The sequence below is a fragment of the Peromyscus leucopus genome, chromosome 22, assembly GCF_004664715.2.
Source record: "Peromyscus leucopus breed LL Stock chromosome 22, UCI_PerLeu_2.1, whole genome shotgun sequence".
NCBI lineage: Eukaryota > Metazoa > Chordata > Mammalia > Rodentia > Cricetidae > Peromyscus > Peromyscus leucopus.
The window spans coordinates 1,529,169-1,665,790 of NC_051081.1; the positions used below are offsets into that span (position 1 = coordinate 1,529,169).

Here is a 136,622-nt window from a genome sequence, read left to right on the forward strand (position 1 = left end):
TACGGTTGTCCTTCTGCGGAGCTCCTGGCACGGGCCGGTGAAGGCCGGGGCCACGGCTCAGCACTGTGCAGGCCCGAGACGCCCGCCAGGCATCAATCCAGTCCACAGCCTTAGGAGGGCCGCGTGCCCAGAGTCCGGGCCTCCATCAGGGCCCTCAGCCTGCACGAGGCCACCTCCCCGCCCCAGAACAAACAGCATCCCTGGATAGCCCTTCCATTCTCTAGACAAGCCCGGCTCCGGAGTCTGCCAGAGTGGCCACAGCCTCTGCCTGTGGGTCCCTGAATCCTGTCACTGGATTGTCCATGTCTGACGTGGCCGTGGGGATGAAAAATAAATATTAATACATTCTATATACAATAATGATATTATTACCCTACGACACAGGCACAGTTTCACTCTGTCACAGTTCCAGAAAGCTCTGAAAGGTTCTAGAAAAATGTCCAGAGTATTCTAGAACATTTCAGAAACTGCTAGGAAATTCCACAATACACATTTTCCTCCTCTTCTTCAGACAGGGTTTCTCTGTGTAGCCCTAGCTGTCCTGGAACTCGCTCTGTGGACCAGGCTGGCCTCGAACTCACAGAGATCCCCCTGCCTCCCTCCCGAGGGCTGGGATTAGAGGTGTGCGCCCTGAAACCATCTTGTATTTTTGCTTCCTTTATATCTTGGCCCCAAGGGCTCCACTTCCTTGAAGCAGGGCATTCACTGACCTCAGGTCTTCTGTCTTTACCTCTCGGGGTCAGTCTCCTTCCAACGACCCCTCAAGTGATCTGGATTCTCCTGTCTGGGCATTTCCTCTCATGGAGCCCCACATTCAGTGGCCTGGTCTCTCACTGCGCCTGAGGCGTGCCTCTCCTCCAGGCTGGCCATCGAGCCCTGGCCACTGATCACCTGTTCTCCCCTCTAATGCTGGGGTCACAGGCGTGCGCATTCACACCTGGCCTTTACAGGCCTGCTGGGGATGTGAACTCGGGTCTTCACACTTGCAAGGCAAGCGCCCTTACCCGCACTGGGCCGTCTCCCCAGCCGCTGGGACCTGCCTTGCCGGTGCTCAGTCCGACAAGCATCTTTCCTTCGATGACTGACAGCACTCCGGGGAGCCTGGACTGGTCTGCAAGTCCACATGGCCACGGAGAAGCCAAGGTTCATCAGGACAAGCTGACCAGGGCACACTACCACTTCCATCGTAGGGACACAAGGCCAGCAGAGAGAGGCCTGGGGCTGGCTGGTTCCACACGAGTCACCACACGAGTCGGAACAGGGGACAGAGAGGGCGACTCGAGTCTGAGGCTGAGAACTGGGTGGACAGACTCAGATGCAGCCCCCGCAGCTTTCCAGAGACCCCAAAGCTCAGAGCCTCAAAAGAGCTGCAGATACACAAAGAAAATGCCCAGAGGCCCAGAAGAGCATCCAGCAATTTGTGGATCTGACAGTGGCTAATGGTCCCACTGGGCACGTCCCGGGGTGTTATCAGACCAAGAAAGGTAAAAATACTCATCCTTAAACACAAAACAATAAAAATCCTGTACAGATTGGGGGAGGGGTTGTCTTCCGAAACAGCCTGAAGGTAGCAACCTCCTAAAAAGGCCCAAATGGATGAGTGAACCACAAGCATACAATGGAATATTATCAGGCTGGAAAGACCCTCAGGCAGCTGGGGGGGGGGCACAGCGAGGGGCTGAGGGCACCCAGGGGCTGAGGTAGGAGGGGAAGGGAGTGGATCTCAGTTTAGGAAGGGGGTGAGTTCTGGAAAACGCTCATGACAGTGAATCAATGTGTGTTTCAAGTGTTGCCTGGGTCGGGTGTGGGTGGGAGTGAAGGCCTGGAGATCTGAGGCAGGGGGATCTCGTGGTTCAGGCCAGCCTGGGCTACACAATGAAACCATGTCAAGCAGCCCAGGCTGCTTCCAAAGCTGGTTTTGAATTTCTGATGCACCTGCCTCAGCCTCCCCATCCTGTCTCCACACCTGGTGTCTGTTGTGGGGATGGACCCCAGGGCTTCCTGTCCACGGGGTGTGTGATCTAGCCAGAGTCCCACGCCCTACCTCTAATCCCAGCGCTGCCTCTGGAGGTGACTCTGACCCCGCTGGTCTCGTCTGGTCTCATTGAAGGCCATGAGTTCGATCTGGGGGCCATCTCACGCCCAGGGACTCTCCACTGTGTCCTGTGGGGATCCAGCTGGAGGAGCTCTTGGCGTGAGTGGGCAGAGTCCAGGGACACCTGCAGGGCCAGGCCAGCCTCCTCACAAAACACCCCACCTCAGGATGCTAGGACCACATCCAACCCCTTCGGGTGACATGGAGGAGCCTGGAACACTCAGGAGGCTCTGGCCACATCTTTTACCCAGTCAAGCAGTACTCCGTCCCGGACTCCTGCCTGCCCCCTCCCCAGAACCCAGACCTGCTCTCTGCCCTGCAGCAATTATTTTGTTGGGTTAAAAAAATGTGGAGTTTTTTTGGTTTGTTTGTTTTTTTTTTTTTAAATTCAAATGAGGGTGGTGCATTCTTTCAATCCCAACACTTAGGAGGCAGAGGCTGGTGGATCTTTGAGTTCAAGGCCAGCCTGATCTACAGAGCGAATTCCAGGACAGCCGGGATACACAGACACCCTGTCTGGGCGGGGTAGTGGTTTTTGTTGTTGTTTGTTGTTTTGCACACGTGCATGTGGTGTGTGTACAGTGTGCTGTGCACACTTATGGAGGCCAGAGGAGGATGCTGGGTATTGCTGCCTTCGATCTCTCTTTCTGCCTTATTTCCTTGAGACAGAAGCCTCCCCCAGTCCTGCAGCCAGGGCACCTGTGTGGCAATGCCCGGCTTAGTACGAAGGCTCTTGAGATTCAAACTTGCCCTCATGCTGTTCGGCAAGGCCCTACACGCTGAGCGTGTCCCAGCTCCTGCTTTGGTCTTTCAGGCAGGGTCTCACTGTGTAGCTCAGACTAACCTGGAACTCATGATCCTCCTGCCTCAGCCTCACGAGAACTGGGATGACAGGCAGGTCAGTCCCACATACTCAGTGTGACCCTAAGGCCTGAGAGCACCATGTCTCCAAATGGTAGGCAGACAGCAGAGTTCTGCCTCCCACCTCTACCCACCGCCCCAGGCCTCACACAGGCACACACAGACACAGACACAGCACACACACAGATGCATACACACCACACACAATCACAGAATCACACACACACAGACAGACACACACCACACACACACAGATACACACATACCATACACAACCACATGCACAGACACAGACACACACATCACACACAATCACACACACAATTACAGACACAAACACAGACACACACACCACACACACAGATACACACACGATCACAGACAGACACACACACCCCACATACACACACACTCCTCAGATCACGTGGCTCTGAGACCTGGCACAGTGCTGAGGTTCAGCACAGGCCGACAATGGACAACAGGCCTTTGTTGGGCTGAGAAAGGAATGTTCTCAGAGCCGGAGCGGCAGGGCGGCCAGGAAGTGGGGCTCTGGGGGTGGGGTGTGGAGCTGGGGGCAGTGGGTTAGTCAGGGGCCTCCAGAGGGCCACCAAGGTCCCAGCGAGACCCTGGAGCCAGTCCGTGTGTTGGCTGCTGACCAAAGATCAGAGAAGCCGGGTCTCAGTGGCCCCCAGCGAGTGGACACATCTGAGCTCCGGGGGCTTTGGGATGAGCTCAGGACACGGAAATAGATAAATTCACACTCTCACCCTCAGAAAGAAAACAGCAAACAGTCCAAGTCTGGTTTGGTAAGTCACCTATGACCAGGACAGAGTCACTTCCACATCACAGTTCACAACAAAGGACAGAAACAGTCCAGGTGACTGCAAACGGGAACACGCCGTGGCCCGTCCACACGCCGTGGCCCGTCCACACGGCGTGGCCCATCCACATGGCGAGGCCCATCCACCCGCTGTGGCCCATCCATACACCATGGCCCGTCCACACAACGTGGCCCATCCACACACCATGGCCCGTCCACATGGCGTGGCCTGTCCACACAGTGGAATACCACATGGCGGTGAACAAGAGCTGGGCTCGGATGAATTCACCAAGGACATGGAGCTCAGTGAGGGTCGCACGGTCCAGTACAGGAGAAACCAAAGGCGAGGAGCGTGTCTGTGGGTGCCAGGGGCTGAGGAGGGGCAGGACGATGAAATGGAGGCGATGGAGACATCATACTGGGGTGAGGACGCAGTATCAGGCTGTCATGTGCGGATCATGGCCGCACAGAGACACAGCTCGGGAAAACCCTGAGTTATTATGCTTAAAATGGTGAATTTTAAAATATGCAAATCAGACCTGAGTTTAAAATAGGAGAAGCAATCAGATTATCCACTTTCCAGAGTGCTCGGGAAGACACCGGCACCATTTTAGAAGGCTCTCCGATGTCCCTCTCCCTGACCCCCACCAGAGGATGACGATGACAGACGGGTCTCCCAGGAGCCAGGGAGAAAGTGGCCAGTCCACAGGGCGGCGGAGGTGTCTGTCACTGTCACAAATGGCCGTCAGCCCCTACGGGAGGGTGACAGAACGCAAGTGCAGGAGAGCCAGGCCGCAGCCCAGGGAAGCCCCAGACGCCACGAGAACCCAGAATTGCCAGGGTCAGCCATCAACAGACTCGGGTGAGGGACAAACCTTCCACAGAAGAAAAGCGAGAAGCAGTGTCCTGCCAGACCCTTGTGACGGTAAAGTCACACCAGCCGGAGAGGAACCAAGACAAGGGCCTGCACGGGGTTCAGCTTGTCAACCCCGGTGGATGCTGAAGTGGCTACGGTAGCCATTCTTTCTAGAAAGTTCCAAGGTCGCCTCTGACTCCGACAGCGACAGTGTCTCACTGTGTAGCCCAGGCTGGCCTCAAACTCGGAGAGAGCCGCCTGTTTCTGGGATCATGTTTTGTTTGAGTTTCTGGGGACGGCACCCAGGGTCTGGTGCATGCTGGGCCATGCCCCCAACCCAGTGAGCATCATTTCAGTCATTCTTCTAGACAGAAAGAGAAAACCTGGGGCGACGCCTGGGTGTGTGTGGGGGGTGGGGGTGCAGCTTCTTCTGCTCTACTCTGTATGCCACAAAAAACGATTCTGCGCCGCGTACACACAAAGCTAGGTGTCAGTCACCTGGGCTGTGGCTGCACACCCCAGGACCCCACGCTTGACAAATGCACTCATCAGGGGACCCCAAGATCCTTCACAAAACAGAAGTGTGGGCAGACTTCGATGCCTGCTTCGCACGCAGGCTCAGTTACCCACAAATTTAAAGTCTCGTGGAACCGGCCACTCATTTAATGCCAGCACTCAGGAGGCAGAGGCAGGGGACTCTCTGTGAGTTCCAGGCCAGCCTGGGCTACATAGTGAGACCCTGTCTCAAGAAAGAAAAAAGGAGGGGCAGGGAGCGACACAGAGCCAAGTGTGGTGACCCACACCTGTCACCCTGACAGTCACGAGAGAGACAGAAGGGGCAGGAGGTCAAGGCCCCCCTCAGCTGCATACAGAATTGGAGGAAGCCTGGGCTACCGAAAACCTTGTCTCAAAAACAAAACAATACAAGCCACCCAGAAGAACCATGTAAAAATGGTAGTGGTGGCTGGGCACTGATCATATGCCTGAGTCCCAGCACTAGAGAGACTGAGCAGGAGGATTGACATGCTTTCCAGCCCAGCGCCTCACTGGGGGACCTAGGCAGGTGCTCTACCCCGGACGCTATCATAATCCATGCACTTTCAACCTGATTTAGATCACACGCAGTTCCCTGACCTTTGGGCTGTGGCCTCCGGGCCGTTCATTGTCTGTGGGACGTTCTGAGCTCTAAAGCGCTGTTTGGTCTTAGACCCACCCGCGGCGTGCCAAGACCTCCGTGATCCGGGGCAGCCACCCAGGCTAGGAGGGGACCTTACACCCAACTGCAAGCCGACTGTTGTTATTTGGAGACGGGGGTCTCACTGCAAAGCTTTGCCTGTCCTGGAACTCACTATGTAGCCCAGGCTGGCCTCAAACCTACCATGCTTCTGCCTCAGTGTCCTGAGGACTGGGAGACCGTGCCTGCCGCCACCAGGGTGGTGATTCCCATCTGCACCCCCAAAGTGCAATGGTGGGGTCAAGTTTCTGTGACAACCTGACCTCACACTCATCTTGTCCCTCACGGTGCACAGTAAGGGCTCAGCACATGAGTCCCTGGCTGGACACTGCAGGGAGCCTGCCCAGGGCTAGCTGCTGCACCGGGGCGGGCTAGCTGCTGCACCGGGGCGGGCTAGCTGCTGCACCTGGGCGGGCTAGCTGCTGCACCAGGGCGGGCTAGCTGCTGCACCAGGGCGGGCTAGCTGCTGCACCAGGGCGGGCTAGCTGCTGCACCAGGGCAGGCTAGCTGCTGCACCAGGGCGGGCTAGCTGCTGCACCTGGGCGGGCTAGCTGCTGCACCAGGGCGGGCTAGCTGCTGCACCTGGGCGGGCTAGCTGCTGCACCAGGGCGGGCTAGCTGCTGCACCAGGGCGGGTGTGTGTGTGTGTGTGTGTGTGTGTGTGTGTGTGTGTGTGAAGAGCAGCAGGAGCAGAGTCCCAAACCAGAGAGAGGGGAGGACCGGACCGGGCAGTGGACGCCAACGGGTGAACCTGGCAACAGTCTCAGGCTCTTAGACCCCACAGCCTGGTTCAGCGCCCCCGACGCCCCCAGACACCGACGCCCCCAGCGTCCCCCAGCAGCAGAGGCGCGCCGCCCACGCACCTTAACGTCAATGCCCCCACAACTCCCACAGGAAGTTTCTGAAAGTCAGCCACTGGAACTTTGTGCACCCCAAGATCTAAGCCCGGGCACCCTCTGCCCCGAGAGCAACGCACATCCTTGTCCCAAGGTGTGGGTCCCACGCGCAACGAGACAGCAAACAGGTAGCGGACAACTCCTTTTGAACCGCACCCCACCTCCCTGGCGCCCCCAAATCCTCCCCGGCCGCCCCCCACCCCTCCCGGCCGCCCCCACCCCCCCCGGCCGCCCCCACCCCTCCCTGAGGTACCCCACTCCCTCCTGACTGCACCCCGCTCCTCTGTCACTGCATCCCACGCCTTCTAGCTGGCAGCACCCCACTCCTCCCCGACTGCACCCCACTCTCCCACGACCGCGCTCCAGTCGCCCCTGACTGCCCCCCACGCCTGCTGGCTGCACTGGCCCTGTGCTCCTCGCCTGGGCACCCCGACTCTCCCCCGCGCGCCCAGCTCACCTGCCTCCCGCCGGAGTCTCAGCCGCCTTCTCAGCCAAACGCCGCGGGGCCTGGAGAGGGCTCTTCCACGGGGCGGGGCCTCGGGGAGAGGGGCGGGGCCTCTGCAACATCACCACCAATCAGGAGCCAGGACGGCGGAGGCTGGGGCCGGAGGCGGAGCCTGGGGGCGACAACCTGGTAGGCTCAGCGTCGGGGAGCGGGGCGGGGCTTCAGGCGAGAGTGGGCGGGGATGGCGACGGAGTGGCATCTTCACCAGCCATTCCGAGCTGGAGGGCGGGGTTACGCTCCCTAAGATTGGCAAGCGTGGTGCAGTGGGTGGGGCCTCTCCGGGGCGGGGCTGCGCGGCGTGGGGCCTGTGTTTTTGTTTTGGTTTTTTTGAGCTTATTTCACTGGTGTGCAGTCGCCGTGAAGTGCAATGGTTCCCTTGTGACGTTTTCACGCACGAGGATCACATGTCAGTGCTCACCCCCGCTGTCCTTTAGGAAAGCGTCCCTGCGTGTTCCGAACCAAAGGCGAGCGAACAGGACACGACGCCCCGCAAGGGCCCGTGAGAAACCCCGGCCGGGAGAGCCGGGGCGGGAAGCGCGATGAGGGTGTTGAGGAACGAGTTCGAATCCCGAGCGGGGACCCAGGTTAGGGTGGAACTATTAATAATTTTTCATTTGCTTGTTTGCCTATTTATCACTTCTGTATTCCCGTGTTCATCTCTGTTTTCCTACGTCTCTATATATTAGTTGGGTTTTGGGGGTGTTTGCAGCGCTGAGACTTGGTTGTGCCCTCAGCCGTCTCTTTTATTTTGGGAAAGGGTCACACGACACTGCCCAGGCTGGCCTTGAACCTCCTGTGTGCTGGGGGGACCCAGGCCCCAGCCCGTGGTCTGCATTCTCCACCAGGCCCCCTGGTGACGCTGGAGACGTCCGGGATGACCCTCGGCGGGTGACCTCAGGGCTCCTCCGGGTGGCGTTCTGTGGTCACCGGCTGCCGTGTGTCTGCTGAGCCCCCGGGTCCCCGTCGACCCAGCGACCGTGCGACGCACACACCTGCGCACGCGTCGTGCAGAGAGAGCCCGGGCCTCCCACCCGCTCCCCTCCCCGCCTGGCGTCCCCACCCGCCATCCCCAGACGCCGCCCTCCACGGGAGCCACTGTGGAAACGGAGTCACCCGTCCGTGGCGCACCAGGTGCTGTGGGAACAACACATCCTTCGAAGAGTTCGGATGCAGAGGTGCGCTTGGTGGCCTCACCCGAGGTCCCAGCGTGGGAGAATGAGGCAGGGGGATTGCCCCGAGTGTGACGTCAGGTTGGGCTACATAGTGCGTTTGAAGCCCCTGAAACAGGCTACACGAGATCCTGTTTCAAAAACTAATGCTGCAGAGATGGCTCAGCCGTTTTGAGCACGGGCTGCTCTTCCAGGTGGACCCGGGTTCAAGTCCCAGCACCCACACGGCAGCTCACACCTGTCTGCGACTCCAGTTCCAGGGGATCCGACGCCCTCACACAGACACGCCTGCACATAAAGTATAAATAAATAATAAATAAATGGATAGATAGATAAATAACAAAACGACTAAGAGGGGCCAGAGAAACGGCTCAAGCCGCACAGCTCACAGGACGGAAGGACAGAAGCGACGGTCATAGCTGTCCTCTGCCCTCCACACCCGTGCTGGAGCATGCGCGCATGTCGTGCACGTGCGCACGCACGCACACACACGCGCGCACACACACACACACTAAATTTTCTAAAATGTAATTTACAAAAATTACACATTTTTAGCTTGCGGTTCCAAGCCGACCCAGGAGGCGGGACTGCGCGCAGCGGCCACCGGAGGGCGCGCGCGAGCCGCCCCGCGGACACGCCCACTCCCTCCGCCCCGACGTCGCGCGCTGCCCCGGACGGTGCCGTTGTTGCCAGGGTTTGCTTTATTTTGCTTTTATTTTTTCCAAAATTATATGTCCTTTATGTGTGCGTGCGTGCGCGTGTGTGTGCATATGTGTGCGCGTGTGTGTGCGTGTGTTTGTGTGCGTGTGTTTATGTGCGTGCGCGTGTGCGTGCGTGTGTACCGGGGTGGAGAGGCCTGTGGAGGCCAGAAAAGAGCGCCTTGAGCCTGGGTGCTGGGAATGGAACCCCAGTCCTCAAGAAAAGCAGCCAATAGTCCGGCGGTGGTGGCACGCGCCTTTAACCCCAGCCCTCGGGAGGCTGAGGCAGGAGGATCTCTGTGAGTTCGAGGCCAGCCTGGGCTACAGAGTTAGTTCCAGGACAGCCAGGGCTGCACAGAGAAACCCCGTCTCGAAACAACAACAACAAACGTTATACCTCTCGAAAAGCCCAAACCAGAAACTTTCCCCAGGGCCCGATGACGGCTCAGGGCACGGAGGCCCTCGCGGCCAAGCTTGGGGACCTGAGTTCGAGTCCCAGGACCCTCAGGTGGGAAGGGGAACCCAGACGCCTGTGAGCCGCGCTCCGACCCCACACATGTGCGCACACGTGATAAATGAATAGAGAGAAGCAAATGTTTGCACACATCGTCGTGAATGCCAGGACGATGCACACCTGGCCTCCTCGTGCTCAGAAAACTGAGGCAGCAGGATCGCTGTGAGTTCCAGGCCAGTTTGAGCCCCAAACTATGCCGTGAGCTACAGTGTGTGAGACAGGGTCTCACGCGTGAACCACAGGCTGGACTGCGTGACGGGAGGGACTGACCTGTCCACCTCCAGCGTGTGCGCGCCTGCATGCGTGGTTGTGTGTGGGTGTGAGTGTGTGTGTGTGAGAGTGTGTGTCTCTGTGTGTGAGTGTGTGTGTGTGTGTTAACTGAGGGTGGCACCCAGGGCTTCATGAACGCCTGTCAGTGACAGAGGCACCGCCAACCTTGACATGTTACAGGGAAGAAAAAGATCCAGTTATTCCAGTAAGGAGCATGGCGTCTCTGGCCTCAGACCACCTGGACAGTGCTCCGCCCTGACCACGCCCCCAGCCCCTCACTGGGGGATTCTGGGCGGGGCTCCACCCTGACCACGCCCCCAGCCCCTCACTGGGGATTCTGGGCGGGGCTCCACCTGACCACGCCCAGCCCTCACTGGGATTCTGGGCGTGGCTCCACCTGGCCACGCCCCAGCCCCTCACTGGGGGATTCTGGGCGGGGCTCCACCTGACCACGCCCCCAGCCCTCACTGGGGATTCTGGGCGGGGCTCCACCCTGACCCCGCCTCAACCTCTTCTTTTCCTCTGTTTTAATTTTTGTTGTGTTGTCCAGGGTTTTGTTTATGCATATGTAGGCTTTGGGGAGTGTGTAAGCACACATGCGTGTGCACATGGCAGAGGCCAGTGGAGGGTTGTGAGTGTCCTCCCTTTTCACTTTCTGCCTGTTTCCTGAGACACATCTCTCCCTGAACCTGGGAGATAGAGCCTCGTGGTTTCTGAGGCTGCAAAGCAGAGTGATTCTCCCGTGGCTGGGGTCTTAGGAAACCTGACTTGGTCTGTGTGTGTGTGTGTGTGTGTGTGTGTGTGTGTTTATTTTGTTTTTTGGGTTTTTTTGTTTTTGTTTGTTTGGTTGGTTGGTTTTTATTATTTATTTATTTATTTTTATTTCTCAAGACAGGGTTTCTCTGTGTAGCTTTGCGCCTTTCCTGGAACTCACTCTGTAGCCCAGGCTGGCCTCGAACTCACAGAGATCCTCCTGCCTCTGCCTCCCGAGTGCTGGGATTAAAGGCGTGCGCCACCACCCAGCAAAATCTGACTTGTTACAGGGGTGCTGGAATTGACCTCGGATCCCCTGCAAGGGCAGCCACCTTCCCAGCCACTGGGCTTCCCCTCGGCCCCTGTCTGTCACTGTCGGGTTTCTGGCTTTGTGCCTCCCTGCGTGGCCTCCTGGGATGCGAGGCCGGAGTGACCACACTCATGAGCTGGCAGGACTGCACGGCTGAAGATGGAGGACTCTGGACGGCGGGCGCCTTGCCCGGGAGTGCTGTGTGGTGTGACTGGTCAGCAGCACCAGGCAGACAGTGGGCCTGTCACACGGTGGGTGACTGACCTCTCCCATCTGCCCTGTGAGTGGCAGAGGGGAGGCCGGGCAGCAGAGATGAGGAAGGCTGGGGAGAAGCTGAGCCCCCGGGACCCGATCCAGAGAGGCCGGCAAGGCCCAGTCCAGGCTCAGGCTCACTGGCTCAGGATGCTTGTCTATGACCTTGGGTGTGCCCCAGCCATTACATCCCACCGGTCTCCTCCACGTCCACCCCCCAGCCCCGGCCCTCCGCCTCGGTAGGAAGCTCCTGGTCCACAGAAGCCACGCGGCACAGGGGAGGCAGGATCCACATGTTTATTGCAGGAAGACAAGGTCTACAGAGAAGGGTACACAGACCCCACACAGGGCGGGGCTCCCACATGCGGGGGGCAGGGGTGGGTCACAGCAAGCGAGGCCTGGCGGGGTCCCCAGCACCAGAGATGCCTGGGCACGTCGGCCAGCAGCCAGGGTGGGCTCCCGCCTCCCCACCACCCAGCCTGGTTCTCCCAGGATGGGCAAGGCTGGCCGGGAGAGGCCGGGAGGGCCCAGAGATTGTGCTATCAGGGTGTGTCCCTGAGAAAGGGCTGTGACCCCCTGTCCAGCCAGGAGCCGCTCCCGGGGCTAGGGAGCAGGAGACGGCTGTGGGGGCCCTGGACTGGCTGGAGGTCGGGGCTCAGCTACGCTCGGACTCAGGCTACCGGCTGCGGCTCTCCCTGTGCGCAGGACAGAGGGGCCACACCGAGGTCCGGCCCCCCGACGCCTGGGGCAGCTCTCTTTGGGCCGCTGTCTCTCTCTGATCTCCGTCCCCCGCTGTCTCTCGCACACATGCGCGGAGCAGAGGAGGCAGCTGGCCCCGGCCCGGCCCGCTCGGCAGCCCCTGTGAGGTAATGACCCCGTGTGCCGGAGCCTCGGTGCTGGCATCATCACCCCAATCACCCCGGCACTAACTGACGGATACAGCCCGAGCCCCGAGCCAGCTCGCCGCCGCCACCCGGACAGGCCCCGGGGCTCCCCAGACAGGCCCAACAGACAGGTTTACAGATAACGGTCGCCCACTCCTGAGAACACAGATCCACACACACACCAAGGTGTCTGGTACCCTCCACAGCCACACACAAGCCACGCTACGCAGCCACCATACGCACTGTGCTCTGGTTCAGGGCACAGAATGGCGCAAAAACACCCCATCCCAAGACAAACACACACCCGTCCACACACACAAAGTCACATGGACACAAGAGTCTGCAGTCACCCTCGTGTGGGTGGGACACGGGCCAGGAGCCACTCATGTCTCCCGGACAGTCTCGCAGATACCGCAGAGGCTCCGTGACTCGGGGCACACACGGGGAAACAGTCTCTGGGGTGCATATAACCAGTGAAGGGGCTCAGGGTCTGCCAGAGCCCTGGGGCGGCAGGCACTGGCCCCGCCCCCACACAGGGCCTTCACGGATGGACTCTCAGCCGGACACCCCGTCTTCAGCACCCCAGCCCCCCACTTGGGGTCACCGTTGAGGCGCTGCTGTGCCAACGTCTGTCTCCGCAGAAGGCCGGTGTCCAGATGGGCAGTGTCCAGGCAGCCACCCCACACTCCAGGCTCGGGTCCCCACGTGCCTCCCCCGAGGACAGTCCTGGGCTTGTGCTGTGGGTGTCGGCCTTTCCAGGGGGGGCGCTCAGGGCTGGCAGGGCATCGCTGCAGGCTCCTGTTTATTGCCTGGTGGCCTGAGGCCCAGCCCGTGGGCCCATCCACCCTGGTGTGCGGACAGGAGAAGAGGACCCTGCACCCCGGGAAGGGCTCAGGTCAGAGGTCACGGGGAAGGGACAGGACCAGGAGAAAGAATAAGATGGGCGTGAAGGAGGTCACAGTGATAGAATGTGGGGGGGCGCGGGAGGATGTAGACCTGGCTGGGAACACCCCGGAGGGAAGGGACAGAGATGAAGAGGCAAGACAGCCTCCCTGGTCCTGGCCGGAACGGCAGTTCCTTAGCCAGGTCCCTGTTTTCAGATCCACAGGGATCGGCCTCCAGCGTGTGGTTGTGGGGTGCAGAGAGAGGGGGAGGTGTCAGCAAGGGATGAGAGCCGTGGAGGGGTGAGGGTGCTGGAGTGGAGCACCACCCGACTGTGGGCTCGCAGGGTGGGAAGAGAGGTGGAGGAAGGGCAGAGGAGGGAGGGCAGAGGAGGAGGGAGGAGCAGGAGGAGGGAGAGGAGGAGGAGGAGGAAGGAGGAGGGAGAAGGGAGAGGAGGAGGGAGAGGAGGAGGGAGAGGAGGACCAGAAGGAGGGAGGAGCAGGAGGAGAAAGGGAAGAGCAGGAGGAAGGAGAGGAGCAGGAGGAGGGAGAGGAGGAGGAGGGAGGAGGAGGGAGGGAGGAGCAGGAGGAGGGAGAGGAGGAGGAGGGAGGAGGAGGGAGGAAGCAGCAGGAGGAGGGAGGGAGGAGGAAGAGGAAGGGGAGAATGGGGAGGAGGGAGGGAGGAGCAAGAGGAGGAGGAGGGTGCATTAGGAGGGGAGAGGAGGGAGGGCGGAGGAGGAGAGGACCAGAAGGAGGGAGGAGCAGGAGGAGAAAGGGAAGAGCAGGAGGAGGATGGGAGGAGCAGGAGGAAGGAGGAAGGAGAGGAGGAGGAGGAGGAAGGAGGAGGAGCAAGAGGAGGAGGAGGAGGGTGCATTAGGAGGGGAGAGGAGGGAGGGGAGCAGGAGCCCCGCAGGCGCACGCCGCCGGCTGTGGCGGGCTCACATGAGCGCACACTTGCCCTTGATGCGGTCGGCCCGCTTCTGCTTGCTGGAGCGCTTGCCGTCCACGCTGAGGCTGACGCTGCGGCGCGTCTCGAGCGTCAGCAGCTCCTGGAACAGCTCCTTCACGTTGTAGTTCATCTTGGCCGAGGTCTCCATGAAGGCGCACTTCCACTCCTGCGCCACGGCCTGCGCCTCGCGGGTGTGCACCTCCCGCTGCGTCTCGTCGCACTTGTTCCCCACCAGCATGATGGGGATGTCCTCCACGCTGCCCTTGATCTGCACGATCAGCTTGTAGATGGGGCTCAGCTCGTCCAGCGACTGCTTGCTGGTCACCGAGAACACCAGGATGAAGGCGTGACCCTTGGAGATGGACAGCCGCTGCATGGCCGGGAACTGGTGGCTGCCGGTTGTGTCCGTGATCTGCAGGGTGCATACGCTCTTGTCACAGCTGATCACCTGCCGGTACGTGTCCTCGATGGTGGGGATGTAGGTGTCGCGAAACGTCCCCTTGACGAAGCGGAGCACCAGCGAGCTCTTGCCCACGCCGCCTGCGCCAAACACGACCACGCGGTAGTCATTGCTCTGTTCTGGCATCTTCTCCGAAGCCGGCTGGGCGCGCGGGGCCGGCTGCTAGAACCCCAGACCGACCGACCCTGTTGGAGAAGGGAGAGTGACATGTGTCAAGCCACCCGGGCCCAGGACAGCTCCCTGCCCCAGCGGTCAGGACGCAGGAGGCACTTTCCCTCCTCCGTCCCACCCAGGTGTCTCCGGGCGGGCGGCCCTCGCCGGCGCCCCGCTGACTCTGCGGCCCTCGCCGGCGCCCCGCTGACTCTGCGGCCCTCGCCGGCGCCCCGCTGACTCTGCAGCCCAGCTCTCCGGGCGGGCTCCCTGCCAACACCTCAGCCTGTTCTCCCTGAAGTAAGGCCCCGAGTTCCCAAGGGGACTCTGAGCTGGAGAAGGTGCTGATGAGGCCAGGTAACAAAGATGCACAGATCAGCATCAGCCCAGGCCCAGGGTCCCACCTCAGGCCTCGGTTCCACCCAGCGCCCCCCCCCACATACCAGTGCAAGCGCCTCATACCCTGAGCCTCGCCTTCTTCCTGCCCCATCCTTATGTGTGAGAACCCTGTCTCAAAAACCTCAAGGTGGGGTGCTGGAGAGATAGTTCAGAGGTCAGCGCACCAGCTGCTCTTGCAGAGAACCCAGCTTCAGTTCCCAGCACCCACACTGCGGCTCACGACCCTATGTGCCTCCGGTTCTGGGGACCCGATGCCCCCTTCTGGCCTCTGCGGGTACTGCACACACATGATGCACAGACACATAAACACAGAAGGAAAAAATACAGTGAAAAGAATCTCATGTGAAAACTGTGGTGATACATTGTGCACCCTATTTTAATTTTTTTTAAATCAGGTGTGATAGTACATGCCTGAAATACCAGAACTGGAGAGGCGGGAGCAGGCAGATCGTGAATTCTGGGTCACTCTGGGCTACAGAATGAGACTCTATCTAAAAAAATAACCTAACAAATCGAAGGTTATGGCAGCGCACACCTTTAGACCAAGTGCTGAGATTAAAGGTGTGTGCCACCATTGCCCAGCTTTAATCCCAGCACTTGGGAGGCAGAGCCGGGTGGATCTCTGTGAGTTCGAGGCCAGCCTGGTCTACAGAGTGAGATCCAGGACAGGCACCAAAACTACACACAGAAACCCTGTCTCAAAAGAACAAAAACAAACAACTAAGAAAGTACGAAAACCCACATCAGAACAGGAAAAACTACCACGATCATCAACAAAAAAACCAAAAGCACATTGGGAGACTGGCAGTAGATGTCACGAAGACTGGCTTCGGGCCTGGCCTGGGGACCCGCTACACAAAACGCTCCTCTGCCTCGTGGACATCCAGGAATCGGATGTGTAAATCCTGACACTGAGTTCCTGGAAGCAGGGACACAGGGATTCACAGCCCAGGCTGAGCGGAGAAAGCCCTGGGGCCAAGTGGGGCCTCCTGTTCCATAGGCCTGTGCCTTGGCTCCCTGCTCAGGCCACTGTGTGCTCGGTGACACAGGCCCCGGGGATTCCTCAGGTTTCTCTCCCGTCTGCTCAGAGAGGTTCATGGGTCTCACGGGGTCACAGAGCATGGAGACTCCTGAAGTACTGGAGGTGGGGGAAGGAGTACGTGGAGGGGAGAATGCCGAAGGTCTGTCCCCACGATGGCTGTCCCCCACCAAGAGTCCTGTTCCTCCCCCCTTCAGGCGGTTTTCCTCAGTGTGTGTGTACTTGTGGGGAAGGCTGGGGCAGGTCCAGAGTCAGACCCGGAGAGTGTGACAAAGTGACTGTGTCCTCGGGAGCCTGTCCAGGCACAGCCCACAGGGATGGGGCCCAGCCTCTGATGAGCACCCCAAAGTCATGATGAGTCAGGGTTCCGTAGCTGAGGACAGGTGTCCTCCGTGGGGTCTGAAGGCGCATTCAAGACTGTCAAAGGTGCTGGACATGTCGGGACAGAGTAAAAGGAAATACAGCCGGAGTCAACCCTGGGGACACACCCCGGAAACTTCTCAAGCTGGAGATGAACTTGAACGGTACCCGGATTCTACACAGGGTACTGATTGGCCTGGGGAGGCACTGGGGGCCATGGCCTGGGGAGGAGCTGGGGGGCCATGGCCTGGGGAGGAGCTGAGAGGCGATGGCCTGGGGAGGAGCTGGGGGGCCATGGCCTGGGGAGGAGCTGGGGGGCGAAGGCCTGGGGCTGCCCCCAGCCCAGCTAACTCCACATGACTCTTGATGGGAAACCTGAGTGATGGACGCCCTGTGACTCCATGCCCACCAGCCTGAGGGGGTGTCAGGTGGCGAATGGAGGTGGGGTCTGCACCTTCCTGGTGGTGGGCACCGAGGGTTCCAGTGCCTGGTGGGAAGTCCACCAGAGGGGTGCTGAGGTCTGGGCTCCCCGACAAGGAGGGTCTTGTGCAGCCCAGGTCTCGCTCCTTTGGGGATGGGGAGAGCTATGCTCAAGGTCATGCCATCTAGGAGGTGGCCTGTCTCAGAGGGACTTAAAGCTGCGCCCTGCTCAGCTGCTGGGCCCTAGGGGCTCTGAGGTGCTTGGCCACGCTGTCTGAGTCACCCCAGCCTGGGCCGGCCTGGTCAAAACTCCCTGTCCACAGGTCAGCACAGAACTGGGCCCTGGGACCCTGACGCCGCCTCAGGTACAGGAGGCCCGGGGAGGGTCTGGGGGCGGGGACCGAGGGAGGGGCCGACCAGGGGCTGCAGCCTGGCGACGGCAGTGATGGAGAACCCGCAGCTTAGGGACTCAGGGGAAGAGGGGGCTCCTTGGGAGTCGGGAGGGGGCTGAGCAGACAGAGGGAGCCCTGGGAAGGGCTTGGCCGCCAGGGCGCAGGGCTCTGTGGGTGGCGATGAGGGACCCAGGCCTCAGCGAGCAGTTTGCAGAGGGCGCGGATGAGGGGACAAGGCTCCGGGGGTCCGGGGTGATGCTCTGCGTGGCCAGGCAGGGGTGGGGCGGCCCGGAGCTGTCCATGGTGGCCGCTGGATGCCCGGGGACACACAGGGCCCGGCGCGGTGGCCCGAGAGGGTGGGGCCGGAACAAAGGGATCATGGTGGCCTGGGGACCCCTCCCCACCCTCGGTGGCCGCGGCCGCCCCGCCGCCTACCTGGGCCGCTGTGGTCCCCGCTGCTCGCTGCTGTCCGCGCCGCCGCAGTCCCGATGTCCCCGCCCCAGCCGCGCTCCGCCCCGCCCGCCCCGCCCGCGGGGACCCGGGCCCGGGCCGAGGCAGCCCAAGGTCACCGCCAAGCCCGCCCTGGGTGTCCACCGGCCGCGGGGGCCAAGCGGAGCGCGGGGCATCGGACATCCACACCCACCCGCACCACGTGGCCGCCTGCACCCCAGGGGGCGCGGGTGGGCGACAGAGCCCGCCATGTGCGGCCCTGCAGCCACGGTGGACGATGGTCGTGGTCACCCCAACTGCAAAGAGGGAGGGATGGGGACGGGGGGGGGTGCGTGGTCCAGGTCAGGTCAGCAGGGGCAGAGGAGGGTGATGGAGAGGGTGTGAGGTGAGGACACAGATCTGCATGAAAAAAGATGTCAGCCAGACTGGGGAGTTTAAAGGCAGACTGGGCTACAGAGTAGAGACCCGTGCGGGGGGAGGAAGAAAAGGAGAGAGAGACAGAGACAGAGAGAGAGACAGAGACAGAGAGACAGAGAGACAGAGACAGAAAGAGACAGAGACAGGGAGACAGAGAGAAAAAGAAAGAGACAGACAGAGAAAGACAGAGACAGACAGAGAGAGACAGACAGAGAGAGACAGACAGAGAGAGAGACAGACAGAGAGAGACAGAGAGAGAGAATAGAAAAGCAAAATCGCACGAAGAAAGCCGTTGTTGGGATTGTAGCTCACAGGGCAGAGTGCTCGCTTGCTCGCCCGCCCTGGGATCTGTTCCCAGCACCACAGAGGCCCGCGTGGTGGTGCCGTGGTGGTGCCGTGGTGGTGCCAGCCAGTCATCCCAGCTCTGGAGGCACAGGCAGGAGGGCCAGGAGCTCAAAGTCCGCCCCAGCCACATACTTCCCGGAAAGTGTGAGACCCTACCTCAGACAGAGAAGAGAAGAGACAAACCCATTCTTCTCTGTGCTTCAGGGTACAGCGCTTGCCCAGCACGCCCAGGGTCTGGCTCCACCGAGCTGCCAGCCTTGGGCCAGCGGAGGGCTCAGGCCGTAAAGGGGCTTGTGGCCGAGCCTGTTGGTCTGAGTTGGATCCCCGGGACCCACTCGGTGGATGGAGAGAGCCAACTCCCAAAACTGTTCTCTGACCTCCACACACAGACAGAGAAATCAATAAATAAAATGTAATTTAAAATTTGTCCTAAAGCCAAGCAGTGGTGGCCCGCGCCTTTAATCCCAGCACTCGGGAGGCAGAGCCAGGCAGATCTCTGTGAGTTCAAGGCCAGCCTGGGCTACAGAGCGAGATCCAGGACAGGCTCCAAAACTACACGGAGGAAAAAGAAGAAGAAATACTCAGGTCTGCTCTCTCTAGCCTGACATAGAAGGCAGTCGCTGGCCGGCTCTCTGGTGCACCCCAATAAAAACCAAGCTTGCTTTAAGAAAACAATTTTTTTTTTTTTTTTGTGACAGGGTCTTGTTATGTAGACCAGGCTGGTCGGGAGCTCACAGAGATCTGCCCGCCTCTGCCTCCTATCACTGGGATTAAAGTTGTGTGCCGCGGTGTCCCACTTAGCCCAGCTTAAGGCCGGCCTCTGCTGGGTCTCAGCCCCTGGACTCCCTCCTCCTTCCCTGTTCAATTCTAACGCGGCTCCTTCCTCCCGGTCACAGCCCAGTGCCGTGGTTTGGAGTTCAAGGATCTCCGTGGCCCAGTCCTCTTTTTCCTATTTGTGCCCCAACCATCCTGGGATGCCTGCAGCTCTCACCCCAAGAAGTCACCTCCTTCCTACTCTGGCCCTGGAGGGGGGTCCCTCAGAAAGCGTCTCAGTTCCCTTACCCTGGCTCCAGAGATGGAGACAGCCTGGTGGGAAGGGAGGAGTCTGTTCTGGATGACCCTGTCCCACAGAAGCACCCCCAGCTAGTACCGCCCTCAGCCCTCAGAGTGGCTGGGAACAAACCCACAGAGTGGCCTCCTTTCTCAGGTGCTGAGCACAGGGAAGAGGGAGCCTTGGGGCTGGCAGTCTGGGACAGTCACCTGGGTTCCCTGAGCGACTGGCCGGGGGCTCTAAGCCCAGCTCTGGCCAGTTCCCTGGCTGCTTCAGGCGCTGGCCCAGGCTGAGTCACACGGAGGAGTCTCCTGTCCACACACCCGCGCTATTTATAGACGCCGGGCCTGGCTCCGGGCATCAGGAGCCACTGGAGACGGCCTCGGTTCCTGCCTCCTTCCTGCGGCAGCGCCTCTGTGTGGCCGGGGGCGGGGGGGGGGGGGGACGGACGGACGGACGGACGGACTGCGCTCTGCCCCACCTTGCCGAGCTGTCCGGGGCAGATCCGTGGGCACCGGAACTCGGGAGCCCCGAGGCTGGCCAGCCCTCACTGCAGTCTGGAGCTCTAGCCTGCCATGCCCTACACACCCACCACGGCTTTGGAGATCTCCGCTCTGCCCCGGCTGCAAGAGGGTGCGGAAAAGGCCTGGGGAAACGGCTCAGCGCTTGAAGTGTTTGCAAACCCAGGACCTGACCATGGATCCTCAGCACCCATGCGAAAGCTAGCAGAGTGGCTCAGTCCTGCTACAGCAGCAGCACAGGGGAGGCTGAGACAGGAGGATTCCTGTAATGTGCAGATCGGGTGGTCTAGATAAATATGCTCCACCACACTGATACGGTCACAAAAATCAAGGTGAGAAAGGGGTGTTGCTCAATGGTTAGCGCACCGGCTGCTCTCACAGAGGACCTAGGTTCAGTTCCCAGCACCTACATGGCGGCTCACAACCATCTGTGACTCCAGTTCCAGGGGACTTGACGCCCCCTTCAGGCCTCTGCAGGCACTGCATACACACAAAGAAAACCCCAGAATATGTGAGCCGGCATCCTGGAGGCCAATATTTTGCTGTTCTTTGTGTGAGACACATCTCACCATGCAGCCCTGAGCAGCCTGGGCTCTATGGAGACCAGAGATGATGCCGTTTCCTGGTCTCCTTGGGAACGAGGGACACAATGATGCACGGGCATACATACATGCTGCCAAACAGCCATCCACCAGAAAAAAACGAACAGAGAATAGTTCCAGTCTTTCCTGTTTGTTTATTTGAGACAGCACTGACTTTGTAACTCTGGCTGGCCTGGGACTCAAGGACAGCCACAAGCCTCGGCCTCCGGAGTGCTGGGATTAGCCATGGCCATCATGCCCAGCTTAAAAACTATTTTGTTACGATGGGCAGTGGTGGCGCACGCCTTTAATCCCAGCACTCAGGAGGCAGAGGCAGGCGGATCTCTGAGTTTGAGGCCAGCCTGGGCTACAGAGTGAGTTCCAGGACAGCCTGGGACACAGAGAAACCCTGTCTAAACAAACAAGCAAAAAATAGAAACAAACAAAAAACCCCAGCCCCTATTTTATTACACGGGGACCAGGACACCCGCAGGAGTCAGGTGTGTCTCTGTTGGGGTCCACAGTCACACTCAAGTCTGTCACGCTTGGTGGCAAGCCCCTCCGCCACTGAGTCCCGCACCAGCCTTGTCCCCGACTTCTCTCTCTTCTGTGGGGACACTGCCTGATGATACTGACATGCTCATGTCATTTCTCTCAGCGGAGTCGGGGGGCGACTTACAGGTGTGACCCCTCCCCGGAGGAGTCCGTTTGTCATCGGAGACACATGTAATCGCCCCAAATCGGGAGCTCCTAGCTCAGAGCAGGTGGAGTCCAGGGATACCCGGGAGGCCAGGGTACCCCACAGAGAAAGCCCAGCCCCGTGGGGGAACTCAGGCCGAGGGGCTCCCTTGGGCCGGTGGATGCGAGGGCGAGGACGGTCCCGGGCCTCGGCAGCGGCGGCAGAGGCGGGCTGCCAGGAGCTGGCTGTGCCCAACCCTGCCTGCTGCACTAATAACTTGTGTTACAGGAACACAAACAAGCTCCGAGAGAGGCGGACATGCTGTTATTACAGATGAGCGGGAGCGGGGCCGCCGGCCCCACCCTCTCCTCCCATCCCGCTGGGTCCCGGCTGGGTGTCCCCACGGGAGGCGGTGTGTGGAGGTGGCCTGGGCCCTGCAGCCTCCCACTCCGTGCCCATTCATGACAGTGGCACATGCACTCAGCATGGCCCAGGGTCTCCTGGGGCTAGGGACTGGCACCTAAACTGGAATCCGTGAGAAACACACGGGGCACGTTCTGGCTTCTCCCTCGTGGTTACCGTGGCCAGCGGGTGGCCGTGGGTAGTGCCATCTCTGCTCTCATTCCTGAGGGGTCAGAGCAGCGGCCCAGCCCGCAGGGGTCCTGGAGATGCCCGGCCTGTGATGCCTGCAGAATGCCCATCCTGCTTCTTTGCGCCCCAATCTGAGAGGCCACTGTTTTCTTGCCACAGGAGGGAGAAGCCCCTGACAGCAGCCCCTGGGTGTGAGCTGCCCTGGTCCCAGCCCACTGCAGGGGAGCCTGAAGGCCTCCGGTGGCAGGGCCAGGCGAGGGCCTCGGCCCAATTCTCTGGCCACTCCACACCTGGCCAGGGCCCAGTTGAGCTCTGCGGGATGGTCGGGTGGTTTGGGAAGAGGGAGCCAGGCAGGTGAGGACTGGCGGCAGGGTCTCCTGGGTCCAGGGTCCCTAAGTCACTGTGCTGAGGCCCACCCCCAGGACGGTGCTACCTGGACCCGAGGACCTGGGGGAGGCAGTAGCTCCCGTAGTCGGAGGGCTGGTGAGGAGGGACCGGGCCCACGGTGCCAGGCACACAGGCTTGCTGGTGTCCCCAGGGGCAGAGCAGCTGATGCTGGGAGAGGGCGCCACTTCACACAGCCATGGGGGAGCTGCAGACGCTCTGCTGGGCTGGCCAGGCATGGACCAGGCTCTTCCTATCTTGCCCTAGTCTTTCGTTACCTGAGTCCATACCCGCGGGGGCGCAGCGGCCCCATGGGGCCCACCTGGGCTCGAGGGAAGCCATACAGCACTTAGCTGTCCCCTGGGTGGTGAGTGGGGGGTGGGGAGGAGTGGGGGGCCGGGTGGTACTGTGGGCACATCCCCACACCTGCAGGGTCAGTCACCAGGAAAGAACCCCTAGAAAAGCAGGTCGGCCCTCACTGGAGGTGCTGGGTCCCACGCGGCCCCATGTCTGGAAGTGTTATGTGAGCCCTGGCTCATTACAGCAGAGGTGGCCAGGCACTGGGGCTCCGGGGACGCTGCCCAAGGCCCGGGTGTCCCCAAGGCCCGGGCTCTTTGTACCTTCCAAGTAGGGGCCAGGTAGGGGGCCACCTTGGATGGGCCGTTCAGGTCACCTGGCCAGTGACGGGCACCAGATCTGACATCCGGCCACCACAGGGACTGTGTTGAGGTGACGCCTGGTAGGCAGAGCCAAGGTCAAGGACGGGGATGAGCCCTGCCAGCCTTATGTCCCCAGAGGGAGAGTCCTCGCTCAGGTTGTCCCAAGATGCTGGTGTTGTCATGGCAACAGGCACCATGGTTGCTAGGAGCTGATCTCCCGCCTGCATTCTAGGAGTCTCCCCTGTCAGGATGCGGCCCTCACCTTGTGTCCCCTGGAGACCCCAGTGGTGAGGATACAACTCAAAAAAATGACCACCAAGCCACTGCCCACGTCCCACTCACCCTCAGGAGGCCACACCTGGCCCTGGAGTTTCCCCCCAACACTCTGGTGACTGAGACAGAGCAAGGAGACAGGAGGGGTTCCCCAGGGCCAGGCAAGCGGACTCCGGGCTGGCCCACAACCGGCCTGTCCCCTGGGAAGGACAGCACCTTGCTCACCAAGTGCCACACGTCACGCTGGAGCAACTGGACAAACTCGGGGGACAATGTGGGCAGGGCCTTGGCTACACGGAGAACATGGAGGGAAGGGGGGGCTGCGGCGGCTCCCCCAAACCCACCCCCACGCTCCCACCCTGGTGTTTCAGCAGCGTCACAGGGCCAGGAGGGGTGACGGGTGACGAGGTGACATGGCCACACAGCTTTGATAAAGAACTTGAAGACTTTTTTTTTTTTTAAGCAGTATCAGTGGCGCCAGGCGCGGCCGGAGGGCGGGGGGCCCTGTGCGTGGACCGCGGCCCTGGAGCGTGGCCTGTGTCCTGCAGGGGCTCACGGCTCGGGTGGGCAGCGGGGTGAGGACGGCAGGCCTGCGGCCCTCACCACTTGAGGAAGACCATGCCGGCCAGGACGGCGTAGCCCAGCACCAGGAAGAGCACCTTGAGCAGCGGCTCGCTCCTCTCCTCCAGCTCCTTGGCCAGGATCTCCAGGAAGGTGACGAACAGGAAGGTGCCGCCGGCCAGGCCCTGCAGCAGCGCCGAGGCCACGCTGCTGGCCACGCTGCGGGCGCTCTCGATGCCCAGGCCCAGCCCGATGCCCACGGGGATCATGGCGCTCACGGTCACCGCCAGCTTGGCCGCGTCCTTCAGGGGCACCGCACTGCGGGCCATGCTGATGCCCAGGGCCACGGCCACCAGCGTCTCGTGGACGGCCACGCCCACGAACAGGCTGACCACGCGCTCGCCCTCCTCCTGCAGCCCCAGGGCCAGGCCCTCGAACACCGAGTGCGCCGACAGCGCGAAGACCAGGCTGAGCAGCCGCAGCGGGCCCGGGCGCCCCAGCTCCCGCAGCCGCAGCCCCGCGCCGTGGGTGTGCGCCGTGGGCTCGGGGTACAGAGCGCGGCCGCGGCCGCCCGCGCCCACGAACGGGCTCTCGTACTCCGAGTCGCTGCCCGCGTCCGAGCCCGCGTTGAAGGTCTCCAGGTCGATGAAGGGCGGCCGCTCCCGGCGGAAGGTCAGCACCAGCTGCTCCACGAACACCGTGAGGAAGAAGCCCACCATCATGAGCGTCTCGGCCAGCGGGTAGTCCGTGCTGATGTGGCCCAGGCTCAGCACCTGCTGCAGCTGCGGGGACAGGGCCGGGCTCAGGAGGCTGAGGCAGGAGGATCGCAACCTCGAGGGCGGCCTGGGCTACACGGAGACCCAGGCTCATGCGTGGCCACAGGGCCGGCCGGCGTGGGGGCGGATAACACAGGCACAGCCCAGGTCACACCAAGGTGAAAACCCAGCGGGTCTGAGCGCGGCTGAGAGGCTCAACTGTGCCTCGCCTGGTTCCATCCCCAGAACTGCCAAAACCTTTTTTTTTTTTTAGAAAAGAAAAAAGTGGGGGGGGGCGGTGAGATGGCCCCACATCCTGAGTTCAAATCCGTGGGATCCCCACGGTGGGAGGAGGAATTGGACTCCAAGCCTCTGACATCCACATGCACTGGCACACACACTAAATACTTATGGAACAAAAACGTCATGCAAGGCTGGCCTCTGGCCTCACCTGGGTGCTGCCGCCTAGGGGACGGGGTGTCCCCAAGGATGGATCCCCCATGACAGGCAGCATCTCTGAAGTGAGCCTGTTTCAGAGGATGCCTAGAGCCCAGGCTACCCCGTGAGCGTCAGGACAGGGACTAGCAAGGCCACCGCACAAGTTCAGGCCTGGGGGATGGGAAGCTGGGCGGGGGCTGGGCGTGGCCATGGGAGGACACCGAGCACCACAGATGAAGGAAAGCACACGGGACGGGACGGGACGGGACGGGACGCAGGCCCCGCCAGCATCGGGCTGAGCTGGAGCTGCAGAACGAGCCCCGTCTCCACGGACACACGCGTCGCTGACGACGACAGTGGCCACCGAGCTTGCGGCTCAGAAGGGGAAGCTGGCCCGGGCCTCACCAAAGGCCCCAGTAGGAGTCCCAGATCCCGCCTGGAGGAGGACGCCCCAGCCCCAGGTCTTCCTGAGCTCACTGCAGCCTTGACAGAGGCTTCCCGGGCTCCAGGACCGAGGTCCCGTGGCTAACGGTCACGGCGGCTGCAGGGAGGCCAGGCCCACCCCGGCCCTTCTGTCGTGACGTCCTCCCCACTAACTGTGGTCACCGACGCAGCTGGCCCCTGAAGACGGTTCTAGTCTCCCCTCATGCTCATGGCCCAGACGGCCAGGGGCTGTTCTGATGTCTGTCTGCCGGGTTCCTGAAGCAGAGGACCCCACAAAGCTCTGCCCAGGCGCTTGCCTGGCCCACAGGAAACAGGAGGAGATGCAGCAGGAAGTGACGGATACAGGCAAGAGGAACGACTGAACACGGCCTGTGTGCTCTGGAGGGGGTGACCAGTGTGCCTGACATCCACCGCCCCCAGGCTCGCCTGTCTCCCCTGGAATCTGGTGAATCCGGCACAGAGAGGGGAAGAAGCTGACCTAAGGTCACACAGCAGTTACTTTTTCCTTCCCGTTGCCCTCTCACAACCACCGAAATCCACCACAGCTGGAGAGACACTCAGCGGGAAAAGTGCTTCACCACACGAGCGTGAAGACCCTAGGACCCACCTAGAAAACGGGGTGTGGCAGCACATGCCTGTAAGCCCAGGCTGGGGCAGGGAGCGGAGGCAGGGGGATGCCTGGGGTTCACTGGCCAGACTCCTCGGCCACATCAGGGAGCTGGAAGGTCAGAGACCCTGTCCCAAAACACCGGGGTGGAGAGCCACTGAGGACGGCACCCGACATCGTCCGCAGGCCGCCAGGCGCACACGCGTGTGCCCCCTCCGCCCCTGCGCCCCCTGCGCCCGCCCGCCCGGCCTCACCTTGTCTCTCACTGCGGGCAGCAGCGCGTTGAAACACGTGGCCAGGAAGACGCCGCCCCCGAAGGTGTTGCAGAGCGAGAGGACCTTCTTGGAGCGGTGCGCCTTCTCGAAGTCGGCCTCGATGATCTTCACCGGCAGCAGCGAGCCCAGCAGCATGAAGAAGAACACGCCCACCATGCAGAGGACCTTGGCCACCAGGAGCTTCGTCATGGTGGCCGCCTGGCTCCCACCGCTCACCGCAGGGCCAAACCACACATGGAGTCGCACGCCAGAGCTTCAGGGGCTACCGGCCCCAGCCGCAGGGCCGGGGGCTCATGGCTCTGCCCGGCAGCTGTGAGGACGGGGCGGCCACGTTAGCCACGTTAGCCACGTGGTCACTAGCCAGTCAGCCACGCTGGACTCACAGACGTGGACACATGCGTTTGTGTAACTGCTGGGAGGAACTGTAACTGACATGCTTGTGTTACAGGTGTGAAGATCCGAGACAGGAGGCTGCCTGGGACCTACTGGCAGCCAGCTTTGACACACCAGTGCACTCCAGGTTCATGAGACCCTGTCTCCAAAACCAGGGTGCAAAGCGGCTGAGGACAATACACACGTGCACACACACACACACACACACACGCACACACACACGCACACAAGCATACATGCACACACAAGCAAGCGCACACGCACGCACATGCACACACTCATGCAAGGAACATGGAACTGAACACTGTTTACCATCTGGCTCCCTGTTGCCAAGTGCTCGGTAACCACCTGAGCTGAGTGGCTTCCACGTCATGCACAGGTACAGAAAGCTCCCATTGTGCCAGGACACTCTCTGGGGTGGTGCGGCCCTGGCAGGGACTCTCAACCCGTTACCCCAAGGTTAGGCCTTACGTAACTGCGTCTACCTCGGCTCACCTCACACCAGCTTGCTTGAGTCGTGAATGCCAGGCCTGTGCCAGCCCCAGGGCCTTTGCACGGACTGTTCCCCTGCTTCAGGACCCCCAAACACGTGCCTTTATATTCTGGACGTTGGAACGGCCTCCTCTAGACTCTCAACCCACGCTCCAATGGTCCCTGGTACCCACCTTGAGGCCTGGTGCAGAGCGGGTGCGAGGTGACAGCAGGCTGAGTGGATGCGGTGGCCAAAGTGTAGAGATGTTCTGACGGGACTCTGTCGATTTCTCCCTGCCTCATGAAAGATCAGCACTGTTAGGAGGGACACTGCTTCCTCCTCACTGCTGACCACCCAACCCCCCAGCTCCGCCTGTCAGGGCCTTCCCAGGTCCCCCCTCTGCAGTCAGGGCCTTCCCAGGTCCCCCCTCTGCAGTCAGGGCCTTCCCAGGTCCCCCCTCTGCAGTCAGGGCCTTCCCAGGTCCCCCCTCTGCAGTCAGGGCCTTCCCAGGCCCCCCCTCTGTCAGGGCCTTCCCAGGACCCCCCGCCCCCGCAGTCAGGGCCTTCCCAGGTCCCCCCTGCAGTCAGGGCCCTCCCAGGTCACCCCCCCTGCAGTCAGGGCCTTCCCAGGTCCCTTCTGCACTCAGGGCCTCCTCAGGTCCCCCCCTGCAGTCAGGGCCTTCCCAGGTCCCCCCTGCAGTCAGGGCCTTCCCAGGTCCCCTCTGCAGTCAGGGCCTTCCCAGGTCCCCCCTGCAGTCAGGGCCCTCCCAGGTCACCCCCCCTGCAGTCAGGGCCTTCCCAGGTCCCTTCTGCACGTCAGGCCCCCCCCCCTGCCATCCTCAGGTCCCCCCCTGCAGAGTAGGGGGCCGTCCCAGGGTCCCCTGGCAGTCAGGGCCTTCCCAGGTCCGCCTGCCTCACGTCAGGGCCGTCCCAGGTCCCCTCTGCAGTGACTAGGGCCTCCAGGTCCGCCTCTGCAAGTGTCCCCCAGTGGCCCGCTCTGCAGTCAGCCCCTTCCCAGGTCCCCTCTGCAGTCAGTAGGTCCCCTAGCTGAGTCAGGGCTTCCCAAGCAACTATATAGTCCAGGGATCCCCCCTTGCAGTCAGGGCCTTCCCAGGTCCCCCCCTGCAGTCAGGGCCTTCCCAGGTCTGCTCCCCCCTACCCTGCAGTCAGGGCCTTCCCAGGTCCCTTCTGCACTCAGGGCCTCCCAGTCCCCCCCTTCTGTCCCCCTGGCCCAGCCCCATTCCCCCTGGTACAGTAGCACCAGAAGCAACTATATACTGGAGTTGTCCCAGCACTTTGCAGGTGGAGATGGGATCACCAGGACATGCTGTTCAGCCACACTGGCCCAGTCAGCAGCTCTGCATTCAAGTGGGAGACCTTGCCTCAGTATGTAAGTGGAGGCTGGGGAGGTGGCTCAATGGTTAGAGCACAGGCTGCTCCTGCACAGGACTGGGGTTCGAATCCCAGCACCCACACGGCAGCCCACAACCGTCTGTGACTCCAGCTCTGGGGACCCAATGCCACCTTCTGGCCTCAGTAAGTACCAGGCACATATGTGATGCATAGACATGAACACAAGCAAAACACACATATATGTAATTCTTTAATTAAAAAGTAAAAATGTTTATATGAGTGAAGAACGATCAAGGAAGACACTGACATTAATGTCTGGACTCCACACATGTGCACTCACAAAACAATCAATTAAAAATGTGCTGGGTCTGGCGGTGTGTACATGACACCTCAGTGCACAGGCAGGAGGATGGCCACACGTTTGAGGCCTGGACAACTCAGCGTGACCCTACCTCAAAATAAAACAATGGAACAAAAACAAAACATAACATTCAGCTGAAAGTGAGATAAAATAATGAAACAAAGCTCAAAGGGCAAAGCACCAAGCCTGAGGGCCAGCAAGACCGAGACCCACGAGGACGCGAGAACGGCTCCGCCCACCACTGACCTCCGACCTCACACACGCCACCCTCCCCAACAAACACTGGCCCCAGCATTCGGGAGGCAGAGCAAGGCTGATCTCCGAGTTGCAGGGCAGCCTGGCCTACACAGCGAAGCAACGTCTCCACAAGAAAAAAATTAAGTGAAAAAAAAAAATAAAATAGGAGCTGGAGAGAGGCTCAGCGATCAAGAGCAGCTGCGTTCCAGCCCCGGGGCGTCAGACGCCTCTTCTGGCCGCTGTGAGCACTGCACACGCGTGCGGCACACACCGACAGGCAGGCACCGCACACGCCGACAGGCACTGCACACACTGACAGGCACCGCACACACCGACAGGCACTGCACACACCGACAGGCACCGCACACACCGACAGGCACTGCACACACTGACAGGCACTGCACACACCGACAGGCACCGCACACACCGACAGGCACCGCACACGCCGAGCACACACCGACAGGCACCGCACACACCGACAGGCACCGCACACGTGTACTGCACACACCGACAAACAAACACCTCCCTTAAAGCCTTCGCGGCCACACACACCAGGCACAGCGCATGCCACAGGCGCCCACTAAACGCCTGCCGGGTGTGCGGAGGCCCCGGAGGTCGGGTCGGGCGGCCCTGCCGGGTGTGCGGAGGACCCGTCGGGTCGGGCGGCCCTGCCGGGTGTGCGGAGGCCCCGGAGGCCGGGTCAGGCGGCCCTGCCGGGTGTGCGGAGGCCCCGGAGGTCGGGTCGGGCGGCCCTGCCGGGTGTGCGGAGGCCCCGGAGGTCGGGTCGGACGCGCCCCTCCGCGGAGCACTGTGAGCGCCGACGGTGCCCGCGCAGCCGCACTCCGGAGCGAGGCCCCCGCGGACCGGCAGCCCGGTCGGCCAGGCCCCCCGGCGACGCCCAGCCGCGCCCCGGCCCCTCCCGTACCTCTGCCAGGCCCGAAAGCCTCCGGCCGGCGCCGCCTGCCGCCAACCGCCGCGCGGCTCGGACCCCGCCGCAGCGGACCAGCCGAGACCCCGGGGGCTGCGAGCCGCTGCCCACGCCCCGCCCACGCCAGCGTCTATTGGACACTGTCAGCGCCACTCGAAAAACCCCAAACCTTATTGGCTATAGTTGTTGCCAATCATTCTGCAACGCCTACCGGCTCCGGAAAGCAGTTTCCTCCCGCTAAACTTGGTGCAGCTATCAAATGCTTCCGACAGGAAACGCGGACTCCAGGCCATGGTTCCGGAAGGAAGCGTTACTTCGCGGCGCTGTCCAGGGGCGCATGGTGCTGAATGCCTGGGGGTGGAGGCTTGGGAAGAAGCGATTTCCTAGAGACAGGAACCTTCTTAAAGTCCCTCCTAAAGGCAGAAGAAGATACATGTGTCCACCAAATATCTGTTGACGGTTCATAAATTCGAGCTCAAGAGATCTACGGTGCCCTGTAACCACCACAGTTAATAAGCATAATCACTGTCCCCATACCTGCGCTCCAGGAACTGTCTCCTGAAGAGACATGGCATCTGGAGAGAACCTATAGACACCACCCAGGATGGACATCACCCGGTATATTTTATGTTTATATTCCTTCCTTCCTTTCTTTTCATTTTTCAAGACAGGGTTTCTCTGTGCAGCCCTGGCTGTCCTGGAACTCCGTAGACCAGGCTGGCCTGGAACTCACAGAGATCCGCCTGCCTCTGCCTCCTGGGTGGTTAAAGGCATTTGCCCCCACCACCTGGCTATTTGGCTTGATTTTATGTGTATGAGTACTTTGCCTGCATCTACATCTAGGCAGCACATGTATGTCTGGTGCCTAAATAGGTCAGAAGAGGGCATCAGATCTGCTGGGATAGAACACCAAACACGTGTCCTCTACAAGAGCAGCCAGTACTCTTAAGTCTGAGCCCTGTGTCCAGTCTTGGTTTCCCTTTTAGTGCTAAGTTGTACTCCATTGTTTGGATCAATTTGATCTGCTTCTCTGTTGCTGGAGAGTTGGGATGTTTCTAAACAAAAGCCATCACATTAGGAACAGTGAAACCTGGGAGCTTCCCTCTGTGGTTAACAGATGATACAGATGCGGGTCCGATGTATACTCGTCCTATGGCACAGTCACACTCCTGGCCATTTACTCAATAGAGAACAAGAGTCATCCACACAAAAACTTAAAGCAAATAAGGCTGACAGCATCGTTCATTGTCTGAGTTCATCAGCTTCTTGTCACTATCACAGATACTCTGGTCTGATCCCTTGAGGCAGGAGGATGAGGATTTCAAGGTCAGCCTGTTCCTTCCTACAGTCAAGATCAGGTAAGACCACATGATGCCCTACAGGGCAGGGAGAGGGATGCATTGAGATGGTTCCATGGGTCCCACAGGCAGAACAGCTGCTACAACACTGACCTCTCCCACGCACTGTATCACACACACACCTGCACGCCGCCTGTGCACACATCCAGAGTAACAATAATAATGCGTTTTTATAAGAGCTGCCATTGGCCAGGTAGAGTAGCACTCAGGCAGGGGAACACACAGGTGGATTTCTGTGAAATCAAAGCCAGCCTGGTTCACACAGAAAGTTCCAGGACATTCACGGCTACATACAGAGCTACAAAAAATAAATAAATAAATAAATAAATAAAAAATAAAAGTAGCTTGCATGGTGGTGAATTGTTGCAGTTCTACCACTTGAGATGTTGAGGCCTGAGGAATGTTGGTTGAGGCCAGCCTGGGCTACAAAATAAGATCATAGACTGGCAGTTAAGAACCATACACAACTCCAGTTCCAGGGGATCTGACACCCACTTCTGGCCTCTGTGGCACCAGTCAGGGAAGTGGTACACAGACTTACATGCAGACCTGTTGTTCAAATCTAGATAGATGGTCTTTTAATTAAAAACCAGAGCCAGGGGCTGGAGAGATGGCTCAGATGTTAAGAGCACCGACTGCTCTTCCAGAGGTCCTGAGTTCAATTCCCAGCAACCACATGGTGGCTCACAACCATCTGTAATGAGATCTGGCGCCCTCTTCTGTATACATAATAAATAAATAAATCTTTAAAAAAAACAAAAACAACCAGAGCCAATCCCAGTACTTTGGAGGCAGAGCCAGGTGGATCTCTGTGAGTTTGAGGCCAGCCTGGACTACCAAGTGAGATCCAGGAAAAGGTGCAAAGCTACACAAAGAAACTCTGTCTCAAAAAACAAACAAACAAGCAAACAAAAAACCAGAGCCAGATATCAGGGGAAAGCTGAGAGGCCAGAGCAGCAGAGCAGCATCCACCAGTCCTGACCTCTGCGACATCCTCAGCCTCAAGAGAGCGAGTTCCTGTTTCCTCACGCCTTGTGTACCTTTCTTTAATCCCTGGGGTTAAAGGCATGTGTGTGCTTCCCAGTACTGGGATTAAAGACGTGTGCCACCACTGCCTGGCTCTGTTTCCAGTGTGGCCTTGAACTCAGAGATCCAGACCGCTCTCTGCCTCCAGAGTGATAGGATTAAAGGTGTGCGCCACCACTGTCTGGCCTCTATGTCTAATCTAGTGGCTGGCTGGCTGATCCTTAGGAAAGATTATTAGGGTACACAATGTATCACCACACAGACCAAATGCACATACACATAAAGAATAAAATAACCATTTTAAAGATATAAGCTGGTTATGGGAGACAGATCAGTGGTTAGCAGCACTGTCTGCTCTTACAGAGGACTTGGATCCAATTCCAGCACCCACATGGTGGCTCACAACCATCTGTGACTCCAGTCATAGGGATCTGACGGCTCCTTTCAGACTGCATGACACCAGGCAGAAAAGTGGTGTTCAGATATACACGCACACAAAACCTTCAAACATGTGCTAGTACATGATATATTCAAATAATATATAATATAACATGACATATATACTACATACAAACATTTGACAGTATATAATAAAATATATATTATCTGATATAATAAATTTGAAAATAATTGGTCCTTATAAACTCATAGGGAGTGGCGCTCTTAGGTGTGGCTTTGTGAGAGTAGGCGTGGTCTTGCTGGAGGAAGTGTGTCACTGTGGAGGCGGGCTTTGAGGAATCATATATGCTCAAGCCACGCCCAGTGTCAGTTCACTTCCTGTTGCCTGAGGATCAAAATGTATTAACTCTCGGCTCCTTCTCCAGCACCATGTCTGCCTACACAGTTCCATGAAGGTAATGGGCTAAACCTCTGAAACTGTAAGACTCCCAATTAAATGTTTTTCCTTTATGTTGCCATAGCTGGGTGGTGGTGGCACATTCCTTTAATCCAAGCATTTGGGAGGCAGAGGCAAGTGGATCTCCAAATTCGAGGCCAGCCTCATCTACAAAGTAAGTTCCAGGGCTACTGTAGAACCCTGTCTCAAGCCCCTCCCCCCACACACACACAAAAAGAGTTGCCATGCTCATGATTACATGCATCAAATCAAGAAGAAGAAAAGCTAAGACAACATATCAAACAAACAAAAACTACAGAGTTCCCAAGCTCCAAACCCTAACATCCATTAATGAGTGCATAAAAATACCTATGGCGTGTCCATACAGTGGAAAACGAGGCAGCAGTCATAATGACTGGACTATGTGGAATATGAGCCCCTTCAATATAGTGTCAAAAGAACCCAAAACACACAAGAGAATGTGCCAGGACCGTAAGTTCTAGGAAAAGACAAGGTTAGTTGAAGGACGGCAGTTCATGATCTGGCTGGATCTGCAGGGCCTTAGAAGGTAATCATGAGCACTGGGAAAACTGTGGTGAAGGTTATAGGAATGTTTATCGTCATGATCCCCAAACTTACACAGCAAGATGAGGGAGGAGGCCTCTCCTAGCCACCAGCAAGCATGTAGACCGTTGGCCCTTTTTGTTTGAACAGGGCCTACCTCTGCAGTCTAGTCCAGCCTTAAACTTTTGATCCTCCTGCCTCAGCCTCCCTAGTGTTGGGACGCCAGGAGTGGACCTGGTTCTGTAGTTCGGACCTTGAATGGGACAGGAGAAGCAGAAGCCACCCCAGGAGCTCACAGCCCTGAGGATAGGTCCAGCTCCGTGGAGTTTGGGCTCTCGTGCAGTCCATCCGCTGCCCCAGCTCCCCCGGGAAGGGGTCCGTCTGCCGACTTTGTGGGCAAGAGAACCTGCAGGGGAGCAGGAGGCTCGTGTCAGGACACTGAGGCTTGTTTATAGGCTGCAGCCAGATGCTGCAAGTGCAGGGCTCCTCCTGCTGGCCATGCTCGGAAGGGCGCCGACCTCTCTAGGTTTATCTTAAATTTGGAAACAAATTCTGTCAGCTGGGTAGACACAGGGAGGCGCATACAACTTCCGGTCTTTCTTTTCCTTTGAGCCAGTCTCTCTGTGTAGCCCTGGCTATCCTGGAAATCACTCTGTAGATCAGACTGGCCTTGAGCTCAGAGATCCGCCTGCCTCTGCGTCTTCAGGCCTGGGATTCAATTTATGACTGTTTTGCTGGCATGAGTGTCTGTACGCCATATTCAGTGCCACAGGAGGCCGGAAGGGGCCCTCACATCCTCTGGAACTGAAGTTACAGTTGTGAGCAACCATGTGGGTGCTGGGAACACAACCTGGGTCCTCTGTAAGAGCAGCCAGTGCTCTTAACCACTTAGTCACTATTTCCTGCTGATATTAAAACCCCAAACCATTGCTGAGAAGTGGTGGCGCACACCTTTACTGCCAGCACTTGGGAGGCAGAGACTGGCGGATCTCTGCTTCCCAGGCCAGCCTGGGCTACAGAGAAACCGTCTCAAAAGAACCAAATCAAACCTAGCACTAGTTCATGCCACACTGAGGATGGGCCAAGTGCACTGAGCAGGGGTCCAAGTTGTTCTCTGTGCAGTGTCTGGGGCACTGAGGCCTCCCTGGACGACACCCAGTCCAAGCCGGAGACACTCAGTGCCAAAAAGTCACCCATGCAGACGTGGCCTAGATCCATGACAGCTTCTGTTCCCAAGGCAGCCAGACGCCAGGACAGGGCAGCCACCATGGGGAACCGCAGTGTCAGCTGAGAGGCTATCATGTCATCGCAAGCTGCAGGAGCTGCAGCAGCATCTGTCCAGCCCATCCTACGCACCCTTGCTACCCACCTATGGCCGGCTTAATTCCCCCCCCCGCGCCCGCCGCTGCCCTGCCCCCCCCCGCGCCCGCAACGCCAGCTGTAACGCGCTGAGAGCCTCTGCCCTCCTCCCCCCCCTTCCTTCCTCTTGTGATTGCAAAGCATTATTTCAGCTGGGCTTGGGGACACAGCCCCCGGGAGGTTGAAGGGCGCTGCTGAGCTTGAGGCTAGCCTGCACTGTACATTGAGAGCACTCTTGTTGGAAGAAACCACCCAATGGACAAAGTCCCACAGCATTTCTCTGTGCAGCCCTGGCTGTCCTGGATCTCTCTCTGTAGCCCAGGCTGGCCTCGAACTCACAGAGATCCTCCTGCCTCTGCCTCCGAGTGCTGGATTAAAGGTGTGCGCTGCCACCACCCAAGGACACACAGCTTGCTTTTGAGCACATTCTACTTTTTCTCCAAGATGGGATCCTTTCTATAGGTGGGTCAAAGTTCTCAGGAGTGGGCTAGCCATGACGGGCGGGCTGGTAAGGGCACAGGCCACCAAATTTGATGGATCTAGTTCCATCACCGAGACCCATATGATAGAACTAACGTCCCCATGGGTGTGGGGCTTGGACACACCCTCCAAACCTTTTTAATTTCTCTATTTAATAGTCCTGGATCTCACTCTGTAGACCAGGCTGGCCTCAAACTCAAAGATCCGCCTGCCTCTGCTTCCTGATTAAATCTGCTGGATTAAAGACGTGCGCCACCACTCAGCAAAACAAAATTTTTTGTAGGTAGGGTTTCTCTGTGTGGCCCTGGCTGTCCTGGAAGTGTGGAAATAAGGCTGGCCTGGACTCAGTGATTGCCTGCCTCTGCCTCCTGAGTGCTGGGATCAATGGTCCACACCACCATGCCCAGCTGGTGATGGTTGCCGACTCGGTGACGAGAATGTCTGGCGGTGTAGTGATAACAGGCACAGAGGTGGACGTCGGCGCCCTCAGCTCTGCGGTGGCTGTCATCACTGCAACCCAAAGACATGTCACCAACATAGGCGACCATATGATCAGCCCTGGGGTTACTCACCCCAAGCCTACAGAACAGGCGAAGGCCGTGCTCTGGGGCCACACAGAGACACACTGAGACCGACCCCAGAAAGTAGGGTCCCTTGACACCACCTGCCCCAGGGAGCCTGTGCCCCAGCATGGGCCCGCAGGCCTGCCCGGCCTCCCATACCCTCCCTGACATGATTGTTTGCGGTGGCCGGCGGAAGCTGACACAGGGAAGAGCAGGGCAGGCTCCCGACTCCATGGCTGGGCCTCATTTCCCACGGGTGTGGCCGCATCCCCACGACCCACCCGCAGTCTCTGCCCAGCTCTAACCCAGATGTCCATGTGTCCTATCTGAGGGGCCTCACCACGTCTGTGTACCAGACGGACAGACTGCCCCCCCAGGCTACAGTCCCGTTAGCTGTCACGACAGTGGGACCCAGGCTGACACGGGAGGCCGAGCATCATCCTTGTCTCTTTATTACCCAGGTGTTCTGTGCCCACGTGGGCACTACTGTGCCCTACAAGTGGACAGCGCTGGCCGCGGGGCGCATCTTCCTACTGGCTACCTACAACACACAGCTGGCACTACCTGCCACACAGCCTGACCATCATGACCCCGCTGGTCCAGCGGCCCTGCGACCTGGCCTCCCACTCCCAGGGCTGAGGGCGGATGTGGGCATATCCTGCGGTCTCCCTCACTGGACAGACTGCCCCGCAACAAAAATGGTTCTGGTGGCTATTTCAGGGCTGAGAACATGGCCTGGCCTGGGGGCCAACACCCCAAAACTGCCTGCGAAACCCAGAGACATTGAATTCCCTTGAGATCGAGGACAGAGGGTCAGACGGGCCAGGATGTCTGCGTCTTCTGCCCAGGCTAAGGACGGAGCCGGACTGGACACAAAATTAGGACTGGCTGACAGATGTGGAGACGAGGGAAGCTGGGGGGGGGGGGGAGACATGGACAGTCCACAAGCGAGGCACAAGTCACAGGCCTCTCCTGTGGGCATAGGTCACTGGGATAAGGCAAGCAGGGGCACCTGCTGGGACCTGCAACCCACGTGTGGGCGCAGAAGGCTGGCACCCGGCTGGGGCTGGCAGTGGACGCTTCCTAGGGGGCCGAGAGTCAACTATTCAAGTCCCTTTAAACCGGGCAGGGTGGGGTTCCCCGTCCCCCACCACGCAGCCTCCCTAGGTGCTGGAGCAATGGGTGCTGGTGTGTAGCTCGCTGGCTGACTCTCTTCCAGGAAGGCGTGGGGTGGCAGGAATACAAAAACAGAAGTGGGGGATGAAGGGAAACGGGGGACAAGTCCGTCTTAACATGCAGGTCCAGTCTCTCTCTTGGGCAGCCCGACGTAGAAAACGCTAAAACACCAGGAGGCCGAGGCGCGACGGGATCACCACACAGAGGAGCTGCGGACACAAGTCAGGGCAGTGAGGCCACGGCCAGACCAGGGCTGGCAAGGGAGGGGGGGGCACCCAGGGGCACCATGGCTGCAGGAACTGCGGCTGAGGAATGTGGTAGCACATAGGGGCCGGTCAGGAGTTTGCAGACAGCTTTGGCAACTTGAGATCAAAAACCTAACCAGCATCAGGGCTGGGGGATGGCCCGGCCTGTGAAGTGCTGACTTCCCACACCGGAGGACCTGAGTTGAGGCTCCAGAAGTCATGTAAATAGTCAAGCGCCATGGAGCGAGCCAGCAAAGCCAGCTATGGGGGGTGGGGACTTCCCAGCTTGGAGAACTTAACACAATTCCAGGCCAGTGACAGCTCAAAGGCTGGGGTCTGAGGACCAGCACCCGAGGTTGGCAGTGATTGTACATGGCCCCGCCCAGAATCCCCAGTGAGGGGCTGGGGGCGTGGTCAGGGTGGAGCCCCGCCCAGAATCCCCAGTGAGGGGAAAGGGGGCGTGGTCAGGGTAGAGCCCCGCCTAGAATCCCCAGTGAGGGGAAAGGGGGCGTGGTCAGGGTAGAGCCCCGCCCAGAATCCCCAGTGAGGGTCTGGGGGCGTGGTCAGGGTGGAGCCCCGCCCAGATCCCCAGTGAGGGGCTGGGGGCGTGGTCAGGGTGGAGCCCCTGGACACACTAGGCCCTAGGTTCATCTACCTGCACTACCACAATAAAAAAGGACAAGAAGGTGAAAGCAGGGTGACCGACAAGCAGGAGCCCAGGCAACGCCGGCGGCTTTACCGTCACTCTTGCTGTTCCTCGTGGCTGGCACTGGGTGTCCGGCTGCGCACCACCTGGCTCCGGATCTGCTCCACGAACTCTGGGTTCTGCTGCTGCATCTGCTGTGCGAATTGCTGGCCCCTGCGGATGCCCAGGAGACCGACTGTGCTTCCCCCTCCTGCTGGGCCCCTCCCCCTCCTCATCCCGCCCCGGCCCACAGCTGGCAGCAGCAGCAGCGGCAGCTGCGTCACTCACGCCTGGATGAGGCTGGCCAAGTCACTCTGTGAGGAGCTGCTGCCCGGGGTGCCCAGGGGGTTGTGGCCGCCAGAGATCATGCCTGACATCCTGCAGGAGAAAGGACTGAGCACACAGCCTGGGGCACCGCCCTCGGCCTCCCAGGACCCACAGACCCCGGGGTCAGGTGTCTGCCCACACAGGAAGAGGAGACCTCGGCGCCCTATGGAGAATGAGCCAGCAGCACCAACGCACAGAGACAGGGCTGACACAGTCCTGTCGGGCTGGAGCGTAAAATCAGCCACTGAAATTCCTTAGCAAGACAGAGCTGACCCCGGGCTCCAACCCGGGAATGAGACTTGTGCCATCGCGTCCCCAGCAGCACAGCTGACGGCAGTCAGAACAAAGGGCTCATGGCAGACTGAAATATTACACAGCCCTGAACAGGAGGCTCTGACACACACCACAGCACAAAGGGACCCCAAGGACTCTATGTTCATTGAAAGGGCAGACCAGGATGGGAAATGTCCACAAGAAGCCAATGCAGAGTTGGGAGTAAGTCTGTGGGTGCTGAGATCTGGGGAGAGGTGGGATGAAGGCGCGTGGGGGTGGAAGGCTCTGTAGGCAGACGACAGCTACAGCTGCGAGACACCATGACGGCCACACCACCACCCAGTGTCTTTTTTGTGTGTGTTTTGTTTTTTGTTTTGTTTTTCAGACAGGGTTTCTCTGTGTAGCTTTGCGCCTTTCCTGGATCTCACTCTGTAGTCCAGGCTGGCCTCGAACTCAGAGAGATCCCCCTGCCACTGCCTCCTTAGTGCTGGGACCAAAGGCGGGCGCCACCACTGCCAGGCATGTGTGGCCCAAGCTGGCCTTGAACTCGTGATCCTCCCGTCTCCGCCTCCTTCAGCAAATCCTACTATCGTGCACCACCACCCCCGCCCCCTTCTGGATTAAGAATAAACTCTAGGGTAGGCAGCACACCTAATCCAGCACTCTGAGTTCAAGGTCAGTCTGGCCCACATCAAGCGTTACAGGCCAGCTGGAGCTACATGGTGGACCCTGCCTCAAACATAAATATTAAAGCAGACTTTGGATTTCTCCTACACAAAAAGCCAACCCAACAAGCAAACAAAGGAAGCAACTTTGGCTTTCTCTTATTTTAAAAAACAATTGTACCAGGGATGAAGAGATGTTCTTGGTTAGAGTGCTGGCCGCTCTCATAAAGTCCTGGGTTCTATTCCCAGCACCCACACGGCGGCTCACAACCATCTCTAACTCCAGTTCCAGGGGATCAGACGCCCTGTTCTCGCCTCACTGGGCCATGCACACAGGGTGCACAGAACACACGCAGCCCACACAGCCGTACACAGTAGAAGTAGGAGAGCGAGGGGAGAAGGGTCTCCGCTGCCCCGAGCAGGGCCGCGGGGCGTCACTTACAGCTGCTGCAGCTGGGGACTGTTCATTAAACTGGAAGCCTAGAGAAAAGAAGGCAGGCACATCAGAGCTGAGCCCGGCCACACTGACCTCCCGACGGACGGAGGGACGTACATAGGGACGGACGTGCCCCCTCCCAGCGGCTGTGCCCTGCCTCCCGCTGCCTCCCACTTGACACCAATCCCTTCCTTCGCAATGCCCAGGGCGCCGTCCCCATGCAGAGCCGAGCCCAGCCCCCGTCTTGTTGTGACAATGTCAGCACATAACTCAGGCCGGTCTGGAACTTGCCATCCTCCTGTCTCAGCATCCCAGTGCTTGGCTCTCAGGCCTGCACCACCATGCTCATCTGAGTGGAGCCTTTCAGGGTGAAAACCACTGCTCAACCCCAAACGGCCCTGCCTGCCCTCCGGAGGCCCCTGGACCGAGCAAACGAAGCCTGAGTCACAACGCGTGCCCACAGAGTCAGAGAGTGGACTTCACCCGAGCCCTGCTGGCTGAGGCCGCGGCTGAGACACGCAGGACAGCTAGGAAGCAGAAAGGTGGCCTCGCAGGGACCCCGCTGGCATACTACACCACCGCCCTGCTGTCCCCACAGTGGGGCACCTGGGCCCTTTCCCCGTGGGTCCTCACCAGGAGGCAGGCTTGGGGCGGGAACCCTGGCCTGGGTGGCAGAGGGGCTGAGGGCGGGTGCCTACCATGGTGATGAAGTGCGGATTATTCAGCAGGCCGGCGATGTCCAAGCTGCCCACGCCTCCCGTCTGAAGGAGAAGCATCGGTTAGTGGTGTCTGGAGCCAGGCTGGCCACTCTGGGGAAAGGACTGGCTGTGGCCCTCAGGGTCTCGGAGGCTCTACACCATTCAGGGAGGGTCCTGCCAGGAGCCCCCAACAAGCTGCCTGTCACTGTGACCCCTGGGCAGCCTCGCCCACCACCCTGTCTGGGGCCTTCACACCTGTCACCATCAGACAGACATGGGGGTCCCTGCTGCATGTCCCCAGCTCCTCTATGACCCAAACGGCCCAGTGTGGCCTGCTCTGCCCCGTGTGCCCCCAGAACAGGGTGCAGACGCCTCCCCATCACCCTCCTGTGGGATGGGCTCACGGGACTGGGCGCCTCCCGCAGCTTCAGCTCCGCAATCTTGAGGTTGGACTTGTAGGTGTCGTTCTCAGGGTCCAGTTCCAGGGCCTTCTTGTAGTAAGCCACGGCCTCTGCATGCTTGTTCAGGCTGGAGAGCGCAAGGCTTGGGACAAGAGTGTGCCAGGTGAGCCACGGTGGGGCCCAGCCACGGGACCCAGCGCCAACCCTGCCCTGTCTGCTGTCTGGACCGAGGCCGGACACGAGGGTGAAGTCGCATAAAGACAGAGACCAATATGGGGAGGGCTCCACAGAGGTCGTTCTCAGCCTGAGGAGGCCAGGCACGGCTGGGAGGTTATGCGTGTTCCTGGCACCAGTGGCCCTTCCTGGGTGACGAGTGCCATCCACTCTGTTACGAAGCCCTACCCACATCTGACTACTACTGAGGGGACCTGGAGAGCCTGAGGCTGGTCACCCAAAAGAACAAAGGGATGGGGCGGTCAGCGGTGGTGGCGCACGCCTTTAATCCAGGCACTCGAGGCAGAGGCAGGAGGATCTCAGTGAGTTCGAGGCCAGCCTGGGCTACAGAGTGAGTTCCAGGACAGCCAGGGCTACACAGGAAACCCTGTCTCGAAAAGCCAAAATAAAAATAAAAGTTTAAATTAAAAAGGGGTGGGCAGATGTGAAAAGCTGGGGGCAACGGCAGCTGCCTGTGATTCCAGTACCGGGGAAGGGGGCAGGACGGCCCGGGACCTGCTGGGCCTGTCAGCCGATTAGTGAGTTGCAGGTTCAGAGACAGACTCTGTCTCAAAAAATAAGGGGAGAGCGTTTGAAGAGGACAGCTGACACCTCCCCTAACCAACGTGTACACACACACACACGCACGCACACACACACACAGACACACACACACACACGCACACAGACACACACACACACACACGCACACACACACACACGCACACACACACACAGACACACACACACACGCACACACACACACACACACACACGCACACACACACAGACACACACACGCACACACACACGACACGCACACACACACACACGCACACACACACGCACGACACACACACGCACACCACACACACACACAGACACACACACGCACACACACACACACACACAGCACACAGACACCACACGCACACACACACACAGACACAGCACACACACACGACACCACAGACACACACACACACACACACACACACGACACAACACACACACACACACACCACACACACACACACACACACACAGACACACACACACACACACACACACACACAACACAGACACACAACGCACACACACAACAGACACACACAAAAAAAACACACACAGACACACACACACACACACACAAAGACACACACACACACACAACACACACACACAGCACACACACACACACACACACACACACACACACACAGACACACACACACAACACACACACACACACAACACACACGCACACACAAACACACAGACACACACACACACACACACACACACACACACACGACACACACACAACAGACACACACACACACACACAGACACACACACACACACACGCACACACACACACCACACACACACACACACACACGCACACACACACAGACACACACACACACGACACACACACACACACAGACACACACACACACACACACACAGACACACACACACACACACACACACACACACACACACACACACACACACACACAACACACACACACACACACACACAGCACACACACACACAACACACACACACACACACACACACACACACACGCACACAACACACACACACACACACACGCACGCACACAGACACACACACACACACACACGCACACACACACAGACACACACGCACGCACGCACGCACACACACACACACAGACACACACAGACACAGACACACACACACACACACACACACACACACACACACACACACACACACAGCGATCCGGAAGAAGGAAGATAAAAATGTCAAGTCAGCATGTCGACTGTGTCCCACATGGCTCTGTGGTCAATGCACTGGCTTTGACCTCCTAGAGCTGCACACGTCCCAGGTCAGCTAAGTCTCTACGGGCCACTCTGCTCAGCGCGCCCCGGCGCTGGCACAGGTGAACAGTCAGAGCATTCTTCCCTGAGGTGAGCGTCTAGGAGACTGTCTCTGAAGAGAAGAAATTCCTTCCAAAAACTGATGGAATCTTTCTCATCTCCCCTTCGTGTGCTTTCAAGGTCTGTCATACATGCAAACGAAATGCCACATTGAAAACTAAAAAAAAAAAATAAAAAATAAAAATTTCTGGGGGCTGGAGAGACAGCTCAGAGGTTAAGAGCACTGGCTGCTCTTCCAAAGGTCCTGAGTTCAATTCCCAGCAACCACATGGTGGCTCACAACCATCTGTGATGAGATCTGGTGCCCTCTTCTGGCCTGCAGAGATATGTGCAGGCAGATCACTGTATACATAATAAATAAATAAATCTTTAAAAAAAAAAAAATTTCTGGACTCTTAAAAAATAAATAAATAGAGCCGGGCAGTGGTGGCGCACGCCTTTAATCCCAGCACTCAGGAGGCAGAGGCAGGTGGATCTCTGTGAGTTCAAGGCCAGCCTGGGCTACAGAGCGAGTTCCAGGAAAGGCACAAAACTATACAGAGAAACCCTGTCTCGAAAAAAGCAAAAATAAAATAAAATAAAATAAAATAAATAAATAAACAAACGAGAAGAGGGGCAGGTACAGAGACCTCCGTCCTGCGGACCGCAGGGAGGTCCCCGCATCCCCACAGCCTGGGCACTAAGCACACAGCGACTGGGAAGGCTGACGGGGAGCCAGCTCCTGACCCCTGGGTGCATAGCGCAGCGCCAGTTGCTGGCCGCACTCACCCCATGCGGCCGTAGGCCTTGCTGTAGGCCGGGTCGATGCCGATGGCGCGTTCACAGTCCTGCACGGCCCCCACGTAGTTCCCCAGCTTGCTGTAGGCTGCGGCTCTGGGGAGAGGGACAGTTAGCAGGGTACAGGGCCTCTCGAGGAGCCGGTCTGTGGCAGGAAGGATGACGCTACACCCCTCCCCACCCCACCCGGACCACAGAGGCTCCAAGGCGTACCACCGACCTCGAGAGGTCCATGGGGCTATGTGAAACCCTGCCTCAGATATGAGAAGAAAAAACCAGGAGGAAAATCACAGCGTGGACAAGGGCATGTGAGTCTCCAGCTGTCTGGAGCAGGGCTGCATTTGTCACCCAGCTGTCCTCATGAGGACCACGCCACCTCGGATGGTCCACCCCGGGAGACAGTCAGCACGCACAGCCCACACGGCCATGCGCTCTTCCCTGCTCCCGTTACCAGCGTGGCCCGCTGGCCAGCCCAGTACCTGTTGCAGAAGTAGACGGCGTTGGCGGGGTTGAGCTCGATGGCCTTTCCATAGAGGTGCACGGCCGCCTCGAAGTTCTCCAGCTTCATCTGCTCGTTACCTGCAGGGGAGAGGAGCCCAGGCTAGCCCACGCTGCCATCCACCCCAGCAGGGAGACTCACTTCCAGGTAAGGGGTCATGCAGACATCCCAGGGTGGCCTCAGACTTATGATGTGGCCAACTCCTGCCCTTCTGGCCTCAACTCCCAGTGCTGCAAGGAGAGGTGGGACACCGTGCCTGGGAAACACCGTGCTGGGGAGGAAAGCCAGCTTCACGCATGCCGGGCCCGGGCCGGCCCACTGCAGTGTCTGGGTGACAAGGTCAGGGATGCAGCGTGCATGGCTCGTTTTCCAGCCGAGTACATCCCGCACAGAGCGGGCCAGGCAGGGCCAGCGCCTTCTAGAAGCCATGGATTGCATTACAGAGCTGTGGTCTGCCCGAGTCCGCGTCTTTGGGAGGTTTTCCTGAAAGCCATGGTTCACACAGCTATCAAGCTTTTTCTCTCCCTCCCTTTGGATTTTTGAGATAGTCTCGCTCTGTAGACCACGCTACCCTTGAACTCACAGAGGTTCACCTACGTCTGCCTCCAGAGTGCTGGGACTGGAGGTGTGCACCACCACACCGGACTCTTTTATTATTATTATTTTTTAAATATCCACAGAGACCAGAAGAGGGCACTGGATGCCCCAGAGCTGGGCACAGAACCAGCGGTGAGCCAGCTGCTCGTAAGTATCCTGAGAACCAACCTCAGACTCCTGCAAGAACAGTTCATGGGAACTGTTGACCTCCTCCAGCACCCACAGATGCACCCCCAAAAGCACCCCCTCTGCTCCCCCCAGCCACCTCACTGACCGCAGCCTTTGGCCCGAGCAGAGGTTCTATGGGACAGCTGCCTCCCTCACCTTCGGTTTTGAGACGCTCTGCCTCAGCGGAATCCTCCTCAGAGGGCGGCGTCCTGTCAGGGCCCCTCGGCTCCTGTGGCATCTCCTGCTAGAGATGAAACAATCCTGTCGTGTCCAGCCAAACCTGCCCTCGCAGGATGCCGCCCTGGTGAAGCAGCAAATGCCCACACACTGCCCTCACGGTGCAGGCACAGGAAGCCAAAGCTCACCTTGCTGGCGGCGGCCGCTTCAAATATCTCTGGCAGGGTCTGGGGAAGCGCAAGGTCAGTGTCCTCCACTGTCACCCCAAAGGCGGTCTCCAGACACTGGATGGCGACTGTGCAGGAGAGATCAGCAGGGCTCCATGCAGGGCAGGCCTCCCAGGCACCAGGCAGAGCCCACGGGAAGCTCTGGTACTTTCCTTTTTTCTCGAGATAGGGTCTCATGTAGCCCAGGCTGCCCTCAACTCTGCATAGCCAAGCACGTGTCAGAAGCCCTGATCCTCCTGCCTCCACCCCGAGTGCTGGGGAACAGGTGAGCACCACCACGCCCCACCTGAGCCCAGGACTTCACCCAAGCTGGGCTGTGCTGCGAGCTCGACCCACCGAGGAGGCCCAGTCCAGGGCTACGTCGGGCCTTCACCCCTGTACCTGAAAGCCTGGCCCAGCACCTGCACCCGACCTCCAGTCGGCCTCGTCACACTGGCCCATCCTGGCGGCAGGAGGCCTGAGTTGGGTGACCTCACGCCCTCTGTGGGGTCACAATGCTGAGGCTCGGCCTGACCTGAGACATCAGCACAAGGGCTGTCCCTGACACCTGTCCTTGGGACAGCTCAAATTGCCCTGCCGAGGAGAGTTCAGTGTCCCTATGCCCCGGGGCAGCTACCCTTCCCGGGGTGGTATACACACTGTGGATCTGCCACTCCCGGGGACAGTCATGCTGGCCCTCAAGGTCCGGCCTCAGCTTTGACTAGCACTTCATGCCGCCAGGGAGCTGGCTGACAGGAAGCCTCTGAAGCAGACCGGATGTAGCAGGCAGGGCTGCTCAGTCTCCGAGCAGTGGCACCTTGGGAAAGGAGACTGGCTGTGTGGTGCACTCTGGGTCAGAGCTTGGGCAGCCACCCATGCTGGGGTGGGCGCTGGTGACGCAGCTGTCACTGAGTCATCTCTGCCCCTGTAAGTGACCCCCAGACTCACTGGCTTACAAGCTGGGCTTTGGTGGTGTCTGCATTTGGTTTATCATCAGTCCCCCATCTGAGGCCAACAGACACTTGTCCCATCTCCCAGGAATGGTCATACAACGAGGAAGGCACAGGAGCCCACACAGGAGGTCACACGAGCACACGGGAGCCCACACGGAGCCACACGGGAGCCACACGGGAGGCCACACGGGAGCCCACACGGGAGGCCACACGGGAGGCCACACGGGAGGCCACACGGGAGGCCACACGGGAGCCCACACGGGAGGCCACACGGAGCCACACGGGAGCCACACGGGAGCCCACACGGAGCCCACACGGAGCCCACACGGAGCCCACACGGGAGGCCACACGGAGGCCACACGGGAGCCCACACGGGAGCCCACACGGGAGGCCACACGGGAGCCCACACGGGAGGCCACACGGGAGCCCACACGGGAGGCCACACGGGAGCCCACACGGGAGCCCACACGGGAGGCCACACGGGAGCCCACTAGCCACTGAGGCTGCCCCAGAACCACCGTCTTCTGCTAGACATGGGATTCCTGGAGCAGAGGGGAAGGATGGGCAGGGAGGCTGGACGCTGGCGTCTGGGAGGCTGAGGAGGACGGAACTGCACCCTGGCTGCCAGCGGGGAGACGACAGTGCACGGCCATGAGCTCCAGGGCACCAGCGGAGTGCTGGGCACCTGCTCCTCCCGTTAGGAGCCGAGGAAGGGGACAGACACCCAGGCAGGCATGCATGCTGGCTGCCGCCGGCTTCTCTGGTGGGCAGGCTGAGGGATCCTGGGCCCGGACAGGCTAGCAGGGCAGAAGCCACACCTACCCTCTAGGCTCTCCTGGGCATCAGGCGAAAGCCCGCCATGCCGCAGCTGGCCATGCAGGAACTGGATGATGGCAAAGGCCAGGCGCTTCCTGTTGTCCATCTCGAGGCTGGTGAGGTGAGGCTGCTGCTCAGATCTGTGAGGACAGTCAAAGTGAGGGTGTGGAACCAGGCATGGAAACCTGCCCGTGACTCTGGCATGACCAGAACTGGCCCAAGAGCACCAGCCAATCTTAGTGTCAAGGCCACTAGGCAGAGCCTTCTATCCGCCCCTGTGACAGCTGGGGACACCGCGGCATGGGTCACAGACCTACAGAAATGACTGTCTCACAGGACACGGGGCTAGGATGGAGAGCATGACCCGAGCGAATAGTGCTGCCTCCAGGCACTCTTTCCTCAATTTACCCCTTTGCAGCGTGCCCGCCAATCTGTGCGGCCTCTCCAGGGCCAAGTGAGCACAGCTGTTTTCGGGGAGCCCAGGGTTTTGAGGTGTCTAGCTCCTTGAACCCCCCACACCCAGAGCTCGGCAGGTGCTTCAGCTGACCAGCCCCGGTCCCCGACACCTGGTGTCACTGCATGGTGCCACCAGGTCACCTCTGGACTGCAGAGGACAGCTGGACGGGCATTCCTGACCACTCTGGGGCGACTCGGTCCCTCTGGGGCAGGGTACCGAGGTCACGTCCCCGAGGGAGCCATGAGCTCGGGCAACCTGACAGGAACCGCGAAGAGGAAGGTGTTTGGCCCCCGGCACCACAGCAGACACCATATGAAGAGGTCACAAGCAAAGGGACCAGGGTAGCGACAGCCCCGGGGGCGGGGAGGGCGGGAAGGAAGACAGCCGGGGCTCTGCCATGCCAGTTCTGACCTGTGCTCTCCAGGCCTGGGCAGAAGCTGGCCTAGAGTTTTGGCACTTGGCATGTGATCACCCAGGCCCTGAAGGTCATGTGACTCTCAAGGCCAATAAGCCAGATGCCCTGTTGACCCCAGCGTCTTAGTTGCCACCCCTGTAAGGTGGGGTTGACAGAAACCTCACAGTGAGCCACGGCGCCGTCACGGGCAGTCCTCGCCACAGCGGGCCACACTTGTCGCGGATGCCATGATTCCTCAGCACAGACTGACTGCACTGTGGGACCCCCAGAGACCAGCGCCGTCTCCTGAGTCTCAGTCCCCTGTCACGAAGGCGGGGCCGGCAGATCTTCATAGGTGGTGGAAAGAGGGGGTGCCCAGAGCCTGGCTGGAGGAGGCAGTGTGGGGCACACCCTCTGAGGCCTTGCGGGATGTCCCTTGTGGCTGGGAGCCCTGGGCTTGCCCCCACCTAGGCTGGGTGGCCCTTGCCTGTGCCCGAGCAGACCTGAGACACCACAGCTGGCCATGCCTGCCTTGGCCATGGCCTTTCTACACGGTCTGTCTGTCCTCTCCTCTGAGGAAGACCACGTGGGCAGGCCTGGCTACCCCGTCTCTCCCCCAGCGCCCAGCAGGCCCCTTCTGTTGTGACCCTCATCCTGGGCACCCACGACAGAGGGCTTGCTCTTAGCAGTGGGGGGGTGCTGGCCAAGCCCTCCAGACATGCCCGCTGGACCCAGACACCCCGGCCTGAGGACACCTGTGCCAGTGTACACGGTGACTGGCACTCTGCCATGCCTCCAGCCCCAGACCAGATGGTCAAACAGCACCTGGAAGAACATTCTAGAAGGCGGTGTCGGACCAAGACCTGAGAGGGGCAGGGTCAATCTCAAGCTAACACACACGAAGGCAGCACTGTGGGGGTCTCCAGGCTGGCACCCACGGCCACAGCCCCACAAGCGAATACACTGTCCCCATGACCTCTACACGGGGAACCCTGAACCCCCAAGCCCAAGCATGACTGTCTTTGGAGACGGGTCTTTATGGAGGTGATCAGGTTAAAGTGAGGTCAGGAGGGTCCTGACTCAGGGAGAGATTCAGGGCAGGAGCCACAAGCCTGTGGTACTGGCCACTGGGTGGCTGAGGCAAGAGAATGATCTTGATTCCAAGGTCAGTTTGAGTAGACTGAGGGCTGGGATTGAAAGTGACGCACGCCTTTATTCCCAGCACTGGGGAGGCAGAGGCAGGAGGATCTCTGTGAGTTCGAGGCCAGCCTGGGCTACAGAGTGAGATCCAGGACAAATCTTGTCTTGAAAAACCAAAAAATACAAAATATAAAGACAAATAATTGAATAAAAATAGGACCGGGAGCAATAAGAAGGCTTAGTAAGGGAGCTTGTAAGAGCGGCAAACTGGATCCCACCCCGTCCACATGGAGGAGAAGAAGCTGTCCTCCACCTCCACGTCTGCCATAACACCTTGGCACCCACAGCGCTGTAGAACCACAGCTGGGGACGGCAGTGTGCAGTGCTTACTGCTCTGCAAACGAGGACCCGAGTTCAAATCCCTGCCACCCATGTAAAAGCTAGGCACTCTGACGCACTGTAACGGCGCTGGGTGGGGACGGGGCCTCTGGAGTTCATGGCAGGTGGAGAGTCACCGAGGAGGACGTGGTGTGGGGTCTCTGCACGTGTGGTCACACACAACACCCCCCCAGGCGAACAGCCCGCCTCCAGAGCTGTGTGACCAGGGCGTGTGGCGAGTGGCGTGGCTGGGGACCAGGATCACCCCGCAGAGAACACTGGTCCTCCGTGGCACTTGGTGCGCCTGAACTAGAGAACGGCCGAGCAGGTACGTCACCACCAAGAGGAGACGTTAGTGCCTGCCGCAGTCCCTCGGTGACGGCCGCCTGCTCCTGCCATCCTCACCCAGCTGTGAGTCAGTGTAGGCCACGATCCCCCCCACCCCCCACCCCCACTGTCCAGCATCTGGCAGCCACTGACGCCCTCTGCAGCGGTGAGGCTGCACTTCTCCCACCCCAGGCACAAACGGCTTGGGAAGGCTCTGGCTGAGGGACAAGGATCTCAAAGGCCTATTCTCCAGAACAGTGCGGCTTTGAGAGCAGCTGCCCACCACCCAGGCTCAGCCTGGTCTGCAGAGCGCGGGATGGGGGGGGAACAGGACACAGTCCCAGGGTGCTCCTGGGGAGCAGCCCAACCCCTCCCTTTATTCTCCCCTTTCTTTCTGAGCACAGTGTGGCCGTGCAGCCTCAGAGGCACCATCCCTTGCCTCAACTACCCCTCCCTGCAGCGCTAACTTATCACCAGACCCAGCTCACTAGCTAACACAATGGGTGTGCATCGCACACCTGCTCACACCTTCACCTCAGAATCAAAACCCAAACCTAGGGCGGCTGCATGGGCAACAGCACCTGCTGAGTAAGTGGAAGTGGAAGGCCGATTTCAGATTCCCAGCACCCACCTAATGGCTGGTTCTCGTGTGTGTGTGTGTGTGTGTGTGTGTGTGTGTGTGTGTGCGTGCGTGTGCGTGTAACCCTGGTGCCAGGGCGTGAGTGGAGACAGAAAGATGGCTGGGTCTGGTGGCCACCAACCTAGCTCCAGGGTTGGGGTACCCTGTCTCAAGGGAAGAGGACTGAAAAAGCCCCGTGGCTGCCTCGTCTACAGAGCTGAGGCTGCATAGTGAGGCCCTGTCTCAGAATGAAGTAAACGAACCCAAACCCAGCAGAGCAGAGCTCACAGGCGTGCGTTCTCCTCCGCTATGGCCAGGTCCAGGACCAATACGACGAGGAAAGCAGAGAGCCCCCTCCCCCGCCCTGCCCAGCCTCCCCCATGCTAAACGCAGCCCCACACAGCAGCTCGCCAGACCACAGCCCAAGCAGACGTCACAGCAGACGTCACAGCACACGTCAAGGCCCTCGCCGGCTCCCTGGCAACCCCTGCAGGCACACTGGCTGTGGGAAAGGGGTGGGGGACTACTCCACACTCCTGAAACTCCAGGGGCACCCCCACACCCCAGATAAAAGCCTTCCGTCTCTATCTCCCAGTCCCACCCAGCTCCCAAACCCGAGGCAGCCTCAGGCCTCATCTCTGGCTATGGACCCCAGAGTGCCTCCTGGGCCCCAACTCCAGCGGCATCCACACCATGGTGGACGGGCGGCGTGTGGCAAGTGAGAGGGCCAGTCTCCAAGCCATGTGATCCGGTCTCGAGGAGCATGGCCCCCTTTCTGGGCCACTGGTTTCCTTATAGAAACGCACCAGAGCCAGGGCTGTGATCCCGGCATTTGGGAGATTAACGCAGGAGGCGGTGTGAGTTCACAGCCGGCCTCACCCTCAGAAGACCATGCAGGCGTTAGACGTTCACTGCTGAGGAGCACTCACTGCGGATACAGAGGGTCAGTTCCCAGCACCTAGATGAGCCGATCGCAACCGCCGGGACTCCAGCTCAGAGGAGCCCCTGCCCTCTTCTGCCTCCACGGGCACTGCACACACCTGCACACACCCAGACATATGTACATAATCAAAAACAACTTTTTTTTCCCCCAGAGCTGAGGACCAAACCCAGGGCCTAGCAAGTGCTCTACCACTGAGCTAAATAATCCCCAACCCCAAAATATTGGGAAGGCTTTTTTTTTTTTTTTTGGTTTTTCGAGGCTGTCCTGGAACTCACTCTGTAGCCCAGGCTGGCCTTGAACTCACAGAGATCCACCTGCCTCTGCCTCCCGAGTGCTGGGATTAAAGGCGTTCGCCGCCCGCCACCCGGCCAACAACTCTTTAAAAAATGAAAAATAAACAGAGTAGAGCATGGTGGCACACACCCATCATCCCAGCATTTGGGAGAGGGCAGGAGGATCAGGAGTTCAAGGTCATCCTCAGCTATACAGTCTGAGGGCAGCCTGGGCTATATGAACTGTTTCAAATATAAAAATGAGGACCAAGGAAGACAGAGCAGGGCTCTCACAGGGTGGCTGGTGTGTGGTGTGGGCCAGAGGTGACCAGCTCTCTGCCAGGAAGTGCTATGATACTGCTTGGCTTCAGTCCTTGGCACGATCAGAACTTTCTGGGCACCCAGCTAACTTAACGTGCAGCGCACACTCCAGGGATCACTGGGAACGCTCTGGACAGGCAGGGCGTGTCCTCCAACTCCAGGCAGGCCTGAGCCTCAAGCTTCAGCCCAGCATATGAGAGGCTGTACCAGGACAATTGCCAGAGTATAAAGCTAGCCTGGGGGCTGGAGAGATGGCTCAGCGGTTAGAGCACTGACTGTTCCTCCAGAGGTCCCGAGTTCAATTCCCAGCACCACACGATGGCTCACAACCATCTACAGTGGGATCTGATGCCCTCTTCTGGCATAAAGGTGTACATGCAGACAGAGCACTCATACATAAAATAAATTTATTAATTGAAAAAAGGAAAAAAGAAAAAAGAAAAGCTAGCCTAGGCTACAGACTATGTCTCTGCCTGTCTCCATCCCCAGCCCTACCAATAAGTTCACAAGCCAGGTCGGTGTGGCAGCTTCTGAGCTTGGCCACAGCCTGGGTCTCGTGGGCAGTGCTCACCCACACACAGGAAGCCGAGATGAGGGAGATCATGTCTCAAAAGAAAACAACAGGAAGGGATTGGAATAGCTCACTGGAGATGATGCCCAGCCACGAAGCAAAAGCCGGGACCACGGACAGCGGCTCCAGGATGCAGAGTCCATGGGCAATACTTTACCTCACAAACTGGGTGCACACACAATCTTGGGACCACATAATCTGCACAGAGGCCTCAATGATGAGGAGTGATGACTAGTGTTCGTTTTAACACTCGAGCTCACTGCGTAGCCCAGGGCAGCCTCAAATTTAAGGCAACCCCTCCAGTGTCTGCCTCCTCAGTGCTGGCATCATAGGCATGCTTCATTACTGGCGCACTCTTGCATTTGTGTGTGCGAGTGTGCTCACACACCATCAACCTAGGCGTCCTTCTTCCAGTACTACCTGTATTTAGAAACTAACTGCGTGGTGGTGGCGGTGGTGGCGGTGGCGGTGGCGGCGGCGGCGGCGGCGGCGGCGGCGGCGCACGCCTTTAACACCAGCACTCGGGAGGCAGAGGCAGGCGGATCTCTGTGAGTTTGAGGCCAGCCTGGGCTACAGAGTGAGTTCCAGGACAGCCAGGGCTACACAGAGAAACCCTGTCTCGAAAAACCAAAAAGAAAAGAAACAGTGTCTGGCCCTGGGACACGAGGCTGGAAGACAAGGCAAAGCAGGCTATCCAGAGAGTCTGGGCCCCGCCTATCTCTGGCCTCCTGCACTGAGATTACAAGGGCTACCACCACTTGTGGCTTCATACATGGGTAGGCAAGGAATCGAACTCAGATCCTTGCACCAAACACTTTACTCATGGAGCGTTTCCCCACTATAGGATCATCGTTCATTCTTGACACCATGCCTGACCGCCACTCAGTGTCAGAAGTCAGAAGACCTTCAGTCACAGCACACACAAGTGTCCCCAAACACGGCCCAGGGTTCGGGGACAAGAACACCCAGGCAAAGTTAAAATCACTCAAACAAACACCCAGAGACGGGAACAGACCAAAGCAGATGAGCCGGTGGGACCCGTGTCCTCCCCAGCCCCGCTACCACGGCGGACAGGCCTGCAGGAAACTCGGGGACACTCCCCTGCCCTCCAGGTGACGGACAGAGACAGTGACAACTTCGGTCGACTTGTTTGCATTTGTTGTTGTGGCTGCCAGTTCATTTTCTTGTTTGTTTTGAGTCAGGGTTTCTCTGTGCAGCCTTGGCTGTCCTGGATCTCGCTCTGTAGCCCAGGCTGGCCTCGAACTCAGAGATCCGCCTGCCTCAGCCTCCCACATCTGGGATGAGGGCCGGCAACCCCCGTTTACAGCTAACCTACTGTGGTAACATCCTTTCCAAAATCAATTATGATGCCGGGTGCGGTGGTCAACTGGCCTCACATCCGGGTCCCACGTAACTTCTTCGGTAGCCCAGGCTGGGCCTTGAAATTCTCTAGGTAGCCCAGGCTGGGCCTGAACTCCCAGTGAGTGACCCAACTGCCTCACCCCCCCAAAGGCAATGCCGGCTTGCAGGGTACGGACCACGGAGCTGGGCTGCTGTTTAGGGCCTTTGTTTCTGGCTGTTGGTGTTTTGTTTTGTTGTTTAATCAAAGTATACAGTCCCGGCTGGCATGGAACTCAAGTCGATCCTCCTGCCTCAGCCTCCACAGCGCTGGCATGGCGAGTGAGCCAGGCCACCTGCCTGACGGCGGCCCAGAGAGGGCAGGCGACCTGCCCTAGTGTGCACAGCAGGCAGACGGCGGGCCTCTGCCCTTCACCCACCTCCTCGCCTACCGCGGCGCCCGCCAAGCACCCACGCCGTTGGGACGGACAGTGGAGACGAGGTCCACTGCGCACCAGGGGTAAACTGAGGCTCTGAGCGGGGAACGGGCTGAGCAAGGTCACCGGGGCGGTGAGCGGCGAGGCTGGGACGGCGCCTAAGACCCGAGGGGACCCCGGGGGACCCCGCACGCAAACGCCGGCCTCTCCGGGGGGAGAGCGGCGGGGACGCCGCCTGACTCAGTTTCCCCGCTGTGCCGCCCGCTCACGTGACCGGCGGGGCGCAGGCGCGCGGGCCCCGAACCACCGTCGCCGCGGAGGCTCCCGGGCCGCGCCTCCCGGGCCACCGGCGCCCCCCGCCCCCGGGCCGCCGCGGGGACCCCGACTCACCTCTCCGCCGCCCGAAGCCCCGACCCGCCGACGGCTGCGCCTGCGCACCGCGGCGCGGACAGGCCCCGCCCTCGGGCCCAGCACGCCTGCGCAGAAGGAGCCCATGGCCTCCGCGGTCGCGTTCTGCGCCTGCGCCTGAGTGCCGCCGAGGCCGCGGCGCGGAAGTGACGTCACATGGAGGCGGGCACTACCGGGTCGTCGGAGAAACTGACCTCCGAGACGGCCGGAAGGCCGGAAGTCAGTCTGACCCGGGGCGGGGCGGATCACGTGGGCCTGGGTCACGTGGGTGGGGCGGGTCACGTGGTGACGCTCTCGCGGCCCCGCGTAGCAGCTGCTAGCGGATGCTGTGCCCTTTTTGTTTTGTTTACTTGGTTTTTTTTCCTTTTTCTCTTTTTCTCATCAGTGTCGACCGCGCCTCGCCCGCCCAGCCTGGCCTCGAACCCCGATCCACCTCGGGAATGCGGAGCGCAGGCACACCCCGCTCTCCGTGCAGGAGCAGCGAGTGCTCTCCCCGCTGCGCGATCCATCTCAGCCATTTCCTTCTGAATTTGATGCCTTTTTCCGGCTTCGTCTTCAGTTTTTAATTGCACGTGTGTCTGTGTGCCGGGGGCGTGCACGGGGTGCGAGGGGCGTGCACGGGGTGTGCGGGTGTGCACGGCGTGCGGGGGGCGTGCACGGGGTGCCGGGAGCGTGCCTGGGGTACCGGGGCGTGCACGGGGTGCGCGGGTGTGCACGGCGTGCGGGGGCGTGCACGGGGTGCGGGAGCGTGCTGGGTACCGGGGCGTGCACGGGGTGCCGGGAGCGTGCCTGGGGTACCGGGGCGTGCACGGGGTGCCGGGGCGTGCATAGGGGTGCCGGGGCGTGCACAGGGCTGCCGGGGCGGGGAGGGTGCGCGGGTGCGTGCACGGGGTGCGCGGGTGTGCACGGGGTGCCGGAGCGTGCATGGGGTGCGGGGGCTGCAGACACCACGGCGTTGGACCCCCCAGCCGGGCCCAGGAGCTGTCCAAGCCTCTGCAAGAAATGTATGGGCTTCTTTGTTTTGTTTTAGGTTTTCCAGACAGGGTCTCACTCTGTAGCCCAGGCTGGCTCAAACCTTGAGACCCGCCTGCCTCTGCCTCCCAAGTGCTGGGATCAAAGGCCCTCGATATCTCTCCTCCTTATATCACTGTGGAGCCCAGGCTGGCCTGAAAGCATCACAAGCCCCATGGGCAGTAGTGACCACGTCTTTAATCCCAGCACTCGAGAGGCAGAGGCAGGAGGATCTCCATGAGTTCAAGGCCAACCTGGTCTACAGAGTGAGTCGCAAGACAGCCAGGGCTGCACAGAGAAACCCTGACTTGAAAAGAAAACACATAAATAAATAAATTAATTAGTTAATAAATAAGAGTCTCCATGAATCATCTAGATCATGTCGGCTTGGGGGCCTATCTGTGGGCAGCTGTCTTGATTAAAACTAAGTGATCTGAGAAGACCAGCCCACCGTGTTGTGGGATATTACATTAACTAGGCAAAGATGTGTTACATCCGTTTATGCTGCATCTGTTTAATAATGTAAAGATACGATGCATTTGTTTAATTATGTAAAAATGTGTTGCTGTGTTACCTTGCCTGCCTAAGGCACCTGATTGACCAATAGCTAGCAGAGGGCTATTCGGGGCTAGCGGGCAGAGAGAATAAGTAAGAGGAGGGGGGATGCTGGGGCCGGCGGGCCAGCCAGACATGCAGAGTAGGACACAGAGCAGGAAAGAAAGGTAAAAAGGACCAAGGCAAAACGTGGATGAAGAGAAAGGTTAAAATACGTTATAAGAGCCTGTGGGACAAGCCTAAGCTAGGGCGAGCATTAGTGACTAATGATGAGTCTCTGTGTCATGATCTGGAGCTGGTGTTGCTGGAGGACTTCTCTCCAGGTGCCACCAAGTCCCGCAGTCCCACAACCCATGTATAAAATAATCACTCAGACACATTACTTACAAACTGTATGGCCGAGGCAGACTTCTTGCTAACTGTTCTTATAGCTTAAATTAACCCATTTCTATAAATCTATACCTTGCCACGTATTTGTTGGCTTACCGGCGTCTTCACATGCTGCTTGTCCTGGCGGTGGCTGCAGTGTCTCCCCCCTTCTTCCTGTTTCCCCAATTCTCCTCTCTCCTTGTCCCACCTATACTTACTGCCTGGTCACTGGCCATCAGTGTTTTATTTATATAGAGTGATATCCACAGCACTTCCCCTTTTCTTCTTTTTTTAAAAAGGAAGGTTTTAATTTTAACATGGTAAAATTACATATAACAAAACAATTATTGAGCAAGAATTACTGTTACAATATTAAAGATGTCCTCTCTATCTTATATTTTTGAGTTTAAGGTTTTATATCTAACGTATCTTTTACCATAACTGAGGAAATTACAACTATCTAGTTTTCAACCACATCAAAGACCTCAGAAGGATATAATATTACCTGAGAAATGGGAGAAGGATATATGTAACTTTTGGGAGTCTTGCAGGGTAGTCAGAGACAGCTGACAGCCTGGAAAGTCATCTAATGTTCCTTTGTAAAGTTGGGGCATCTGTCTTCAGCTCACAGGGCTAGACTCTCCATCATTTTTTTCAGTGTCCTGTAGAATGTCTGGCAGTTTTCTCTGCAAAGCAGGAACCTGAAGGACCATCTCACCAATCAAAGTTCAGTGGTCATCCTTCCATGGGTCTTGTATGTCCAGTCGATCAAGCAGTCCAGGCAAGAACACTTTCTTGCCCGAATGGCTATCTTTGCAAAGGTGAAGATAAACTCCATATGGTGTGTCTTTGATGTCCATCTTCCTCTCCGAAATAAATCCCGTGCTGTCAGGAGCAGATATGTCTCACTGTCCAGAATGTCTAAATTTTTAAAACATTTTAAATGCCATATTCTGTAGGTCTTTGAAGTGTTTGAAGACTACCTATCTATCTGAAATATATCTATGTATACCTAGAAGACTTAACTAACATGGCTATAAATATGATTATGATAGATGACTAATTATTAATCTAGTTCTTAATTACCCATTACAATTTTATTTTTTTTAATTATTTTATTTTGAGACAAGGTTTATTATTATTATTACTATTATTATTGGATTTTCTTTTTTTAATTTATTTTTTTTAGATTTATTTATTTATTATGTATGACTGCAGGCCAGAAGAGGGCACCAGATCTCATTACAGATGGTTGGAAGCCACCATGTGGTTGCTGGGAATTGAACTCAGGACCTCTGGAAGAGCAGTCGGTGCTCTTAACCTCTGATCCATCTCTCCAGCCCTATCCATTACAATTTTAAATGAGTTACATAAACATAATACCTCAAACAAGAATAGAAATATATATACAGTATAACAAAATTAACTTTAAGTTTGTATCAATAAACTAAAATTTATACCAATGTAAAACATTTTATTTTATTTTATTTTTTAATTTTTTTATTTTTTTTTGAGACAGGGTTTCTCTGTGTAGCTTTGAGCCTTTCCTGGAACTCACTTGGTAACCCAGGCTGGCCTCGAACTCACTGAGATCCGCCTGGCTCTGGCTCCCCAGTGCTGGGATTAAAGGCGTGTGCCACCACCGCCCGGCTAAACCTCTTTTTTTTTTTTTTTTTTTTTTTTAAGATTTATTTATTTATTTACTTATTTATTATGAACACAGAAGGTGCCAGATCTCACTTCAGATGGTTGTGATCCACCATGTAGGTGCTGGGAATTGAACTCAGGACCTCTGGACAGAGCAGTTGGTGCTCTTAACCTCTGAGCCATCTCTCCAGCCCCTAATATAAAACATTTTAAACAAGTTGTTGTTCTTTAAAAGTAGGTTCATTAATCATCCCTTTTTCTTATCAGCTCTATGTCCTATATATCTATATCATATCCCCTTTTCTTTTTTAGAAAGATCGCATTCATAATCAACCTGTTTTAAATAAAAATATTGGTTTTTCTCTATCCGACACCAGAGGGCTCTTTTGATTTGGGACACAAGAATCTCTTAACCATTTTTTTTTAAAGGAATATGTCTTGGTTTAGATGGGGAGTGAGCCAATTCCACGTCTAAAGCCAGCTTGGTACATTTCGGAATTTGGGCATAGCATCTATTACTACTTCCTGCTGGAGGGGGGCGCTGTATCTTATGGGGACGCAAAGAAAATTTTAGGCCTATGGGGTAGTCCTTGAGGCTGTATTGTGGGAGCCAATTGCCTTGAAACCGTTCTGGATGTTGGATCATCTGGGCCATGGCGTCATCGGAGAACTTTCAGGGGTCTTGGCTGGTCAAATCTGATGTATCTTTTTTTTTTAAAATTTTTTTATTTATTATGTATACAGTATTCTGCCTGCATGTGTCCCTGCAAGCCAGAAGAGGGCACCAGAACTCATTACAGGTGTTTGTGAGCCACCATGTGGTTGCTGGGAATTGAACTTGGGTCCTCTGGAAGAACAGCCAGTGCTCTTAACCGCTGAGCCATCTCTCCAGCCCAAATCTGATGTATCTTAATCTGGAACAAATCCATAGCCTCTGGCTTTTTGTGGAATCAAAAGCAGAACCTCTTTTCCAAAGTAACATATCCTTATATCCAAATTTTGAAGTCAAGGTACCTTTAAAATTTACATTTTGGCATAACTGAACAGCTTTTACAATCAAATGTTTTTCTTTAGTTACAAATATCAAAGACAACATAATCCAGATTTTTTTGTGTGATAGCCATCTTTACGTGGCTTATTGTGAGCCACCATGTGGTTGTTGGGAATTGAACTCAGGACCTTTGGAAGAACAAACAGTGCTCTTAACCTCTGAGCCATCTCTCCAGCCCCCTTCAGCTTTTCAACATGGCGGTGGTATGTTTTCTCCAGCTCTGGGAGTCATCAAGTCTCAGAAATAGTAAGTCTACGCTTTTATCAAAGCAGTGTGTAGCCCAGAAACCTTTTTTTATTATTATTATTATTATTAATACTAGTAAAGACTAAATCTACCACACAGCTTAATGTGCTGCTGGCAGACGCCTCATTTCCGCCATACTGCCGGTCAAACGCAAACGCCAGCAACCTGCCAGTGTTCAAACCCACATTTTGTGGTGTCTAGCTGTCCGTATGAGACAAGAAGCAGGAACCTGGTTTTGGCTCTGTTGAGAATTGGTTATTAAATATTCTCAGGTTTAAGGTGGAAAATCGAGCTGTTGGGCACCATTTGTTGCTGGAGGGCTTCTCTCCAGGTTCCCCAAGCCCCGCAGTCCAACAATCCACTTATAAAATAATCACTCAGACACTTATATTATAAACTGTGTGGCCGTGGCAGGCTTCTTGCTAACTGTTCTTATAGCTTAAATTAACCCATTCCTATAAATCTATACCTTGCCATGTGGCTGGTGGCTTACCAGCGTCTTCACATGTTGCTTGTCCTGGCCATAGGTGCAGTGTCTCCCCCTCCTTCCTGTTTCCCCAATTCTCCTCTCTCCTTGTCCTGCCTATACTTCCTGTCTGGTCACTGGCTGTCAGTGTTTTATTTATATAGAGCGATAACCACAGCAGGCTGGCGGTCTGAGAGACCTGCTATAACCATGGGTGGCAACATTCCCTGGGAAGTGGGGCTGAGGGGAAACAAGCAAGGGGAGGTGGCTACAGTCGTCTTTCTGCTCATGAGTGGGGGTGTGACGTGGACAGCTTCACACCCTGCCTAGACTGTGGGTGTGATGTGGACGGCTTCACACCCTGTCTAGACTGTGGGTGTGATGTGGACGGCTTCACACCCTGTCTAGACTGTGGGTGTGATGTGGACGACTTCACCCCCCTGCCTAGACTGTGGGTGTGATGTGGACGGCTTCACCCCCCTGCCTAGACTGGGGGTGTGATGTGGACGGCTTCACACCCTGCCTAGACTCCCCCAGGATGGTCCATATCATATCACCTCACCACACCCAACTCTGCTACATGAACTCCCAAGTCGTGAATCTCATTTTTTTTTTAAAATTACGTATACAGTGTTTTGCCTGCATGTGTCCCTGCAGGCCAGAAGAGGGCACCAGATCTCATTACAGACGGTTGGGAGCCACCATGTGGGTGCTGGGAATTGAACTCAGGACCTCTGGAAGAGCAGCCAGTGCTCTAACCCCTGAGCCGTCTCTCCAGCCCCAAGTCGTGAATCTCTGTGTAGTCTGTAGGCAAGTCCCGAAAGATGAGAAGGCCTCCTCAGACACTGATTCCTCACAGCTGACAAATGGAAACCTCTGAAAGGAAAAGAAAAAAGACACACACAGGGAAACAGCAGACATGAATACAGATTAGGATGAAAATTCTCAAGCAAGGGGGGAAGTCCCACACTGAGGGCCATATGTGCACAGGGGAGGCCGAGGCTGGATCTTTTAGACACTGCTACTGAGCGAGACCACATCTCAAATGCCACCCCACACATGCACACAGAGAAAACCAGGAGGGATGAGAACTCCCCAGTGTGATACAGAACCCGATCATCAGTGTTGACATCAGTGTTGATCATCAGTGACCTCGGATAGGGGCTCAGTGGGTCGAGCCCTGGCCCGGCACATACGAAACCCTGGGTTCCATTCCCAGAGCTGTAGACACCAGGTGTGGAAGCCCATGCCCGCAACACTCTGGAGCTGGACCCTGTCTCAAACACACACACACACACACACACACACACACACACACACACACACACACTCACCCGCAAGGGGGCTCCCAGCCATGTTTACTCCAATTCCAGGCGCCCTCTTCTGGCTGCTATGAGTACTGCATGCAGGTGGTGGTGCAGCAGACAAAATACCAGATCCACAAATACACACTCGCAGGCACGCGCACGTGCACACACACTCACACACATACACACGCACGCACTCACATGCACGTACACGCATGTACACCCATGCGCGCACACACTCGTGCACGAACTCACGCACATGCTCGCACGCAGGCACACACTCACGTGCGTGCTCAGCCACACACACTTGTGCACACACATGCCGGCACACACATCAGGGTTGCCAAGGCACCTTGGCTTGGAGGCTAAAAGCACCTGCCACCGAGTCTGAAGACCGAGTTCAGTTCCCAGGACCCACATGTTGATGGGAGAGGACTGACTCCCACAAGCCCTTCCGGGGCCCCCAACTCGCTTCCAAGAGCCCCTTATCAGCCGGTGGTCACACTGGTCCTTGTGTTGTGTGTGCATTGCACGCACCCTGTGTGTTGAAGCACGTGTAACATGCACGTGGCAGCCCGAGGTTCAGGTCGCTCTCCACTTTGTATCACTCCCACTTAGGGGCTGAAGAGATGGCTCTGTGCTTAAGAGCACCGGCTGTTTTCCAGAGGACCCTGGTTCAATTCTTAGCACCTACATGGTGCTTCATAACTGTCTGTAACGCCTCTGTTCTCAGGGGCACCAGACATGCATGCGATGTACATACATACTCCCAGGTGAACACCATACATATAAAATAAAGATAATTTTTTAAAAAATCCCTCACTCTTCTGTATCGAACACAGAGATTGCAGTCCCAGTGCCACTCTGAGATCTTTGGCATCAGTTAACTCTGCAGCTCACACACGATTGAGCCTGTATGGGGATGAGTATTCAGAGACGGGTAAGGCCTGGGGGCCGCTCACCAACCTAAGACAGAATGTCTGTGTGGCATGGAGGCATCTCCATGACGGGTAAGGTGACCTGCTGACATCCCACGCAACCCAAGTTAGAAGCTCATTTTCTAGTAAAAGGGGGACCTGTAGGGTCCTGGCCCCTGTTTTGGGTAACTGTTACCTTGCTTGCTGACCTGGACCTTAATATCCTCCCTATGCTAATTCCCTGCCGGGTTCCACCCTCTTAAATGCTTAAGAGAAATTCCTTGTCTGTGTATCCTGCATAATGGGTGTTAACAGCTTAGATGCAAGATTGTAAAACATCCTTGGTAGCGAACTTCTTCCCTCCGGCGTTCTCCCATTGTGCTGTAAGCCTGTATTCAAGACCTCTTCCCTCCTTCAATTAACAGCGTTCGGCATTAAAATAAATAAATAAATAAATAACAAAAAAAGGAAAAAAAATCCCTCACTCACCAGGCGGTGGTGGTGCACGACTTTAATCCCAGCACTCGGGAGGCAGAGCCAGGTGGATATTTGAGAGTTCGAGGCCAGCCTGGTCTACAGAGTGAGTTCCAGGAAAGGCACAAAGCTACACAGAGAAACCCTGTCTCAAAAACCAAAACAAAACAAAAAAACAACCCTCATGTGGTGATATTGTGTTCCCCAAAATATTGCGCACCCTAATACTTATCTGGGGTCAAAACAGAACAGCCACTAGATACAGAGGCTAGAAAATGGTGGCATTCACGCCTTTAATCCTAACATTCCAGAGACAGAAATCCCTCTGTATCTGTAAGTTCAAGGCCACATTGGAAACAGCCAGGCAGGGTGACTCTCCTTTAATCCCAGAAAGCGAGCCTTTAATCCCAGGGAGTGATGGCAAAAACAGAAAGATATATAAGGCGCGAAGACCAGAAACTAGAAGCTTTTAGCTGGTTAAGCTTCAGGGTTTCAAGCAGCAGTTCAGCTGAGAGCCATTGGGATGAGGACACAGAGGCTTCCAGTCTGAGGAAACAGGATCAGCTGAGGAACTGGCAAGATGAGATAGGTGTGGCTTGTTCTGCTTCTCTGATGTTCCAGTATTCATCCCAATAACTGGCCTATGGTTTGATTTTGTTAATAAGAACTTTTAAGATTCCTGCTACACCCTCACTCAGAGCCAGAGCCTGCAGATTCTGCTGGTGCAACCTCACCTTGCTCCAGGACCGCCCCTGTCTTGTCCTCCTGTTGCCCTTTGTGGGTGCCGGGGCCTGCAGATCTACCTACACAGCGCCAGGATGGCATTGTTTTCTTATTGTAGGTACCCAGATGATCAGTGTAACCCGTCAATCTGGTTGGATCTGAGTCCCTGCAGAGGTGGCTCCTGTGCCTTCCTGGGCGATTTTCTTGATGACATCACTGAGGAAGACTGGACAGCCCTCGCCTTGGGCAGGGACCCTGTGTAAAATTGAGAAAGCAAACGGATGACTAGCATGCAGGCGTTGCCATTTCCGGGCTGTGGACGTGCTGTGACCTACTGCTTCAAGCTCCTAATAACTTGATTTCCCCAGGGCCTGTGCTTTAAGCTGTGAATTAAAATGAATTCCTTTAAACTACTTTTCTTCTTCTTGGTTTTTTGAGACAGGGTTTTTCTGTGTAGCCCTGACTGTCCTGGAACTTGCCCCTTAGACCAGGCTGGCCTCGAACTCAGAGATCTGCCTGCCTCTGCCTCCCTAAGCCACTGTTCAATGTTTATGTTTGTGTGCATGTGCGCCACGTGCACGCAGGGCCTGCGGAGCTGAGGACGTCAGGACCCCTGGAGCTGTGAGTCCAGTGACTCCAGCACCCAGTTCCCTCTGTTACCACAGCACCACGAAACGGCATTGACGTATCACCAGAGATGATTCATTTAAGTTTTGATTTATTCCCCCCATAGGGTATGTAGCCCAGGCTACCCCCTGCAGGTTGCAGGTTGGCCCGCTTGTACTTAGCTAGCGCTGGAATTGCAGGTGTGTGCTATCCCACTCAGCACGGGAGAAAAAAAAGAAAGAGAAGCCAGGCATGGTGGCACGCTCCTGTCCTCCCAGGACTCAGAAGGTGGAGGGAGGCCAGAGGATCTGGGGTTCAGGGTCATCCTTGGCTACCTGGCCAGGACGAGGCCAATCTGGGCTACACGAGCTGGAGAACGAACAGAAATGCAAGGAACGAGCCGGGCGGTGGTGGCGCGCGCCTTTAATCCCAGCACCCGGGAGGCAGAGGCAGGCGGATCTCTGTGAGTTCGAGGCCAGCCTAGGCTACCAAGGGAGATCCAGGAAAGGCGCAAAGCTACACAGAGAAACCCTGTCTCGAAAAACCAAAAAAGAAAGAAAGAAAGGAAGGAAGGAAGGAAGGAAGGAAGGAAGGAAGGAAGGAAGGAGGAAGGAAAGGAAGGAAGGAAGGAAGAAAGAAAGAAAAGGAAGAAAAGAAAGAAGGAAAGAAAGAAAGAAAGAAAAGAAAGAAAGAAAGAAAGAAAGAAAGAAAGAAAGAAAGAAAGAAAGAAAGAAAGAAAGAAAGAAAGAAAGAAAAAGAAATGCAAGGAACAAACAGGCCAAGGGCAGATGCACACCGTCCACACAGAGGAGAAGGGTGTTAGGTTTCCATAGAAACAGCATCCCGGCTGCTCCGCGGTCCCGCCCACCCGCCTACTGCCCGCCAATCAGGGGCTCGATTGTGTGCAGCGCATGCTCAGAACGCACCGCCGTCCGGCCCGCCTCCGGGAGACACCGGAACAGCCGCCCGGCGCCGGGCTGGTGGGGCCACGCATGCGCCCTCCCCGCGCCCGCCGGCCTGGGCGCGCATGCGCCTTCCTCGCGTGCCCCGAGCGCGCGGGCGTCGGGCGCCTCAGTCAGCGAGCGGCGGCGGCGGCGGTGGCGGCGGAGCAGCGGGGCCGAGGCCGGCGAGCTCCCGAGGTGACCGGGCGGCGCAGGCGGAGCAGCGCAGCGGGGCCGTCCGTGCGCGCGCAGCCGCCGCCATGAAGCCCCCCGCAGGTACCGGCCGCCCCCGTCCCGGCCCCGGGGCGCGCGCCTCCCCCGGCCCGACCCCCTGGGCTGCAAAATGAATGAAGCAACTTTGCCATGACTTCCCCCGCTGGCTGGCGGCATTGGAAACGATAGAAACTTCTGGCGCTCGCGTCTCCCCGCCGGGACGTGGACCGCCGGCGGAACGGGAGCAGCACCCACACGTGCAGTGGAGGCGCGGGGTGTCCGGAGGGCTGCGTGGGATGGTGGGGGGGAGCCTGGGAGCCGGCACCGTGTGCCATCTAGCATCCCGTGAGGTCAGGGAGCACCCCCGATGAGGTCCTTTTTCTCTTGTTTAAGGACTTATCGTGCGTGTGTGTGTGCCTGTGTGTGTGTGTGTGTGTGCGCGTGTGTACGTGCCCATATGTCCCATATGTGCAGCACCCACGAAGGCCACAAGAGTGTGGCGGGGCCTCTATACGAGGATTTCGTCACAGGTGGTTGGGAGCGGCCTTTTGGGGGCGCTGGGAACCAAACTCGGGTCCTCCGAAGACCAGCGAGCGCCCTTCACCCCTGAGCCCCTCTGGGGCCCAAGCCTCTTAATGCGGGAGAACAAGGGTGCAGGCCCGTTGGGAGACCCACCTTTCTCTCCCAGGCCTGGGGAGGATGAGGGCAGGGATCCCAGTGTCAGGTGTGGACAGCGCAAAACGTTTAAATTTTATTTTCTTAGCGCGCGCGCGTGTGTGTGTGTGTGTGTGTGTGTGTGTATGTGTAGGTCAGAAGACAGCTTGCGAGTCGGTTCTCTTTCCACCTCCGGGCGGGATCAAACTCAGGTCCTCAGGGTTGGCAGCAAGCGCCTTCACCTGCCTAGCCATCTGGACAATTCCTGGATTTGCTTAATCCAGAAAAGAACTGATCCAGCCCCGGCAACTTGGCAAGGTCCTGCCTTAAACAGTAAAGAGGGCCGGAGATGTGGCCAGCGTGTGTGCCAGGTCCCGGGTTTCCAGGTCCCGGGTTCCCCACCTAGCACCGGTGGGAAGAAAAAAGCGCTGTGACTTGTGTCCGGTGTCTTAGAACGTGGCCGGTGTGTGCCACCTCCTTGCATTTTCTCATACCTGCGGATCCTCCCCCAGTTGTGGTCATGGGAACAGGAATAATCAGTATTACTCTTGCCTCAGGAGCTCGAAGATGATCCCAAGCCGAGACGGTAATCCTAATGTTTACAGAAAGATGTTGAAATCCTGGCTGCTCCAGAATTTTAGGACTCTCCCTGTTCTCACGGCAGGCCCTGCCCTCACTTCTAAAGCCCTTCGTGTCTGTGTGTGTGAGTGTGCACATGTGGGTGTGTACTCGAGGATGGGCTGACAGTATTTTCCTCATTCGCTGCCCAACTTCTTGCTTTTGAGACGGTTTTTCTATGTAGCCCTGGCTGTCCTGGATCTCGCTGTGTACCCCAGGCTGGCCTCGAACTTACAGAGATCCTCCTGCCTCTGCCTCCCGAGTGCTGGGATTAAAAGTGTGCGCCACTACACCCAGCCATGGTTTCGATTTTGAGACAGGGTCCGTGTACCCCAGGCTGGCCTCATTGATATGTAGTCATGGATGTCCCTGAACTCTGTCCTGCCTCAGTTTCCCGAGTGCTGGGACGAGGGCGTTGTGCACGCGGTGAGTGCTCACCCTCCGAGCCACGGCCCCCACCCCCATTTTTGTTTTTATTTATGAGAAAAATGGTTGCCCTGTAGTCTCTGGGCCTCAAATGTGGAATCCTCCTGCTTCAGCCTCCCGAGTGCCTTAAGAACAGGCACCCGTACCCCACCCAGTCCATCTTTGTGAAAACACCGTCCTGGTGGGCAGTGCCCTTCCTGTCCCTTCCCACCCTTGCCGCCTGCCCTCGTCAGTGAGGCCCGAGGTGGGCGGCAATGGCCTTAATGACACCTTGGCAACACCGGGGGTGTGGAGGACCACACCTAACCCTCATGACATGCTGCTGGATGGCTGTGGTGCCAACATGGTGTGGAGAACAGGACCAGTGGCAAGACAGACTTCTGGAAATCCTCAGGCCTGGCCTCTCAAGACCTTGAAAGGGTGTAGCTGGCCAGAACCTGTGCTTTATTTCTGGGATGGCGTTTGCCAAAGCAGTAGGATCCCTCAGCAGTAATGTCCCCACCCAGAATCCCCAGTGAGGGCTGGGGCGTGGTCAGGGCTCTGTCCCTGGCCTGCACATACTCCTGCTCATGGCCTCGTTACTTGAGCAGGTCCTGGGAGGACGATGGTGGACGGACTCTTTAGGTACAGACTCGGTGCTTCCCACAAGCCCCTGGGCCTCTTGCTCATGATCCCACGCTTCTCTTTCCTGCAGCCTGTGCTGGGGACGTTGTGGACGCCGCGTCCCCATGCTCCACGGTGAATCATCTACGCTGGGACCTGAGTGCACAGCAGATCCAGGCCCTGACCAAGCAGCTCATTGAGCAGACCAAGTGTGTGTACGACCGCGTGGGCGCCCAGGACTTCGAGGATGTGTCCTATGAGACCACGCTGAAGGCGCTGGCCGACGTGGAGGTGACTTACACGGGTGAGCTCCGTCGGTCCCTCGTGTCTGGGGAGGCCAGTGAAGGGTGGGAGCCGGCAGCGTGGCCTGCCACTCAAGGCGGGTGTGGCAGTGGACAGGCCTGTCCCCCTGGGCCGGTGGAAGCAGCGTGGCCTGAAGGACGCAGCTCAGGTGACAGACAGCTCTGAAACCGAGTCCCTTGTGGCTTCTGGGACACTGGGTGTCAGCTCCTGCCTGGGCTGCCAAGCAGGCTTTGTCTAAGTTTGTTTCCTTTCTTTTAAAGATGTGTTTATTTTCAGGCCAGTCTTCGTGGCCTATACCCTGTAACTCCAGCAGCTGGGAGTCAGACTCAGGTGGACCTCTGAGTTTGAGGCTAGCCTCATCTACATAGCAAGACAAAAAACATACAAGCGACCAAAATATTTTTATTTTTTGTGTATGAGTATGTTGCCTGTGTGTGTGTGTGTGTGTGTGTGTGTGTACCCACTGAGGCCAGAAGGGGGTGTCGGGTCCCCTGGAGCTGGAGTCACACACAGTTGTGTGCCGCCATGCGGACGCAGCTTACGTTTGTCTGTTCTTTTTCCACCGAATGGACCACACTGGGGCTGTGGACGTGCGGACACACACCACCACTCACTGCCAGCTCACTAGCCTTTATTCTGAGTCCCCTCTGTGCCTGCCAGGCAGGGCTGAGTCCCGGTTGTCCGGCTGCCTTGGCATCGCACAGGGCACACCTCCACTCAGCCGGGCGTCTCCTTCCTGTGGCTGGAGCACATTCCTGCTGCCGGGATGTCTGTGATCGTCTGTGTGTGGGTTTTCCTGTCTCGGCCTCAGTGCCAGCAGAGGACCCTCTCAGGCCGGAGCCCTGGCCATCCGTGCCAACTTGGCCTGCTCAAGTGTCCTCCTGTCACCCGCCACGCTCTGTCTCTAACACGATGCTACACGGCCTGTCGCCACCCAGCACGATGGCAGCTTCGTCCTCAGACCCACCAGACCCGAGCAGCCGGGTCCCAGGGCCACTGTTCCAGCCCCTCTCTGGCAGAAGAGGCAGAGGCATGTTCAGGCCACGGAGGCCGCTCTGCCTCAGGTCCAGCAGGGCCTCTCCGCCTGCATCCCGGGTGTGGTCCAGATGGGCCTGCGACCAGCATCCTCTGGCTGCCCATCGGCCGCGGCCTTGCATACCCTCCGATGCAGCTGCCCTCCGCTCCCTCACCTGCCCTGGCTTTAGTCCCGGCCTCAGTTTCCACTCGTGCGTCAAGCAGTGTCCTCTTCCTCTGGTCTCAGGAGGGAACCTCGCCCGCTGGTGACCCCTGGTGACCCCTGGTGACGCCTTCCTTGGTATGGCATTGTACCACAAATCCTTTGACTTCCCTGCCGGCCTCTCCCGCACCTCTTCCTCTGCGCAGTGTGGTGGCTCACACCTCAGCACTTGACAGCCTGAGGCAGGAGGATTACCACAAGCCCAGGACTCACCCGGGCTATAGCAAGAGCTTGTTCCAAACAGAACAGAAAGAGACAAGTGGTCAGGGCTGACCCCGGCAGCTCCTCAGCGCACGCCCGTGAACTCGGCGTGGAGGTCATAACCTTTGTGCTCCCCGCTCGGGCTCCGGGCCTCCGGGCCCTTCCTCCGCTGGCCAGCGTCACCCCGTGTGACTAAGCATACAGGCCGTCAGCACCCAGAACGAGCCTCGGTCCCCCGGCCGTGAGGCATCCCGCGCCCACCCCGCACACCTCACATCCGCCTTCTGTCCGTGGGTGTCCGCGCCCGTGACCTCTGTGTCAGGTCTCTGGCTGGTGCTGTGCTGTGGTGTCAGAGGCTCCCTCCTGTTCGGGGCCGCGTGATACTCCAGCGCGTGCGTGGGAACTGGGAGCCCTGCCTTTGGCTGTTGTGGTCTCACTGTCGCACGTGCACGAGATTTGATAGTGACCCGTGCTTTGTTCCTGGCTTCATGTGTGGGTAGGGGACTGGGTCACAGGGCAGGTGTCGTAACGTTCACGCTTGTATGGTCCCAAATTCAGGCATGCTCCTGCCTCAGTCTCCAGGGCGCCGATGGCAGGTGTAAGCACCGTTCCCGTCGAGCGGTCGGCCGTGGAACCTGTCGCCCCGTTAGCATGCCTGACTGTCCCGGTGTCTGCTTTGTTGTCTTGAGTCTCCGCTGTGCCGTCCCCAAGGCTGAGGGTGACGGCGCTCCCTTCTGTCCCAGTGCCCGAGCCCCGCGGGTGCAGAGGTGTCCCCGCAGAGGCGTCCCCGCAGAGGCGGCTGGGGGGGCGCGCCCTCTGACCTTGTCCCCATCTCACCCTCAGTACAGAGGAACATCCTGGACTTCCCCCAGCACGTGTCCCCGTCCAAGGAGATCCGCACGGCGAGCACAGAGGCCGACAAGAAGCTCTCGGAGTTCGATGTGGAGATGAGCATGAGGCAGGACGTCTACCAGAGGGTCGTGTGGCTGCAGGTGCGTGGGGGGCGGGGGGCACAGGGGGCCGGCTCTGCACTGGCCATGGCCCAGGCCCACGGCAGCCACGCGAACCACCTTGTGACCAGGTCCGCTGCTGCCGTGTGGAGGGCAGGCGCCATGTGAGCTGTGCAGTCACAGCCGGCTGCGGCCTTCACTGTGGTCAGGTTGTTGTTAAAGTACCTGTCATTTCAGGCGGCGGTGCTCGCCTTCAATCCCAGCACTCGGGAGGCAGAGGCAGGAGGATCTCTGTGAGTTCGAGGCCAGCCTGGGCTACAGAGCGAGATCCAGGACAGGCTCCAAAACCACACAGAGGAACCCTGTTTCAAAAAACCAAATAAAAAATAAACCTAAAGTACCTGTAATGACCACACAGCTGTGAGACGTGACCGGGCCTGTCATCGCAGCCTGAGGCACCAGGAGTTCAAGGCCGGCCAGGGCCACCTGGGATAGAATACGGTGTCGTGGTGCGTGGCATCCCAGCACTCAGTGGGTCGACACCAGAGACTCAGGAGTTCGAGGTTTGCCCTTCATTCCGTACTGAGTTCAAAGCCGGCCCGGGGTGCATGAGACCCCATTGAATAAATAAAAGGTTGGAGTCCTCCGTGGAAGAGCCCTGCCTAGAGTCCCCCAGGGGCGTCTGGGGCCTGGCTGGGGACAGCCTGCCTGTCCTCCTGGGTCCATCCCACCACCCGAGAAGAAAAAAGGCAGTGCTGGCCAGAGTTCCCACGGCCGGTCACAGCACCAGTCGGTGCCTGTGTGCACCCGGGAGCCCCGTGGCCACCCCTGGGGCAGCCTGTGCTCCAGGTTGGGGGTTTCGTTGTGTTAATGGATGGGGAGGTTTCTCTGTAGCCCGTGCTGGGAACCAGGGTCCTCCATCTCCGAGAGCCGGGTCTCTGGGTGGCCCTGTGCCTGGCTGTGTAGCCGGGTTTTAACATTTCTCTCTTTCCTGGAGATGGGAAGCCTCTGGAAGCACATCTCTCCTCCCACGGGGGTTGAACCGGGCTTGGCTGCGATCTCCTTCACCCTCAGAGCCCTGTCTCGTGATTAGAGTGTGGGGTTTTATTTAAGATGTTTGGTTTTCATTATGTGTGTGTTTTTCTGTCTGGGTGGCTGTGTTGACGTGGGCTGCTGCTGTAGAGGCCGGCCGGGAGCTCTGTGTCTCCTGGAGCTGGAGTCACGGTGCGCGTGCGTGCGTGCGTGTGTGTGTGTGCGCGTGCGTGGTGTTACGAGCGCCGCTGTGGGTGCCCCTGCCCCTGCCGTGAGAGCAGAGAAGGGACACACTTCCCTGCGCTGTTGCCCAGTGTTGGATTTGAGCTCTCGATGGCGTCTTCCAGGAGAAAATCCCGAAGGATTCCCTGCGGCCCGAGGCAGCTCGCTACCTGGAGCGGCTGATCAAGCTGGGCCGGAGGAACGGGCTCCATCTACCTCAGGACACGCAAGAGGTGGGTGTGCCCTGTCCTGAACGCCCCAGTCAAGGCCTGACGGCACTGTCCCTGTCCTCTGCCTGGGGAAGCAGAGCCACGACCCCAGAGCGTGATGCAGCCGCCCACTTCGGCCCGGTGCTTGGCTGAGTCAGCGCTGCTGGGCCTGGAACGTGGGTCCCCGTGCATGCCTTCCGGGGCTGGCTTGAAGACCCTGGTGTGTGCAGAGATGGGTGTCATACCCCGGGCATGGCAGAGACCGCAGCTGGCTCTGGAGGGTGTGACAGGTGGCGCTTACACTGTGCAGTTGAGCCTCAGAGAGGAAGCAGCTGTGTGGACTCCGTTCTGGGGTGCGCCTTGAAAGGCCTGCTCATCCCTGCGGGGTCACCCACGCCCCAGAGGCCACCGCGTCAGAGCCCAGGACCTTTACTTAGTCAAGATGCCGTCCTGCTGAGGCGAAGGGAAGCCGGGCCCGCCCGGGGACTCCCAGCCCTGGAGAGCGGTCGCCGTGGTCACTGAAGGCCCAGTTCCTGAAGGGTGGGCACGGGGGGCGAGGTGGCCCTGCTGGAGAGGGTTCCAGGTGTTCCCTGCCTCTCGAACCCGTGCCTGGTCCTGGTCCACCGAGCGCTCATTGGCCAGCCGGCTTTGAGAAGCAGGGAGTGCCTGGGGTCTCCTGGAGCCTGGGCCGGGTTCCTGGAACCTGGGGTCTCCTGGAGCCTGGGGTCTCCGGGAGCCTTGGCCGGGTTCCTGGAGCCTGTGGTCTCCGGGAGCCTGCGGTCTCCCGGAGCCTGGGGTCTCCCGGAGCCTGGGGTCTCCCGGAGCCTGGGGTCTCCGGGAGCCTGGGCCGGGTTCCTGGAGCCCTGCCGCTCCTGAGCTGACAGGCAGGAGGCCTCTGTCACCGGCCTGTCACAGCCCCGGCCTCGGTTGTCACCCCGTCCTGTTCCCTGTCCGTCTGACAGCACGTCCCTGCGCGGATTCCTAGTTAAACCCTAGACCCGGCCTTAGCAGGCGGAGGTGACCCTCTGTCACCGGGGCTCAGGCTGAGGGTCCTTCCCAGGGGAGGCCTGCGGGAGAGCCCAGGAGTCCAGCGGTGCCCGGGGAGTGGCGGAGGCCACGTCCGCCCCCGGCTCCTCCTGTCCTTTGCTGGGTGGTTTCCGGAGGGGCGGCCTGGAGGGACGGGAGGCCGGTGTCCCCACCCCACCGCGTCCCACCTCACCGTGTCCCCACACCGCTGTCTCTGCAGAAGATCAAGGGCATCAAGAAGAAGTTGAGTCTGCTGTGTATTGATTTCAACAAGAACCTGAACGAGGACACCACCTTCCTGCCCTTCACACGAGAGGAGCTGGGTGAGTGCGCCGATGGGGGGGGGCTGACGTGGGGGGAGCTGGGGGAGCCGCCGTGGGGGGTGGCGTGCCATGGGGGGGGGGAACGTGCCTTTGGGGGGGGTGTCCTCACAGCTGGCCAAGGACAATGGCGCCATCTTTCCCTGGGAGGCAGGAACCGGGTTCTGCTGACCCAGATCCTATCCAAGCAGGAGCCCTGAGCTGGCGCAGCCGGGGCCGCCCTAGCCGGGGGCTGATAGCTGTTGTCCTGAACCCCACACGGCACCCGCCACACAGCGTGGGTTGTAGCCCAGACCTCCGACATTGGAGGATTAGCACCTCCGTGTGGTGTCTGGGCACCCACCGCGGCTGAGATGACCCTGCCTCTCCGGGAGGCACCCCTCGGGTTCAGGGGTGCTGGCCTGGCTCCAAGGCTCCGTCTTGAGCAGCATCCGCTCATCCCCAGGCGGGCTCCCCAAGGACTTCCTGAACTCGCTGGAGAAGACGGAGGACGGCAAGCTGAAGGTCACCCTCAAGTACCCGCATTACTTCCCGCTGCTGAAGAAGTGCCACGTGCCTGAGACGCGGCGTCTGGTGGAACAGGCCTTCAACTGCCGCTGCAAGGAGGTGGGCCCTGCAGATGTCCCCGACGGCCCCGGCCCCTTCCACAGCCGCCCGCTGGGGGCCTGTGCTGGGGTTTCACGGTCACGGGGCATGGCGGCCTTGTGCAGGCCGTCTGCAGTTAGCTCCCGCTGAGGTGAGGCCGGGCGGCTCTCCCACAGGGGCCCTGCCGGCCGGGGGCTCGCAGGGCAGGGAACGGAGGGGCCTGTCACCACCTCGTTGGCGTGACTGGAGCCAGGGTTCCCCAAGCTCCAGAAGCTGCCGCTTGAGGTGGGCACCTGACTTCTGTAATGCCCTGACCGTAACGCGTGGGCCTCCCCAGGGATTGTTACCATCACCTAAGCAATTGGAGTCCTCAGAACCCCACCCCGAACTCTCCCCTGACCTCCCACGGGCTCCCACATGGGGCTGGTGCCGCCTCCACCTGGCCCCCTGCCTGCCTGGGTGGGTTGAGGTGCTGGGTGGCCAGGGCCGTGTGGTGCTGGGGAGGCGCTGTCCTGGGCCGACCCCCGGCAGTCCATCCCCTGCTCGGCCTCCCCATCCCCAGACACGGGCCTGCCCTGTTCTGAGCAGCCCTGCTATGCCTTCACGGTGACCAGAGTGGGCGATTGTCCCGTGGTCTGCTAAGCCATCTTGGTGGCAGGTCCGCTTTCTCTGCGATCAGGTTGGTGGTGCCTAAGACCAGTCCCAGGACAGCCAACCCGCCCTCGCCTCTCTCTGCCCCCGTGGTCCTGTCTGGACGGGGCAGAGATGGAGTCCCCCGGCTGCCTGTGTCCCTGCAGGAGAACTGCGCCATCCTGAAGGAGCTGGTGTCCCTGCGGGCGCAGAAGTCCAGCCTTCTGGGCTTCCGAACACATGCTGACTACGTCCTGGAGATGAACATGGCCAAGACCAGCCAAACAGTGGCCACCTTCTTAGGTAGCCGCCCCGCCCCGCCCATGTCCTCAGCCCGAGGATCATCGTCTCGGCTGTCCGTCCGTCCGTCCGTCCTGGGGTAGAGCCCGCGTCCTGTGTCCAGCCCCCCACGCGCGCTTTCCCTTCTGGGGGCGCAGTGGATGGTGGTCCGGGCCTGTGGTCGCGTGGGCATGACACACCCCTCCTGGGCGCCCTGCAGATGAACTGGCACAGAAGCTGAAGCCGCTGGGGGAGCAGGAGCGGGCGGTGATCCTGGAGCTGAAGGAGGCCGAGTGCGCCAGGCGGGGCCTGCCTTTCGACGGGCGCATCCACGCGTGGGACATGCGCTACTACATGAACCAGGTGGAGGAGACGCGCTACCGCGTGGACCAGAACCTGCTGAAGGAGTACTTCCCGATGCAGGTGGTCACGCGCGGGCTGCTGGCCATCTACCAGGAGCTGCTGGGGCTGACCTTCACGCTGGAGGACGGGGCGGCCGCCTGGCACGAGGACGTGCGGCTCTACTCCGTGCGGGACGCCGCCTCTGGAGCGGAGGTCGGCAAGTTCTACCTCGACCTGTACCCCAGGTGCGCACGGCGTCCCCCAGGTCACCCCCGCTCACCCCGTCTGCTGGGGACAGAGAGCGGCTCCTCCGGCCCCGTGGGCACCGACGGCACCGGCCCGGGGCTCTCGGCTCCGCCCTGACCTCGGCTCACTCCTCAGGGAAGGGAAGTACGGCCACGCGGCCTGCTTCGGCCTGCAGCCCGGCTGCCTGCGCCAGGATGGAAGCCGGCAGCTGGCGGTGGCCGCCATGGTGGCCAACTTCACCAAGCCCACGCCCGACGCGCCGTCCCTGCTGCAGCACGACGAGGTGGAGACCTACTTCCACGAGTTCGGCCACGTCATGCACCAGCTCTGCTCCCAGGTGAGCGGCGTGGGGCCCCTGGGGTGCGGTGCGTGGCTGGGCCGACGCCGTGGACCAGTGCCGGCGGCCCTGGGCCCTCTACTCCGCGGAGAGGGCCTTCATTACATTTGCTTATCTTCGTGGGGGGGTGCACTCGGGGGCCGTGGCTTGCACACGCAGACCAGAGGGCAGTGGACCCTCGCCTGCCCTTTGAGTCTTGGGTTTGAACCCGGGCTTGGCAGCACGCTCCCTTAGCCACGGAGCCCCGTCCCTGGCCTGTCTCTTCCCTCCTGCTCCGTGTCTGGTTGACGGTGGCCTGCAGTGGTTCCCACGCCCTCCTCACACGGCCGGCCATCTCGCCACAGCTCCTCAGGTGGCTTTGGGGGTACAGGTCAGGCCAGCCTCTCCCAGCACTGGGCTGTTGTGTGCAGTTGGTGTAGATCGGAGGCCGGAGCAGAGCCAAGGCCTCCTGGACCTTAGTGTGAGGCCTGGGGCCGGAGATGGGGGCCCAGCCTCTGCGGCTGGTGGCGCCCAGTGTGCCAGAGCCCGGTGAGCTGACAGCTGCCGGGACCCCAGAGGGGCTGAGGCCGGATGTGTGGCCTGTGTGCCAGCACGCCCTAAGGCCTGTGCCCTGGGCAGGCGGAGTTCGCCATGTTCAGTGGGACCCACGTGGAGCGGGACTTCGTGGAGGCGCCGTCCCAGATGCTGGAGAACTGGGTGTGGGAGAAGGAGCCGCTGACGCGCATGTCCCAGCACTACCGCACGGGCAGCCCGGCCCCTCAGGACCTGCTGGACAAGCTCATCAAATCGCGCCAGGCCAACGCAGGTGAGGCGGGCCGCCCTTCCCGTGGGCACTCGGCCGGATGGGGAGCTTCGTGGCATTCCTGCTGGCTGACCTCTAACCCCCCCCCAAGGTCTCTTCAACCTTCGGCAGATCGTCCTGGCCAAGGTGGACCAGGCCCTGCACACGCAGACAGATGCCGACCCGGCCGAGGAGTATGCCCGCCTCTGCCAGGAGATCCTCGGGGTGCCGGCCACGCCAGGTAGGGGCTCAGAGGCCCGCCCGGCCCCGGGGCCTCCGCTCCCCAGCCCCCGGAGAGCCGCAGCGAGGGTTGGGTCCCGGGGCTGTGGGGCCTCACTGCCTGAGTCCGTCACCCGAGCTCACGCTCCCCCCAGCTCACACTCCCCCGGCTCACACTCCCCCCCCCCCCCCCACACTCCCCCGCCGGCGCCTGTCATGGGCCTCGCCCGGGGCGCACACGGGGACATGCACACCCGCAGAACCCGGCCCCCTGCCCCAGGCTGCCCTTCCCTGGGGTGGGCCCTGCAGCCTGCACCTCACTGTGTCCCCCAGGGACCAACATGCCAGCCACCTTTGGCCACCTGGCGGGCGGCTACGACGCCCAGTACTACGGTTACCTGTGGAGCGAGGTCTACTCCATGGACATGTTCCACACGCGCTTCAAACAGGAGGGGGTGCTGAGCCCCAAGGTGAGGCCCAGGGCACCGAGCCTCCCCGCGGTGTCTGTGGCCCCCGCTGCCCGCCCCACCCCCTCTGACCCTGACCCCGTTGCCCCAGGTTGGCATGGATTACCGGACCAGCATCCTGCGGCCGGGGGGCTCCGAGGACGCCAGCGCCATGCTGAAGCGGTTCCTGGGCCGCGACCCCAAGCAGGACGCCTTCCTCCTGAGCAAGGGCCTGCAGGTGGAGGCCGGGGAGCCGCCCGCCTGCTGACCGCGCACCAGCCCGCCGCCGCCCTGTGCCTTAGCCTGGCCCGGCGGGGCGGCCTCGGCGGCCCCTGGCCCATGGGTGAGCCGGGGCGGTTTCCATCCTCCACGCCCCGGCTCGAGGTCCCCGTCCTCAGGGCCTGGCCTGGCTGCCCCGGCGGCCTCCGCCTTGCACTAACCCCTCCCCAGCCCCGTGTCGGACACAGTTCTCTGATGCCGCCATTAAACTGATGAGGCCCCTGCCCGCGCCTCGCTCTCCTCCCCTGCCCGCGCCTCGCTCTCCGCCGCTCCGCCCCGCGTCCCCAGCGCTCTTGGCTGTGACGTGGTGCCGGGTCTGCGGGAGGGAGCCAGGGCCAGCTGCCCAGCGTGTCTGTCGCCCAGGGTCACTGTGATCTCCAGCACCCGCTGCAGGGCCTCTCCAGGGCCGGCCGCAGGGAAGCCTGGGTGAGGCTCTGCCGCCTGCTGGCCGTGAGCAGTATTGCACCCTCCAGCCACCATTAAATCTGCATTTCAAGAAAGACAGGCCCTCGTGTAGCCCAGGCTGGCCCCTGACTTGCCGGGTAGCCACGGCAAAAGGAAGCCAGTGCGATCAACTCCGATCCTCGGTTCACACAGGATCCCAAACTTCCTAGCCAGGGGTCTGCACTGTCCGGAGACGCCCTCTGCAGGCACAGAGATGCATGCCTGTCGTGGAGGCCGCCACGAGGCAGGGCCGTGCGCAGCTCCAGTGTGGCTCGGTTATGCTTCCCGCACAGAGCGCCCTTGTTAAGTCTACACGGGGTGGGGGGTGCCCGGGGCTCCCTGGTCAGCCGGCCTAGGTCAGGGCTGGAGGGGTGGCTGGGTGGTTAGAGCACCAGCTGCCCACGCCGGAAGCCCTGGTTAGATTTCCAGCACCCACACGATGGCTCACGGCCACCTCTAACTCCAGTTCTGGGGGGTCAGCACCCTCTTCCGGCCTGCTTGGAAGGAAGGGGCGCTGGGCGGAGCTCAGCGGGCGGAGCACGTTCTGTCCTGGCCGACTCGGGCACCAGGACCGCCGGCCACTGCAGCCCCAGCGGGTCCCGCGTCCCGACCTCCGGGGGTCTCCGGCCCCACAGGGCACAGGCGCACAAACGCTTTAGAGAGGAAGGGCGGCGGCCACTTCCAGACGGGGTCAGATGGAGACCCGGGGCGCACGCCCCAGGGCATGAGGTGCCGATGGGCAGGGGCCTCGGGCAGACGCCCCCGGCACTGAGTGGACGCACCCAAGAGGGGAGGAGCGCGTGGATGCGGCAGCGGGACCCTGCATGCCAGCCCGGGGGGCAGGGGAGGGACGCACCTCGGAGTTCCGCCCGGGGAGAGAGGCCGTGTCTTAAGCAAGGGGATGCGTGCGTGTTGTGTGCGCGTGTGGTCGGCCGGGCCTGCGCCCCCCTGCCTCGCTCTCCTGACTGACCTCCCGGTTACCGGAAGCTTCTTGCCCTTGTTGGGTCGGCCCGCCCGGTGCCCTCAGGATCCACCCGCCTCCCGCAAAGCTGCAGCCACGCTCAGCCTCGCCCCCTTCCTGCTCGCTGGACCCCAGTATTCAAACCCTGGTCCTGACGCTTGCCCAGCAGCCGTCCCTACCCACTGAGCCACCTCTCCGGCCCCCAGTGAGACAGGGTCGCCCTAGGTACCCCTCACTGTCCCAGAACTTGCTCCACAGCCCAGGCTGGCCTTGAACTCAGAGATCCTCCTGCCTCTGCCTCCCGAGTGCTGGGATTAAAGGTGGGCGTCACCAGGCCTGACTCAGGATTTACACACACACACACACACACACACACACCCCGCTGTTACAGTCCACAACCAGACACGTCACCCGTTCCCGGTGACCCTGGGCTGGCCCCTTCCACGCCCCGGCTTCCTCACCATAAAAGCGGCAGAGTGGACCACCAAGCCCCCGGGGCGGTGGGCGCCCAGCCCTGGAGGATGCCGAGGCCTCCCGCCTCCCGGCCACTCTCCAAGGCGCTGACCCACCCAGGTCTGGGGGCCCTCAATGCCCACGCCAGGCTGCCTGCCAGAGCCCCACCCTGGGTTAACTAGACCTCGCCACTCACACTCAAGATACCGTGTGTGTAGGCAGGGTCTAGTGTAGCCCAGGCTACCCCCGAGGACTCAAAGATGACCTTGAACTCTTTCTTGCTTTTGGAAACAGGGTCTCACTCTGTAGAGCAGGCTGGCCTCGAACTCACAGAGACCCGCCTGCTGGTGCCCCCAGTGCTGGGGTGACAGGCGCTACTCACTGAGCCACAGTCCGGGTACTGTCAAAATCCTTTATTGACAGTCACAACAGTCTTAGAAAAGGGGGCGCTTAGCCGGGCGGTGGAGGCGCACGCCTTTAATCCCAGCACTCGGGAGGCAGAGGCAGGAGGATCTCCGTGAGTTCGAGGCCAGCCTCTGTCATCCAGACCCTGTCTCTCAAAGGAAAACGGAGATGGGCGTTTGTGGGCTGGGCCCACTCTGAAGTCCACGCCCTGGTATTGGGGAGCCCGGGTCCCGGAGGCTCTGCGTCTTCCCAGTGGTCACGGGATAGGGAGGGCTCCGTGGGTTGGGGGTCAGGGCTCAGGTGTGTGTTTGTCGGGGTCTGCATAGGTGAGCGTCTAGTTCCTGTCCTAGGCCAGGGTCCTGCCAGCACCCCTCCGCTGGGTCTGGGGGCGGCTCTGGAGGAGGCGGTCAGTCCCAGGGTTGTCTGCGGCTGTCACAGCACCTCCAGGGCGCCCTGCACCAGACGCACCCTCAGCCACCTCGGCACCCAGGCCAGCCACATCTCCAGCCCTGGCATCTCCAGCCCCACCCGGCCCGGGCTGAGCAGCGATTCCAGAGCCACCCAGTCCAGCAGGGTGGCCCGGCCCAGGTCCCCCGTGGCGTTGACCAGCACCAGGGTGGCGTTGTCCAGCTCTCCGGTGGGGTCGCTCCGCATTGGCATTTCCATGAGACTCCCCCAGTCCGCGCCGAGGCCGCCGGGAGGAGAGCCGGTGTGGGGTGTGCCAGCGTCCGGCCAGGGGCCTGGGACCTCGGGGCCTGGGGCGATGTCGGGAGCCACGCGGGACGCAGCGTGGTTGTGGAGGGTTCGGGAAAACACTGAGGGGAATGTGGAGTCAGAGGAGAACACGGAGTCCCGACCCTCATTCCCTCGCCCCGGCCCCAGGCGGCCAGGATGCAGTGGGGACCGGGTACATTGCGTGCACTGTGGTTGTGGGGCGCCACGGCACCCCGTGTGGGTCTCAGGGCTGTTTCGAATGTTTCCACTCTTCCGTTGTGTGGACTTGGGAACTGAACTCAGGTCAAGCTGACCTACCTGCCCCCCAGCCCCCTGACATGGGCTCTTTTGGTTTTGGGGTGTGCATGTGTGTATTTATTTGTTGACGTTTTTGTCAGGGCTCTCGTAGCCCAGGCTGTCCTGGGTAGCCTAGAGTAGGGTGACGAGCCTGCACCCCCGCGCCTGATTTCCACGGTGCTAGGGAAGGAGGTCTGAGCCCGCCCTCGCCCCGCCCGCCCCCCGCCCTCACCCCCTCACCCCGTGGCAAGGCCGGGACCCCCACCTCGGACTGGCACGAAGTCGCCAGGGCTGTCGGCCTTGCTGGAGTCGAACGGGCTGATGGAGGGGAGGATGATCAGCACAAAGGACAGCAGAAGGACCTGCCGGACACGGGGCGGGGTCACCCCATCCTCCGAACCCACAGGCAGGGGAGCGGGTCCCGCCGGCGGGGGTGGGGGGCCTCGAGCTTTGGTTCCTTTAGGTGGGCGCGCGCCCGACTCCGTCACTGTCCCACCGCGGCCCCGCTCTGAACACACCCGCCTCCCCCTACCCACCGGACCCGGGCCGAGCGCCCCACCCCAGCCCTGGGGACCCCCACCCCGGCCCTGGGGACCCCCACCCAAGCACCCCCACCCCAGCCCTGGGGACCCCCCAGCCCTGGGACCCCAGCCCTGGGGACCCCCACCCCGGCCCTGGGGACCCCGGGGGGCTGCGGGGGACTCACGGCCACGCAGGTGCCGGCGTGGGCGGATTTGCTGGTGGACTGGACCACGAGGGCCTGCAGGTGTTTGAGCTGCTCCAGCAGAGACCTGCGGAGGGGAGAGGACACCCGGGGTGAGCCCTGGGGCCTCCTCCTCGCTGCCTGGCCCCCTCTGCAATCCCCCGGCCTCGGAGTACTAACCGCACTTCTAAGACGCCCTCCCTGGCTCCCTCCTGCCTCTCTGCCCCTCAGTGCCTGATCCTGCACACAGCACACAGCAGGCTCTGTCCGGCCCCAGGGCCTTTGCCCAGGCTTGCCCTCTGTACGAAGGACATTGTTTCCACGGATATGTCTGTAGCTGGTTCTTGCTCATGCCAGGGGACTTCGTATCTGCCAGTTCCTCTCTAGCCAACTCTTACACACCCATCAAAGCCCCAAATGAAATCCCCTTCTTGGTACACAGAGGTCTCATTTCTTGTTCTCTTACAGCCACTGTGCCAGAGTTTTTTGTCCTTCAAGACCTTCCCTGGGCAAACCCTAGGGGGAACCTCCCCCTCCCCCCCCCACCCCCGCATCTCAACACACACTCACAAATTTTGCTTTTCTAAATGCAAGACCTTCCTCTGCAGCTCCTGGTTCTGGGCAGTACACGCTGACATCCTGGGAAGACAAGGACGCGGTGACGCTGAGAACGTGCCTGTGACCCGCCCGCCCCCCCCACGGACACGTCCTGCTTCACACACGGGGACCCAGCGACTGAGAACACAGGGCAAATGGCAGCTGAGGCCACAGTGCCTCGCCACAGGCCGGGATGTGTGCGGCACTTGTGTGTCCGGGGTGCGCGCGCCTGTGGAGGCCGGAAGGGGACCCTGAGTGTGTCCTCCGATCTCTCGCCACTTGTTTTTAAGAGACCATCAGCCGGGTGTGGTGGCGCACGCCTTTAATCCCAGCACTCGGGAGGCAGAGCCAGGTGGATCTCTGTGAGTTCGAGGCCAGCCCGGGCTACAGAGTGAGATCCAGGAAAGGCGCAAAGCTACACAGAGAAACCCTGTCTCGAAATCTTGAAAAACCAAGGAGAGGGAGAGGGAGAGTCACCACCGCTCTCCCCGCTTTCTTTTGAAAACATCTCCTACGGTTACTGCTGTGGAGACAGGGTCTCTCTATACAGCCCGGCCTGGCCGGAGATCACAGACATCCTCCTGCCTCTGCCTTTCCAGTGCTGGGATCGAAGGTGTGGCCGCCACATCCAGATCTCATCTATGTATGTGGGAGGGTTGGCCCTGTGTGTGGTAGGAGGTGTTGGCCTGAGCGTGTGTGCGCGAAGTGTGTGTGTGCCTGTGCGTGTGTGAGCGTGTGTGTGTGCCTGTGCGTGTGTGAGCGTGTGTGTGTGTGTGTGTGCTTGTGTGCGCGTGTGTGTGTGTGAGCATGTGAATGTGTGAGCGCAGCATGTGCATGCAGTGCACACAGGGGCTGGAAGGGGGCGCTGGATCCCGGCACTGAAGTGAGGCCATGGTGAGCCACCTGGGGACGCTGGGAATTGAACCTGGGTCCTCGGGAGGGGCGGCCTAACTGCTGAGCCCCTGAGGAGGGGGAGGAGGGGGATCTCCCGGGGAGTCGCCCTGACCCCGCAGAGCCGAGCAGGCCACGTGCAGCCCCGCCCTCCCCAGCGACGTCCCCCGGGGACTCATCCGCCTCCCCCAAGCCTGACGGCCCGAGTTCGAGTCCCACAACCCCGGGGAGGCTGAGCGGCCCACACGTGGGCGCGGTGGGTGCGGTGAGTGCGGTGAGCACGGTCGGTCTCAGGCCCACGGACCCGTCCTCCCCGTTGTCAGGCTGCGGGCTCTGACCACCTGTGCCTCGGTTTCCCCGGGCGAGCGGCCCTACCGGTTCTCCAGCCCGTCGATGTACTCCTTCTTCTTCTTCCGGCTCTCCTGAGCCGACTGCTTGTTCCGGATCTTCCTGCGGATTTTCTTCAGGACCCTCTCCTCATACTGTGTGTGTGTGGGGGGGTGTCAGCCTCAGCTACCCCCGCCCCGTACCCAACCAGTGAGCGGTGTGCAAGAGACGGGGTAGCCCAGGCTGGCCCGGAACTCCTGCCTCCCGCTCCTGGGCGCCCCGCCTGGTTTCTGCGGTACTGTGATCGCAGCACAGGGCCTCGTGTGCGCTGCAGAGCAACCCCGCCCCCCGAGCCGCCCCCCCAGTCCTGCTCCACCTCAGAACGTTCCAGAGCTCCCACGGCTGCACCCGCAGTGGGGACCCCAGTTGGCCTTGGCTCGGGCCACAGCGCCCCCTGGTGGCGATGCCTGGGAACAGCATCAGCGTACATGGAAGGCTCCGTGAGTTCGAGGCCAGCCTGGGCTACAGAGCGAGCTCCTCTACGCCCCGGCTGCACAGTGGTTCCACCCACAGGGCCTCACACACATCCCGGGCTGGGGAGCGCGCACCTGCCCCACTCCGGAGGTGGAGGCGGGGGGATAGGAGCTGCACACGCCCCGTGCGGCAGACCTGCCCCACGCACCTTGGTGAGAGGCAGCTGGGTGGGGAGCGTCACCCCCTCCTTAGCCAGCAGCTTCTTCTCGTCCTCCGTCAGCACCAGCTCCTGGCAGTGCCCGCTCCCGGGACCCAGCAGCTGGGAGGCGGCCAAGGGGTGCTGTTGCTGTGGTAACGAGGGGGCGTCCATTAGAGACGCACAGACTCCGGAACTAACACAATGAGCAGGGGTGGGGAGGGACACGGGCCTGTCACCTGAACACCCAGGACGACAGGGCGTGGGGAACTTAGCAAGACCCTGTCCCCAGAAATAAAGAGGGCTGGGGGCGGGGCTCAGGGATGGGGGCGGGGCCAGGGATGGGGGTGGAGCTCAGGGCTGGGGCGGGACTTTTCGGTTGATTGGCGGGTGCAGTGGCCCTGCGGCATCACCACTTAGATGGACGCTGCCATTGCTCCCGACAGCCTCTATCCTGAGCCTGCCTCCCTGCAGCAGGCACCCAGGGCTGGTCCTGCTGCCCTCCCCATGGCCCCCACCCCTGGCCAGCCCAGAAGAGCGGGCGTCAGTGTCCCAGACTGTGCGGGGCGGACATGGGGGCGGGGGTGTCTGTCCGACACCGGGACCTGCAGCAGTGGGGGGGGGCGGGGGTGTCTGTCCGACATCGGGACCTGCAGCAGTGGGGGGGGGGTGTCTGTCCGACATCGGGACCTGCAGCAGTGGGGGGGGGGTGTCTGTCCGACACCGGGACTGCAGCAGTGGGGGGCGGGGTGTCTGTCCGACATCCGGACCTGCAGCAGCAGTGGGGGGCGGGGGTGTCTGTCCGACATCCGGACCTGCAGCAGCAGTGGGGGGGTGGGGGTGTCTGTCCGGACATCCGGACCTGCAGCAGTGGGGGGCGGGGTGTCTGTCCGGACATCCGGACCTGCAGCAGTGGGGGGGCGGGGGTGTCTGTCCGACATCGGGACCTGCAGCAGTGGGGGGGCGGGGGTGTCTGTCCGACATCGGGACCTGCAGCAGTGGGGGGGCGGGCTGCCTACCGAGTCCCCGCCGCCGCCGGACAGCAGCAGTTCCTTCACCGTGAGGTTGAATCTGGAGGGCGAGCCAGCCTGCTCCTCCGGGTACAGGGCGTCTGCGCCCCACATGTCTGCGGGGAAGGGGACGGAGAGGACGGGGGCGTCAGTGTCCGCGCCCGGCCCAGCAGGTCCCTAAAGTCGGCCTCAAAGGAGGCCTCTCTCCCGGTTAAGACGGGGTCTCTGTCCCCCTGGCTGTCCTGGATCTCGCTCTGTAGCCCAGGCTGGCCTCGAACACAGATCTGCCTGCCTCTGCCTCCCGAGTGCGGGGACCACAGCCTGAATGGGAGGGAACATGATCCCGTGCCTCAGTCTCCCCTCTGCTGTATGATGCAGCCGCACACTCATCTTATAAAGAGGGTCTGTGCCCTGGGGCGACAGAGGCACAGCATGGTGTAGGGGACTTAGAGCCAGCACAGCCTGGAGAGGCCGTGCACAGGGAGACAGGACTGGGACGAGGCCCGACCTCTGGATGCGCACAGCAGGCATGGGGCTCAACACGTGAGCAGACTGAGCAGCGCTGCGCGGCTTAGGAAAGGAGCCGCCCCTCACTGAACTTAAAATTTATCAGGAACGAGGACTAATTGAGAGAAGCAAGCAGCTTGCAAATCTTCAGAGACAGAGCTTGGGGGCGTGGTCAGGTGGAGCCCCGCCTAGAATCCCCAGTGAGGGGCTGGGGGCGTGGTCAGGGTGGAGCCCCGCCTAGAATCCCCCAGAGAGGGGCTGGGGGCGTGGTCAGGGTGGAGCCCCGCCTAGAATCCCCAGTGAGGGGCTGGGGGCGTGGTCAGGGTGGAGCCCGGCCTAGAATCCCCAGTGAGGGGCTGGGGGCGTGGTCAGGGTGGAGCCCCGCCTAGAATCCCCAGTGAGGGGCTGGGGGCGTGGTCGGGGTGGAGCCCCGCCCAGAATCCCCCAGTGAGGGGCTGGGGGCGTGGTCAGGGTGGAGCCCCGCCCAGAACCCCGGTGAGGGGCTGGGGGCGTGGTCAGGTGGGGCCCTGCGTCCTGTGTCTCCCCTGCGGCTCTTCCTGGCTAAGGGCGCGATCGATCGATGCCCCTGCAGTCAATCATTATTGATCTCTGGGGCGGCCTCTGATAAGCTGTCCTTCAGGGCAGGGCCCGCGCCTGCGCCAGGGGCTCGGGAATCTCCCGTGCTTTTACTGAGCACCTACTGCGTGAGCCACCCGTGGACAAACCGAGATCCAGGCCACGCTCCGGGCTCGCGCCCTGGCTGCCCGGAGCCGCCCGTGGGAGTTTGTGTCTCAGGACCGAGGCCGGGGCCGCCCCAGTCTGTGAAGTGGGCCCCCCTGTGTCCCCCGCCCCACCGTGTCCGTCCGCCCCACGCTCACCCAGGTCGATGGCCACCGAGGACTCCAGCACTTGTGTCCTTGGAGGCGCGGGGCACGGGGCGCGGGGCAGGTAGGAGGCGCAGGGCCCCTTGCCAGGCTGGCCGGGGTGACCCCTGGCTGCGGGGGTCGCGGCTCCGGGGCTGCCCCGGGGAGGGGTGTCCTGCGGGTCCGAGGGCAGGTCCTCCGAGATGCCGCTGTCGCTGTCGGCCGGGGACCATATCGGGGAGCTGGGGTCGGAGTCCCCGGGCCCCAGGAGGGAATTTAGGAAGTCGTCGGAGTCAGAATTCGGCAGAACCTTCTAGCGGGTGGGGAGATCGAGACACACGGGTCAGGCTGCTGGTGGGGCCGCGCAGCTCCCGACCCCCTCTCTGCCTTCGGGACCCAGGCATCCTTCCTCCCTGAGCACCCGAGCAGTGAGACGGCCGACGGAGAGCCGCGGCGAGCACCTCCGAGTCCTGAGGTTGCATCTGGACTCGGTTCGCCCGGCTGTGTGACTCGGGGTGCGCGCCGGGCCCTCTCTGAGCCTTCACCCCCGACCCCCGTGAGAAGGCGGGTCAAGGGCTGTGGTGAGGCTGCCTGGTTCAGGCCAGCAGGGCCACAGGCCTGTCCTGCGCCCCCCACCCCAGCACGGCGGCTGGCAGCGCCCACACGGGACCTCACCTCCCTCACCTGCTCCTCCCCGGCGTGGGCCCAGCTCCCCGCCAGCTCCACATTCCTCAGGATGCCGTCCTGCCGGTCAAACAAGAGATCCAGGAGCTCCAGGCTGTCCAGGGCACCCATGGCGCAGGCAGGGGACTCCATCTGCAGTGAGGAGACAGAGGGGGGCAGGTCACGCGGCGCCCTTCACACACAGCACCCCAACGCCTTCCTGGGCCCCCGGCTGGGTCTCTGTCTGCGAATCTGCCCAAGTGTTGACCGAGTTGGGCCGGGGTGGCCAGGAGTCTAAAAACCCACGGAGGTGCGTGTGAGGCTATGATGTGAGTCCTCAGGAGGCTGAGGCAGGAGGATGGCAGGTTCCAAGCCAGCCTGGGCTACCACGAGCAAGACTCAAAACAAAACAAAAAACAAACAAAACAAGCAAACAAATGAAATCTGGGCATCCATATGGCTAGTGCGCTGCGGCACACATTTCACTGTAATTAAAAATGTTAATATAGCCGGGCGCACGCCTTTAATCCCAGCACTCGGGAGGCAGAGGCAGGTGGATCTCTGTGAGTTCGAGGCCAGCCTGGGCTACAGAATGAGTTTGAGTCCAGCCTGGTCTACAGAGTGAGTTCCAGGGTAGCCAGGGCTTCCCAGAGAAACCCCCGTCTTGAAAAACAAAAAAAAGTTAATATAGACGCATGTAAAAACTTCTAGAGATTGGCGCCTGGACTAACCCGGTCCTGGAGTCCTGGGAGGCTGTGGGTTCCCCTGCACCCCTCTCCAGCCGTCCTCCCGCAGGTGCGGTGGGGCCCTGTCAGCCTGGACCCCCAGCGCATCCCCCACGGCCCCTCACCTTTCCAATGTCCCCATCCATGTCCCGGCCCGCGGCAGCCCCTTCCCGGGTCCCTGTCGCCGCCTGCTGCGCCCTTTGCCACGTCTCCACCCCCAAAGGATGCTGAAATACCGGGCCGCAACTCCCAGCCCAGCCCCCGCTGCGACTGGGCCCCCGGGGAGACGGACAGGACCCGGGGCCAATGGCGAGCGGCGGCGCGGGAGGGCGGGACGACCGTTATCGCTCTGTTTTGTGCTTTTCCAGGGAGCAAAGAGCAAAGTCTGGGCTGTCGGGTCTGCGCGACCTCTCCCCTACTTACAGCCTGCCGCTGTCTGGCCTCCCCGGGGGTCGGGTCCCCAGCAAACCAGGGGGTCCTGGGGGGGGTCGTGCCTGCCCCAGCGACAGATAAAACAGCAGCCTCTGCTTGTGCAGCCTCTGCTTGTGCAGCCTCTGCTTGTGCAGCCTCTGCTTGTGCCTGGAATTCCGTCCCCCCACCCACCCCATGCAGGGTGACCCCTCACCGTCGAGCGTCCCCCACCGTCCCACGTGGGGCATCCATTCCTGTGGAGTCACCTGACCCGCATGGATTTAGGCAACAAATATTTATACAAGGCGCACTTTCCTTACCCCAGCGCCTGTCCGCTAGGCTGCCTGGCCGGCGCTGTGAGCACCTCCTTGACCAGCCTGGGCTCCCAGTCCCTATGCATCTAAGGACGACCTTGAACTCCTGATCCTCCTGCCTCCGCCTCCTGGGATGACAGGGGTAGATGTGGATCACCACACCTGGCTTCTGCGGGACTGGGACACAGAGAACCCAGGGCTTTGTGTGTGTCAGGCAAACTCTACCGACGCCTTTACAGCCTTCCAAGCCCTGTCTGCCAGGTCCATCTGCCCCCTGCTTCCCTTCCGCCCTTGGGGGCCGGGATAAACCGGACAGGTCATTGCTAACTGCTGTTCTCCAGAGAGGGTGGGTACACAGGTGGCGCTCATTCCATGCCTGCTCAAGAACGCCTCCTGTGTACCTGCCACCGGTTTAGGCGTGGCCAATCAATCCACAAGTGGCCTGGACTGAGATGGGTAGAGAGATGCTTAATGGCTTGAGAGATAAATGTCAGCAAGAAACCAAATGAAGTCGGGCTGAGGTGGGGCACTCCTTTAGTCCCAGCACTCGGGAGGAAGAGGCAGGTGGATCTCTGAGTTCGAGGCCAGCCTGGGCTACAGAGTGAGATCCAGGACAGCCAGGGCTACACAGAGAAACCCTGTCTCAAAACAAAACAAAAGAAAGAAAGAAAGAAAGAGAGAGAGAGAGAGAGAGAGAGAGAAAGAGAAAAGAAAGAAAGAAAGAAAGAAAGAAAGAAAGAAAGAAAGAAAGAAAGAAAGAAAGAGAAAACAAAACCAAATGACTCCATAGCAAGGAATCCCGGGCCATCTGGAGTCCTGAATGGGAGACTGAGTTAGGTGAGCGGAGAGCACCCGGAAGATGCTTCAGGGTGAAGAAATGGCCTGTGCAAAGGTCCTGGGGCAGGACAGAGCTTCGAGCTTGGAGGAGCATTGAGGACCCTCCTGGGAAGAGGAAGGATGGGGGTGTAAGATAATGCCCTTGAGATGACACTGGGGGGCGTGTAAGTGAGCACCTACTCAGTAAGTAAACACCAGAAAGGTTTATGCAGAAGGCTGAAACCCTAGCACTACCTGAGTGGAAGGGGTCGGGGACATTGGAGTTGAGGTCTGGAAAGAGGTGACAGTGAGGGAGAGACAGCCAGGACTGGCAGGGACGACAGGAGAGGAGGCAGGCAGGGCTGGACAGGACATGCAGGGCTTCGAGGACTGTCGAAGAGTTTACCGTGGACCAAATGTAGCAGGAAGTGGCTGGGAACTCAGAGAACGGAGGAGGAGCCGCGGGCAGCATCGGGAGAAATGGACTTCCTGGCCTCTATTTGGCGGGGACCTCAAGTGAGTGGAGGCCAGGGCACCGCTCTGTGCCCGGCAGGACCCAGGACGTCCCACAGAGCACAGCAGCCCAGGGTCCCCAGCGCCGTGGGCTCCTGAGCAGAGCTGCAGCCCTGTGCAAGCCCCGGCCCCAGGGCCCTTGGCCTCTGGTTTTCTCACAGCCCCCAGGGTCCTCTCTGTTTGGTTTGGCCAGAACGTGAGGTCACCAGAGAATGTCCTTTAGTCATTTGTGAGATGGCTTCTTGTCACCCTGCTGTGCCGGAGGACGACCACCTGCTGGCGGAGGTTTGTTCCCAGCTCCTCCAGAGGACCCGGCAGGAAGAATTTAAATGCAAGGGAGCCTGGCGCGCTGAGGCTTGCCTTTAATCCCAGCACTCAGGAGGCAGAGCCAGGCGGATCTCTGAGTCCAAGGCCAGCCTGGTCTACAGAATGAGTTCCAGGACAGCCTGGGCTACACAGAGAAACCCTGTCTCGAAAAAAGAAAAACAAACAAAAAAGCTAATAAAAATAAACAAATAAAATTAAAGCAAAAAGAGAGCCTTCACTCGGGAGGCAGAGGCAGGCAGATCTCTGTGAGTTCGAGGCCAGCCTGGGCTACCAAGTGAGTTCCAGGAAAGGCACAAAGCTACACAGAGAAACCCTGTCTCGAAACTCCTCCCTCCCCCCAAAAAAAGAGAGAGAGAGCCTGGGACATAGTGTAGCTCAAGAGCATACCCCCCCTTCCCAGAAATCCCCAGTGAGGGGCTGGGGGCGTGGTCAGGGTGGAGCCCCGCCTAGAATCTCCAGTGAGGGGCTGGGGGCGTGGTCAGGGTGGAGCCCCGCCTAGAATCCCCAGTGAGGGCTGGGGGCGTGGTCAGGGTGGAGCCCCGCCCAGAACCCCCCCGAGCGGGTTGGGGGGTGGCTGAGTCATGAATTCTTCCCCATCCTGCCATGAGGCACAGAGCCCCATCCCTATTACTGCAAAAGTTAAATCCAGTCATTAATTAATTCGTAATTAACTAGGTCTGTCCTTTGCGGGCGACTTTATGACGAGGTGTGTCTGCAGGAAGCTCACAGCCGCCACCGTCTTGTGATGGTGACTCTCGGGGCGTCTCTGTCCCTCCCTGGCAGCCCGATCCCCGGGTCCTGAAGGTGCTGGGTGTGTCAGGACAGACTGCACTGTGCATGGACAGAGCGCCTGACTCACTCAGCCCCTGCTGCGGGGCCAGGCCACACCCAGGTTCTGGGCCCGGCATCCTTATCTGCTCACCTGAGTCTCTCCCCCCCCTCCCCGCCTTTGTCCCCCAAAGGGACAGCTGCTGGGAAGGATGGAGAGGTCCCGGCCCCTCCCCCCCCCCCCCAGAACACGGCTAGGTGTGAGTAACCCCCTTGTGATAGTGACGGGGTGTGGCTGGGTGGCCACAGGGGACTCTGCTCTCTCTTGGGTGCCTGTCAGGCTTCATCCTTCCGGGAGGGTGCGCCGTGTGCACCCCCAGCCCCGCTCTGTGGGAGCGCCGGTCCTCACATTCTACAAGCCCTTAACCAGCTAAGTCACCCCTCTGGCCTTGGGCCAGGCCTGGAGACGGAGAGGACTTAACTAAGAGATCACCCCGCTCCCCACCCCGGTAGATGACCCCAATAGCCTCAAAAAGATTCGTGGCAGAGCCAGTGTGGGGGCATCCCAGCCCTCGGGGTGGGGTGGAGGAATGAGGGACAGTGGGGTGGCCTGGACCTGTGGTAGGCCAAGAGCCTCGGGAGGCGAGAGAGTGGGTCGGGTGGGTGGAACGGTGTTTAGATCCAGGAACAGCCTGTGCGAAGGCCCTGAGGTTAGAGGCTAACCTCAGAGGCCCGTGGGGTGGCAATGGCTGGGCTGAGGACAGAGTGCTGGAGAGGACAGGGTGGACAGGTGACCCCGGGACGGGGCTGTAGAGCGAGGCCTGTGGGGTCAGTCCCCCCATGATGATGGCTTTAGAAGATTCTCCAGGAGCCGGGGTTGAGCTCAGAACAGGAAGGCTCCAAGATGGCTGCCCAGGTCAGCGCCGCACAGGGGCCGCCTCGGGTCCATCTCCCACTCCAGGCTCTGCCGTCCCCACCCCAGCCCGCTGGGTCTAGCCGCTATCTCATCAGCGAATGCTTTATGGCCTGGGGGTACAAAGGTGACAGTGAACCCCAATGCCAGGCAAAAGGGGCCGCAGGGGCCTGGTGCTGACCCTCGGTCTCAGCGCGGGCCCTGGTGCCGCAGGGGCTCGGGGTCGCCCGGCATCTCACAGGCTGCTGAAGAAAGGCCAGGGCGCAGTCACATTTGTTCGTGACAGGGATCCTCCTGCCTCAGCCTCCCGAGTGCTGGGATGACAGGGATGTGCAGGACACCTGCTCGGGTGAGATCTCTTAGAAGGACATCACTTAGCCGGGTGGTGGTGGCGCACGCCTTTAATCCCGGCACTCGGGAGGCAGAGGCAGGCGGATCTCTGTGAGTTTGAGGCCAGCCTGGGCTACAGAGCGAGATCCAGGACAGCCTGGGCTACAGAGCGAGATCCAGGACAGCCTGGGCTACAGAGTGAGTTCCAGGACAGCCTGGGCTACAGAGCGAGTTCCAGGACAGCCTGGGCTGCACAGAGAAGCTGGGTCCTCTGTGAGAGCAGCCGTGCTCTAACCACTGAGCCCTCTTTCCGTGGTACTCAGCTTGGAGCCCGGGACCTCATCCACGGTAGGCCGGAGCCCTGCCAACGCGCCACACGCTTGCCCTGGCTTTTCCATTGAGAATCTGCCAGGGATACGCAGGCACCTGCCTGCCATCTGAGCACGCAGGGGGTGGAGGCAGGAGGATTGCTATTACTTCAGGGTCAGTCTGGGTCACAGACACCCTGTGTCTAAATATAAACAACAAAGCCAGGCAAGATAGTGGGGTGGCACAGACCTGTCATTCCCGTGCCCAGGAAGTGGAGGACTTCACGACTTAGGGATTGGAGTCTAGCCTGGGCTATGAGAGACCCTGACTCAAGAAAAATAAAAAGCAAAAGTAAACAGGCAAAATGGATCAAGCCTGGGGCGGCGGCTCCGGCGTTAACCCTGGACAGCCTGCACCACACAGCGAGCCCGACCGATATTACCCAGCCCAGCCCGGCCCTCCCGGCCCTGCTCCGCCCGGCCCTGCTCCCTGCTCCCGGCCCTGCTCCCGGCCCTGCTCCCGCCCCCGGCCCTGCCCCGGCCCTGCTCCCGGCCCTGCTCCGGGCCCTGCTCCCGGCCCTGCTCCCGGCCCTGCCCCGGCCCTGCTCCCGGCCCTGCTCCGGGCCCTGCTCCTGCCCCCGGCCCTGCTCCCGGCCCTGCCCCGCCCTGCTCCCGGCCCTGCCCCGGCCCTGCTCCCGGGCCTGCTCCCGCCCTGCCCCGGCCCTGCTCCCGGCCCTGCTCCCGGCCCTGCCCCCGCCTGCTCCCGGCCCTGCTCCTGCTCCCGGCCCTGCTCCCCCGGCCCCCCCGGCCCTGCCCCGCCCTGCTCCTGCTCCGGCCCTGCTCCCGGCCCTGCTCCCGGCCCTGCTCCTGCTCCCGGCCCTGCTCCTGCTCCCGGCCCTGCTCCTGCCCCCCCCCCCGGCCCTGCCCCAGCCCTGCTCCTGCTCCCGGCCCTGCTCCTGCTCCCGGCCCTGCTCCCGGCCCTGCTCCTGCTCCCGGCCCTGCTCCCGGCCCTGCTCCTGCTCCCGGCCCTGCTCCTGCTCCCGGCCCTGCTCCTGCCCCCGGCCCTGCTCCCGGCCCTGCTCCGGGCCCTGCTCCTGCTCCCGGCCCTGCTCCCGGCCCTGCTCCTGCTCCCGGCCCTGCTCCTGCTCCCGGCCCTGCTCCTGCTCCCGGCCCTGCTCCTGCTCCCGGCCCTGCTCCTGCCCCCGGCCCTGCTCCTGCTCCCGGCCCTGCTCCTGCTCCCGGCCCTGCTCCTGCCCCCGGCCCTGCTCCTGCTCCGGCCCTGCTCCTGCTCCCGGCCCTGCTCCTGCCCCGGCCCTGCTCCTGCCCCCGGCCCTGCTCCTGCTCCCGGCCCTGCTCCTGCTCCCGGCCCTGCTCCTGCTCCCGGCCCTGCTCCTGCTCCCGGCCCTGCTCCTGCTCCCGGCCCTGCTCCCGGCCCTGCTCCTGCCCCGGCCCTGCTCCCGCCCTGCTCCTGCTCCCGGCCCTGCTCCTGCCCCCGGCCCTGCTCCCGGCCCTGCTCCTGCTCCCGGCCCTGCTCCCGGCCCTGCTCCCGGCCCTGCTCCTGCTCCCGGCCCTGCTCCTGCCCCCGGCCCTGCTCCGGGCCCTGCTCCTGCTCCCGGCCCTGCTCCTGCTCCCGGCCCTGCTCCCGGCCCTGCTCCGGCCTCCGGACCCTTCCGGCCGCCCAGCCTGGGCTGCCCGCCGAGCGCTGCCCCCCAGAGGCCGCTGCCCACGAGCGCGCGGGCCCTCTCCGTTCCTCGATGATCTAATGGAGGGCTTCATTAATTAACCATTAATTAATTGATTGGAGACGGGCCTCGTGTGGCCCATCTGTTCTGAAATTCTCTGTGTCGCTGAGGCCGACTTCCGGCTCTCACCTCGCCTGCCTCGGCCCTGCCAGTGCGGGGAGCATGCCAGGCCCGCGTCCCCGTCCCCCCCCGCCCCTGTCCCCCGAGCTCGCCCCCGCCACCCCCCCCCCCGCCCCTCCCCCCGTTCCCCCCCGACCCCGACCCCCCCCGACACCCCCCCCCCCCCCCGCCCCTACACCTGGTTTATGCGGTGCCCGGATGGATCCGGGCCGCCTGCACCCCAGGCGCGCTCTGCACCTCCTGAGCTCCTGGACTTCTTTTCTTTCTTGCTTTTTCTAAGATGACCTCCCGATACATTGTCCAAGTCGTCCTGCCTGGGGCTCCCAGGTGCTGAGCTGACGGGGCCCAAGCCCCCAAGTCCCACTTTGGAGGGAAAATGGAACATTAAGACCCTGAAAATCTTCTGCATTTCTTTTTGAAAAACAAACAAACAAAAAACCTCACACATTCATGTATTTATTTATTGCAAGCGGTTGAGCAGGCCTGCCCTAGCAGGAACGTGAGGGTCAGCGCACAGCGTGAGGGTCAGCGTTCTGCTCCCCCATGAGGGTGGCTTCAGGGGATGGTGTTCGAGTCACCAGCTTGGCCGCAAGCCTCTGTACCCTAGAGTCATCCCGCTGGCCCTGCCGCTCAGGTCTCTCTCTTCTTTCTTTCTCTCTCTCTCTCTCTCTCTCTTTCTTTCTTTTCTTTCTCTTTCTCTCTTTCTTTTCTTTCTTTCTCTCTTCTTTCTTTCTTTCTTTCTTTCTTTCTTCCTTTTATTTTTTTAATTATTTATTTTATTTTATCTGGATGAGTGTTTTGCCTACACGTATATCTGTGCACCTGGTGCCCACAGAGGGCTTTGATTCCTGGAACTGGAGTTACAGATGATTGAGAGCTACCTTGTGGTTGCTGGGAACGGAACCTGGATGCTCTGAATGGGCAGCTAGTGCGCTAACCACTTAGCTATCTCTTCAGTCCCCTCTTTCTTTTATTCTTTTGATACTAGGCTTCCCTATGTAGCCCTGGTGATTAGACCAGGCTAGCTCCAAACTTATAGACATCCCCCTGCCTCTGCCTCCGAGGGCCACTGCACCTGGCTGACTATGGGGACTTTTGAAGCTGGACTGAACGCATTTTGTACCAGATGGCCACAAGGTGTTATGTTTGTGTTTAATCCCAGCACTTGGGAGGCAGAGGCAGGAGGATCTCTGTGAGTTCAAGGTCAACCTGGGCTACAGAGTGAGATCCAGGACAGCCTGGGCTAAAGAGCAGGATCTCGTCACCAAATAAAATAAAATAATAAAATAAAATAAAATTTAATTAGACAATGCTCAGGGCTGGGGAGATGGCTCATCAGTTAAGAGCACCGGCTGCTCTTCCAGGGGACCCGGATTCAATCCCCACACCCACATGGTAGCTCAGAACTGCCTGTAACTCCAGTTCCAGGAGACCGACAGTCTCACACAGACATACATGTAGGCAAAGCACAAATGTACATATAAAAATAGAAAAATGTATCTATAAAAATAGATTAAGAAAGAAGGGAGGAAGCCAGGAGGTGGTGGCGCGCGCCTTTAATCCCAGCACTCGGGAGGCAGAGGCAGGCGGATCTCTGTGAGTTTGAGGCCAGCCTGGCTACCAAGTGAGTTCCAGGAAAGCGCAAAGCTACACAGAAAACCCTGTCTCAAAAAACCAAAAAAAAAAAAAAAAAAAAAAGAAAAAGAAAGAAGGGAGGAAAGAAAGTCAATGCCCAACTGGTTGTCATTTTTCAGAGAATCTTGTGCGTGTGCGTGCATGTGTGTGTGTACTGGTCACACACCTCAGGCGTCAGTCCTCAGTGACACCTGTCTGAAGCTGGTCTCTGTTCACAGGCCGGCCGGCCACCTGTCTCCCTAGGAATGCTGGATTGCAGATGCACACTCCATTTGGCTTTATGGGCATGCTGGGGTTTTGAACTCAGGTCTTCACATTTGTGGGGCAAGTGTTTACCCACAGAGCCATCTCCTCAGGGCCTTTTCGGTCCTATTAAAGAAGTAACTCACTGGAACAGTGTTGCAAGCCACAGGAATGTGGCAGGAATTCAGCTGAATATGGTAGAACTATATCTGGGGGAATCAGGGAATTCTTCCAGAGGAACCCAAATCTCAAGGAGTATATGGTGTTATTTGGCGTTTAACATATCAGCTGTTTCCTGCTATGAATTTCTTGTGTGTTCTCTCTCATACCTTCCCCCAAGAACTTCTAACAGTGTATTTTATCTGACATACTTCTCTAGCATCCAAAGCCAAAAGGCAGACAGGACAAAGAATTTCAGACCAACTGCTGAGGCTCCTGAATTAAGGTAAACACCCTTACGGAGACACCGCCTGTCTCCTAAGCCTAGGCGACGTTAGGTGCATAGCTTTGTGTCCTGTGCAAATTAAGCTGAGAACCTCCTTTCTTATAATGCCTTAGTGGTATCTATTCTAACATTGCAGACTCCTAACATTGTATCAACCACTTCTAGGAATGTATTTTGAGCACATAAATTCCCTTTTTCTGATATATTAGCCGATTTTAGCTCTTAGTTGACCTCCTCCCTTAACCACTCCCCTTTTGGGTTGTAAAAGAAAGGCGGACAGCCACTGCCTGTAAGAATTCAAGCCTGGGGACCTTGCCTTAGCCAGAGCACTGCCGGTATGTGGATATATAACTGTGATTCTCAGAGACTTGGGGGACTAGATTGGAGAACTGGACGGAGAACTAGAGGGACAATACGGGACATGAGAAAGAGCCTGACGGGGAAGAACTAGGTGGGTAAGAGCGAGAGGAGAAAGACCAAGATGGTGCAGAACTAAGCTGAAGGAATCAAGAAAGCACTAGGAGGGATCAGCAGAAAGATCTGGAGAGAATCAGGCAGGAAAGGAGCTGAGTGTGAAAGCAGAAAAGCAGCTGTGTGGAGAGAACTGACTCAGAAGAACCAAGTGTCTGGACTGAAGAGTTTCGTGTGTGTAGATTTATTAGTGAACGCCTCAGATTAATCCACCACCGGTAGCGTCTCTTCTGGAACTCTGGGTGAAGGCTCTCGAGGGGCTGGACCCCAACAGCTTTCGTTAGAAGAGCAGCTGCCATTTCCAGCTGTCACCGCAGGCCCCACATCCACCTAGTGTTTCCACACCTCATCTCTTGGTACCTGTTGGTCCAGATAGACACAAGTCCAAGACAGAAAACGGACAAGAACTTCCCGCCTGTGGGTTAGGACACAGCACAGCTGGACAGATGCACAGCACAACCCTCAGGGCTTAGCCCCAAGCAGCCTCTGCCCGTTCCGCCCCCTGCCCACATTGTTCTGGAACCTTCACCTCCTCTGCTCACAGCAGAGCCGGGCTGTTGCGCTGTGTGACATGATTGGAGGAGGGCCGTGCACCTGAGGAACATCTGGCCAGGGTGAACATGACACAGATGTTTGCTGACATTTGGTCATGTGACTATGGCACATCTGGTGAAGGAACATGTCGCTTCTCCACGGGGTAAACACAGCAGGACATGGGTTCCACTTAAGGGTTTGTTCTGGGGACAGGGACTGTGCATGTTTCTGTGTGTGCTGGGTAGCAGCAATAAAGGCCTGTGTGAGCCTGTGTGAGGTGTCCAAATAAAGCAGGCTTGGTGGTCCACACCTGTCATGCCAGCACTCAGCAGGGGATGGCAGGAGGATCATGAGTTCAAGGTCATCCTTGGCCACATAGGGAGTTGGAGGCTAGCCTGGTCTATGTGAGACCCCATTTGAAAAAAAAAATAGGCTTGGTGTGGGAGCCAAGTCTTTACTGGGGATTCCGAAACAAGTGGATTTCTGAGAGTTCAAGGCCAGCCTGGTCTACACAGTGCTCACTAAATACCAAGGCTGTGTAGTGAGATCCTATCTCAAAAGGGAGGGGGGATGCTAGATAAATCAATAAACCACGAAATAAGAGTCACAAAACACACAGTATTCCTATTGTGATACCTGGAGCCCGGTGATCTCACAGAATGTTCACGAGCACATTTGACAATCGCTTGAATCAATGCAGTGAGCTCCGGTGTGCGGCACCGGCCTGCACATTTCCAGCCAGATGTCATCCCCAGGACCGTGCAGACTGCAGGAGCCGGGCCTGTGTGCAGGTCTGTGTGACCCAGGCCTCACTGGTTGCCTGCATTCCCCAGAGAGCTTTCTCCTCTTTGTCCGTCCCTCTGTGGCTCCTGCTGTGTCAGAGGCAGGTCCTGAGGACTGATCAAGGCCAGTGGGGAAAGACAGCCCTCCCTGCTTAAATCACATGAAACACGTCAGTTTTGCTTCACGTGGCTCAGTCTTGTGTGTGTAGCTTGTGAATGTGGCTGCTGTGAGGAAATCCCTACCACAAGAAACGTAGAGCGAAAGCGTTATCTTGGCCCACATTTTGCCAGCACATGGTTCATCATGGTGGGTGGCAGGAACCTGTAGGCGTCTATTCACATCAAAACCCCCCTTTCTCCTTTTCAGTCAGCCCAGGACCCCAGCCTACAGGATGCCCCCCCCTCCCGCATTGACCGACTCCACCCCTTATCAACTTAGGCTTTTGTTTTCTTTTGTTTTCAAACAGGGTCTCACTCTGTAGCCCAGGCTGGCCTCAGACTCACAGAGATCCTCTTGCCTCTGCCTCGTGAGGGCTGTGGCTGGGATTAAACACAATCACAACAGCTTGTGACAATCTTGTCAACAAAATGCATTCAGTCCAGCTTCAAAAGTCCCCATAGCCAGCCAGGTGTGATGGCGCACGCCTTTAATCCAGGACAGGTGCAAAGCTACACAGAGAAACCCTGTCTAGAAAAACCAAAAAAAAGAAAGAAAGAAAGAAAGAAAGAAAAAAAAGAGAAAGAAAGGAAGAAAGAAAAGAGAGAGTTTCCATAGTCTTTAACTGTCTCAGCAGGATTCAAAAGTGCAAACCATCCCCTGACCCGGGACACTGACTGTGTTTCCTAACTGGGACTCCCTGTAAGGTAGAGACAGCGTGCTTTCGCGCCAAAAGGGACAAATCAGAACACAGCAAAGAACTAGCACCCAGCAGGACGAACCCCAAATCCTCCAGCTCCATGTCCTGCCTCTGTGACTCACGACAGAGTCATCTGGGCTCCTCTGGGCTTGGGGGGCCCCGCCCCGCTGTCCCTGCCCTGGCAGCTCACACAGCCTCTCTTTTACGAAAACCAGCTCCGCTGCGTGCCGCCTCCCTCAGCAGACCCGCAGTGGCCCTCGCGTCACCAGTGGGCTGGGTACTTGTCAACCTGACACGACTAGGCAGCCGGGGAGGAAGGGGGACTCAAGGGATGATTTGCCACAGATGGATGGGAATGTCTACGGGGCGTTTTCTTGATGGATGATTGACATGGGAGGGTCCCGCCCCCTGTGGGCGGGGCCACTCCTGGGCGGGTGGTCCTGGGTTTTGTAAGAAAGCAGGCTGAGCATGCCATGGGGAGCAGGCCAGTGAGCAGCTCCCTCCATGGCCTCTGCACCAGCTCCTCCTCTAGGGTCCTATCGTGTTTGAGTTCCTGTCCTGACTTCGTTAGATGATGGACCTGTAAGATGAAATAAATCCTTTTTTCCCAAGTTATTTTTGGTCAGTGCTCTATCACAGCCATGGAAAGCCGACTATGATGAGCACGATCCTGGGGTCTCCATTGTAACTTAGGCCTCACCTACACAGCTTCACACAGTGGACTGCCAGGACCTCCTGCATGGATCTCAACCCTGTCACTCATTTCCTGGCCTCAGTGGAGCTCAGTCATCATGCAGCAGGACATCACGGTCCTCTCAATCAATCTCGAAGAACCAGTACCCAGTGGGAGAGCCTGTGGAGGTCTAAGGCATGTCACAATGGAGCCTGGTCCTCTTGGACACCAGCCTCATCCCTTCTGTGTGCTGGGCCCCTTCTTGAGGGCTTGCGTTTGAGCAGGGGACAGGAGGGGCAGCTTTGATGGAATGACCCACTCAGCTTCTCTGCTGTCAGTGCGTTTGGATTTTCACAGGCCCCAGCCTTTGTCGGAGGGGGTCTGCCTCTCTCTCGGGATGCCTTCCTGCTGTCCCGCTGTATCACCCCGGGCTTCACTTCACAGTGCCAAGTCCTGTCCTCTGCAGCATCTGAATGCACCTCACACACAATCCCTCCCAGAACGGCACCCTTTGTTCTGCTTCTCACTGAAAACCTGAACAAGAGCGGCGGGCAGCAGCATGTCACCATCAGGATGTTCTACCTTGAAATTCCACTGCCCAGGCGAGCTAATCCATCACTTCACAGTCATCCTGGCTTGAGGTTCCAGGGTAGGGGCAGAACACAGCCAGACAGAGGCTGACGACAAAACATTGTACTGAGTAGCCTCCAGCCCTGTCCCTGATGGCCCTCCGCCTCTGAAAAGCAGGAGAATGGCCTCAGCCATCTATGTTTCTCAGCACTTACCCCTCCCATCATCTCGTGAAACTGTGTGGATGGTGTGCAAAAGATTTTATTAAAATAATTATTTCCATTATTATTATTATTATTTCCATTATTATTATTATTATTGAGACAGAGTCTCACTATGTAATGTAGCCCTGGCTGTCCTGGAACTCACTCTGTAGCCCAGGCTGGCCTCTAATTCACAGAGGTCCCCTTACTCTGCCTCCCAAATGCTGGGATTAAAGACGTGCACCACCACCCAGCATGAAGATTTTTAACGGAAGCATTAATTCTGACTCAGTGGGAGGATACAGTCCATCATGGTGACCAGGCAGAATGCGGTCAGGGAGCGGAGATGGTCACAGTGCCTCAGCTGACTGTCTTTTTTTATTGAGTCCAGGACCCTAGGCTACGGGGTGATGCCCACCCCCATTTACCTACTGAAGATAATCTCTTGCATACAGGCCAGGAGGCTTGTCTCCATGGCAACTCTACATCCCATCAACTTGATGGTCAGGGCCAACTACTGCCCTTGATTTGCTCTCATGTTTTGTGGAGGTTTGCCCATGTGCCCCAGGCTGGATCCAACTCATGAGCCTCCCTTATGCTGGGATGATGACTGAGCTGTAACGGCCGAAGTTTTATGTTCATGTGTGTGCAATGTGTGTGTATGTAGGGGGTTCGAGTGTGTGCTGCTGTGTGTGCGTGTTCACATGTGTGTGCCACGCTGTACCTATGAAAGACAACTCACAGGAATTGCGTCTCCCACAGTGTATGTACCAGGGATTGAACTCAGGTCCTTGGGTTGAGGGTGTCTTCTTTATCCTCCGAGCCAGCTAGCCAACCTAGGTTCTATTTCTCAAGTAGTTCTTTTAGGATATGCAACATTTATTGACAACCATAGTCTCTTGGTGTGAGGGTCGTTACTGGGTGTGGAATTAGGTCCTTGTACTGTTGCACGTACCTCCCCCACTGAACTCCGCTCTTACCCCTAATTTAGCCCTTTTAACTAATTAATGATTTATTTCAGTGTTGAGGAAAGGAGCCAGAGCATTACACATGTCAGCCAAGCACTCCGCCCCCGAGTCCTGCTCCAGGACCGTCATAACCGCTTGAAAATATACTTAATTATGTTACGATCCCATCTACTGCCACCACACCTTTCCAGAACTCCATCTCACCACACTGAAGCTGTGTTCTTATTCCACAACTGCATCCTTGGCCCCAGCACCCGACACCCGTCTCGTGGCCCTGAGGACTGCGGGGACCTCCTCGGAGTGGCCCCTGTGGCTTGTGTCCTGTGCCTGTCTCTCGCCACTGAGCACTGAGACTGAGCACTGTCTCCAGGGGGCCATCGAGTTCTCCTGAACATGCATTTTCTTGCCTTCCTTCTTTGTTTTCTGTTTATTCATTTATTTTTGAGAAATGGTCCTTCTATGTTGTCCTGGCCTACCTAGAACTCACAGAGATCCTCCTGCCTCTACCTCCCAAGTGCTGGGATTAAAGTCAGGAGCTCAGGCTCAGATGTTTCAGTTGTTTTATCTTTTTCCAGTGTCTCCGGTAGCTCAAGCTATCAACCTTGAGACTTGACGCTCCAGCATCCACTTCCTTTGAGTTGACGGACACATGTCACCACTGTACCTGGTCCACGGAGTGCTGGGTTAGATCTTGTGTGCAGGGTGAGGCCTGCCCACTGAGCCCCCAGGTCCCACACCTTCTCCCATTGGGAGCTGGGTCTCTGAATAGTGCCTAGGCTGGCCCGCAGCCCAGGCCCCGCCCCCGCAGCCCAGGCCCCGCCCCGCAGCCCAGGCCCCGCCCCCGCAGCCCAGGCCCCGTCCCCAGCGGCACAGGCGCACACACCTTCTCCTCCACCCTCACTGCCCTTTGATCTTGTCTCTCCCAAACGGTGAGCAGTGTTGAGTCACTCGGTACAAATGGGGCCGGAAGGCCAGCGAGAGGACTCAGAGTCAAGGTGCTTGCAGGCAAGGTAGCTGACCTAAGGTCCACTCAGGGGTCCCACAGTGGGAGTCGAGAACCTCTACAGCGGGTCCTCTGACCTCCACACACACACACACACACACACACACACACACACGCACACGCACACGCACACGCACACGTTCACATATATGTAGCAGGAATCTTAAAAGTTCTTATTAATAAAATCAAACTGAGCCAGGTATTGGGGTGAACTGGAAGATCAGAGAACAGAACAAGCCACAGCTACCTCACCTCACCATTTCCTCAGCTGATCCTGTTTCCTCAGACTGGAAACCTCTGAGTCGTCATCCAGAATGAATCTCAGCTGAACTGTGCTGCTCCAAAGCCTAAAATCTTAACCAGTTAAAAGCTTCTAGTTTCTGGTCTTCGCGCCTTATATATCTTTCTGTTTTTGCCATCACTCCCTGGGATTAAAGGCTGGCTTTCTGGGATTAAAGGCGTGAGTCACCATGCCTGAATGTTTCCAATGTGGCCTTGAACTCACAGAGATCCAGAGGGATTTCTGCCTCTGGAATGCTAGGATTAAAGGTGTGAGTGCCACCATTTTCTAGCCTCTGTATCTAGTGGCTGTCTGTTCTCTGACCCCAGATAAGTTTATTAGGGTGCACAACATTTTGGGGAACACGATACCACCACACATATATGTCCCCAAGTAAGAAAAATGAAAAGCTTAAAAAACATGAAGCCATCTGGTGATGTTGGCGCACGCCTTTAATCCCAGCACTCGGGAGGCAGAGGCAGGAGGATCTCTGTGAGTTTAAGGCCAGCCTGGGCTACAGAGTGAGTTCCAGGACAGCCAGGGCTGCACAGAGAAACCCTGTCTGGAAACAAACAAACAAAACAAATCATAAAAACTTCTTGTATCTGTTGTTTACACAGGAATGGATTCAGCTGGGGTGTTAATCATGGTCCTGGAGTAACCGGATAGGAGATGGTGTTCCCGCGACCTCAACCAGCGTACAGGTGAGCGTACAGGTGAGTCCACCCCACTTCTGCCCCAGCAAGACGAGCGTCACCTTGAGTTAGTATTATCAAGAAAGCCATTACATATTTATTCCCTGGTGTGTCTGGAACAAGGTGCCCCGAAGGATGTCAGTGGAGCTGGTGATAAGTCAGATACTGGCTGGGAAAGTTCACCAGCCAAAAGTGCTGGGTGGTAAAGATAGGGAGCAGCAGGTGTGAGGCGCCCTGCGACCCCAGCCATAAACCTCCTGGGAAGGGCTAGAGGTGGGGTGGAAGGGCGGGTCAGCACCCAGCCACCCGGGACAGGAGTGCCCAGTGCACATATCACACCCACATCCACCACATCCGCTGAGCTGGACAGAGACAGGCACATCCGATATCCAGTTTGTCCTTAGACTAGGTCAGAGCCACAGAACATGACAATAAAAGACAGGCAGAGATCTGCACCCAGGAGCCGGGAGGAGCAGCCACCTTCAGAGGAGTAACAGCAGCTACTTTGATTTGTTGTTGGAGACAGGGTTTCTCTGTGTACCAGCCCTGGATTAAAGGCATGGGCCACCACACCTGGATAGCCATCTGGACTGAATGCATTTTGTATGATGCGATGGCCACAAGCTGTTATGTCTGATCCCAGCACTGAGGAGGCAGAGGCAGGAGGATCGCTGTGAGTCTGAGGCCAGCCTCAGTATCCGGAATTAAGCCAGGGCTTCCTAGAGTGCCAACTCTGACCACGCCACCCAGCCCCCTCTCTGGGGGATCCTGGGCGGGGCTCCACCCCTGACCACGCCCCCAGCCCTCACTGGGAATTCTGGGCGGGGCTCCACCCTGACCACGCCCCAGCCCCTCACTGGGGATTCTGGGCGGGGCTCCACCCTGACCACGCCCCCAGCCCCTCACTGGGGATTCTGGGCGGGGCTCCACCCTGACCACGCCCCCAGCCCCTCACTGTATACTTTTGTATACAGGGCACAATGTAGCCCCAAGCTGGTCTGCAAATGGCTATGTAGACCAGGCTGGCCTCGAACTCCCAGAGATCTGCCAGCCCCTCCCTCTGAGTGCTGGGTCCTAAGGCCTGGGCCTACAACCCAACTGCTCTTCGCTGAGACACAGGGTCTTGCTTGTCCAGTGCTGCCTGCGCTCTCTGTCACCCTTTGAACTTGGGAAGTTCTCCTTCTGTCCTCAACCATTTGGGATGTCAGAGTCTCCCTTAGTTAAAGCTCAGTGACAATCCCTTCCCGCCCGGGCAGACGAGGATCGCCGAGAAGACAGGCCCGTCCAGCTTGGAGGAGCCTAGCTCCACAAGTGTGCAGCCGTGAACGTCCGGGGAGTTGCACTTCCAGAGGCTGCGTTTAGGACGCAGGTCCATAACGATTCCATGGAGCTGAGATAGACTGGAAAGGAGGAGTGTTCCTGGACTGCTGGAAAACAAGGCCTTCCCATCCCAGAGCTGGAGACCCAGATGTGCCCGAAGTTAACTGGGGAGGAGGCTGCTGAGGAACGAGTGGACAGCTGCGGACCAGCGAGAGGGCTCAGCAGGCAGAGGAGCTTGTCCCCAAGCCCGAGGCCCTGAGTTCGACCCCTGGGTCCCGCACAGTAGAGAGGGGGAGAGGGAGAGCAACCCCCAGCCCCAGATCTCTCCATGTGGAGCTGGCGGAGGAAGACTTTCCACCGGGGATACACTGTGGTGACGTGAATTTCTGAGCCTAGTACTTACATATGCAACGAGGTATGAACGCGCCTGGCCTGTGAACTTATAAAACAAGAACTGAATGTGGCTGGGGTGGGTGCCTCACTGGGTGGAACTCTCGCCTGGGCTCCACTGAGCACTTGGCAGAGAAAGCGGTCCGTTGCCGGGCTGTACCCCAACCCTTGACTGATTTCTGAGACAAAGTCTCACTATGTATGGCAGGCTGGCCTTCCTCCTGAGCCTCCTAGGGCTGGGGTGACAGGCCCATATTCCTCCAGTCAGCTGGTGGTGTAAATAACTTCTCTTTAGTCTGTGATGTGGCTGTTAGATCTCCTTCTTCATCTGTTTAGAGACAGAGCCTGACTGCACAGTGCTCCTTGTCCGGCATGGTGCTCACTGTGATCCTCCCGGCCTGGGTGCCACCATGCCTGGTACCTTTCTTTTCATTAAAAAAGGCATGGAGGTGCACCCCTTTAATCCCAGAGCTTGGGAGGCAGAGGCAGGTGGATCTGTGAATTGGAGGCCAGCCTGGTCTACAGAGTGAGATCCAGGACAACCTGGGCTACACAGAGAAACCTTGTCTTGAAAAAACAAGAAGAAAAAAGAAAAAAAAAAAAGGCTTGTTCTCACCCAATTACAGCAAACAGAAAAAACAGATTCTCAAAAGCCACGAAATGAATGGAGCTGGGGACGTGCCTTGGTGGGAGAGGGCCTGCCTGGCATGTGAGGTTCCAGTTTTACCACCGGAGAGAAAAACGCGGAGAAGGCCGTATGAACCAGGCCTGACAGCACATGCCTTTGTTCTAAGCACTCAGGAAAGAGTTCAAGGCCACCCTGGGTTACACAGCAAGACGCTAAGACAACCACAAAAACACCAACTTGTAGCCTGCAACCCTGACTTCCTTGCACGTGCCTGCTCAGAACAGCCTCGGCAGGGGCCGAAGGACTCCTGATCAGGAGAGCGAGGCCGGGACAAACGCGCAAACCCTGTACGCCCGCCCGGTGCGCTGGAATAGTATCCGGCCAGGAAAAGGAGCACCGCGCGTCCATCCATGCCGCCGCGATCGGGCCTTGAGGACATGGGTCTCTGTGAAAGGAGCGGACAGACAGACTCAGGTCTTCGGGTTCAGCCAGAGGCTGCAACAGCTGACTGCCAGGGACTGGCAAGGAGAGGGGAGCTTGTTTCACCCCAAGATCTCCTGTGTGGGGCGATGGGAGAGGCCCAGGGGGCTGTGGGTGGTTGCAGAACAGTGAAAACGTCCTAGAGGCTGAGACCGGAGGATTGCCGGGAGTGGGAGTGAAGCCTGGAGTTCCTCTCGGGGCAGCGTGGGGAACTGAGAACCTATCTCACAATAAAAGACAGACAGACAGAGAGACAGGGGTCCGCGGGCAGCGCCCGGGGGTGGGGTGGGGAGGAGGGTCTGGGGCTGAGGGCTAGCCTCAACCTCACAGTGGCTGCGAGGCCAAGTGCAGGGGAAAAAACCGAAACCGGACACGCCTGGCGTGACGGGCGCTGCCCGCTCGCACGCACGGGGTCTGGGACGCTCCCGCTGGGTCTCTGCACACCCACCCCCCGGCCGGGCCGGGCCCCGCGGGCAGCCTGTCCGTCAGCGCCCCTAAGCCCGCCCCACGCCTGCGACGCATGCGCTGTGGAGCGTGGGAGCCGGCCGCCCGCACGCGCGGCCGACGTAGCGCAGCGCCCGCCTCCTCCGTCCTTTCTCCGGCCAGCGCCGGGGCGCCGCAGCGCGCATGCCCCTTCGCTGGGGGGGCGGAGCCTCGCGGGAAGGTTCTCGCGAGACCCCGGCCCGCGATCTCGTGGCCGCCCCCTGCTCCCCTGCCTCCCGGCTGCAGCGCCGCGGCGTCGACTGCGCTCGGCTCCGGCGGCGGCCGCCTGCTCACCCCGGCTCGGCCGCCTTCCGCCGCCCGCCCGGCCTAGGCCGCAGCCCCGGGCCCGCGCCACGCCGCCCCCTATGGGCCCCGGCTGAGGCGCCGCCGCCGGCCGCGGAGCCCCGATGCTGGCCCGGAGGAAGCCGGTGCTACCGGCGCTCACCATCAACCCCGCCATCGCCGAGGGCCCGTCCCCCACCAGCGAGGGCGCCTCCGAGTGAGTGGGCGGGGCCTCGGGGAGGGGCGGGGCCAGATGCTGGGGGCGGGGCCTTGCCGGAGGGGCGGGGTCCGCGGAGAAACTGAGGGAGAGGGGCGTGGCCGTGGGGGGCTAGAACAAAGCCCGGCGGGAGGGCGGGGCCGCAGGCGGGAGGGCGGGGCCGCAGAGGTGAGGCGTGTGGACTGACAGCCGTTTAGCTGGAGGGGCGAGGGGCGGGGCCCAAGCCTGGAGGGGCGGGGCCTGAGCTGGAGTGGGCGTGGCCGTGAGCATCCCGGCCTCGGAGGAGGGGGTCCCGGACAGAGTGACCGAGGGCCGCGGGAGGACAGCGGCGGAGGCAGGGTGGGGACGGTGACAACCCGACAGGACAGCTCTGCGGGTGACCTCTGGTGTCAGAGGGAAACTGAGGGCCCGGGGTGAGCTCGAGAGGGGCCGGGGGTGAGGGAGGGGTGAGGCCCTCCACGTGTGCGGGAGGCGTGGTTAGCGTGGGACAGAGGACGGGGTAGCTCAGGCACATGAGGGGAGCTGGGGAGGCCGCCCTGGCTTGTGGGGGGCCGGAGGGGCCCTGGTGAGGGGTGGGAGGTGGGCATGGACGTCCCCGAGAGAGGGTCAGGTGGAGGGGGCCATCACATAAGGCTGGGTGTCAGGGTTTCCCGGAGGGGAGGCAGGGCCAGGCTGGGCTTGCAGAACTGAGAGGTGTCCCAGGTAGGACACCAGACCAGGGGACCCCCTGGAAGACGAGCCTGGGTGAGGCGCCCTCTCTGGGAGTACCAGCGCGATGGGAGGACTCCCCACAGAACGGGGGAGTGAGGGCCAAGTCAGGTTGGTGGGGTTACCTGAGAAACGGTGGATGTCGAGGGACCCCACAGGGTATAACGATGGCCGGGGGTGCCGTTCTAGGGAAAGGTGGGGAGGTTGACAGTCTGGAAGCCAGTAATGACATGCGGGCTACTGAGGTGTGGGGAGAGTGCCCGGGGGACCCGATCCCACAGCGAGGCTGCGTCAGCCGGGGAGGGGGCGTCAGCCGGGGAGGGGGCGTCAGCCGGGGAGGGGGCATCGTGCAGCCAAGGCCGAGGGCTGGAGTGACCTGTGGGAGCCTCGGGAGGTCGAGGACAGGAGCAGCCTGAAGGCCCAAGGGCTGCGGTGGGGCCTGGGGTCTTGAGAGGGTGACCAGTCTATTCCCGTCCTTGGGGGCTCACGGTGTGTGAGAGAACAGGGCGGAATGGGTGGGTGGCTTGTTTGAGGGTCTCACTTCCCCACGGGTGAAGAGACAGAGTGGTGGAAACAGATTTTTTTTGTCGTCGCCCCCCCCCCCCAGACAGGGTTTCTCTGTGTAGCCTTGGAGCCTGTCCTGGAACTCGCTCTGTAGACCAGGCTGGCCTCGAACTCAGAGATCTGCCTGGCTCTGCCTCCCGGGTGCTGGAATTAAAGGCGTGCGCCACTGCCGCTCGGCTGGCAACAGATTTCTTAATTGTAAAAGCCAAGCCCACGAGGCTGAGGCAGGAAGATCACCTAGCCACCCTAGGCTGCAGAGTGAGTTGAGGGGCGGTCTGGGTAGCTTTTAGACCCCATCCTAAACGATAGAGCCCCTGCCTAGAACCCCCGTGAGGGCCTGGCAGAGGGCCTGCTGGTGTGGGAGGCCGCAGGTGTGATGAGCACAATCACACAGGTACCTCACCGGCGGCTGTGCCCGACAGGCCCCTCCCTCTCAGTGCTGTGCTGGGCTGCACAGCTACGAAATTCTCTCAGCGAAGACCAGGTCCTGGCCTAGGCCTTGGCACACCTGGCCTCTGGCTCCTCCGCCTCCTTGGGTGTGTGTCCTGGGTTCTCTGGAGCAGCTTGTCACAATCCTCCACCTGGGGATCCTGGAGTGCAGGCGTGGAGTCCGTGGCTCACCCTCTGCTCCTGGGGCTCTGCAGGGCGAACCTGGTGGACTTGCAGAAGAAGCTGGAGGAGCTGGACCTGGATGAGCAGCAGCGGAAGCGGCTGGAGGCTTTCCTTACTCAGAAGGCCAAGGTTGGCGAACTCAAGGACGATGACTTCGAGAGGATCTCAGAGCTGGGCGCTGGCAATGGCGGTGTGGTCACGAAGGCCCAGCACAGGCCGTCAGGCCTCATCATGGCCAGAAAGGTAAGGTGGTCAGGGTGGGCATCCATGCTGTCCTCAGCTTCCTGTCAACCGTGTGATACCGAGCAGGGTCTCACTGCGTAGCCCTGGCTGACCTAGAACACAGAGATTTCCTGCTCCTGCCACATTCTGGGGCTGGGGATGTGGTGTATTGGGGAGTGCTGGCCTAGCATGTACCAGACCCCAGGTTCTTCCTCATCCAAGACAAAACTATTGCCAGGACTGGACTGTGAACTGCTGACTGACTGACAGCTAGAACAAGGCCACACATGGAGTCTGCATGTCTGTTACTCTGTGATGGTCTGTGGGGTAGCCTTGGCTCAGTGGGCAGAGGTAGGTTCCATCCCTGGCACCACATAAGCCAGGCATGTGGTGCACGCCTGTTGTCCCAGGAGGATCAAGAGTGCAAGGCCATCTTCAGCTACATTCGGAGTTCCAGGCCAGCCTGGGCTACATAAGACCCTGCATGGAAAACTAAACAAGTCCTTCAGTCTGGTCTCGAGAGCATCAGGACTGCCAGGCGCGCACATGCACACGGCGGAAGGACGGGTTCCGTCTGGAGCTGGGGATTGACCCGGCCTCGGTACGCCAGGCGAGCGCCGCCCCGAGAAGGAGCATGTGCGTGTGACGATGGGTGAGCCTCCGTGCTGAGCCTCCGAAGAGCCCGAAGGCCACTCTGGAGCAGCACCCCGCTTTCCAGCTCCTGCTGGTTGGATGAGGTCCTCTCCGTCACGGTTCTGTCGGCCGCTTTTCTCTGGTGTGAAAGCTCAGGCTCGGCTTCGCTGACGTCACGGCCACAGGGAGGCTGCTGCGTGAGTGCGCCCGGGCCCCAGGGCTTTGGCCAGTGAGACGCGAGGGGCCGCCAAGCTGTGCTCACTGCCTGTCTGCGGTTCCTCGCCCTTACTGCCGAGAGTCCCCTTGAGGTGTGGAAAGGGGAGGCTACAGTCAGTGGCCACAGCCGCACACCGGGATGCTGGTGTCGGCACACTTGGTGTTTCTAGAAGTCTCGCGTGGGCTGTGGAGCAAAACGCACATCTTCCCTGCCCAGCCTCTCCTGTCGAGAGTGTATCGCTGCACCCTGGAATCTGCCTGCCTTGTGCAGAGAACTATGGCACTCGAGGGCAGCAGGGGACCCCTAGGAGGGGCCTGGGTCATTGTGGGAACCCAGGGCTCCCTGACATGCTGAGCCTCGGCAGACATCTGGATGCAGGTCACTCCTGTATGGAGTTACTTGGAGAGCTCCACGCCGCCCCCTTGGCCAGCTCTGCCTCGTGTGGTTATCTGCCGCCAGGGACCATACAGAAGGCCCAACATGCCTGCACACTCCATTTTTGCTTTTGTGGCTGGTCCAGCGACATCCTTGACCTCCAGTCCCAGGCCCTTTGTGGCTTGAGCCGGGCAGGGTCAGCAGGACTCCAGTGGGCTGTAACACACCTGAGCTGGCAGCTGCTTCTCCACGGCAAGTGGCTTTTCTACCCGAAGCTTGTGTGACCTAGAAGCCACATCTCCGTGCCAACTGCTCCCTGGCAAGGGCAGCGTGTGCAGAGCTGTGTGCATGTGTGGTTGTTGGAAGTCCGTGGCTGGCTCGTGGCACACTGAGAGCAAGGCGGGGCCCGCGTCAGGATCGCATGCTCTCGGAAAGGCCCGTGCTGCTCCGTGGGCCAGGCTCTGGACCGGCTGCTCCGACGTTTGTCAGAGGTGGAGCCTGCTGAATCTGTTGCACTGGAGCCTGCCCATCTTGCCTACTCTGCCTCTGGTCACAGAGGAAGTGACGTCCAACCCTTGCATCCCATCTCTACATCTCCCTGATGGATGGCCCTGCTCAAGGCCCCCACGGTCAGCAGAGGACACATAGACACCTGCAGTCGAGTCTGTACCGGGGCAGTTCAGTGTTTTCCCGCAGACTCAGCTTCTCTGGGAAACTTCTGGGGCAGCAGAGATCCGAGTGTCCAGGGCTGTGTTCAAGATGCACAAGATGGCTGCTATGAATTCAGCCTGCCAGAGACACATGGGCCGCCAGGCCAGGCCAGCACAGTGCCAGCCGAGCAGCCCCAGGCTGCTGTTCCCCTCCTTCAGGACTAAGGAGGCGGCAGAGAAGTTTCTGGATCAGGTGGATGGGTGTCGGCCTTGGGAGTCCCTCCTCCAGGCTCAGCCTGGACCAGAGATGTCCTTCCCAGTCGCCCAGGCTGGCTCCCGGGTGAGCTCCATGCTCCCGTGGTTCCGGAGTACCGACTGCCGTGGCTGTACCAGGAGCTCGGCGCCTCGGCATCCTGGCCTCCCAGTCGCTGCTGGCATCGCTCAGCAGCCACCCGGCGCTGGGAAGCAGCCCGGTCCTGGCTTGCCCGCTCAGCGGTGGCAGTGGATGCCACTGGGAGCTGGTAACACGCGTACCCGGCTCCTCATCGGGGGTTGGCACGCCTGTGGGAGCTCCCCGCACTGTCCTTCCCCCAGTGCGTCCTCCTCTGCCTCAGGACCGCTGACGTCCCACGGGCGTCAGTAATCCTACCCACGACACTGCGATCGAGAGCCTCCCTCATCTGCCGCCTTGCTGACTCGGAAGGCCTGATGCACGCTGGGTCTCTGCTGCACGCTGGGTCTCTGCTGCACGCTGGGTCGTCTCTGCTGTGCGTTCACTTCCAGCTCGCCCAAAGTTCTCAGAGTGGACCTAGACCCCCACAGCTCCGTGTCCAAACACTTGGAGGTCCTGGGGCTGAGGAGAAGGCATGGGCTCACCACAGTTGTTGGTTGGACCGAGTGTTGTGGGGGGCTGGGTCAGGGAAGCAGGGGAGCAGGCCCTGAGGAGGCCCGGACTAGCCTGGGCTACTGTCCTAGCCTGCTTGAGCATTTGGGGTTCGGGAATGTTTGTGGCTCTCAGATGAGGGATGCTCATCCTTTGTGTGAGATACCATCTCTGCTACCTGTTTTCTGCTGTGGTTTGGCTCGGTGTGCTTTTGAGGGAAGATCTTTTCTTTTTGTCTTTTGAGACAGGATCTCACTATGTAGCTGTGGTTATTTTAGAACTCACTGTGTAGACCAGGCTGGCCTCAAACTCAACAAAGATCCACCTGCCTCTGCTTCCTGAGTGCTGGCATTAAAGGTGTGCACCTTTGTGCCAGGCTGGCAAAGATCTTGCTCTGTTGCTCAGGCTGGCCTGGACTTCTCACTCCCCCTCCCCCTGCCTCAGCCTCAGGTCTGTGTCCCCACTGTGGGCTTCCGTTTTGTGGTTTTATTTATTTTGGCTCTTCGAGACGGGGTTTCTCTGTGTAGTCCTGGTTGTCCTGAAAGTCACTCTGTAGCCGAGGCTGGCCTTGAACTCAGAGATCCGCCTGCTTCTGCCTCCCAAGAGCCAGGATTGAAGGTGTGCACCACCAAGCCCGGCTTGGTTTTAACTTAAAAAAAAAAAAAAAAAAAAAAAACAAACCATAAAAAGCGTGTCTGTGGGTGCCCAGAGGCAAGAAGCGGGCACTGGCTCCTCTGAGGTAGAGTTCCCGTGGCTGGGAGAGCTGCATGGGTGCTGGAAACAGCGCCCAGGGCCCCTGCACGAGCTGCAGGTGCTCGTAACCACTGAGCCATCTCGGAGCCTGTTGGGTGGTTTTGAACACGAGGGAGTAGATGGTTGGTTTCCAGTGAAACGGTGCTGGTGAACAGCAGGCTCTGCCCGAGAAGCAGGTGCCCCTGAACCAGACCCTTCTCGGGGTGTGAGCCTGTGCTGGGATGTCCACACTGCATGGCCCCGGGAGGAAGGAGCACCAGGACGCCCTCCTTGGCCTGCTGAGATGGGGTGGGGCGGTGCTGGGCACCCCATTCAGGACTAACAGTGGGGTCAGGCCTGGCATACGGATCTTTGCAGGACCTACAGGGACCAGGAGGTCACAGGGTCACTTCCTACGCATTTCAGCTATGGCCATGGCCGGAATCACCCTCACCTGTCCTGAGCTCAGCTGGTGCTTCATGCCCAGTACCCTTCCCTAGGTGGCCTTGTGAAAAGACCTCCCTAGCCTGCCCTGACCACCCTTCCTGTGCACTAGCCACACCAGTGACACCTGGCTGCAGTTTCTCTGTGGGTCCCCAGCAGGCATTCCCACCTCAGCCCATCCCTCCCCAACCTCTGACCCCTGCCTTGTCCAGCAGAGGATTCCTCTCATCTCCAGGCTGCCCACATGCCCATGGCCAGCCGTGGAGCAGTGGTGGCACCTCATTTTGTTTTCCCCGGTTCTGGGTGTGAGCCAGAGCCTGCCTTGTGGACCGTGGGATGTGCTGTGGACCTGGAGGGCCCCACGGACCCTAGGCCTGCCTTGCAGGCTCTGCCTGTGCTTCCTGCCTGGCCACACCAGCTTCCAGGGTGCACACCTGGCCGTGGCTGCTCCCCACTGGGCGCCGGTTCCAGGCTTGTGGACTCTGGCTCCTTCCTCATACCATCTCTTCTGTGTGGACTCCTCTCTGGGAGGATGGGGAGCAGCTGAGTGATCACTGAGGCCTTGCTCTGGGACTGGCGGGCCTGGAGGAAGACGGGGTGCTGCTGTTGCCTGGGTGCATGGGTAGCTTGGTTAAACATCTTGGTTGACATGTAATTCACGTGAGCATGGCACATTTTCCTCCTCACAAGGATAGAATGGCTGTTCTTTTTTTTTTTTTTTTTTTTTGGTTTTACTGAGATGGGGTATCTCTGTGTAGCCCTGGCTGTCCTGGATCTCACTCTGTAGCCCAGGCTGGCCTCAAACTCACAGAAATCCTCCTGCCTCTGCCTCCCGAGGCCTGGGATTAAAGGCGTGCGCCACCACCGCCCAGCCTACTTTCCCTTTTTTAAATCTTATTCTAGGCCGGTTTCCCTGACAGACTAGAACTCTGCATCCCCCGAGCTGGCCCCTAACCCTCTCTGGCTCCCACAGGCCCACAGCCCTTTGGGATTGGCCTGTTTGGGCATTTCCTGTGGAGTGCCTCCACATGGTGGGTCTCCTGTCCCTTGCTCATGTGAATGATATTCCCGCGTGGGCAAGCACGTGGTGTGCCTGCCGTCCACCGGGGACCCGAGCGCCCACTGCAGGCACTGGGGACAGAGGCCATGTGGGCGGTGGCCTCCCTCCTCACAGGCACGCGCCCAGGGTTGGTCTGGGGGGCTCGGTGGCCAGAGCGCCCCCCTCTGACAGCCCCTTCCCCTGCAGCTGATCCACCTGGAGATCAAGCCGGCCGTGCGGAACCAGATCATCCGGGAGCTGCAGGTGCTGCATGAATGCAACTCCCCGTACATCGTGGGCTTCTACGGGGCCTTCTACAGCGACGGCGAGATCAGCATCTGCATGGAGCACATGGTGAGCGCCCCGCCTGCCACCGCCCCTGCCGCCGGAGTGGGCTCCCACACCAGCACTTGCTCGCTGTGGGATGGGGTTCCCGCTCCAGGAGCTGTTCGCCATGCTCTGGGGTGGGGAGAATGCACCCAGGCGCCTGGGCCCTGCTCTCCTAGGAGCCGTGAACCTCTCTCTCGAGATAACAGTCTGGGTCTCCAGACTCGGGCAGGGTGGAGGGTGGGCCAGCGAGGGTGGCCGGCCAGGCACCAGACCTGTTTTGTATGGGAAGCAGGAAGTGGAAGTGAGCAAGACGCACCCAGCCCTCGGGAGCCCCTCACTGGCCTGGCCCTGTCCCTTCCTGAGCCCGCCCTGCGCCCTGCTTGCCGCAGGGGTGAGCGCACTGGGTGTGGGGTCTTCTCCTACCCCTTCCCAGGGTGACTGTGGGGTCAAAGGCCTCCTGGTCCCCTGTAGGAAGGGGACTCTGTCCTGTGTCCAGGACCCTGACTGATTGCCACAGCCCAGCGAGGCTCTGCTGCAGGAGTGCCCCAGCCCGCAGGGACTCCCACACTGGGCAAGGGTCGTGCAGGAGGCTCCCAGAGGCAGGAGGGTTGCCTTGAATTTGAGGCCAGCTTGAGCTACAGAGTAAGGCTCGCTCTGTCTCTGAACAGAACAAACCCGAGCCAGGCGGTGTTGGTCCACCATCCCGGCACCAGGGAGGCAGAGCCGGCGGGTACACAGGCGTGTACACAGGGCCGCACGGGCGTCCCAAAGCCAAAGGCCCGCTCTGCCCTCCTGCAGATGGAATTTGGTTTTAAATCGTAGATCACCGGCCACGGGTGTGTCCTGGGAGAAACACTCTCCTCCCTCGGGGTGGTGTTGGGCAGCCATGTGGCTGGCCCTGGCCCTGGCCCACCCGCAGTTTGTGTCTGGCTCCCCAGGGTCCAGTCAGAGACCGGCCGCAGTGGGCAGTCCTCAGCTGGGATTAGTGGCTCCTCCCCCTCCTCAACCTGTCCCTCGGGAGGGTGCGGCTGTGGCCTCTGGTGCAGCTGTGGTGGCCACTTCAGCAAGACCTTGGGGAGGGCAAGATGATACCCAGGCCTAGCTGTGTCGTGTGCGGGGCCTGGCCTTGGGCAGACAGGACCTCTGGTCTCCGCCCACAGCTTGTGTGCACAGAGCTCTTGTCTCTGATCTGGAATGTTCCAGCCGCAGCTGGAATGTTGTCTGCCAAGTGTGGCAGAGCTGCACACCCCATACCTGGAAACCAAGGATAGGGGAGGAAGAAGCTGGGGTCCTGCCATCCCATCCAAGGCCTTGCTCCCCTCAGGACCACCTCAGGGGCCCGGCCACCTTCCCAGCACCCCCTGAAGACCCACTTGTCACGTAGAGAAGCCGCTGTTGTGTGTCATGAGTGTGGCACCTGCTAGGGACCTGCTGGAGTCTTCAGCTGCACAGGGAGGGAAGGCAGGAGCCTCTGAGCTCAGTGAGTCTGTCTTGTTTGAGTCTTTCACAGGAAGTAGGTGATGCTCTCTCTCTCGGCGACATGGTTGGAGTTTTCTTTGCTGCCAACCAGCTCCCGAGTCCAGACGCGGAGACTTCATAGTCATCGCGAGTGCTCGGCCTTAGCGTAGTCTCGTCCCGCTGGCTCCTGTGCCTCAGTTTAACCTGTTTCTACTCGCCTACCTTTGATTCTGTCTGTCCTGCTCTGTGTCGGCCCCGCTGTCTCCACCCCAGCCTAAATTCTCCTCCCACTTAGTCTCCCTGCCTGGAAGGCCCGCCTTGACCTCCTCCCTCGCTATTGGTCACTCAGCTTTTTATCAGACCAGTCAGGTGCCTTAGGCAGGCCAGGGGAGACAGCAGCACATCCCTCCATGGTGAACCGTGCACACATCTCTCCATGGTGAACCGTGCACACATGTCTCCATGGTGAACCGTGCACACCTCCCTCCATGGTGAACCGTGCACACGTCCCTCCATGGTGAACCGTGCACACCTCCCTCCATGGTGAACCGTGCACACATCTCTCCATGGTGAACCGTGCACACATCTCCATGGTGAACCGTGCACACGTCTCTCCATGGTGAACCGTGCACACATCTCCATGGTGAACCGGTATCCCCCACCACTGTCATGGTGGCGGTCCTGAAGCCCTGGAGGCACACGCAGGGTCGGGCAGGAGCCTCCACGGCCTCCATCGCGCCCTGCACACTGTGACCAGGCTGTGATCATCTGAGCTCACCCCAGACTCTCAGCCGTGCCTGGGGTGTGTGCAGCTGTCACATGCGGGGAGAGCCTGGTGCACAGTCGGGGGAGGCAGGCCAGGCCCTCCTCAGCACCTCAGGAGACAGCAGCCCGCCTCGCCCGAGTCACCCCAGTCTCGGTGTGGCACAAAGCCGAGGGCTCCAGGCCCTGCCCTGTGTGTCCCTCCGAGCACTGTTGCTGGGGGCCAGGGGACCCTTTCTGACCTCGTTTTCTGAGGTCCGGTTTTCCGGTGGTGATTTGGAAATGCACACGGGTGTGACAGCCTGGTGGTGGTTGCCCAGTGTCCTGGCCCAGCTGGAGGCGGGGCCGTGCCCTGGCGTGAGGCAGCCTACCCCAGGCGGAGGCTGTGAACCAGGCCATCCCTTCCCGCCCACGGGCTCGAGGGTCAGCACCGTTCCCCACAGCCCCTGGTGCAGGGAGCTGCCTCTTGGCAGGTGCAGTGTGTCACCCTCACGCAAGGTCAGGCTCCACGGCCTCCTAGACCACACTGCCTGGGACCTGTGGAAAGTGAAGGCTGCTGGGGGCCGGGTCCCCCACTTCTCCATCCCGACCCCCTGGAGCCAAGGACCAAACCCGAGGCATTGTACTTGCTAGGCCAGCGCTACCCCAGCCCGGCCCCCAGCCCGGCCCCCAGCCCGGCCCCCAGCCCGCCCCCCCCCCCCCCCCCCCCCCCCCCCCCCCCCCCCCCCCCCCCGGCCCCCAGCCCGGCCGGGTTCCCTGACAGCAGCAGCTCAGCTGCTCTCGGCTCTGTGTGCAGGACGGCGGCTCGCTGGACCAGGTACTGAAGGAGGCCAAGCGGATCCCTGAGGACATCCTGGGGAAGGTCAGCATTGCGGTGAGTTCGCAGCTGCTGCTCTCCACCGGCAGCCCCTCCCTAGGAGACGAAGCAGGTCACGTCCCAGGCCATTTGGGGTCCTCTGCTAGCCCCTCCATGACGACACCGAGCTGGGTATGGAGGTGTGCACCACCCAGCATCAGGAGACGGGTAGCTTGATCTGCACAGAGTTCAGGTCAGCTGGGACCACAGGAAACGTGACCGGCCTGCTGCCACCCACCTGCCATCTCAGCAGTTGGGGGCCAAGGCAGAGGGTTGCAGTGAGGCTGCCTGCGCCTGCACTACAGACAGTGGCCTGGGCTGGGAACCCATGTGTCACCGCTGCCGTGGCACTGTCCTCCTGTGGCTGGGGAGGCGCATTGCAGCCTAGGCCTGGTGCCCTCGGCACAGAGGCGACTCAGCTGTGACCAGGCGTGGGGCCACTCTGCTGCTCCCCTGCAGGTGCTCCGGGGCCTGGCGTACCTCCGGGAGAAGCACCAGATCATGCACAGAGGTGAGCGTGCTCGGGCTTGTGTGGGTGGGCTGCAGCAGGCATGCACAGAGGTGAGCGTGCTCGGGCTTGTGTGGGTGGGCTGCAGCAGGCATGCACAGAGGTGAGCATGCTCTGGCTTGCGTGGGTGGGCCGCAGCAGGCACAGCCTTACCCCTGCCCTGTCTCCAGATGTGAAGCCCTCCAATATCCTGGTGAACTCTCGTGGCGAGATCAAGCTGTGTGACTTCGGGGTGAGCGGCCAGCTGATTGACTCCATGGCCAACTCGTTTGTGGGGACACGCTCCTACATGTCTGTGAGTGTCCTGGCCCTCTGCACACATCCCCAGTGGGGTCTGCGGTTGTGTGTGGCCCTGTCCTGTGGCTGCCGTCCCCAGCTCTGTTCCTGTCTCCTCTCCGACAGCCAGAGCGGCTGCAGGGCACGCATTACTCTGTGCAGTCAGACATCTGGAGCATGGGACTGTCGCTGGTGGAGCTGGCCATCGGGAGGTACCCCATCCCCCCACCTGATGCCAAGGAACTAGAGGCCAGCTTTGGCCGGCCTGTGGTCGATGGTGCGGATGGAGAGCCTCATAGTGTCTCGCCGCGGCCCAGGCCGCCTGGACGCCCCATCAGTGGTACGGGACAGGGCATCTTGCTGGGGAGGGGTGGGGTGGGGAGGGGACCAGCTGCCACCCTGCTGGCCCTTTCTCTGTACCAGCTGTCCCCGGAGCAGGGCATGCTGTGGTCAGCAGTCCTCAGATGGTCCTGGGCTTCCTGGGGACAGAGCTGGAGGCAGTGTGCGCCTCACCCCTTGGTCTGCAGCACCTGTCGCTGCCGACGGAGACCTGGAAGCCGCACTCTGGGTCAGGCCTGGGCCAGCTGCTGGGTTTCCCAGCATTTCCTCAGGGACTGAGTAAATGGGGGCTGGGAATAGAGGGAGCCAGACGCTGTCTGCAGCCTGCACTCGACCCAGTGACATCCCCAGGACGGGGCCTCGGCTGGCACAGGAAGGGCAGACCAGCTGCCAGGGCTCCGGGTAGACGTCCAGCCCTTCGAGTGGCCACCTTGGCCACTGAGGGTCAGGGACAGAGTCCTGATGTGGGGACAGAGCCTCTGCAGAGGGCCGGGTGCTTGTTGGGGTGTGGGTGTCTTTGTAACTGCTGGAACAAGTCGTAAACACTGAGCTTGCTTCCTGGAGACCCTGCCGCCCAGTGGTTAGCACTTCCAGAGATGAGAACAGCCGGACGTTCTAGCTGGTTCTAGAACATTTGACCACCCCTACAGGAAGTCACATTCACATACGCTATCACCTGGCCTCCAGTCCCCTGTGGACATTTCCTATCAGGGAGTCCACACTGACGTGTGGCACAGTGTCTGGGGAGGTCCCTGCATGTCTCGGTGGCCAGTGTGTGACTGTCATGTCTTTAATGGGCGGGGCCCTCCCTGCCCTGCACCCCACGCCAGCTGCTCACCCTGACACTGGATTGCAGGGCATGCTCCCAGCTGCCCCCTTAGTGACACCAGGCTAGCTCACTAGCCAGCACCTTCCCAAAGCAGCACCCCGTGGCAGGACGGCAAACCGCACAGCTCAGCTGCTGGCCACCAGGACCTCATGCTGTGCAAGGTCACTTCCCTGTCCTTGCTTAGTCTCCAGACTCCACCACCCCCACCCCACCCCCGCCAGGCCTGCAGAGCGCCAGGGGCTGTGGCTGCCTGGGCTGGAAGCATCCCCAGGCGGAACAGCAATCCTTGGGACAGATCTGCAGGGGCGCAGGACTGAGGTCGGGCAGGGCACCCTCTTAGGTTTTATCCCCCGTTACCTGTCCTTTGTCCTGCTGAGTAGGTCATGGGATGGACAGCCGACCTGCCATGGCCATCTTTGAGCTGCTGGACTACATCGTAAATGAGGTGTGTGCCCTTGGCCTTCGGGCACTTTGGTTGGGGAATTAGCTGGCCACTGTGGGTGTTGCCTGGGGATGGAAACGGCAGTCCTGTTGCAGATGCTGTGGGCTGGGCACCTGGCGGCCCCGCTTAGTAAAAACCAGTCAGGTGCGGCCAGCGGGCCTGTGACCCCAGCTCCTCAGAAGCTCAGGCGGGAAGCTCTGAGTCGAGGTCAGTGTGGGCCAGCCTGGGCTAGTACTGTGGCCATCTCCATAGGAAGAGGGTTGAGGGCATGGAAGAGCTGCCTCGAATCCCCCAGTGAGGGCCGGTTTATAAGCCTCCTCAGGACCACACACGGAAGGGGAAAATTTCCCACAGCCCTCCATTGCCCCTGCCTCCTCCAGGGGGAAGTTAGATGCTGCCCTCAAGTTTGGGTTCAGTGAGCTCCTAGGGCAGACTTGCTTCTAACCTAGTACCCTTGTGCCAGAGGACGAGACAGGAGGATGGCCTCGAGTTCAGTCACATAGTGATTTCCAAATCAATCTTAGCTACACTGGGAGACCCTTACTCAAAAGGTCGGGCAGCTGATAATGGAACACAAATCCAAGCAGGTGTCCGGAAGGGACCAAGGTCATGGGTGGGTGAACATCTCCAGGGGCGAGGGGCCCTCCTGGCCGCCTGCGACTGCCTTGGGGGGGGGGTTGTAGCCTGTGACAGGGCTGCCACTGTTCCTGGCGGTGACTCGCGCTCCGCCAGCGAAGCTTCTCCCAGGAAGTCCTGGGGCCACCCTTCACGGAAGGGCTCGGCCTGTCCACGGGCGTCCCCGCCTGCCCGCCCGCCCACTTGATAGTGTTGAGGAGCTGAACTGGAGGCGCCCAGCACAGTGAGGGAGTGGCCAGCGCGGCTGCAGCCACCCCAGTGACCCTTGCTGTCCCCCCCAGCCGCCTCCCAAGCTGCCCAGTGGCGTGTTCAGCCCGGACTTCCAGGAGTTCGTGAATAAATGGTGAGGAGGGGCCCTGGGGTAGGGAGATGGCCCCACACTCCAGCCGCGGGCTCTGGACCACTGTGGGCACGCGGGGGGCGCACGGTGTCCCTCATAAACATTCAGGATCCACTGCCTGGGGGCTGGGGGCTTGGGGGTCCACCCAGTGGACATCTGAGGGGTTAGCTGAGCACAAGGGTCCAGGAGGCAGGCCACTTGTCTGCCAGGCGTGGGGCCACCGAGCTCTCTGCGTTTGCTAGAGCACTAGAAAGTTAGCTGTGGGGGAGGGGCTGGGGGTGCACTCCTGATATCCCAGCACTCTGGAGTTCAAGGTCACCCTGCTAGTGAGTTCAAGCCAGTCTGGTGGACATAAGACCCCAAAATAATAAAAATCAAAGGTGTGATGGGCAGACCCCCCAACACACACACCTTTGAATCCTGAGCTGTAGCTACTGAGTGACATTCCCATCTTGTCTCCCCCCGCCCCCCCTCCATGCCAGCCTCATTAAGAACCCAGCGGAGCGGGCGGATCTGAAGATGCTGATGGTGAGTGGAGATGTGACCTAAGCCCGGGGTCCTGTGGGGCTGTCCACATGGCCACATCATGCTGCCCAGAGGCCACCTCCACCCCAGCCACCAAGGCCTGGGCCCCCTGTGAGGCCGGGATTGTCTGTGACGTGCAAATGCTCTTGTTTGCCTGCACCCTGGACACCCTCCTCCTCTCACGGGGTGGGACTGAGGGCAGAGCTCAGCACTCCTGCTGGACAGGCCTAATCTGGTTTAAGAGCCATCTGTCTATTTCTTAGGCCCCTGAGAAGGACAGCCATGCTAGTCGTAGCTTGTGCATCCCTGTCCACTCCAGAGATGGACACAGGTGCCTGAGCTGGGTATGGGGGTGCATGCCTGCCACGCCACACGGGGCGTCCAGCCTAGGCACACACGCGTCTTCCTGGCATGCAGGAAGTTCAGATACAAGGATCAAAATTTCAAGGTCGTCCTTGCATAGAAGATTAAAACTAGCCTAGACTACATGAGACTGTCTCAGAAAGAAAAGCGACTAGGTGGTGGCGCACGCCTTTAACCCCAGCACTGGGGAGGCAGAGGCAGGGGGATCTCTGTGAGTTCGAGGCCAGTCTGGTCTACAGAGTGAGTTCCAGGACAGCCAGGGCTACACAGAGAAACCCTGTGTCAAAAGTCAACAATGACAAAAGAAGAAATTGAAGACCGAGGAGTGGGGTGTCCTTGCTCCCCTGTGATCAGCCCATGGGCCCCTGAGTCCTTCTGTTTCCCACCCAAGCCTGCCCTTGAAGGAGGCGGCAGCCTGCCCAAGCACACCCTCACCTAGTCTTGTGTGTGCTGCTGTTCTGAGTGGAGTTAGTGCCTGGAGCAGGTAGAGGCCAGGGTACCCCACAGAAGACACCCAGGTCACCTGAGCAGGGCCGGGGTCCCAGGCTGCCACTGACGCCCCGCCTCTTTCAGAACCACGCCTTCATCAAGCGCTCCGAGGCGGAGGAGGTGGACTTCGTGGGCTGGCTGTGCCGAACCCTGCGGCTGAAGCAGCCCAGCACACCCACGCGCACTGCAGTGTGACAGCCGTCGCCCGGCGGCTCCGTGTCCTTGTCCCTGTTGGCACGGTGGCCACCTCTGGGGACGCTGATGCTGTGTGCTTGTGGCAGGGGACCTGCTTCCATGCGTTTGAAAAACCAAACAATGGAGAGAGAAAGCTGCCACCGTGCTCCTGGCCCATTGCTCGCGCGGCCGACAGGGAGGAGGGAGCAGGGGTCCGCCCCGCCTCCTCCAGCCTCCTTCCCAGCAGAGGGGTGGGAGCAGGGGGCCTCCTGCGCCCCGTGGGCTCCAGGGAGCGCCGCTGGTGATCCGGCCTGTGCGGAGCGGAGCGCCTGCTGCTCTGGGGGTGGAGCCCCCCCAAGGGCTGCCTGGCCTTGTCACCTGCGTCACCCACAAAGCAGAGTCACACTCGGCCACAGAGGGCTGTGAGTGAAGTGGAGAGGCCTCTTCCAGTTCTCACAGCCCAAGGCTGCCGAGGCTGGAGCATACCCTCCAACACTCGGACAGGTCACATGTGCTGATGCGGACACAGAGGGTCTGAGCCACACATCATTGTCCCCCAAAGTTCTCCGCAAACACTGCTGTGGTTCCCCACAGCTCGGCTGCAGAGCCCCAATTGCCAGGAATGGGAGACGGACTGTGAGGGGCCGGAGACCGGAAGTGCAGAGCAGCGGGAGCGGGCTGACCTCCGCCTCGCTGACGTGAGCTGCATCCCAGGAGTCTTGGGGAGGCCTGTGCTACCCAAACACTGGGGAGGCTGAGGCAGGGGGATGACAGGTTCTAGACCAGCCTGGGTTACCTAGTGAGATCACATCAGGAATCACATCACAGAAGAAGTAGGGTCACACTATTGAACGTTTTTTGTGTTTTCTTGTTTGTTTTTCCAGACAGGGTTCCTCTGTGCAGCCCTGGCTGTCCTGGATCTCACTCTGTAGACCAGGCTGGCTTTGAACCCAGAGATCTGCCTTCCACACCTGCCTTTGTGATGGAGACACCAGGTCTCTGTAGCCCAGGCTAGCCTGTGAATTGAATTTCTCCTGAGTGCTGCAGTGCGGACATGAGACAGCCAGCAGCCTTTGCCCCCCTGTCCCTCCTACCCACTGTTCTTAGTTTTTGTTTTTGATGCAGGGTCTCTTTACATATCCCTGGCCGTCTTGGAAGTTATTACGTAGACCAGGCTGGCCTTGACCTCACAGAGATCTGCCTGTCTGCCCACCTTGCCAATTAATGTTTGAGGCAGAGATAGCCCAGGCTGGTGTCTAACCCTGCCCTCAGCTCCCCAGTGCTGCGGCTGGACCCAGGGCCCCCTGCAGTTCTCAGAGCCTGGGTCAGGAGCACCTGGGCCAGCAGGAGTCTGTGGCCACTGGTGGACCCTGTTGGCTTTAAAGTGGTCTGTCTCTTACCCTGGAGCATGCTGCGCAGACCAGAGTGGCCTCTGCTGTCCGATGCTGCATTCCCAGAGACCAGTGACCCCCGGCCCGTCCACCTGCCGTGGCCTACACCTGGCCTGCCGCTTCAGGATGGGCTAGCTGGCTGCTGTCCAGATGTTTCGGTGGCTGCACCTGCCCCAGCCTTGATTGAACTGTGGGGTTCCGTGTTTGTGCAGGCATGCATGGGGGCCTGAGTTCCGATCCCGTCTGCCCATCAGTGCCTGTGTGTGTCTGAACACTCGGTGTTGGAGGGCGCAGGTGCCCCAGTGGCCAGCCAGTCCCGCTGAGATGAGTGTCAGCTGCAGTGAGACCCTGTCACAAGGAAGGTGGCCTGTTACAGTGCCGCGTGCTACCTTAGTCCCGGCACTCAGAGGCAGAGGCAATCCGATCTCTCTGGTTGGGGGGCAGCTGACTCAGGTCACCCAGGGCTACACAGTCGGATGCTGTTAGAAACAAAACCAAAGAGGTGCAAAGTTAGGGAGACCCTTGTGCACACCTCTGGCCTCAGTGTTCATGCACTTGCACACACAATACAACCGGGGTCTGCTGGGTAAGGTGGCTCTCACTTGTTACCCTAATGCTAGGAAAGTGAGGCAGGAGGATTGCCCCAAGTGTGAGACCAGCTTACAGTGAGACAGTCTCGGGAGTTAACCAGTTAAGACCAAGACTTGGAGGCCGTGGCGCCTGACTTGAGCACGTGGGACATGTATGCTGGAGGTTCTGTCCTGGTTTACATACAGGGAGTTAGCCTCAGCTACATGGCAGAAAGCCAGAGAAAGTGGTGGTGTGATTCTTCCCCGAGCTGTCGGTAGCTATCCGGTGTGAGGAAACTGGTGTCTGCCGGGCCCCCCCGCCACAGTTAGGGACATGGACATACGCAGCAGCTCTAGCCTGGGAATTCTTGGTACGACTCCCTAGGCACCTCCAAAGCCAGTGACAGCCCTTGGCCAGTGCTCCGAGTCTCCTGTGTCCAGACTCTGGGGCCCAATGCAGTGTAGGCACACAGGCAGGACCTGAAGGTGGGCAGCAGCCCCACCCCACAGAACCCAGATGTGGAGATCAGCGGCTTCCCAGAAGGCAGGCTGGCTGCCGCCTCCCTCCTCCCTGCCCTGCCCTCCCAGAGCATCTCCAGTCCAAGTGGCTCTGGGCACAGACGCAACCCATTCCTGGGTCACCATGGCTCCAGACCGGATGGCAGTGTGGCTCTGGTTTCCAGCAGCTTCCAGGGAAGGGAGGGGCCTGTAGGGCCATTGGGTCTCTGGGGACAGAGGCAGGTGAGGGAGGAGCCTGCCTCACTGGGCAACCCGCCCAGGGCTGTCACTTGTCCCCAGACTGTGCCCACAGGTTGACGCTGGCTCACTGGACAGCTGGGGGCATAAATGACGGCGTTCTGGTGTGATATCAAACAGGCCTCACAGTTCAGGACCCTGGGGGAAGGCTGGTACCCTGGGAAACTGCCTCAGTTTCCCTGTCCTTAAAGATTGAAGGACACCGGGCAGCGGCGCCTCACACCTTTAATCCCAGCACTCAGGAGGCAGGGCCAGGTGGATAGCTGTGAATTCAAGGCCAGCCTCGTCTGCAGAGTGAGTTCCAGGACAGGCACCAAAACTACACAGAAACCCTGTCTTGAAAAACAGTATCTAGGTATTATATATAATATTATATATGTTATATATATTAATTAAAGGACATAGCTTCTCAGAACAGAATCTTGGACCCAGCCAAGGTCCCATATAGCTCAGGTTGCCCTCCACCTCACTGTGTTGCTGAGGATGGCCTAGCAAACACCAGGCCAGGTGTTGGGTATGGAACCCAGGGCCACCTCCTCCGACTAGGTGACCACTAGCCACTGAGCAATAGCCTTGCACATCTTGTCTTTTGGCTTGTTTCAAGAGAGTCTGTGTAGCCCAGGCTGGTCTCAAACTCAGTGAGATTCGCCTGGTCTTCCTCCTGAGTGCTCAGATTAAAGATGTGACCACCATGTCCAGCCCTAAATTCTGTTCATTATCCCCTGCTGCCTTTGTACCCCAAGAAGTAGGTAGACGGGTTCCGTTGGCTCAGCCTGGAGCAGAGGGAGCAGGAGTTGCAGGACCTGCCCGTTGATGTCAAGCCCCCCTCAGGGGAGCTGATGGCTCCCCTGACCTCACCCCGGCTCCCACAGCCCTGCTCCTCACTTTTTGGAGCACAATTAATTGGGGCTCTTCTTCAGGGGACCCTAAAAAACAGAATCACTCTCTTCTTGGAGCCTACTGAGCCACAGATAGACCGCCCTGAGAGCGGAGGACTGGTGGAGTCCCCACATGAAAGCAGCCGGGACCTGGCATTGGTGGCATGCACCTTCCCAGCACGTGCAAGCTGGAGGAAGGAGTTCCCACCCATTGTCGGCTACATACTGAGCTGGAAGCTAGCCTGGGCTAGACCTTACCTGGGTCTGGGGAGTAGGTGTTATGGTGTGCATCATTAATCCCAGCACTAAGGAGGCAGAGGCAGGTGGATTCTGAATTGAGGCCAGTCCTGGTCTGCAGAGTGAGTTCTAGGACAGCCTGGGCTAGCTACACTGTCTCAAATGGTGTGAGATATGGTGCTGGCCCTGGCTCTGAGATGGACAGTGCCCTTGCAGCACGAAGAGAAAGAGACACCTCGATGGCCATTGATGGTGGCCTATAATTTCGGGATTCGGAAGACTGAGACAGAAGAATTGCCCTGAATTCTAGGCCAGGCTGGGCTGTGGAGAGAGTCCCTGTTTCAGAAAATAAACACATCAGGGATTGGTGAGTGGGCTCTGTCTGTGAAGACCTTGCTTTGCAATCGTGGACCCTCAACACCCACATAAAAACCCAGGCGTGGCTGCACACTCCTGAAACCCCAGCGCCATGGAGACTGAGGCAGGAGAAGCCCTGTGCTCACCAGCCAGGCTGCCTGAGGGAATCCACGGGCTCCACGTGAGAGACCCTGCCTACGCTGCTGGCGTCCGTGCACACGCGAGAAAACAAAGATCGCTGCTGCATGTCTGCCATCCTTGTGTGGACCCTGACTGGGACTGATGTGCGAGTCTGCAGGGCACAGCTCAGAACGTGTTTCTCCTGCGTGGGAACAGTGGGGGACTTTCGTACAAAGGCTCTGGCCTGTGCCTCAAGTAGTGTCCTCCCTCGGGCCTCGGGGAAAGTTAGGGTTTTTGGGAGATCATTTGTTTTTAGTAATGTGTGTATGTGCGCATGCACATGTGTGCAGTTCCTGCAGGGGCCAGAAGACGGACTCGGATCCCAGGAGCTGGAATTGCAGGTGATTGTGAGCTCCTGATGTGGGTGCTGGTAACCAACTTTGGGTCCTTGCAAGAGTTCCAAGTGTCCTAACTACGGGCTATTCTTCAGCCCTAACCCCGCTTTCATTCATTCATTCATTCATTCATTCATTCATTCATTCATTCATTTTATTTTTATTGCTGTTTGATTTATCATTTCCATTTATCTATTACAGGACAGCTCTTGGAAGCCCCTTTACCATGTAGTGCTCAAAGCTTGAGCCTGGGTCCTCAAGCGCCTCACCTGCTTAGTCATCTCCACGGCCTCTTTGCTACCCAGTCCCTGCTTCTCCTTGGGTTCCCCACACGTAGGAGACGCGGGGATCCCCCTTCCTGTGTCACGGGCCTCAGCCTTTGCCTCTTCTGTTCTAACATGGGGTCCTGTGACCCACCATGCAGGGAAGCCCAGGGGGGCTCCGAGAGCCTCGGTTCCATGGGAGCTGGGCTCGCTGTGACCCAGCTCCAGGCGCCTGGAAGAAAATGGTGCAGAGATCGGGCAGCCCCACATCGCATGGTTGGGACTTCAAGGGAGGTGTGCTGTCTCAGATCAAGCCCACAAGAAAGAGCCGGAAGTGCAGGAGGAAGCCCCAGCATGGTGTAGACCCAGCCCCCCCCCCCAGCCCTCTTCCTCTTCCATCTCAGCGTGCCCCAGCCAGCAGCCCGGTCTGTCCTCCCTTTAGCTGGGAGTCCTGCTGAGGGGGCAAATGGAGCCAGCCCAGCCAGGAGGGGCGGGGTTCTGTCGCCTGCACTGGACAACTTTCTGTAGGGTTTGAGTACATATTTATTTATTTGTTTATTTAACTTTTTCGTTGTGCGTTAGAGGGGATAGACCACCCCAGGGCCTTAGCACGTCACAGATAAGTACTGAGCGACACCTCCAAGCTCATTTCTTGCATATGAATGCATGAGTGCATTTTTATATGTTTATTATTGGTTGAGTTTTGGAGACAGGGTCTTACTATGTAGCCCAGGCCGGCCTTGAACTCAGAGTGCCACCATCTTTATGTGACTTCAGGGACTTGCACCCTAGCCCCCAAGCTTGGCAGCAAGTGACTTAACCTGCAGGTCATCTCCTGACCTTCCAACTCTCCCTGAACTTGACACTCTCCGGTCTGTCCAGGCGGGCCAGTCAGTCCCAGGAATCCCCATGCCTGCCCCTCCCCAGTGTTAGGGTTACAGGGGCAGGAGTTTTCACCCCTCAGCTTTTTCTGTGTGTGCCGGGGATTTGAACTCCGGTCTTCTTGCTGGCATGTGCTGGGGGTGGGAGGTCGGGGCTTCCACTGAGGGTAACAGAATGTTCTGGAATCGTCGCGCCACCCTGCCGACGTGTGAAAATGTGTTGACTGAGTCCTGAGTGTTTAGAGAGTCAATAGTGAGCTCTCCGTCCACAGAGCCCCGCCCACCCGCTCGGTGTCACACTGCTCTGCCCAGGTGGCCGGTGCGCTGTCTCCTGACACAGCACCTGTCCGGGCGCGATCAGGCCCCAGGGGGGCGCTAGGGCACCCAGGAACGTGGGTGTGTTGTCCCTGGCTGCCCGCCAGGCTCACCCAGGGGTGTGTCTGTCCCCAAGGCCTGGGGACCAGGTAGGCAGGCCAGGCCCGGTCCCCACCTGCAGGAAAGGACGTGGGGGTGGGGCGCGGTGGGCGGGCCGAGCAAACACCGGGTCTGGGACGCAGGTGCTGAGTCCCTGGGGCGAGATGCACAGTGTGTGTGAGTGTGTGTGTGTGTGTGTGTGTGTGTGTGTGTGTGTGTGTGTGTGTGTGTGTCTCTCTCTGTGATCGTGTGTGTGTGTGATTGTGAGTGTGTGTGTGTGTGAGTGTGTGTGTGTCTGTGTGTGTGTGTGTGTGTGTGTGTGTGTGTGTGTGTGTGTGTGTGTGTGTGTGTCTGTGTTCGTGTCTGTGTGTGTGTGTGAGAGTGTGTGTCTCTCTGTGATCGTGTGTGTGTGTGATTGTGAGTGTGTGTGTGTTGAGCCAGGGTCTCTCCCCTGGCCGTCCGGAACACCCAGGGCAGTCCTGAGCGTCGTCCGTCCCGCGGACTCTGGACCGAGCGTGTCCCTGGCCGGGAGACTCGGGTGACCCACATCCTGTTCGGCTGGGGACGTTGCCCCGCCCCTCCCACTGGGTGGGGAGGGACTTTTGGGGGTGGGGACCGGCCACACTTCCTAGAAAAGTCACTGGATGGGAGTCCTGGGCACCCCACCCGCGCACGGGGCGACCCCGAGCCTCGGGACGAGTCTCTCCGCCTCAGTGCCACGTGGGGAGAGTTTGACCTTGACCCCTTAACCTTGGCGCGGAGGGCTGGGGGGGCTGGGCGGGCCGGGGGCGCGGGCGGGCGGGCGCCCTGCACCTGCTGCCCCAGCCCTGCCTCCCGGTCCCTCTCTCTCCACGGCCTGAAACTGAAACCGCGACAGCAAAATGAAACCGGAGCCCAGGCCCGGCCGGGGGGGACAGCGCCGCAGCCGGCCCACGTGGCAGGCCGCTGCGAGGGGCGCACGGGACCGGGCGCGGCTCCCCCTTACCCGGCCGCCGGGGATGGGAGAATTCACGTTTCCTCCCCAGCGAGGCCGCAGGCCGCCGGGCACGGCTCGGGGAGGGCAGGCAGCGAAGACCCTGAGAGGGGAAGAAGGAGGAAACAGAGCCGCAGCATGCAACACTCCAGCTAGACTCCAGCCAGCTTCTCCTCTGCACCGTGGCCGCCGGGTCCGGCATAGGCTCGGATGCATCTGGGATCCTGCAGGGTGCTGGGCACCGTCCCGCGGCCTCCACACACCTTGCAGGCGGCTCCCGGTTCCTCCTGTCACCAGGCATGGCTGAGCTTCTCCAGGCTCTTGGCCCCAGGGACCCCACCGCAGTGTGGAGAACGCAGGGAGGGGGGGAGGCCATTTGCCAGGGCATGCCCGAGTGAACACAGCCCTCTCCACCCTTCCCTCCGACGCCGTGGTAGTCCTCCCCCGCCACAGGGTCTCATGTAGCCCAGGCTGGCTCAAATCACTAGGAGCGAAGGATGACCCCCTGCCTCCTCCTCCCCAGTTCTGGGAAGACAGTCATGTGCCGCCACACCCGGCTTTTGTTTGTGTGTGACATCTGCTTGCTCTACAAAGTGAGCGCCAGGAGAGTGAGGCCCACACGGTGAGACCCTGATTCAAAAATAAATAAAATAAATAATAAATAAGAAAGGAAACTATTGCAGGGCCTGAGTCAGTTAGAGTACTCACTTGACATCCAGACATTTGAGGCCATCCTCTGCTATGTGGTGAGCTCCAGGCCAGCCTAGGCTACATAAGAACGGCTTTAAAATAATAATAATAATAATAATAATAATAATAATAATAATAACAACAACAACCCGGAGCTAACTAACTAACTAGTTTCCATTTCTGGTGGTATTCCTCTGTCTGTTGGCTTCTGAGTGCCCTCAGCTGCACCCACAGTGTCTCCATCTCCAGGCTTTTGCCCCACAGTAAACTCAGTCCAGCCTCCGGGCCTTTGCTCAGGTTATTCTGAGGACCCAGGGCCCCATCTTCCAGCATGTCACTCTGCACTCACACACACCGCCTGTGGGACAGCTATCCACCTGGATGGACGGCCATTCGAAAATCTAGCCGGGCAGGGTTGTGCACACCTTTGATCCCAGCAGAGGCAGGCGGATCTCTGTGAGTTCGAGGCCAGCCTGGGCTACAGAGTTCCAGGACAGCCGGGGCTACAGAGAGAAACCCTGTCTTGAAAAAAACTAAAATAAATAAATATAAATAAATCTTGGCCCAGAGCAAAGCTGGGTGCTGTGTGACACTGTAGTCTGTCTGTGTTTTATGTATGTATGACACGGACGGACACACACGGACACGGACACACACGGACACACACCCATGGACACACACACGGACACACACGGACACACACACACGGACACACACCCATGGACAAACACACACACACAAAAAAAACACACGGACACACACACACACGGACACACACACGGACACACACACACACACACACGGACACGGACACAGACACACACGGACACACACACACAAGCCACTTCACGGCACCTAAGTCACACACAGTTGATGACAGCCACAATTTCCTCCGCTGCCAACGCCGCCGCCGCGGAAAAGCACAGTGATGCTACAGAATCACCCGGGCACCTTCCTTAGCCTCCCCTCAAAATCCCCGTGTGCATCCAGGATGCTCCCAGAATGCTTCTCTTCCGGGCCCACAACCCAGGCTTCCTCCACACCTAGCACATCCACAACCTCTGACATGTGAGCAATTGTGTAGCTGGGCGGTGGCGGCACAGCCTGTCCCCTAGCACTCGGGAGGTGGAGGCAGGAGGATCACGAGTAAGGAGCTGGAGGTAACCTGGACTACAGAGGTCGAGCGTTTGCCTAGCCTCTGTGCTCTGTCCACAGTGTGGCAAAGTTAATAAGTAAGTAAGGAGTTAAATCTTCCACAGACCCTGAGCACCGCCTCCCCTCACCCTGATTTATATCTCAGTTGCACTAACGTTTTGTTGCTTTATTATTATTATTATTATTATTATTATTATTATTTTGCTGTTGCTGTTTTTTTTTTTTTTTTTTTTTCCAAGACAGGGTTTCTCAGTGTAGCCCAGGCTGGCCTTGAACTCAGAGAGTCATCTGTCTCTGCCTCCTGTGTGGCAGCATTAAAGGTGTGTGCCACCACCGCCTGGCCACACCTGTATTATTGTTTGTTTGTTTCCTTCCTTTCTTTCTTTCTTTTTTTTTTTTTTTCCGAGACAGGGTTTCTCTGTAGCTTTGGAGCCTTTCCTGGATCTCACTCTGTAGCCCAGACTGGCCTCGAACTCACAGATCCTTCTGCCTCTGCCTCCGAGTGCTGGGATTAAAGGTGTACGCTACCACCACTCGGCCCTAGATTCGATTTTAATGTACTTAATTTTTTCTTTATACAGGGTCTCCACGTGTAGTCCTGTGTGGTCTAGGACTTGCTATGCTGATCAGGCTCGGCTCAGGAGTCTTAGAATCCTCCTGTCTCCACTTCCTCAGAATTAAAATGGAGTGCTACCTGCCAGACTTTAATAATCTGCCATCCTATTGATTGCTGGGAGGTCCTGGAGGTTGCCCAGGCTAGCACTTCCCAGCCTTCTCCTCCAGTTCTCTGACACTCCCCCCCCCCCCGTGGTGGGGCGAGTGAGGTCCGGGCCCTGGACCCCTTTTGTGTTCATCAGAAAACTGGGGGCGGTAAGGTCTGGGGTGCTCCGCAGGCAGGCGATGCTGGTCTGTCCAGGCCCCCAGGGAGGGTCCAGCCTGTGGTCACAGCTGGCCTTGCAAGACTGAATAAATTCAAGTCGTCCCTTGAAGTCCGCAGCCCCACTCATCCCAGACCAGTCTCTGGGGAAACCGAGGCAGGTGGGAGGAGCTCCAGCCGTGGGCGTGGAAAGTGTCCTCCGAATTCCGGGCGGTGGCCCCGCCCCCCGTCGCCGGGCCAGAGCGGGGCGGACGCGGCGCCTGAGTCAGGGTTCCAGGGCTTGGTCCCGCGGCCGCGGTTCCGGGTCCCCCACCCCCGCCAGGCTCACGTGGCCGCCCCTCGTCCTTCCCACCTTGGCTGGTGTCGCTCGCTGCCTGGCCCGGGCCACCACTTCCCCTGTGGGGACCTCCTGGGTTTTCCCTCAGCAGGCGACCTGCTAGCACAGCGCCGAGGCCGTCTGTTTGGGTGCTCGAGAGGCACCTTTATTTATATTTCTGAGACGGTGCCACGACGTAGGTCTGGCTGTCGGGGAACTCGCTCTGCAGCCCAGGCTGGCCTCGAACTCGCAGAGATCCGCCTGCCTCTGCCTCCCGGGTGCTGGGCGCCACCCCACCCAGCTGAACTGTACTTTTAATTCGGTTTATAAAGATGCGTTGGAGACCTGGGGAGGGACCTACGCTTTGATGTAGAAAACAAAATAAACATCGGGGCAGCCTTGACAAAACATCGTTAATATTGATAATTTAATAATGAATGAAAAATATCATTAAGTAGGGACCCGGACGTTTGGAGGCCGACGCCCCCTGCGGCCCATCAGGAGGGGCGCAGAAGGGGAAACTGAGGCCTGGCGCTCGCTCTCACTGCCGCTCCACCCCCTCCCGCGGGCCGCGGCCCCCGCAGCCCGCCAGGCCGTCCGGTGGCGGAGCCCGAGCCAGCGGGCCTGGGGAGGCGGGATGGCGCTGGTCCCTCCTCTCCCCTCCCTCTCCGGACCTCTCCCACGACCGGAGAGGAAGTGGGAGAGAAAAGGACGCGGAGGTGAAAAAGGAAAACAAGGAACGAGCCGGGCTGGCTCCCGCTTCCCCACTCCCCACCTCCTCCGCGCCGCTCCGGGGTCGCCCCGCTCCGGCGAGGGTCCGGGTCCCCGCCCCACCTCGGCCAGGCCGGGCCGCCGGCTGCGGGGAAAATTACAAGGCCTGGAAAACAACCGTGCTCCCCGCCCCTCGCCAACCCCTTCCCCGCGCTACGCCCCTGGCACCGCCGGGTGGAGGCGACTGTTTTATGTAATCGCGGGGCGGCAGGTTTGCTGGCTGGCTGCAGCGGTGAGGGGGGGACCCCCGAGCCGAGCTCGGCCGCCAGCTCCAGGCCCTGCAAGCCTTCCCCTCGGGGCTCCCTGGCACGGCTCTGGGTAAACCGAGTCCCAGAGAGGGGTAGACGGAGACTCTCTGAAGCAACCTGGCTACATTTGCAAACAGCTCCCCCTCCTCTGGGTCCTTCGCAGTTTGGGTAAACTGAGGCTTATGGTGGGGGTCGGGGGGCCCGGAGCTCAGATGTAGGCTCGCGTTGCCTGCAAATACCCTTCCTCTTTCTCTCCTGGGCTGCTGGCACTTCGTGGGTAAACTGAGGCCCTGGGTGACAGAATGGAAAGCCGGGAGCTCTGAGCCAACCTCGCCGTCCTTGCAACAGCCCTTTCCTCCTCCGTCCAGTCCCTTGCAACACTTGGGGAAACTGAGGCCCCGGGGAGGGCGAGGAGGAACCGCGCCATCGCCCTGGTGGCCCGGGAGAGAGGTGTGGCGGCAGAGGACCGTCGCTTCCTCGCCCTCCCCTCAGCTCCCGGGGCCAGCGCGCCCCCCACGCCCCGGCAGCGGGTCCTCCGGGTGCGCACCGCGCTCCCGCCCCCGCTGCCAACCCGCCCCGCCCCGCCCGGGCGTCGGGGGCACAGCCCGCGCCCCCTGCACCCCGCCCTGCGCGCACAGGCCGGGGCTGTTTATCTGCGGCCCCCACCCCCTGCACCCGAGGGGCCCCTCTTGCCCGCCCCCAGCACCCCGGGGTGCTCCGGGCCGTAGATAAGCCAGCAGGCTGGCACGGCGCCGCGCACGGGGCGGAGAGGTCACGGGCCTGCCAGGGGAGGGGCCGATGGGTCGGGGCTGCGCCCCCCGCCCGTCCGGCACCCCCAAATCCCTAATCGCAGCCGGATCTACTCTCGCGGCGCAGCCCCGCGGGACGTGGCAAGAGCCGACCTGCAGAGCCTGTTCTGGCCGCGGCGGCCGGGGGGGCGGGCTGGGCGTGGGGGTGCCGGCGCTGCGGCACCTTTAAGACGAGGGAGGACCCCTCTTGCCCTCGGACAAACCAGGAAGGGAGTCGCGAGCATCATACGGGGCTTTGCGTACAGTACGGCTACTGTAGGGGCAGTGACGCCGCCGCCCGCCCGAGCTTGGTCCGCGCCGCGGGCAGCCCCGATCGCGCGTCCTCCGGGCCCGGGTCCCCGCGAGGTAAGCCGGCCGGGCTGAAGGGGACCCCTCTCCGGGAGAGGTGGGTTTTGTTTTCCTTCCTCCCTTTCTTTTTTTAATTTCCTCGCAGGGTGGGGACGCGGCCGGGGGCGCAGTGCGCACCCGGAGCGCCCATACGGAGCGGAGCCGGGCTGGATGAGGGCTCTGCGGCGCCTCCGCAGCTCCGGGCTTCTGGAGACCAGGGAGTGCCCGGCCACAGCCGGAGGCTAATCGGGGCGGGGGGGCCTCCGCCCGGGTCCCTCCGGGGCGAAGGGCACGAGTCCGCGCCCGCTCCCCTCCTCCCGGTTCACACTGCACGGCCTCGGGGTTCCCGGCGCGCGGGCCGGGGGGAGGGGAGCCGGGCCGCACCGAGGGCGGAGGTGGGGGCCGAGGGGCGCGTCGCGTGCTAAGTTTGCAATAGGGCCCGGGGCGCGCGCCGTTCCCCTTCTCGAGTGGTCGTGGGCAAGCGGGGCGGGGGGGGGGCTATCCGGGACTGCGCGCAGACGTTGGAGTTGGCCAGGATGGAGCTCCGTGGGGGAGGGGGGGAGGGGGCTGAAAAAACAGGGAGGGGGGCTTTGCAAAAAAAAAAAAAAAAAAAGCTAGAGAGGCGGGGGGGAAGGGGTGGGGTGTCCGGGGGGCGGGCGCGGCCTCTCGCGGTTCTCCTGGGCGCTGTAGTTCTTTCTGTTAACTCCCGGGCTTGGTGTCTGGGAAGGTGGTCAGGGAGTCTGAACTACAAATCCCGGAATGCGCCGCGACGGCGGCGGCTCAGGGAGGGGCGTTGCGGAGGAGGGGCGGTGAGCGGCGGGCCAGAGGGCCAATGGAAGCGAGAAGTCGTCCGGCGCGGCGGCTGCCTGGGGGCGGAGCCTGCGTCAGGGCGGAGCTTGCGTCTGGGGGCGGGGCCTCTCGGGAGGGGCGGAGCTTCTGCGGCTCCCTCGCTGGGGGCCGGTGGCGGTCCCGGCTTCCGGCTGCCGCCCCTCCCCTCCTGTTGTGTAACCGTCCCTAGGCCCCCCCCCTCCTCCGATTCGATATTTTATTTTATTTTTTTTCCCCCCTTTCCGTTTAGTTCCGGACGCTCCGGGACGAGGAGAAAGGTTCCTCCGCAAGACAGGACGTTCCCTCCCCGGGGGAGGGTGTGGTGTCGGGGGCCTCGGGGCTGCAGGCGAGGCCGGGGATGCGCGGCCTGGCGCGGGCCGGGCCGGGCGCGGGGGAGGTGACGGGCGGACCCAGATCCGGGGTAATTTGCATCGCCCTCCCCCCAGCCCGGGTGGGGATTGGCCGGGCGGCCGCGGAGGGTGGCGCGGGGCCGGGCTCAGCGTCGCCCGCCGGGGCTCGGAGCCGCCAGCCCGCCGCAGCCATCGTCACGGTCGCCGGGGCC

General features: G+C 59.6%; 8 protein-coding genes across 15 annotated transcripts in view; 3 read left to right on the forward strand and 5 right to left on the reverse strand.

Annotated features, from left to right (window-relative positions):
• Window positions 1-7,303, reverse strand: part of Gng7 (G protein subunit gamma 7) — a 45,607-nt gene extending 38,304 nt beyond the window's left edge. For both annotated transcript variants that reach the window (XM_037198222.1, XM_037198223.1), the window contains exon 1: window positions 7,219-7,303. The gene's annotated coding sequence lies outside the window, so the exon portion shown is untranslated. The remainder of the gene's footprint in view (window positions 1-7,218) is intronic.
• A 6,532-nt stretch (window positions 7,304-13,835) lies between these two features.
• On the reverse strand, window positions 13,836-17,670 carry Diras1 (DIRAS family GTPase 1). 2 transcript variants are annotated; one of them, XM_037198220.1, is made up of 2 exons: window positions 17,602-17,670; window positions 13,836-14,587 (listed from the first exon to the last, which is right to left on the reverse strand). In XM_037198220.1, exon 2 carries the CDS (start codon window positions 14,530-14,532, stop codon window positions 13,936-13,938), a length of 597 nt encoding a protein of 198 aa, XP_037054115.1. In that variant the 5' UTR covers window positions 14,533-14,587; window positions 17,602-17,670; the 3' UTR covers window positions 13,836-13,935. The 2 variants fall into 2 exon arrangements, with proteins under 2 accessions (XP_037054115.1, XP_028718566.1); XM_028862733.2 differs by having other exon boundaries at window positions 13,836-14,591; window positions 17,602-17,661.
• A 4,035-nt stretch (window positions 17,671-21,705) lies between these two features.
• Window positions 21,706-30,048, reverse strand: Slc39a3 (solute carrier family 39 member 3). Its single transcript, XM_028862741.2, has 4 exons — window positions 29,938-30,048; window positions 27,256-27,355; window positions 26,177-26,507; window positions 21,706-24,460 (listed from the first exon to the last, which is right to left on the reverse strand). Exons 3-4 carry the CDS (start codon window positions 26,384-26,386, stop codon window positions 23,717-23,719), a joined length of 954 nt encoding a protein of 317 aa, XP_028718574.1. The 5' UTR covers window positions 26,387-26,507; window positions 27,256-27,355; window positions 29,938-30,048; the 3' UTR covers window positions 21,706-23,716.
• A 6,505-nt stretch (window positions 30,049-36,553) lies between these two features.
• Window positions 36,554-55,096, reverse strand: Sgta (small glutamine rich tetratricopeptide repeat containing alpha). Of its 2 annotated transcripts, none has more exons than XM_028862730.2 (12): window positions 54,960-55,096; window positions 47,379-47,512; window positions 45,586-45,692; window positions 45,377-45,461; window positions 44,436-44,535; window positions 43,948-44,052; window positions 41,035-41,173; window positions 40,631-40,693; window positions 39,939-39,976; window positions 38,520-38,609; window positions 38,286-38,405; window positions 36,554-37,510 (listed from the first exon to the last, which is right to left on the reverse strand). In XM_028862730.2, the coding sequence occupies exons 2-11, from the start codon at window positions 47,476-47,478 to the stop codon at window positions 38,288-38,290; spliced, it is 945 nt and encodes a 314-aa protein (XP_028718563.1). In that variant the 5' UTR covers window positions 47,479-47,512; window positions 54,960-55,096; the 3' UTR covers window positions 36,554-37,510; window positions 38,286-38,287. The 2 variants fall into 2 exon arrangements, with proteins under 2 accessions (XP_028718563.1, XP_028718562.1); XM_028862729.2 differs by having other exon boundaries at window positions 45,377-45,464.
• Window positions 55,097-65,440: 10,344 nt separating this feature from the next.
• On the forward strand, window positions 65,441-77,633 carry Thop1 (thimet oligopeptidase 1). Its single transcript, XM_028862740.2, has 13 exons — window positions 65,441-65,566; window positions 67,896-68,108; window positions 70,389-70,537; window positions 71,875-71,982; window positions 73,205-73,307; window positions 73,750-73,910; window positions 74,687-74,822; window positions 75,019-75,385; window positions 75,522-75,723; window positions 76,342-76,528; window positions 76,617-76,745; window positions 77,057-77,193; window positions 77,282-77,633. Exons 1-13 carry the CDS (start codon window positions 65,551-65,553, stop codon window positions 77,435-77,437), a joined length of 2,064 nt encoding a protein of 687 aa, XP_028718573.1. The 5' UTR covers window positions 65,441-65,550; the 3' UTR covers window positions 77,438-77,633.
• Window positions 77,634-79,704: 2,071 nt separating this feature from the next.
• On the reverse strand, window positions 79,705-92,819 carry Creb3l3 (cAMP responsive element binding protein 3 like 3). Of its 5 annotated transcripts, none has more exons than XM_028862747.2 (10): window positions 92,629-92,819; window positions 86,966-87,106; window positions 86,306-86,603; window positions 84,930-85,036; window positions 83,923-84,060; window positions 83,289-83,395; window positions 81,996-82,064; window positions 81,429-81,513; window positions 80,988-81,084; window positions 79,705-80,526 (listed from the first exon to the last, which is right to left on the reverse strand). In XM_028862747.2, exons 2-10 carry the CDS (start codon window positions 87,104-87,106, stop codon window positions 80,144-80,146), a joined length of 1,425 nt encoding a protein of 474 aa, XP_028718580.1. In that variant the 5' UTR covers window positions 92,629-92,819; the 3' UTR covers window positions 79,705-80,143. The 5 variants fall into 5 exon arrangements, with proteins under 5 accessions (XP_028718580.1, XP_037054107.1, XP_028718579.1 ...); XM_037198212.1 differs by lacking the exon at window positions 92,629-92,819 and adding an exon at window positions 88,410-89,003; XM_028862746.2 differs by lacking the exon at window positions 92,629-92,819 and adding an exon at window positions 87,804-88,264 and having other exon boundaries at window positions 86,306-86,600; window positions 86,975-87,106.
• A 14,264-nt stretch (window positions 92,820-107,083) lies between these two features.
• Window positions 107,084-122,966, forward strand: Map2k2 (mitogen-activated protein kinase kinase 2). The gene is made up of 11 exons (XM_028862735.2): window positions 107,084-107,399; window positions 109,316-109,526; window positions 114,686-114,832; window positions 117,825-117,902; window positions 118,344-118,395; window positions 118,563-118,687; window positions 118,795-119,008; window positions 120,217-120,281; window positions 121,196-121,257; window positions 121,737-121,782; window positions 122,716-122,966. Exons 1-11 carry the CDS (start codon window positions 107,308-107,310, stop codon window positions 122,824-122,826), a joined length of 1,203 nt encoding a protein of 400 aa, XP_028718568.1. The 5' UTR covers window positions 107,084-107,307; the 3' UTR covers window positions 122,827-122,966.
• A 13,149-nt stretch (window positions 122,967-136,115) lies between these two features.
• Zbtb7a (zinc finger and BTB domain containing 7A) overlaps window positions 136,116-136,622 on the forward strand; it is a 13,709-nt gene continuing 13,202 nt past the window's right edge. The window contains 1 exon segment of the mRNA XM_028862731.2: window positions 136,116-136,622. This exon segment is cut by the window's right edge and continues 21 nt beyond it. Coding sequence (XP_028718564.1) covers window positions 136,419-136,622 — 204 coding nt within the window. The 5' untranslated portion in view covers window positions 136,116-136,418.

Excerpts from the sequence above, each read along its gene's own strand:
- Diras1 (XM_037198220.1), bottom strand. The coding sequence starts at position 14,532 with ATGCCAGAACAGAGCAATGACTACCGCGTGGTCGTGTTTGGCGCAGGC.
- Thop1 (XM_028862740.2), top strand. Across the intron at positions 73,308-73,749 it reads CTTCACACGAGAGGAGCTGG|GCGGGCTCCCCAAGGACTTC; the intron begins GTGAGTGCGCCG and ends GCTCATCCCCAG. Across the intron at positions 77,194-77,281 it reads AGGGGGTGCTGAGCCCCAAG|GTTGGCATGGATTACCGGAC; the intron begins GTGAGGCCCAGG and ends CCGTTGCCCCAG.
- Map2k2 (XM_028862735.2), top strand. The coding sequence starts at position 107,308 with ATGCTGGCCCGGAGGAAGCCGGTGCTACCGGCGCTCACCATCAACCCC. Across the intron at positions 118,396-118,562 it reads GCACCAGATCATGCACAGAG|ATGTGAAGCCCTCCAATATC; the intron begins GTGAGCGTGCTC and ends CCCTGTCTCCAG. Across the intron at positions 121,783-122,715 it reads CGGATCTGAAGATGCTGATG|AACCACGCCTTCATCAAGCG; the intron begins GTGAGTGGAGAT and ends CGCCTCTTTCAG.
- Sgta (XM_028862729.2), bottom strand. The coding sequence starts at position 47,478 with ATGGACAACAGGAAGCGCCTGGCCTTTGCCATCATCCAGTTCCTGCAT. Across the intron at positions 41,174-43,947 it reads AAGGCCTACGGCCGCATGGG|CCTTGCGCTCTCCAGCCTGA; the intron begins GTGAGTGCGGCC and ends TCTTGTCCCAAG. Across the intron at positions 38,406-38,519 it reads TTGGCCAGCCTCATCCAGGC|GGGCCAGCAATTCGCACAGC; the intron begins GTGAGTGACGCA and ends GGGCATCCGCAG.
- Creb3l3 (XM_028862744.2), bottom strand. The coding sequence starts at position 87,824 with ATGGATGGGGACATTGGAAAG. Across the intron at positions 86,604-86,965 it reads GGGAGGAGCAGGTGAGGGAG|AAGGTTCTGCCGAATTCTGA; the intron begins GTGAGGTCCCGT and ends CCCACCCGCTAG. Across the intron at positions 84,061-84,929 it reads CCGGCGGCGGCGGGGACTCG|CAACAGCACCCCTTGGCCGC; the intron begins GTAGGCAGCCCG and ends TCGTTACCACAG.
- Slc39a3 (XM_028862741.2), bottom strand. The coding sequence starts at position 26,386 with ATGACGAAGCTCCTGGTGGCCAAGGTCCTCTGCATGGTGGGCGTGTTC. Across the intron at positions 24,461-26,176 it reads TGCCCGCAGTGAGAGACAAG|CTGCAGCAGGTGCTGAGCCT; the intron begins GTGAGGCCGGGC and ends CTGTCCCCGCAG.